General features: G+C 46.9%; 1 protein-coding gene, 3 long non-coding RNA genes and 1 pseudogene across 9 annotated transcripts; 3 read left to right on the forward strand and 2 right to left on the reverse strand.

Annotated features, from left to right (window-relative positions):
* Window positions 1-8,276: 8,276 nt before the first annotated feature.
* Gm31989 lies at window positions 8,277-15,581 on the reverse strand. 5 transcript variants are annotated; one of them, XR_876298.3, is made up of 4 exons: window positions 14,932-15,581; window positions 11,749-11,808; window positions 8,702-8,910; window positions 8,277-8,456 (listed from the first exon to the last, which is right to left on the reverse strand). It is a non-coding gene; the product is annotated as a predicted gene, 31989 (long non-coding RNA). The 5 variants fall into 5 exon arrangements; XR_385093.4 differs by lacking the exon at window positions 8,702-8,910; XR_876297.3 differs by lacking the exon at window positions 8,702-8,910 and having other exon boundaries at window positions 14,921-15,581.
* Window positions 15,582-17,139: 1,558 nt separating this feature from the next.
* On the forward strand, window positions 17,140-35,782 carry Ets2 (E26 avian leukemia oncogene 2, 3' domain). The gene is made up of 10 exons (NM_011809.3): window positions 17,140-17,377; window positions 21,154-21,225; window positions 24,505-24,616; window positions 26,389-26,508; window positions 26,819-27,019; window positions 29,070-29,153; window positions 29,700-29,918; window positions 30,767-31,030; window positions 32,581-32,699; window positions 33,656-35,782. The coding sequence occupies exons 2-10, from the start codon at window positions 21,154-21,156 to the stop codon at window positions 33,869-33,871; spliced, it is 1,407 nt and encodes a 468-aa protein (NP_035939.3). The 5' UTR covers window positions 17,140-17,377; the 3' UTR covers window positions 33,872-35,782.
* A 33,250-nt stretch (window positions 35,783-69,032) lies between these two features.
* On the forward strand, window positions 69,033-69,478 carry Gm6599 (annotated as a pseudogene).
* Window positions 69,479-78,961: 9,483 nt separating this feature from the next.
* Gm32130 lies at window positions 78,962-117,077 on the reverse strand. Its single transcript, XR_876302.2, has 3 exons — window positions 116,961-117,077; window positions 80,707-80,751; window positions 78,962-79,093 (listed from the first exon to the last, which is right to left on the reverse strand). It is a non-coding gene; the product is annotated as a predicted gene, 32130 (long non-coding RNA).
* Window positions 112,829-121,582, forward strand: Gm41509. Of its 2 annotated transcripts, none has more exons than XR_876300.2 (3): window positions 112,829-113,167; window positions 114,960-115,216; window positions 119,937-121,582. It is a non-coding gene; the product is annotated as a predicted gene, 41509 (long non-coding RNA). The 2 variants fall into 2 exon arrangements; XR_876301.2 differs by lacking the exon at window positions 112,829-113,167 and adding an exon at window positions 114,538-114,732.
* Window positions 121,583-139,362: the final 17,780 nt, after the last annotated feature.

Genomic DNA, 139,362 nt, shown 5'->3' on the forward strand with positions numbered 1-139,362 from the left:
ACAGACACTTTATTTGTAAGTGTGGTTTTTCTGTGAGCATTGGATCATTTGTTTTGATTGTATTTTTGTTGTTTTCAGTCTCACTCTGTAGCTCACAGTGGCCCGGAACTCATATGATCTCTTTCTGCCTCAGAGTATCAGGATTACAGACCTACCCTCCATCCCCCCACACTCCCTATTCCTGTCCCATGCCTCACTCCCCCCACCTCCTTTGCTGTATTTTCAGTGAGAGGAAGACTCAGTCTGTAACTGAGGCGCCTCGGAAACACCCTTCTTCTGCCCAGCGGCTCTGTGTTGATTTGTGGCATGAAGTTCTCCCGAGAGGCATCCTCAGCTATGACAGCCTATGAGACAGAGGCCACTAGGGTCTACAACATGACTCTAGGAAGGAGTGTGTACACTCCTTAGTCAGCCATTGCAGGAGGATGCACGGCTTCCTCAGGTCCTTGGAACTAATAAAAACAGTTTGTGTCAGGGTAGCCTGGAGGCCTCTCAGTGACGCTGAGAAGGCTGAGAAGCCAGACCCATAGAATCTGTGGCCAGACATGTGGCACATAGTCGTTTATCTTCACAGGCAAGGTCACAGAAGGAGCTAATGGCCCCCAGCAGCTGTCACCTAGAGGGAGAGTCCTCATAACATACTCTCTGGCTTTACGTTAGTCATTGGTGAATGACTCTGATCAGGGTTAAAGGTGACCCTGAGTGGTTAGTTGGAGAAGAAGAGAGTCATAAAGAGCTGGAGTTAGTGGGACAGTGCTACAGACAAACCTGGCTCTCCCCATTCATCCTTTAATCATTGACTAGATGCAGGAGTGTTCAGAAACACCTAGGGATCCCAGGCACTTGTGGCAAGTACTGGGACACCATAAGGAACACATCAAGGATCTTCCCTCCCTGAGCTTTTGTTTATATATGGGAAAAAGATAATAAGATTAGCAGAATACTAACAAGGTGACTTTCAAAGTGACAAAGGCTGGGCTGGGCGTTAGCAGCTGAGCTAGGGACAGGAGGCTGAGGGCCCATAGCAGCAGGGTCAGAAAGCATTCTGTGCCATTGGGTTTGAATTATGAAATAGGCAGACTTACAGCCTCGGGGACGGGGAATTCCAAGGCACCCTAAGAACAAAGGCCCGGGAGCAACAACATTGGCTGTTCCAGGACAGTGGGCACAAAAATGGGCTGGGCACTGGGGTTGGGGGATGGGCTGGTGAGCTGCATATCAGCCTGGGAGGTGGGACTAGGGATGGGGACTTGTGGCTACCAAGAGAATGTGATCCTATCCTTTGCTTAGGACTCAGAAGAAATGGTGACCTCGTGGGATTTACCAATAAGGTTGGCTGCCAGGTGAGGGGAATCGGAGCATGGCCTGGCTGCTGAGTGGTCCATCCCAGTGATGGTGATGACCAGAGGACAGCAGGCGACGGCGGTGAGAGGAGGGTCCAGCCAGCCTGCAGTTTGTGATGGAAATAAAGCCCAGAGGACTAAGGGATGGTAGATGGTTAGGCGGTGAGAAAAGAAATTTAGAGTGAGTCCTGGAGCCTGGAGAGCCAGCAGATGGCCGGTCTTAGTTACATTTCCGGTAGCTATGACCAATTACATAATGAAAAGCAACGTAGAGAAAGAGGTTATGTCAACTCATGAGAGGCTACAGTTCATCATGGCGGAGGAGACTCAGAGGCAGGAGGCTCCAGGGTGACCAGAGCGCTACTCTGGAGCAGCTCACATCTTAGTGAGCAAACAGGAAGTACACAAAGCTGCTCAGACAGTTCCTGATTCAGCACCCTACTCTTCACACCTTGCCCCGCCCCCAATCGCCTCCATAAGACACACCCCACACCACCCCTCCCCCCCCCCAGAAAGCAAAGTTCTCTGACCTTGAGGAACTCGAGACAATGGGGAGCGTTTCACCTCAAATGCTGCATGCTGGGGTTACTCTGTGGGCAGAAGCCCCTTCTCCGTTATATCTCTTCGGGGATATTTATACTTTGGTCTGTCATGGAAGCCCTATCTAGAGTAGGTAGACATGTGTCTTGAGTCTCCCCGGGAAAAATTTTTTACACAGCACAATCGGCACATGAAAATGAATTTGGGGAGCAATGAATGAGTGGTCCTGGCTGGGGGGTAGCAAGGCATGCAACTGAGGCTGAGAAGCCTAAGCATGGAGCTTCCCAGGAGGAAATTCACAAAGAGCTGTATGGTGTGTGTGGCTGTGGTTGCATGGCTCCTGTCCTGGGTAGTGAGATGAATAACTACGGCCGAGTCATCATCAGGAGTGTCTGTGAGGGAAATCTCAGGATGGCGATCTTCATGTATGTGAAATGGGACGTCATGCCTGCTTGATGACTGGGGTCTACCACAGGAGCATGGAGATGCCCTGAAAACAGTTAAAAGGGTTTAGAGGAAACTTGGCCGTCTTTGAGATTTCAGCATAAGGGTGAGATTGTCAGCCATAGGGGCAGATGTTGCCTGTCCACTATTGTGTGCAGCTAGAAATGCACATGAGGCCAAAATGGTGGCTGAGCAGGAACCTGTCCGTGTGAAGAAGCAATTGTAACGAGAAAAGGAAATGGGCAGCATCCTCTGTACTAGGATCTGGCAGGTAAGTTAGATAAACGAGAGGGAGAGATGAAGATGTTAGCTTTCCGCTTCTTACAGTTTGGGGACCGGAACTCAAAATCCCTTCCTGGGACCTAAGAACTGGGAACTAATGGAAAGATTCGGAGAGAGGGGAAGAGGAAAAGATGATGAACTCAATAGAGGATTCAAGTCCAACCTTTAGCAGAAAGAGAGAGAAAATCTAAAACCCAACGTGCAGATGGGGCATTAACCATGGTTTGGTGCAAGAAATTGGTGTGATCTGAAAATACTCAGCATTTTAACTGCTGGAATTAGTGGACAGTGTCCCACCCTGGCCTGTGAGGCTGTGGGGCATGGGAGCAGTCTGACCGCTGGGGGCGCAGGAACACTGGGTACTGTAACCTCCCATCCCTGCTGGATTAGCTTATGAGAGCCATTAGGTTATCTTCACTAGGGAACTGGGGATGAGGGGTTGTGTTTGAACCCCAGTTCCCTGGTCCAGATGGAACTCTGTTCACAGAGGAGTTTAGAGACCGACCTACCAGGGACCTCAAGCCTGCTGTGGAGCTTCAGTGGCTTTGCTGAGCCTGTTGGTGGGGCAAGGTCTTCAAAACGCAGGCACGGCTTTGACAGATCTCAGTGACTTAGACAAGGCTGCAAAGAGCATCTGTAAAGGTCGAGAAAGACAACGGGAAAAGGAAAGGCAAAGTGGAGGAAGAGGGCTGTAATTCTTAAGACAATGGTGGCAGGATTTGTGTCTCACTGGAGTTCCTAAGGAAACACACACACACACACACACACACACACACACACACAGAGAGAGAGAGAGAGAGAGAGAGAGAGAGAGAGAGAGAGAGAGAGAGAGAGAGAGAGACTGTGTGCTAAAGGGCTTCTGACAGCTTAAGGCCTGAGTAGCTGTTCACAGAAGACACCCATGAACCCTAACCCTAACTCTAACCCTTAACCCCTAACCCTTAACCCTAAACCCTAAACTTTAAACCCTAAACTGGTTAGGGTTAACCAGTGAACAGGTGAAGATAACCAAGCTTGGTAAGGCTGGGTAATTATCCCCACACACTGAAGAGGGTACATTTCCCGCTGCAGAAGGTTATACTAGGGGCAGAGGTGGTTTGCCCAGCCAGGATCTCCTCCAATAGCCAGGTATGATGTATGGGGAGGTGATGGCTACAGGTACATCCAAAGTGCTCGTCTGATCTGGGGAGCCAGCAGGCACAGCAGGGGAGAGGGAGCAAGACCACATTTCCCTTTGGCCCTCAGTAGGGCTGAACAGATTAAGTCAGGCTCACTAAGAGAGCACATCAAAGAAGGAGAAGAGGAGGAAGGCTCTGTGGAAGAGCTCCAGGATACGGACGTGAAATGGCTCAGGGAGGATGACTGAGGATCACAGGGGGCTGAGTAACTTAGCTCCTCCATCCATGCTTCAGACCCAGTCTTGATTGGTGGATACAAATGGATGGAGCCTTTCCGTGCTGTTAGACCTTGCTTATGTGACTTTAATATCGTCTTAGTCAGGATTTGTATTCCTGCACAAAACATCATGACCAAGAAGCAAGTTGGGGAGGAAAGGGTTTATTCAGCTTACACTTCCACATTGCTGTTCATCACTTAAGGAAGTCAGGACACAAACTAACACAGAGCAGGAAGCGGGAGCTGATGCAGAGGCCATGGAGGGATGTTACTTACTGGCTTGCCTCCCCTGGCTTGCTCAGCCTGCTCTCTTAGAGAACCCAAGACTACCAGCCCAGAGATGGTACCACCCACAAGGGGCCCTCCCCTCTTGATCACTAATTGAGAAAATGCCCCACAGCTGGATCTCATGGAGGCCCTTCCCCAACTGAAGCTCCTTTCTCTGTGATAACTCCAGCCTGTGTCAAGTTGACACACAAAACCAGCCAGTGCAAGTATCTTTTTAATTGTGAACTGGTGGTGTCCCCTGATACCTGTTGAAAACATATGGGACCCCACTGGCTATTGGTTATGGGGTGGGGTTCAGGATGTTGTCCTGCACATCATCTGGAAAGGTTTTGATAATGATAACCTCTGAGTGTTTTGCAGGTTTGGAGAGACAACCTGTTACACTGGCACTATCACCTACCTCACAACCCTACCAGAACTGGGTGAATTGTCTTATGAGCTGTTGGCCAGGGACACCGCCCCCCCATAGCTACAAGGATCATTATGGCCATTGCTACTGTATACTGTATACTGTTGGTTGTATAGCAGGCCTAGACAGCAAGGCCCTGCTGAGACAGCTCATGTGCATGTTTTGGCTAACGAGAAATTAAGCTGGGAGTAACCAGGAAACACTCACCCTGCTAACTGGCTTGTGTATTGTCAGAGGGGGCCATGCAGGTGGAGAAAGCAAACATTCCGGCTTAGCTACGGACCCTACATGCTGAAATACAGTTATGCTAGGCAGGCTGTGCCTGCCTGTGCAATAGTGTCTGGGCTGTCACAGGTAAGGCCTTCCGGTTCCACAGGAGGGAACTCACATCTGTCTGGTACTGTGAGCTGTAACAAAAACCCGCAGCTGGGAGGTCATAGGTCCCCATGGAGAAGGGACCGCTATGGTTTTACTAGATGGGTGTGATGTGTCTGTCTAACTGCCCACAGGCAGTCTGTCTACACCCATAGATCACTGTCATCAGTCTCAACTCATAACCACTGATGACAATGCTGAGAGCAAGTGGCTGTTACTGCTGCATGGTGGCTCTTCTTTACCCATAGGTGGGCGTCTACAGTCATGTAGAGGCTCAGGGATCATTGAGGAAGAGGCGGCAGAAAAAATTATGTAGTGAGAATTTTGGTTTTTCTAAAAACCAAGTCATAATATGTTATGTGACTATGTTTTTTATCCCAGGTGTGGGATATGGGGCTGCTTCAGTTTGTCCACAGCTACTAACTATTGCTGGGAACAAGCAAAAGAAATCTATTCTAAGTTCTACCATTTCGTTTTCAGACTCCATTTAATCATAAGGAGAAACTGAATTCAAGGTCCGAGTGCCCTAGGGGAGCTGAGGACTTCCCAATAGCCGAACAGCTTCGTTGTAAGCAGTTGTCTGAATCCAGCCATCTCAAGGACAACTTCAATATTTTGCTGCCAAGGTGAAACAAATTCATGTTCCCAGGCCTGGGAAGGAACTCCTATTCCACTTCTCCAAAGGTGTCCCTAATTGTCTGTTGACTGGTAAAGTAAACCAAGGTGCCTAAGTTATAAAGGTACACAATGAATTGGCATTTGTGCCCTAATTAACCACATGCATCTGACCAGCTCCTTTGCCCCTTTATCACTCTGAGCTCCAGATCTAATGTCTAGGAAGATGAGTTAAGGGCTTTGAGCTCTGGACCTAATGTCTAGGGGAATGAATTAAGGACCCTGAAAGCCAGCTACTCTGGATGTGGCTTAGTTTCTAACGAGTACTCCCTTGCTTAACCCATACTGCCAAAATACAACTGGATAACGCCACAGCTCCCCCCAGTTTCCCCATCACCTCGTGTTCCTATCCTTTAAAAATGTTGTACCATCTCCCTTCGGGATGCAGTTCCGATCCTGAACTGGCCACATCCTGAGCATTTCACAAAGTAAAGCGTTCAGTTTTAAGCTTCCATATCTGGAGTGAGTTTTCTCAGCTCCCAACCCAAACCCAACACTATGATTGCCTCGTGCTCTAGGAGAGGCGTGATTTTTGCCCAGCTGCAGACAGTTTTAATTCTGGAGACTTTGGAGGAGGTATCAATGGGAGAGCCCCCAAGAAGGCCTGGGCCAGATGCTGCCCTGCTGCTGCTCCTGGTAGCTGTTGTGCTTGGTCAAATGGTCATGAGCAAAAAGACAAGAAGAAGAGGAGGAGGAGGGAGGAAGAGGATGAAAAAGAAGGAGGAAGAAGAGAAGAAGGAGGAGATATCCTGACTACAAAGATTGGACTTGCCCCATGAAACGACACCCCTAATGAGCAGGAAATAGCCTAAAGAGATGTAAGCCCCCTTTCTCCTTTACCTAGTGTTGGGAGTTGGAAGGGCTTGGGGTAGAGAAGGGTGATAGATATAAGAGCCCAATAAAATAGCCAAAAAAGTATCCCCCAAAAATGTAATTGCTGGGATAAGAAGTAGAACACTGAGGAACAGTTTCTTCTGAGACTGAAGCACTCCATCCTGAAGGGACACTCTTTAAGACAGGAAGGTGAACTTCCTTTCAGACAGCCCCTGGAAGTCCCTGAAACTGACCAAATTCACTATCCCACATCCTCCCACCCTGCTAACATAAATAATAGAAAGTGGGCGCTCTTTAAAATTCATACTTTATTTAATTTTGTCATATTTTGTATATTTACATATACATTTTTTATTTCTACTGTATACATTTATTATTTTCGAGCTAGCTACGCTGTAAGGACGACTCTCAGAGAACAGCTGCAAAGAAGGCTCAGACCAGAGCAGCTGCCTAGAAGAAACAGAAACCAGCTGACCTGCCTGGAAGAGGTTTAGACCCACTGAGACACCTGGAAAAGACACTCTCCAACCTGCTGAGCTGCCTGCAGGCTGTGCAGTGTGCTCCAGGTTCCCGGCTTTGTGAGATGAATCCATGCTAGGGTGGGCTTTGGTTCAGGCAGCTGTCTTTGAGTCATTTCTGCTCCTGTAAATAACCCCTCACCCACATTCCTATAAAACTCAACAAAGGCCATAGGTTCCCCAAAGTGGACTTCGGTGATATCTGCACTTTGGTCTGCCGTGGGTTCCCTATCTGGGGTGAGTAGACAGGTGTGTGGCAGCTCCCCAGGAAAAGTTTTGTCACACAGCAGCAGTGAACTAAGGTAGATCTATGTGACCAGGTATTTTGCATATCAGCCCTGCCACAGATCAACAGATAGGCTGGAAGGAACCCAGTGTGGTCCAACACAGCCAGGTGGTTATGACAGTGACTAACTTTCAAAGGTGGGATGGAGCCAACCTGATTCAGAGAGCAACAAGGGCACCAGGCAGGGGCCAGGTCTGAGTGGAAGGAAGGAAACAAAGGCAGTGGCCTCCTCCAGAAGCCAGAGAGAGCAATCGAGAGGCCCTAAGGCACAACAGCATGGCAACCAAACCAGGGGACAATCTAGACTTCGGGTCCTGGGCTAAAGGTGCACAGGGCTGGGGCTGGCTTTCCTCACCAAGAGTGGACTTTGTTGAGGGGTTCCCAGCGACCCAGCTCTGAGGACGTAGAACTGGCAGAAGCTGGAAAGCCCACATGACCCCCCCTCCTCTTCTGACTTTCTTGTCCCTGACACTATTAAAGGAATTTCTGGGAAACTGAGTCACCAAACTGTTTTCATTTAGAGAGAGGAGCTCCCTACTTTTATTAAAAATAAATAAATAAATAAAATCTGCTAGTATTCAGATTTGTAAGCTCTTAATCATGTCAATGGTCTCCCGTGTGAATTGTAGAGACTGGTCACCCCAGGGGCTTGCAGTTAGCATTCCAAAACATAATTGCCCTCATAAACTGAGGGCTGATTCTGCTGGTTTTAGAATTTCTTTTCTTCTTCTTCTTCTTCTTCTTCTTCTTCTTCTTCTTCTTCTTCTTCTTCTTCTTCTTCTTCTTCTTCTTCTTCTTCTCTTCCTTCTCCTTCTCCTCCTCCTCCTCCTTCTTCCCCCCCCCCTCTCCCCTCTCTCCCTTCTCTTTCTTTTTAGACAGGAGCTCACTCTGTAGCCCTAGCTAGCCTGGAATTCACTGTGCAGAGTGGGCTGGCCTTGAACTTGTAGAGGCTGGGACATCTGCCTCTATTTTCCGGGTGCTGGGGTTGAAGCTCTGAGGTGGGCTGCTCTCATTTTCTTGGAGAGAATGAAAGCACTATGCCAATGAGGAGTTGATTGTTTTACTCTCTGTACCAAAAAACAAAAACAAAACAAAACAAAACAAAACAACAAAAACATCATTTTTTTTCTTCTTCTTAACTGTCTTGATAAGACACTCATTTTCTTTTCTTAGACAATTTCTCATCATGGCTTCCCACTGTGCTTCCAGCTCCCTCTGCCTTCCACGATCACTTCTCATGGGACCTGTACTAATTTTCCGGGACTGTCATGGCGTATTGTATAAACCAAGCATCTTAAATGAGAGAACTTACTGCTTCACTGTTCTATAGGCCAGAAGTCCAGAGCCTAGGTGTCTGTAGGAGCCATGATAGCATGGAAGGCCCCTGGGGAAGATCCTTCATCACCTCTCCCGACTTCTGGTGGCCCCAGGCATCCCTTGGCTGTGGCTGCATCAGTATAATCTCTACCTCCATCTCTAGCTGGCCTTCTCTTCTGTGTCATGCTTCTGTGTGTGTCCCTCCTAAGGATATTATTATCAGAGTCAGGACCCGTCATAGTAGCCCAGGGTGGCCTCATCTTTGGATACCTGCTGTCACAACAAATTCTGTTTATCCAAATAAGACCACACTCCTAAGCATCAGATCCCGGGGTGGGGTCCATCCCTTTTACCCCTCAGGATCGCACTTGCCATCCTTTGTAGAGAGTGACTGTGGGTCCAACCTAACCACGGTGGAGTACATATCTGGCAGTTGGTTACATCTGAGGTGTTCGTGCTAGTCACGTGGCTGAGACAGTTTAGACTCCCAAGTTCTAAAACAAATCTTTGTGGGGCTTCTAATGACCGCCAACAGGAAGAGCTTGGAAGCTGTCCCCTCTGCAAAGCACATTGAGGTCAGAGTCGCAGCTCACTGTCTGTTCCCATGTCTGTATAAAGAGCACAGAGCCAAGGGCCACTGAGTCACTCACCACGTCTCTCACGTAGACTAGGGTGACGATGCCTTTTCTACCGTAGGAAAAGAGGTGAGGGGTGGCGTCTTGGTCCGAACACACCTAAAGCTCTGTTCTGTGTGAATGGGAGAATATTCTAGAGGAAAACTCAAGAGCTAGTGTTGGAGCTTCGGGGATAGGCTCTGGAACTTACACTGGCGATGGTGACACCTTCCCAAAGAGCAATGTCACCGAACGCTGTGACCAGGAGTGTTAAAAACACAATATAAAGGATGGGAGTGATGAGTTGGCTCAGTGGGTAAAAGCACTTATCATCATGTGTGACCGCCTGAGTTTAATCCCTGGAACCCACATGGTGGAAGAAGAGAAATGACTCCCACAAACTGTCCTCTGACCTCCATGTGTATGCCATGATGCACTCTAAAGCATGTCCGTGTGTGTGCACGCGCGCACACACACACACACACACATTAAGTTAATGTAAAATTAATTGATTCATCAAAGTAGTATGAAAACGAGAATTCTGTCACCAGTTAGCAAAGTATCATCACGTCTATACTCTTAACCCATGCATTCACATGTCGAGGATACACAAAGACCTTTGGGAGCTTTTCAGAATTAGATGAGGTCATCAAAGTGGGACCACGAGGAATGAGAGGCTTGTGGGAGAGAGCTGCATGATGCATCCTGCCTCTCTCAGTTTGTGGCACCTCTGTTACAGAAAGAATACAGTCACATATGCCCAGATGCCATAAAGGCTTATGCTAAACATCTGATATGAAACCGTCTGAGGAAAAAAAGGGTCAAATGGGAGAAAGCCAGAGGACTCAGGGGAGGGTAACAGGATACAGGGGAAGATGCTTGCAGTCATGATGTCCTTGAATAGAAATGGCCTTAGCAGCCACACATAACACATTTAAAGAAAATCCAAAACAACCCCTCCCCCCTCCAAAGCAGGAAGAAGACCTCACCAGATGTCAGCACCATGCTCCCAACCTCTCCAGCTATGGGCTTAATTAATAAAAGTCTATCCTTTATTAATTACTCTGTCTCCAGCACCTCGCTGTAGCAACAGCACACAGACTGACTGATGTTACATAGTGTGTGTATGTGTGTGTTTAACCAATGGAACTTTAATATATACCAGTGCTTGCTAACCAACATGTTTACATTTGAAAGGTGACAAAGAGCCATGCTGAGAATTAATTGGGGAGATTCATTCCAAAGATATTTATTAAATGCTGTGTTGGAAATTTTTCCAGCGCTGCAGAAAGGTAATACCAAACCAGACACAATTCTGGCCCTAATGGAATGAGATCTATGCTGGAAAGACAAAGAATTAATTAACATGATAAAATAATCAATTAGCTAATTAATTAATTAATTAATTAATTATCAATTAATTGAAAGAAAGGACTAGGAAATGTTGTTGAGGAACACCTGCCTGACAAGGGCAAGGTCCCATCTCCCGCATGACAAAACAAACAGTCGGGACTATAAAGAGTATTAAACAGCGTCAGGGGTTTAGATAAAAATAAATGAATTCACAAGATGTAGTCAATTAAGTTGAAAGAGTGTCACTGAGCAGCCTGGGACAATCACCAGGTGGCTTCTCAGTTTAGCTAGGTTGGATTTGAGAGAGAAGGCAGGTAAGGACAGGGGGTGGAGTCTTGGGAGAGAAAGGCTCAAGGAAGCCTCCTGCCTGGCAGTTGGGGGGTGGGGGGTGGGGTGGATGGGGGAGGAGGGAGGTTGTACTGAAGCCAGAACAACAGCCTGAAGTGGGAGAAGGCCTCTGGGAGGAGATGAGCCAAATGGCCTCATGGAGAGCCAGGTCTCATGGTGTCTCCCAGAACTCTGGCTTTTCCTCTGAGTTACTTAGCTGAGGAAGGGCTGGCTGGCTGATCTAACACAGTCCCTCTGTTAGAAGTCTCGAGAAGAATGAGTAGAAGAATTTAAATTCACAAGTTCCATTGAAAAGTCATTTTCTAAATGTCAGATGCCTGCTTCCCCCCCCCCGCCCCCCCCCCCAAGTACAGCAAGCAGGTGGTTCTTGGCAGGGAAGCAGTGCACTCCTTCTGACACAGACACTGAAGGGTGGGATGGAGATGAAGACTTGGGAGGCACACTCGCTAAGTTTAGTCAGTCTTCACACTTGCTACCGAGAAGCACATATGCTCCGGCTCAGCACCGGGAGAGGGTTTCCTTTGTCTCTTCCCACACCGAGCCCAGCTATTTTGGGGTGGCCAAGTGTCTGGAAGAGGCTCTGCTACTCCTGATTCTGCCAGGAAGGATGGGGCTTACAGGCTGAAGCAAGGGCTGGATGGGTTATCTATCAGCATGGCCTTGCCTCCTCCTCCCCAACTGAGGCTGGTTCAAGAAACAGACATGGAGCTATATATGATGTCCTTACCGTGGTGTTAAACACCCTACACAATTCAGCCATCACTCAGACCAGCAACTTCCCATGTACCTGCAAACAGAAATGGGATAATTGACCACAAAAAAATGGAGAGAGACTGTGAAGGAGACAGTGAGACTGTCTTTGCAGCAGAGACCACACACTGCACGCGCACACACACACACACACACACACACACACACACACCCCGGGGGGGGGGGGCAGTGACTGCTGGCTTCCTGTACCATGGATGGCGCCCTTCCTAGGGCTGTGTTGAATTCCCAGAACAAAATGGGAATTGTTCAAAATCTGTGATTTTCAAGATGGCAATAAAAGGCGAATGAAAGTAAATGCTGGCATCCCAAAGGATGTTCACCTGCTGGGAGACTTGAGGTAACACCAGCATTCTGTGAGACTCTTCCTGAAGAAAAGGCCTGCTGATCTTCCCCACTGAAAGCTCAGACAGGACGCTGGCCTTCCTCCTAGTTGAAAGGCAGCAGTGGGATAGAGAGATGGATCAGGGGCTAAGAGCACTTTCTGCTCTTCTAGAGAACCTAAGTTCGGCTCCCCGCACCCACATCAGGCAGCTCATGACCCCCCAAGGGATCCAACATTGTCTTCTGGTCTCACTGGACACACAAATACACACAGATAAAAATGGTTGTTTTTGCAACTGGAGCAAAGCACGTGGAGTGGAAACTCTACTGCTGTAGAAACCGGGGTCTGTAGCTCCGCTACTCTGGAACAGACATGATCTTAGAATATGTCCCAGGACGAGGGGAGTCTCCACTCCTCAGAGGCAGCACAAAACCCTGAAGCCTCTGCTTTAATCTTAAACTTCCAGGTCCCAGAGCTGGGAGACCTGAGTTCTCACTGTTTGTAAACCATTCTCTGGGTCCAGTTCTCCACAACCACAGCAAACAACTGAACTACCCCCTTCCACATCAGTTTATGCCAATATATACTCATATATATATATATATATATATATATATATATATACACACACATATATATGTATATGTGTATATATATGTACATATCTACACATACACACGCACACACACACACACACACACACACACACACACACACACACACATATATGTGTGTGTGTGTGTGTGTGTGTGTGTGTATACTGTGGCTGACTTTGAACACACCAGAAGAGGGCATCAGATCCCATTACAGATGACTGTGAGCCACCATGTAGTTGCTGGGAATTGAACTCAGGACCTCTGGAAGAGTGGTCAGTGCTCTTAATCGCTGAGCCATCTCTCCAGCCCATTGCACCTGGCTTTCAAGCCTTGGAACCAAACTATCCCACTGCCATAATGATTTCCTCCACGCCTACTGAAGCCTGTTACATTATCCTTTAGGTCTTTAATCCAGATCGCACCTTAATCCAGGTTTTGTCTTGACTCTGGAGGTATGTCAAAGACTGAATTTTGCTGGAAGGTCTGACTGGATCGTGAACAACTCTTAGTTTATTTGTGGTTCAGCGATCCTGGTGGCTCAGAGCTAATGTAGGAGTCATGTTTGATTCAGAAGGGGAGAAAAAAAAAACCCTACAAATCATATATCTGTACAGGTCTGACTCAGCACAGACACATTTATTTAGAGATTATCAATTTTACAAATACCATGGGTCCTTATTACGAATTTAGCTGTTCAGACATGCCTAAGGCACACCACCCTGCAGGTTAATACCACGGTGGATTTTCAAAACAGTTGATGCACTTCAAGAATGGAGCCGTAGCCTTATAAGGGAAGCAGCTGTGTAGGGTGATGGCGGAGTGGACAGCATAGCACTGAGACCAGGGGTGTGGCCCAGTCCTGCAAGAAAACTGCCCAATGTCCCTGAGCAGGGAGCCAAGCCTCCTTCAGCCTCAGTTTCCTTCTCTGTAAGTATGAGTATTGGCCTTATTTACTGCTTCTGCAGAGTTTTCAAGCTTCGAAATTCAGATTTAACTCCAGGCTTCTCTTAACTACCAAAGCCAAGAAAATCAAAGAAACCAAGACTTCTCTTGACAGCAATGGTCTTGGCATTCCTGGTTGTGAGGCCTGGGCCTTCAGCCATGAAGGGTGAGCCTGAAAGGCAGAGACCAAGTCTACCTAGGCAGAGAAATGGCTGATGATACTCCCTATTTTCATTTCATTGTGTGACCACCTTTGTTCTGTGGGCTGGACCTCAGACCAGAGACCTACAGACACTTGCCCCAGGGGCCACAGCTGGATAACCAGCAGAAGGCTGAGCTAGGGTGATCCCAGGCAATGTGACCCAACAGCTGCCCTTAGAGGTTTGGAGAGCAGGTTCCACGCAAGGAGTCTGTCTGTCTTCATGCCTAGGGCCCTGAGAGACACAAGAGGCCTCAGGCCAGCAGAAAACATGCTAGAGGGACAGTGGGAAAAGATTTTTCCCAAGGATTGTCCATCTTGACATTAGGGAAGACCTAAGGCCTTGACAGGCATTGGGATCCCTTGGTGGGACCTGGAGAGACTTCCAGCTCCCACGTCACACAGATTCCCAGGACCCGTGCAGGCCGACAGACTGGCGAGAGAGGATTGGTTTGGAAAGGCGTGGGGTTAGAAAGTCTGCCATTATCTGTTCCTTGACCCCAACACCAGTGGGATTTGTGAATCAGTTAACTACTCCATGACGCATTCCAGGCCATACTCAAAATGGGGTAATTCTACCTCCCCACACACTCCAGGCCCTTACTTGCCTCTGCTTTCCCACCCTCTGGGTTCAAAGGGCTCCACTCTGTGTGTGATCCCCACAATCCAACCTCAAGGGGCAGGCACTCAAGCCCCACTTCCTTTTGTCCTCTCCACCTCACACCGTGTTTGCAGAGTGAATATTGTACACCTCAGACTAAATGTTTAACTTGGAGCTGGGACCCCGCCCTCCCACCCCCCAAGATAGAGCCTTTGAGCCAGATCACAAGGTAAACACAGCCAGCTCTTCAGCAGGCTGGGATGCACGGTTTCTGAAAAGGATGACTTAATGGGTTAATCATTGTTTCATAATTATGCCCAGGTCCTAAAGAACTCTGCATTTCACTCTCTAGGTAATTCATATGCTCTTTCATATTGTCTCCCCTTCTGTTCAGAGGAGGGTTGGTTACATTTGTCCTCATGCTGCTCCCACCCCCCACCCCCTACAGTCCACCTGCTCGCTCCTTACCAGCTCCTTACCAGCTCCAAGCCAACGAGCCTTCCCCAGCCTCCATTTCCTCCTAACGCCATTGACTTTTGATCTCAGAGCAGAAGGAGTGCGCTTTTATTAGATTCAATTTGCAGAAAGGCCCCAGCTTCCCTGTGAATCGAGCCATAATAGTCAATGAATAATCACAGGGCTCAGCCAGGCTAGGCTTTAACTCCGGCTCAGTAACTAGGAAACCACCCAAGAAGAGGAAGGGGTGGGGGAACCAAACAGAAAAGGTAAATGTGTATCTGTTATGTTCCTGAGTATGTAACTGATCAAGGCTGAGGTGGGCCAACCACAAAGCAGAGGCCTGTCTAGCTTATGCTTGGGATCCAGGTTGCCTCCTCCAGAAGGCCAGGCAGAACACAAAGGTGCCTGACGTCTGTGAGAGCTCGCTGGTCTGCCATGCGTGCTTCTAGCCGCTGTTGTTTTACATTAGGTTTCCACATACTCAGACCTGACAGGTTTGGGGTGGCTTTCCTGAATACCTTTCTTCCTCTTCATGTATATGACAGTTTTTTCCCCCAGAGATTTTCCTAAAATGCTCCTAAAAGAGAGTTTAGAAAAACTTATTCAGGAATTTAGAGCCCGTCCCTACCAAGTTCTCAGCCCTGCTGATAAATTCTTTTACAGGTTTGCTTCATCAGCTAATCAAAGTTTAATGACAGGGGTGCTGTGACACTTGGGTACTAACTTCTTTTGTAGCTTTTCTGCTCAGCATTACCAAGAGCTGCCCTCCAGCCATCAGCCTGAGCAGCCCTGAGAGGCTTGGCTCAATAAGGCCTTTGTGGACCAAAGGAGTCCTCGAATGCCCACGGTCTCAGGAGCAGAAGTGATGGAAGGAAACAGTCCTGTTTTGGGTATCTGAACTTCAAGAGATCACTGTGTGTACCAAGCTTCTCAGATACGTGGTCAAGGCGTGAAAATACTTGCAGGGAGATAGGGCCAACGGACACACTCCTTCAGACAAGTCAGTACCTTCTGCTATGTTTTTTTTTTTTTTAAGTTAGCATATGCTGTTCCGTGTCTCCATGGTAACGGGACAGGGACTCTTTCTTCTATTTATGGAGTTCCTCCTTGACCTGGGTTCTCTGGTCTGGACCTGAATACACACTGAGAAGCCATGAGGAAATATCAATTCCCTCTGGACCTAGCTGTTTTAGCTTAGTGGATTAGGCCTTGACTCCTGCAAAGGTGATACACTGGAGAGAAGTATCAGGTGTAATAGTATCTTGATTGGCAATAATTTCAGATGGGGAGTTGCCATGGAAACCAGGAACCCTGCGGTACCAGAGAAGCTGGGGTCTTCCACTCCCTTCCCGGCAAGGCTGTCCTTGTAATGTACCAATCGTCAGTCCCGTGGCCTTGCCTGAGCTTGCCATTTGCAATTTCATATGCCATCTCTGGTAACAACCTAAACTTGAGAAGGAACGAAATAATATTCAACGTACACCTGTGCCTACGGATGAATCCCACAGGTTTCCAACCATGGACTCAACGCCTTCTGACCAAAAAGGAAACCACTCTTTGGCTTGTGTTTTGACCATGAGTTTGGGAGAGTCACGCTGGACTTGACATGTAGTTGACCTCGTAGACCATGTTAAGTAGAACACAGTAGTAGCCTTGAAGGATTTACTAAGACTAATAATAGATGGCGCCTAAGTGCTCGGCCAAGTCGGCGCTGAGACTCGGCTCAGCCCTAGGGGGCGCCATCCGCACCGAGGCAGTAGGAGGGGCCTCTCCAGAGGCAAGCGGCTGCGCCACGTTCTGCTCTTCCACTCGCGACTCCGCCACCCGCCCACTTTGCGACTCCCTAACCCCACGTATGAGTCTTTCACGACGAAGGACCAGAAATCAGGACCCACACGTAGCTCCAAGCACAGGGCAGGCTCCACCGCAGAAGCCTAACCACCCAACCCAAGTGCCAACAGGGCCCCCAGCTCGGACCTGCAGACAGCCTAACGCGGGCGGATACGGCCCTGCCTTTCTAGCTGGACCTCCTGGGCATAACGCCCGAACCGGGCTCCAGGAGCAGGGGCCAGCAGGCAGGCGACAGCGAGCTGCAGGGTCGCAGAGAAGGGCCCGGGAGCAGCGTGGATCCGCCGCTGCCAGAGCGCGCTCTCCTCCCACGCCGGCCTCGCGCTCGCTCCTCCTCCGCGCTCTCTCCGTCACCCCTGCTGTCCCCTCCCCCGGTTCCCTCCGGCCCTCCCCCAGCTCCAGAAGAGCGCGCGGCTAGGAGATCGGGCTGGTTACTTCCTTCACCGCGGCGTTGAGCACAGAGTGGACACCACTGAGGCCCGTCAGTCCCCGCCACCTTCCCCGGCCCCGCGCGCCCGGATCGGCCCTACGGCCTCGTCTCGCCCGGCCTTGCGCGCCGGGACCGCCGCGATCTCCTCTCCCCGCCGCCCTCCGGCTGGCCCTGCCTGCTGCGGCGCGGTAAGAGCGGCCCCTGTGCGCGATGGTCCTCAGCAGAGACTCCGCCCGGGGTGGGGTGTAGTGCGGGCGGCCCCTGATCCCGCCGGGCCATCGCGCGCCCCAGAGCCGCTCCGGCTGGTTCCTAGGCACCCAGTGGCCTCGGAGGGGGACCCAGGCATCGGGCAGGGCGCGGGCAGACCGCTTTTGTTTTGGGGAAGCCAGTGGTCGCCCCGTGCGGTTCCTGCCCGGGGTGCGCGACTGCGTTTCTCGAGAGGGCTTGAGGCACCTGGAGAGGTGGCCGAGGTAGCCCCAGGTTCGGGGTGACTTGAGTTGGGGAGGCGCTAGGCCTGGAAGGATGTGGGGGTGTCCGGATCATGGAACACCTGGGAAGTTGCGGCTCCCGGGAACGTGTCACCTGCTTGGCCAGGTCTGGGCTCCCCTGGGCCCTGGGAAGCCAGTACGGGATACGGTCCAAGTAGGGGTGCTGGTGGCTGCTCTGCTTTTATTTTCTCCTTAAAGCATATGAATGAAGGGGTAACCTGAAGCGTTTGCGTATTTGACTTTTTTTTTTTTCTAATTTACTATTTAATCTCATAAGACTTGTACTAGCCTGCACTCAATTTCAGGGGAGCCTAAAATAGTAGTTGACTCGCTACTTATTTAGAAAGTAAAGCGGTGAGCAGTCCTGGTTGGAGAGAGGAGTCATTTAATTCGCCAGTTGAGAGACTTGCTCCCGCTGTGGAAGCTCCTGTCGGTATCTGCCTGCCTACACCACCGCCAATCCGGAGATACATCTCAGTGTTAAGCTTTTATTAAAATCTGAGTAATCTCGCAGTGCAGTTAATGTGAACACCGTGCATCCCACAGGGAAATAGCCAAACTCTCATATATGGAATTAGTCATTCATTTCTCTAAACTGATTGCTAAGCAAAAGGCAAACCAACCTTCAAAGGGTTTTGTCCTTTTATTTTATTTTTTTAACCTAAATTTATCTAAATACAAACTCATGCTCTCTTATATAAGTGATTACCTGTTCCACTAAGGATACAGTTATCCATGAAATTCTTGTTTAAAAACCTAACTATTCCCAGTTACTACATTTCTGCCATTTTCTCCCATTTCTTGTTACTATTTTTTTTTTTTTTTTTAGCCCATCACCAGTACCAAAAAGTCTAAACTTGAAATTGATTTATCTAGAGTCTTGACTTGTCCCAGGGGTTAGCAAGCACATCCAGTCGGATAAATGAACTTAAATTTGATTAGCCGTGGGTCTGCCTGAAGCCATTTAGTGGAGGGCTTTAATTCTACATTCTTTTTTTTTTTTTTTTTTTTTTACAAAACTCATTAAAAGCCAGGCAACAAAGGAACCCTGTTCTGCAGCCGGTAATTACAGCATTTATGTGGGAGTGGGAGCCTCCCTTTTCTGCTCCTGTTTGTACACAAAAGGCAGGGGAGCTCTTCCCCAACCTCTGAAGCTATTCTCTGCCCATCTCAGAAGCGAAAAATCACAGAGAAGTCCTCGAGTGTCTGTACACTGGGGCAACAGAAAGCACTGTCCGACAGGCCCTGGAGGAACCACGTGGACACCTCTGCCTCTGCTGCTGGTTTTCTGCGGGAGGCTTGTGTTTAGTCAACAGGTTACAGGCTACAGGGCTGACTCCATCCAAGTAGGCGACATGAAGTTCTCAGTTGGCGAGTGTTTCACAGGACTGAAGTGTGACAGAAAGGCCTGGTTTGCTCATATTTGTGTGCTCTCTGCTTCAGTGGGGTGGGGTAGGGAGAGCCCACTCAGGCATGGTCAGGATTTAAGGCCCTACTGATCTGAGGCGTAATCTCCACAGACACCCCCAAAGGAGTGTGTAGTCTAGGCCGGTGACTCAGTTGTCACCGGTCCTCAGTTGCCTCAGAATAAAGTGATTTTACATTTGGAACCTGGACTCTCAGGAGGATTGTGAGGAAGTGGGACTTGAGTCTTCACATTGGGAGCTAGGCATGCTGTCCTGGTGGTCTTCGTCTGTGAGGAATATTGAACCCACAGTAGGTATAGCTGGGATAATATACCAAGGGAGAACCTGAAGAAATGTCCCCGCTCTGGAGACTGCACAGTCCCTGCTGTGACATCACCAGGATGGTGGCTCCTTCAAGGCCCCTCAGCTTTTCTGGGCTGCTTTAACCCTGATCTGCATGTCTGGGCTCCCAGCAGCCTTCCCTTAAGGCCTCTTTCTGCTCTGTGGCCTTTTATCAAGGTGTGAGTGTGTGCACGTGTACACTCACACATGTCGGTGTGTGCATGCGAGTATGCATTCACTAGGAAATTGTTAAGCCATCTGTCATTGGCCCACAATGTTGACTATAAAAAGAACACAAGACAGAGGGATCAAAGCAAGTTAAATAATTCTTTGAGACTATGCTATCTGCTGCCTCTAGTGAGTTCTATCAGTTGCCTGCTAATTTTAGTGACTGTGTGTGGTTAGCAGGTGGGTGCCCATGAAGGAGAGCAAGGGGGTGGTGGTGGTGGCTGGGGGTTGGACACTCTACACAATGGAGCTATCGAAGGCTCCCGTTCTGTAGCTTGGAGCCTGGAGGACGGAGAGCTGCCGTCCAGTGATGGTGATCTCTGGTGTGTGGAAATGAGGCTCCGTGACTGGGTCTGTCTAACGCTCTCTGATATTGTTGAAGGGCCTTCTTTCATTTAGCATGTCATATTAGGGCTCCAGAAAATTTTTTCAGACCACTGCAGGTCACATTTTGGTTTTTGGTTTTTTTGTTTTCCTTCAACATGCTCAAAATAGTCTTAACAGATCAAATCGATTTTACTATATTCAGTCAACCTAATGTATTCACAGCGTTATATAAGCACAAAGTAAATATCCAAAGGACTGAGACATCTTTCTCCTACTGGCTCTTGAGATCTATGTGTATCTTCTCTCAGAGCCTGTCTCCCTTCACAGTAGCCATGTTCATTGCCAGTAGCCACAGGTGGCCAGCTGGTGGCTGCTTGGTTGGTCAGCCCAGCTCTGGTATATAAGCCCCATTATTAAAGCAAGGTCTAGCTTCACGAAGAAATGCAAAACTGTGGTACCCACCAAGGAGAGATGTTCTCAGATCACATAATCAGAGCCCAGGATCTGGGACAGTGTGAGGGGTTGGAGGTTCAGGGCCATGCTTCTGTATAGCTCAGAGAAGAGTGGGTTTGTGTGTGTGTATGCTGGTCTGACTCCCATGGGAGCTTCCAAGGCAGGGACCCCTCTGTGGCTTCTACTAGGGCCAGGCTAAATTGACTGCCCTGTGTAGACAGGAGATGGTGGCTTTGTGGCCCTTCTTGGCACCACCTGAGGTCTCACCTCAGTTTACCATGAGTAGCACAGCCTCCTCGCTCAGCTACGCCAGGGTTCAGGGAAGCCTGTGGAGTCTCACATCGAAGTGGAACTCAGTGGGACCCCTCCCCAGATCTTGTTCTCCTTGAGAGCTGCTTGGCCTGGATCCCTTTTAAATAAGAATTCCTGTATCCGAGTGTGTGGACGTTGGCCACCGGCAGTGTTCTGTCTGGCTAAAGATTGAAGCCAAGGACGGGCGTGGTGGTGCACGCCTTTAATCCCAGCACTTGGGAGGCAGAGGCAGGCAGATTTCTGAGTTTGAGGCCAGCCTGGTCTACAGAGTGAGTTTCAGGACAGCCAGGGCTACACAGAGAAACCCTGTCTTGAAAAAACAAACAAACAAACAAACAAACGACTGAGCCACCATCAAAACTGTACTTCAATGGTAACCTCTGACTCTGTCTCACTTTTTTTCCTAAGATGAATGACTTTGGAATCAAGAACATGGACCAAGTGGCCCCTGTCGCCAACAGTTTTCGTGGGACACTCAAGGTATGTGCTTCTTATCTAAATTATCTTGACGGTTTTAGAAACTACAATAATCAAGAGAAAGCCCCCATGAAAGCTATCATGGTTTTAGATATCTTAGCTATGTGGCTCTGATGAAATTGTTTCCTCTCTTTGAGCCTCAGTTTTCTGTGCTGTTAAATGGGTATCTTGATGTTATTTGTACCTGTCCCCCAAAATATAGAAGTAGTTCATTTGCAGATGAGTTCATCCTGAAGTTCCTTTCAAATGGGAAAAAACCAAGTCCCATGATTCTTAAAGAAAACAGCTGGAAAGACAGATCATGGCTGATCAAGAGGGCTGTTTCTGAACTTCCTTGCCTTTGTTTATTTGTGTCTGTGCATATGCGCCATGATGTACACACAGAGGCAGGAGGATAGTTTGTGGGAGTCAGTTCTCCCTTTACTTTCACCGTGGAGGTCCTGGGATTTGAACTCAGGTCACCGGGCCTGGCCTTGGGTGTCTTCACTAGTCAGCACCATCATTCCTGGAAGGCTGTTTAACTTACATGAAGAAGTTGAAGAATAGGCATCTTGTGCTACTTTCATCAGGAGGGGCTGCACCCACCAGGTTAGAGGGAGCCTTCTCTGTCTGCTGCAGCAGCTCAAGGCTGTTTATGCAAACCCCAAACAGACTAAAGACAGAGCTGGCTCCCCTGTTGTGGCCGTGACATGTTGTCATCCTTTTGGAACACTCTTGTAGCATAAACTGGTCATTTCTTGTGTAAGGGTGTGTGTGTGTGTGTGTGTGTGTGTGTGTGTTTATGTGTGTGTGTGTGTGTGTATGTGTGAGATAAGTATGTAGTATGTGTATATATGCGGGTGTGGTGTGTGTATAATTGTGTTTGTGTGGTGTGTGTATATGTGTGTATGGTATATGTGTGGTGGCTATGTGTGTAGTGGCTATGTGTGTGCTGTGTATGTGTGGTGTGTGTGTATGTATGGTGCGCATGTGGGTGTGGTGTGTGAGTATGTGTATGAGTGTGTGTGGTATGTGTGTGGTGGGGTGTATATGTATGTGATGCCTGTGTATATGTGTATATATGGTGTGTGTGTGGGGGGGGTGTGTGTGTGTATGTGTGTGTGTGTGGAGTGTGTGTGTGTGTGTGTGTATGGTGTGCGTGTGTGTGTGGTGTGTGAGTGTGTGTGTGTGTGTGTGTGGTGTGTGTGTGTGGGGTTGTATATGTGTGTGATGTCTATGTATATGTGTGTGAATATAGTGTGTCTCTGTGTGTGTGTGTGTGTGTGTGTGTGTGTGTGTGTGTGTGTGTAGTAAAGAGGCTAGTGATAAGTGTCTTTCGATATTTCGTTCCACTTTATTTTTGAGACCACATCTCTCACTGAACCTGTGGCTTACAAGCTAGTCTTGTCTAGGATTCCTGTATCTACGTTCCTAGTGCTAGGCTTACTAAACTACAGCACAGTCTCTAGTGTTGGCTCTTGCCTAACCTTTTATTTGAGGGAGGGTCTCTTGCTCTCTGCTGGCTGGCCCCAAGTTTCTGGGGGTTCTCCTGTCTGCCTCCCTTCCCAGCACACTGGCGTCACAGGCCAGGGGTCCCCTGTGCAGCCTTGCATGGGTCCTAATGCATGTACTCATGCGTGCCTAGCCAGCTCTTTTCCCACCCCACCTTCCCCCACTCCCCCAGCTCCCTAAACCGTCTTTAAGGTTATGTGTCTGGTGTAAACTACAGAGGCAGAACCTGGCACCCGCTTTTCTGTTTGATTTAGTCATGTGCCTTGAGTGGGGCAGAAATGGTAAATGGTATAAGGAGTTAGTGTTATGGAGAAGCTACACACACCCCTAAGGAAAAAAAGCCCTCTGTAAACTGAAAGAGCTTGCTGACGTCTGGTGCTGACGTCTGGTTTCGGAGAAGACGTTGGTTGTCAGAGTCTGTGTGGAAAAATGTGTAGCAAGGGTTTGCACTGTTCTTTAACTTCCTGGTTTTAAAGAAAGAACTTCCAGAGAGACACTTTCTAGAGGCCTAAGCAGTGCGTGGGGGAGGGTTTTGTTTTTGTTTTGTTTGTTTGTTGTTAACATCTATTTAATATTTCACCCAAAATACCTGCATAAAAATCCTAGGTAGAGTACTTCACGTTTCTCAGTGGGCCTGTCCTCCCAGGTAGTTGGCAGTCCCGGGGGGTTGAGGATTTGGGGTTGGGGCGGGCAGCCTGTCTGCCCTCTTGTGCAACAACAGGTCTGTCACTCGCTCTTCTGCGTTTCTGGAATGAAGGCCCGGTGTCGGGCTGACTTATCTGTAAATGTGTTACACATTTTATTCGCCCGTGACTCAACACACGGGTCATTGTGTTACACACGAAGTAGGATTTCCAGATTATGTTGGGAAATAGAGCTTTTCTTTGCGCTTCCTAAACAAACCAGGCTGGGGTGGACCAGCCTTGCCCGGTGCGTATTCACGCTCCTCCCATTCAGGGCTGCTGTTTTGCAAACATGGAGTCTGTGAGCTCATTCAGCAGGCCACACTTTCCAGGGCTTGGTGTGTGTATCCAATTCTTCCTAAAGATTCCTCTGAAAGCCTTCCTGTGGTTGAAGTTTCTCTTCTGCAATCTTTTTTTTTTTTTTTTCCAGAGCTGAGGACCGAACCCAGGGCCTTACGCTTGCTAGGCAAGTGCTCTACCACTGAGCCAAATCCCCAACCCCTTTTTGCTTGGGTTTTTTTTTTTTTCCCTGCAATGTTTTTTATTTTTTATTATCATGGAAAATATTAAGGCTGTTTTTCACAGATTACTATTGTCTGAACTACTGTGTGTGACGAGGAGGAATTCCCTCCCTCCCTTAAAGTGGTAGATACTTCAAAGGAGCTTTTTATTTTATTCAAAGATAAAAATAGCTTGTTATTGTTTTGATTTCCCGTTTCTTCCCAGCCTTCGCTTTTTATTTGAATTGCATGACACCAAAACCCTGTGTCAGCTCAGATTTTTCTTTTCCTACACACCCAATCTGACGAAAGAGGTCTTGGTCTTCTCTGAAGACCTCTCAGTGTGGCCCTATGATCCTGCTGTTTTTAGATGTATTTCATTTATTAAGTTGATTGTGCTGATAAGATAATCTTCCAGGCCATCAGGCCCTATGAGGTTAATTAAAGAGTGTGGAGTGAGATAGAATTGTTTGGATTACTTTGAGGTCATTGGCCTATGTTACCTTAGAATGGCTGATGTCATCAGGACCCATGGCAGGGTTACTTGGACCACTAAGAAAGCACGCCGTCAAGTGAGTTCACGTGGCATTTCTTTTTCTTTTCCGCAGCGCCAGCCAGCCTTTGACACCTTCGATGGCTCTCTGTTTGCTGTGCTCCCTTCTCTCAGTGAAGATCAGACACTCCAAGAAGTGCCCACGGGCCTGGATTCTGTCTCCCATGGTAATTTGTCCTCCACCCTGACAGATGCATGGCTTCCCTCGGCATCGGGTTAATAAAGACATGATCAGTTAATAGAGATAGACCATTCTGGTTAATAAAGACATGATCAGTTAATAGAGATAGACCATTCTCTAGCCAAGAATATCAATATCTTGAGTATTGGGTATGAGAAGTCTGATAGAAGCCTGGGGTCTGGGAGAAGACAGTTTTCTTCTTCTGTGAGCGAACTGGTCATTCTGGTGTCGTCACAGGCAGTTCCCACCTGTGAGCCGAGAACTGTCTGTCACTCACAGCTCGGAGCTCTGAGAGTCATACTTTGTTGTTTTCAAACACTCCTTCATCTCCCTGGTGTCTTTTTCAAATAGAAGGTAGTGGGCATGGAAGGGTGCCCCAGCTTACATGCATGTGCACATGCACCCACACGTGGACACACACACATACATGGACATGCGCAGACATGGACACATGCACACACACACGTGGACATGCACACGCCCATGCACACACATGGACACACATGTGCACACATGTGGACACACACACACACACACACTTTTCCCTTTGAGTCTTGGAACCACAAATTACTCTTGCTCCCCTTAACCCTTTATAGTTCAGTAATTCTCACTGCCATTCTTTCAAAGGCCTAGCATGTCACATATGTCTCTACAGCTACTTCAGAGAGTAATTGGCTGGACACATTCCAGATCGACTTGTCATATATCTGAAGTGGGTGCTCAAACTCACAGCCCACAGAGATCAATTAAAGGTCCCGTGCTTTCATAAGTTTGGTGTTGTCTGGCAGTCACTTATCGTTCCCGAAATTTCTGAGAGCATCAGAAAAGATTCCTTTCCAAAAAAGTTGTGGGTGTGCCTGTTTTACCATGATGTGTTGTCTGTGCCTGACATGCCCACCTTCCTTTGCCAGTCTGCTTAGTTTACTGGACACAGCTTCCATCAAACACGGTCACTGAAGGCAGCCAGGGACGATAGCCTTTTGATATTGCAACCTGACATTGTCATCTACAGAGGCCATGCTTGATAACCATGCCGTCAAGTTACAAAAAGTAAAACCTCTTGCTTTGAATACGTCTGACAGTTTTGTGTTGGGCTATGTTCAGCTGTGCACAGGCTGCAGGCTGCAAGGTTGGACGCTTCTGAAGCGTTTTAAACAAAAACTGTAAAATTTTAAAATTTTCAATACATTTTGGGTAGAAATGGTGTCTGTACATCTCTGCTTTATGAAGCTTTGCCAAACATTTAATTTTTGTTTTAAAAGTTCACACACACACACACACACACACACACACACACGAGGACTTAGCCGACTTGGAACTCACTGTGTAGCCCAGGTTACCTATCATTATTCTCCTGTCTGCCAAATGCTGGGATTACAGCTGTGTACCACAAAACTCATTTTTATTCTGGATTTTCCTTTCCATAATTGGAGTAATTCTAAGAAGCACAGTTGGTTTTTATTCCTAATGTCTTTGCTTACTTTTCTAAAAGAAAAAAAAAAAGCATGTCAAATTATACCTCTGTGAATACTGTAGTCTACTTTTTAAAAATCTTTCCTTGTTTGCTTTTGGAGTTTCTTTTTTGGTAGTAGTGGGTACAGATCCCCCTGCATGCTAGGTGGCACTGCTTGGCACCCCAGCCTTGCAGCTGGAATCATGTCAAGATCTGTGATCGGGGCTCTCTGCAGACTGGGGCTTATTCTGAGCTTCTGTCAACATTGCCACCTGAGTCCTGACATCCCTGTCGTCTCTCTCTAGACTCGGCCAGCTGCGAGCTGCCTTTGCTCACTCCCTGCAGCAAGGCAGTGATGAGCCAAGCCTTAAAAGCCACCTTCAGTGGCTTCCAAAAGGAGCAACGACGTCTTGGCATCCCCAAAAGTAAGTGCTAAGCTTTGAGGCTGGTGAGTCCCCGGAAGACGCACGTGGTGGGCCTGTCTTTGAAATGCTCCTGGTTATCTTGCAAGGAATGTAGCTGCCCTGAGTGTGGCCTGCTGCGCACCTAACCCCACACTCATTAAACACCAAGTGCCATTTGGTATCTTAGAACATGCCTGTGTCACAGCAGGCTCGTGTCTTGTTCATGTCCTGATTTGGCGCTGCCTGGGCTTGGTGAATTGTTGAGGGCCACATGCCCTCCCGGTCTTCCAGATGTTCACTGGTGGTGTCCTTTCTTGCTCTCCCTGCACAGACCCCTGGCTGTGGAGCGAGCAGCAGGTGTGCCAGTGGCTTCTCTGGGCCACCAACGAGTTCAGCCTGGTGAATGTGAACCTGCACCAGTTTGGCATGAACGGCCAGATGCTGTGTAACCTCGGCAAGGAGCGCTTCCTGGAGCTGGCGCCTGACTTTGTGGGTGACATCCTCTGGGAACATCTAGAGCAGATGATCAAAGGTAAGGTACAGGATTGGGAGGCAGGGACCCAGGGAGCCAGAAGGTGTGGCCTTCCTTCTACCTCAGGCTGCCCAGTGGTAGAGTCCATTGCCTCAGAACACCCCCAAGCAAGTCAAACGGGGAGGTGATGACGGGTCTTCATTCCACGGAGTGAAGCGTGTGCAGTGTTCGTGGAGTGCCAGGTGTAGCCACAAGGCAATAGCCTGAGTCACCAAATTGCTGACTGTTGCCAGACTGTACTGGTTGTACCAGCTCAGAGCACCTTGGATATGTAGGCCAGCCAGGGTGGCAGGTGGGTGAACTCACTAGGAGGACTGAGAGAGACGGGGTTGCCTGACTGTACGGCACCCACCCGGATCACTGTCGATTTGGTAGGAAGTGACTCCAGGCCACTGAGGATTTTGGAGAATGGATTGTAACCAATGATTTATAGATACAATAAAATGTTAACAGCAGACACAAGACTCAAATCTCAACCAGGCTAGAGACCTCTCTTGTCACCAGCCTTAAAGATCAGTGAGACCTGCTTAAAAGATACCTGGGTTTAAATGAAGGACAGCGACAGGAAGACTAACAAGTTAAAACAACAAAAAAAGTTTTAGCACTTTCAACTTATTTTTTTTTTATACTAAAGTTTTGTGTATATTTATATATCCCTTAAAAATCATAGAGCTCAATAAATAACCTAATGATACAACTTAAGGGTTTTTTTAAATTAAGTATTTTCTTCAGTACATTTCCAATGCTATCCCAAAAGTCCCCCATACCCTCCACCCCACTCCCCTACCCACCCACTCCCACTTCTTGGCCCTGGCAGTCCCCTGTACTGAGGCATATAAAGTTTTCAAGACCAATGGGCCTCTCTTTCCAGTGATGGCCGACTAGGCCATCTTCTGATACATATGCAGCTGGAGACACGATCTCTGGGGGGTACTGGTTAGTTCATAGTGTTGTTCCACCTATAGGGTTGCAGATCCAGTTAGCTCCTTGGGTGCTGTCTCTAGCTCCTCCACTGGGGGCCCTGTGATCCATCCAATAGCTGACTGTGAGCATCCACTTATGTGTTTGCTAGGCCCCAGCATAGTCTCACAAGAGACAGCTATATCAGGGTCCTTTCAGCAAAATCTTGCTAGTGTATGCAATGGTGTCAGTGTTTGGAGGCTAATTATGGGATGGATCCCCAGGTATGGCAGTTTCTAGATGGTCCATCCTTTTGTCTCAGCTCCAGACTTTGTCTCTGTAACTCCTTCCATGGGTGTTTTGTTCCCAATTCTAAGAAGGGGCAAAGTTTCCACACTTTGGTCTTCGTTCTTCTTGAGTTTCATGTGTTTTGCAAATTGTATCTTGTATCTTGGGTATTCTAAGTTTCTGGGCTAAAATCCACTTATCAGTGAGTACATATCACACTTTCAACTTATAAACTCAGAATTTCATTTGGGGTTCTGTAGCCAGGCTGGCTTAGTTATGCTTCCTAGAGCCAAAAACAAAACAAAACAAAAAACAAAAACAAAAACAAAAACAAAAAACCCAACTTTAAAGGCTCCCTGATTCCCTGGGGAGCCTGGACTGGTTTTACCTGATGCATTTCTGGGAAGCCATTTGTGTGGCAAGTCTGGACTCCTGGGCTTTTGTTCAGCGTGTGTGTTTGTGTTGCTTGGCTTCAAGGAATGATATATGTGATTGTGATATGTGTGATTTCCCTGTGGACCTCAGGGCATCCCAGACCAACCTGTGGAGGATGTGAAGCCTCACAGAGGGCAGGAACCAAGTCCTTTTTCTCTCACCCACTGCTTTCCCAGCCCCAGGACAGATGGCTCTTCATAAACACACAAACCGGGCTGTTCTGGGCAGTGACATCACTGATTTTGGGAAACTTACCCCAGATTATTAGGAAAATAATCTTGTCATTTTAAACATAAAGAGGAGTAAGCTGAAATGGAATGTGAAGCGCTGGCGGTGAGGCGAGTCGTCCCGGTGTCCACATGACAGGAAGTTGAAATATGGCTCTCCTTGTAGAGTTTTCAAACTGTCTTCTGTGTCTCCTTTTCAGAGAACCAAGAAAAGACAGAAGACCAATATGAGGAAAACTCTCACCTCAACGCGGTTCCTCATTGGATCAACAGCAATACATTAGGTTAGTCGAGTGATTGTGCCTTAAGATCTCTGGTTTTGTTCTCTCCAGCTCCTCAGATAGCCTAGACTTATACTCTTCCTACTGTGGCTACACGCAGCATTGATCCACTATGCAGCTGAAATGTGTAATGAGAATCTAAGATTTTGACTAACTCAGCGGTCTTAAAATGAAACCAAGAATATACACTATTCCTTGATGAGTTAGGATACTCTTTGTATATTGAGGTGACCACTGCTATGCTGGGTCAGTTGTTCCTTGAGTTTTTTAATGTGGCTCCTGGAAAACTTAGCATTGCTTAAGTGGCTTCTATATAGGAGGCAACACTTGCTCTAGACCATTTTAACCATAAAGAGGAAGAAGAAGTCAGTAGACACTAATGTGATATGACAGAAGAGGTGGCCAGAACAAACGTGTAGAAAACTCACTGTGCCCTGGACTCTTGGCACCAGGATACCTGTCCCAGAACGGGGTCCTCTGTGTGTGGGTCTAGCTATTGGAACACTGACTGAGTCTGCCATCTGATGTCTGATTCATCCTTTCGTTCAGGCTTCAGCATGGAACAGGCTCCATATGGAATGCAGGCACCAAACTACCCCAAAGACAATCTCCTGGACAGCATGTGCCCGCCATCGGCCACGCCTGCAGCTCTGGGCTCTGAGCTCCAGATGTTGCCCAAGTCTCGGCTCAACACCGTCAATGTCAATTACTGTTCCATCAGCCAGGACTTCCCCAGCAGCAACGTGAATTTGCTCAACAACAATTCTGGTAAGAGAACGTTCTAGAATAAGGCTATTATTGGATTGTCCTGGAAGCCAGTCAGGATGAGAGATGCTTGGTAAGCACACCCTGTCGTTCAGCCGTTGGAGAAGGAGGTTAAAGGACTGGGCCACCTTCCAAGCGACTTTCCAAAGAGCCGACTCACAACCTCTTTGATATTGAGTGAGCAACATTGAATAGCTAGAGGACTTTAAGCTAACTTTCCTGTGGTAGAGTACACTGTGGAGACACATTGGGAGTATGCTAGGTTCCTTTTTAAGGATGTAGCATACATGGTCCACACATCTGAGATTGTACACCTGGTTGAATTAATGGGGCTGTGCGTTCCTTTCTTAGCTGCCATCCACTCGGAGGCAGAGTTTCTAGCCATCCGTAAGGTTTCTTCCCAGCCCTCTTTACAAGAGCGACCCATTAGCCTTTGCGTCATTACGGATTGGCTTTCGCCGCCGTCCTGAGACGTCACACGTGGGCTTTGGCTGAATGTCTTCTTTGGGGTTTGTTTGTCTTTCCCGTCTGAGTTTTATCCATACGGTAGCATTTTGCTCTGTCTTGTGATCGTAGAGTGATTTACCGCATGAGGCTACATTTTATCCATTCTTCTGTTGGAGGAAGGTTGTTATCTGCATATAAAGTTGTCTAAGAAATTAGTGCCTGAGTTTAAGAGTGCTCGGAGGAGGTCTCAGTGACACTGTACCAGCCGTGTGTATAGCTGCCTTGGGGGTGGTTGGCGGGGATGCAGGAGTTAGAATCATGATGCTCCTGAATTAATGACCCAGGGGTACTGAGTCTTCTCATATCCTGGAGGGGCCTCAGCATTGTTTGGTGGTTTTTACCAGGAAAACCCAAGGACCACGACTCTCCAGAGAACGGTGGGGACAGCTTCGAGAGCTCCGACTCGCTGCTGAGGTCCTGGAACAGCCAGTCGTCCCTACTGGATGTACAGCGGGTACCTTCCTTCGAGAGCTTTGAGGAGGACTGTAGCCAGTCTCTGTGCCTCAGTAAGCTGACCATGTCCTTCAAGGACTACATCCAAGAGAGGAGCGACCCAGTCGAGCAAGGCAAACCAGTTATTCCTGCAGCAGTACTGGCTGGCTTCACTGGTAAGTGAACACTCAGGGCCCCAGTGGGCTCCTATGTGACCAAAGCACCCCCCCACCCTTACCCAGGCCTTGTCCAAGTTTGCCTGGGATACTCACACTCTGAGGCTCCCTGTACACAAGTCCTATAGGGCCAGGCTCACAGACATTTTTATGTTAGGATCTGGGGAGTAGGGAAGATCCTAGGCCACACCCTCTACCTGGGACGGGAGGTGGAGAGGTAGGAGGTCGGACAGACTCTGGCTCTGACTCACACTCTGGATCTCCAGGAATGTAAACTGACCTGGGGAAGGGCAGGAGCCAGCTCAAGGGATACCAGCACTGTTTACCCCTCTTGGCCTCCAAAACCAACCTAGAGAGGATGAGAGCGCTCTTCTAGGCAGAGAGCAAATCTTAAAGCTGTTTTTAGAACCAGACAATTTTCAAAACCGGGGCAAAAATATCAAGAATGTTCTTTTTTTTTCCCCCAGATGACTTTAAATAGATCCCCTTTCTGTATGCTGGCCACAAGAAGTCACTGTGGATTTTAAAGCCCGCTTTTAAAGATATGAGGTTAAAGTGAGGATGTAGGGGTTTTCTTTTCATTGTCAAAAAAATAGCTGCATACATGTGTAAAAATTCATAAAGGGGTTTGAACCTGTGGCTGTTCTGATACCTAGGAATCCAAGAACTGCTAAGAAAACCCCACAGCATTAGGAGTGTCTACCAGGATGGTAATAGCACTGCTGTTTGTTTGTTAGCCCCGTGGTGTTAGCATAGGTAGTGTGGCCCAACCTGTGGCCCGTGGTGTTAAGTGTGAGTAGTTTGAAAATCCACTGGTGAATCTGTTCAGAGGTGACAAGTCCTAGTGGCCACTCAAGTGACTTTGTAGCTCAGTCTGGTTCAGTCCCTGCTATGCTTCCCCAAAGCCTTTTATATCTGAGGAGAAGGTGACAGCTTATGGTCAGATCTCGACTTTCCTTCCCTAAACCGTGACAGGGACCCAAGACAAGTTGCTCTACATCCTTAAGAGAGACAGGGCCACAGCAAACCTCTTTCTCAGAGTAGTGGTTTTCAGTACCCGTGTAGCAGACAGACAGTTGTCAGTGTAGGTCACCCCTGTGTGTCCCATGCAACAAGTCTCACAAGACCATTTGCTTATGGTCGTGAGGGATGGACCTTTGATAAAATGGCCCTGGAGTCCACACCCCATCCTCACTGGGCATTTTCAGAAATAAACTTTTAAGGCTCTTGTATAGGAAAGCATTAAATGTCAAGACGGTTAGTGCTCATGAGAGTTGCTGGTCCTGTATCCTCCTCCCAGAAGGAGAAACACAGCGGCTGAGGTAGAGCCTTGGCTAAGCCATCCTCTTGGAAGCCTAGTGGGTAGGGAAGGGAGTGGACAGTGGCTCCTGCCCATTACAGTGTTTACTGGGTGCTCCCTGAAGCCCTGCCTACTCATCAGCACAATGCCCAGTAGAGCCATGTTCTCAAAACAGCCTGGTCACTGAGAGAGAGGGTCAGATCCCTGACGATCTCAGACTCCCCGTGTAACTGGCCTCCCTTTACCCCAGGAAGCGGACCAATCCAGTTGTGGCAGTTTCTTCTGGAGCTACTCTCTGACAAGTCCTGTCAATCTTTCATCAGCTGGACGGGGGATGGATGGGAGTTCAAGCTTGCTGACCCCGATGAGGTATGGCCACTGGCGCTGTCAGTCTCAGTCTGTCATGTTGGATCTTAAAGCCAATCCTTGGCACAAGGAAAGCCAACAGAGCCAACAAAAGCCCTCCTCTACCAGGAATCCCTGGCTCTTAGGCTGAACTATAGCCACTGCCTCATGGATAGATGGGCCTGGTGTTCATTGGCCAGTGCCTTCCTCTGTGGACCTTGTCTGTCAGAGGTCTCTGGTGACCCTCAGCAAGCTCTAGAGGGAGCTTGCCTTTGTTCCTAGTTAGACAAAGCACATAGCTGCCCAGCAGCCTTCAGGGCTGGCATTGAGGCTCCCTGCTGGAGAAGGCTTTGGTAGATAGGCATGATGCCAGTGATCTGAGTAATCGCTCACCCTCTCTGCATCTGGAGGAATGAGTGTGGCTCATGGGCCAGAATAGTCTCTTCAGCTATCACATGGCTTGAAATGTGTCTCAGCTGGCAGAGTGGCTGCCTAGCTTGCCCGCAGCCTTGGGTTCATCTCCAGCACCACGTCGTAAATCTGGTGTGATGGCACATGCCTACCTGTAATCACAGCACCTTGGGTTAGGGCAGGGGGTGGGGTGGGGAGGCAGAAACTGAAGGATGAGAGCTTCAAGGTCATCCTTGTCCACACAGTGAGTTTCTGGCCAGCTTGGGATACAGAAGACTCTGGCTCTTTAAAAGAGAGAAAGGATTAAAAACTTGAAAGAACCATGAGGGCACGCCTGGTTCCAAATGGCTGGTCCAGGAGACTGTGCTGAGATGGCGCTGGGGACAGAGACAGGGACATCACTGGCCCTTGTACAGGGAAACATCTGCATGTATTTATAAAGGCCCAGACTGAACATCTGTCGGTCCCAGTGACAGTCAGGTTTTTCAGGGTGAGCACCCAGGGTCTGGAGCCAGTCATGACCCAAGAGAGGACATAGGTGACCCTGACCTTTCTGTGTCTTCTCAAAGGTTGCCCGCCGGTGGGGGAAGAGGAAAAATAAACCAAAGATGAACTACGAGAAGCTGAGCCGGGGCTTACGTTACTACTACGACAAGAACATCATCCACAAGACTTCGGGCAAGCGCTACGTGTACCGTTTCGTATGTGACCTGCAGAACTTGCTGGGCTTCACTCCGGAGGAACTGCATGCCATCCTGGGCGTCCAGCCTGATACAGAAGACTGAGGGCCTCAGGACCACCCTGAGCCAGCCCCGGGCCCAGGGACTGAGTGGGAAGCCCGTCCTGACCCACTTGCTCCAAAGACCCATGGGAGGGCAGGATGGTACCCCTCGGGAGAGAGCCACCAAGCAGCAGTGGCCTTTCATCCACGCCTCTTCCACAAGCCAATGCCCCATGGTGGAAACCGGCATAGCCTCTCTGTCCTGTATGAGACCCCCCTGAAGGGAAGAGTCTCTGGGAAGCCACCGTGGCACCGAGCAGGCCCTGTGCATTGTGGCTATTTGAGATGCTCCAGGGAGCCAGCATGTGGTGGATACACAGACACTGAGAAACATTGTTTTTCCTTTGGCCTTTTGCCTCCAGGAGTAGCAAATGCAAAAAGCCACCTCTGCTTGAGAGGGCCCGGCAGGTGGAGAGTGTGATTGTCCATTTCAGAAGTCAGTTTGTTTGTACATACTATTGTATCTTATAATTGTCCTAATCCTCCAACAGTTCTATTTAACAGAAATTGTATATTGTATTTAAAGTAATTATAACTTGTCTGAATCAAGAATGCAGATACCTAATAGGTTATCCTTTTATTTTTTTCACTCCTACATAGGAACGTCATTTTACACCGATTTAATCTCTTAGAATCCAACTGAGAGAAACCGTGATATTCTGTTTTTGTTTTATTTACCAGCAGGAATGGGCTCTGAAGGGTGACCTGGTTTTTTCTTTTGTTTTGCTCTCTTGTTATTGTTGCTCATTATCTGACCAGGACTTTGTATATTGGTTTTTTTTTATAAGAAACTTAATGTTATTATTTGAGGGTCCATATGGCCTCTCCACTCTCCTGGACTGTAAAAGCTGTAAAGCGGTATTTTTCTTGACACATGGCACATGTTTTCCACTTCCCTGCATGCCTTAAGCCAATTTATACACAAATGTATTTTATTTTTTGGCGTAACTGGGTTTTCCAGGCAACTCCCCTCCCCCAGCCAGTCCTTCCCTTCCTTCGCCCCAAGATATTCTGTGTGACTACAACAAGAAGACTATTTTTGGAAATATATGGGATTTATGTAGCAGCTATTTTTACTGCAAAAGTAACTCACTGGAAAAAAATATTGTAATTTGTACGAAAGCTTTATTTTTATCTTAGTCACGTAAAGGGAGATGTGTCGGGTGGGCAGGGCTCAGGGCAATCAGGAGGGATCTTCCATCAGCCTTGACCTTAAACGAAGTGTGGTGCTTCCTGTCTTGCTGACCTGCTATGTCTCTTAACCATCTGGGCTGCATGCTCCTCTTTCTGCTCCGTGTGCTCAGAGATTTGCTCCTCTTATTTTTTTGGCCATGGATACCCAGAAGCACAGACAGAGCAAGCATGCTGGGAAATGGTGTCTTGGACCAGTTCTGTACGAGGAGGTTCTCATCTAGTGAAGAGCTAACTCCACCATGAGACCCCCACGCTTTCATCTAGTTGTGAACTGGCTTCGCCGTTTACCAGCATGGTGACCTCAGATCAGCAAGTGACATTGATAAAGAGCCGTTATACCATGAGACCACACGGGACGTAGGACCAGCTGGGACCTGCTGTGCCAGTCCTGGGAGGTCTTGGCCTGCATGCCCCAAGAGAAATGCTTTGTGGTTAAGCACAGGGACCTGTTTGTCGCTGGGACATCTGTGTGTAATATAAACAGACATGGGACTTGGAGCATCCTCCTGTCAGAGGCCTAATCCTCAGTCAGTTTATGTACAGTGGAGCCACATGACATTGCCAAGTTTAACCTGAGTCTTGTCAGCCAACATGACGGTTTTACCTGGTTGAATCTAACAGTCATGGAAGTCCTCAGAAGTCTTTGGCTGGGTCTTAAGTATGAAGGTTTTGTAATTTGGCCTCCTCTTTCTCAAATAATAAAGTATTTGGTTTATGACAATGCCTCTTTGTAATGTTGGATTCTTGGAATATTCCTTCTCTTTCACCAGTCTTCACACAAACGAGGTAGATGAGGATTTGAACCCTCATCTGCATGACATGAAAGTCCAGTCTACAGCTCATTAATCTAGAAACAAGATGGAATCCACTGATCCCTTCCTCAAGGAATTAGGAAAAACAAAAGCTGTTTATAGTGGGGAAAAAAAAAATCTACCTGGGAAGGATTAAAGTAGAGGTTTGGAGAGAGAAGAGATTTTAGGAAGCTTGTGTGAATTGCTAGAATCTGAAGTTGAAGCATCTTTGTCGTTTGAAGCCACGGCACCATTTCCCTCACTGGAGTTCTGAGGTGACAATGTGGCTAGTAGTCTCAGGGTGCATGCTCTGGCTCCTAGGACATGTCCACAAAGATACTGAGAAACCACACCCATGCCTCTTTACAAGTGTCCCAACTGTATTAACATTCAGCAGGGGCTGAAATCAGTGCCCCATACCCATCAGGGAGCTGGTGGCAAACACTTGGAAAACACCAATTGGTTATTGTATTACAAATTAAAAATTTAAAAGTTAAATCAGAGCAAGAGAGGTTAAGAGCACTTGTTGATCTTGCAGAGGACTTAGGTTTGGTTCCCAGCACCCACCTGGAAGCTCACAACCATCTGTAACACCAGTTCCAAAGGACACAACACCCTCTTCTATGGCAATGCAAGCATGTGGTGTACACACATGCAGTTGATTTTTTTTTTAATGTTAAGAATTCTCATTTCAGAATCACATATATTAGCCTAATAGCACTTAGAAGATTTTTTTTTCAAGTACATTATAGCATTGTTTCCTATGTTTACAGAACTCTTTAATATTTGAGCTCTTGTGTCTTGAACATAAAAAGAAAGTCAGGCCTAACAGATTCATAATCACATCAAGGAAGACTGCTCAATGGCTGTCAGATATTGTGGATATTCTATATGATACCGCAACAGACATGGTAACCAGAGAAGGTGAACTGTGGTCAGATGAAGCCACACAGTAGCTTATTGTTACTGTGTTCTACCACATCAGTCTATTTTGGATCCTTGCCCGTGTATGATTTTGTAACCTGCATTCATTATTTGGAAAATACTTCTTCAAGTGATAATACAGTTTAGCAGATACAGTTTCTGGACTTAATATCACTGCCGTCTTTACAGAAAAGTGCCATGAAGTTGTCAGACTCATGGTGACAGATAAAAATTCTTAAACATTGAAAATTCGACCTTTTAATATCAACAACCATCTTTTCCTACTTCATTTACTTTGAAAGTATCAAGCTTGTCTCATCTAATTCTGAGAAACAATCAGCCAAATATCCATAGTAAGATTTAGTTTGTCAGTTGTTCTTTCAGGAGAAAAAAAAAAAGTAATTGGATGAAGTGGTTAGTTTAGCTGGCAACTCAAAGATGGCTGCACTTCCTGGGGACAGTCACCATGCTTTATTCAGAATGCAGCAGGCTTCTATTACAGAGTTGAAAAGAAGTCTGTTCTATGAGCAAATGAATCTTAACTGTTTTATCAAATCCATTCTTACATATAACTTTTGTGTGGGGGGGGGGGGAGAGTTCTCTTTTCTTCACAATGTAATAAAGAAAGCAATTGACAACCTGTTCTGACCTCCGAAGGGGCACCTGGAATTCTTAATAATTTGCTTTGCACCAAAGCCAATGTCAACACAGTTAATAAGAGTAAATAGGTTGGTATTATTACAAAATATTTTATGTCAGAAACCTGAAGACCATACCTTGAGAGACATTCTGGAGAGGAGAGATTCTTGCATAGAACAAAAGGGACAGAGTATTCTAGAGAAGAGCAAATGAGCCCTTGGCCCCTGGAACCCACTTTCCTCCTCTCCATTACACCCCTCCATAGTTAATGAGGACACATTTTTACTTAAATACTTGAAACCTCCTCTTTCTTCTTCCTTCATGATGCACCACTCCAATCCTAAACCTTCTAAGAAAAAAATAGTGTATTTTCCACTTATCTTTGGCAGTTCTGAATCATACTAGATTATAATTATCTGTTTAATAAAAGTGTTACTTTCTATCACTTAAACAAAATACTTGAGATCATCTATTTATAAAGAAAAAAAAGGTTTGTTTATGATCACAGCCTGGGTGATGTCAGTCTGTGGTCAGCAGATCACCTGGCTGCATTGCTTCGCATCTGTGTTGAGTAAATGCTTCATGGTGCCAGCATTGGCACAGCAGAAGTGCCTACCCTGAGAACAAAGAACAGAAGAGAAAGATGAGGCCAGAGTCTACAATCCCCTTCAAAGGTGCGCTCCCCATGATCTGAGGATCCCTCAAGAGTTCTCACTAGGCCCTAATGGAGATCAGGCCATGGAGCTCACACATGGACATTTGAGGACATTCAAAGATCAACCTATAGCAGCAACAGGATGATACGATTCTAAGAACTATCTCTAGGGGACTGGGAGGTGGCTTTGTAGATAAAAACGCACTCACCTCCCAAATCTGATGACCTGAGTTCAATCTGCACAACCCACAATAAGAGAGAACCAACTCCTAAAAGTTGACCTCTGACCTCTGCACAAGTGCTACAGCATACACACACAATAAATCAATTAAAGGTTTAAAAATGGTAAACCTTTTTTTTTAAATCATTTCCTTGTGATATTAGGAATTGAAAACAGGGTCCTGCATTCATGAAGCAAGCACTGTACACTGAGCTGTGTCCTCAGCACTTGAATTATTTAAAAAGAATTATTTAGAAAACTACTTCTAGGTACACTGTCCTTTTAAAAAAATTCTAATATTTTCTTTAAAGGTACAAGAAAATGATGTGTGGGTTTTTGCACACGACTATAAAATATCTGCTCCAAGCCCACCAATGAATCTAATGAATCAGTAATACTTTTATTATAAGGTAATTAGCTATTTGTGGCGATATCATCAGTCCAGATGTTTTCTATGTGTGACTGATTTCAATTTGATATCATTTTTATAAAATCTACCCCCAAAAGAGAAGGGACTATGTATATATATATGTAGAAAAGTCATTTTTTTCGTTAACATTTTATTACATTTATATGAGACATACACATGAGAGGGGGGAGAAGGAGGGGGAGGGAGAGGAAAAGGGGGAGGGAGAGGGAGAGGGAGAGGGAGAGGGAGAGGGAGAGGGAGAGGGAGAGGGAGACCCAACAGAATTCATGTGTAAGTCTGAAAACAACTTGTGAGAGTCAATTCTCTCTGTGGGGAAGTGGAACCATGTCACCAGACAGAAACTGGGAAGGTTTAGTGGAGTCAGGAACCCTGGTACTCTCATATCTGAGAACAGTAGGCACTTTTTCTACTCCTAACCTGGTTCCTGACCTGGAGCGCATGACCATGACACCCCACTTGAGGATCATGACCTCTGGTCATAGAGCACAGAACACAGAGTTCTCCGTGCTAATGAGGTATCTGGATGGGCTCTGAGGGTTTAGCCAATAAGCCACCCTTCCCAGACATTCCTTTCTGCAAAAGGTTTTTAATCTCTGGTCCACCCTGAGATTAAAAGTTGTATACCTCCATTTTCCACTATGAATAAACAGTTTGAGTAAGTAATTAAGAACTGCTGTAGGGGGAAGCCTTCATCATAGAGATACTTACCCTGAGCTAAGTCAGAGCTCCCCTCCCCCACCCCCACCCCCCACCCCAACCCTCATCACTGGCCCTGCCTTCCCCACCTCCTATTCTCAATTCCTCCTGCTTCCCAGCAGCAACTGGGTGCCCAGGTGTATGAGAGCACCAACCTTGGCCTCAGCCTGCATGATTTCTCACCAGGGGTTGGGGCACCCATCTTAGGCTGCATTCTGCCACACTGGAGTGGGCACTGGCACTGGCACCACCATGGAGGAGAGGATGGAATGTAGCCTAGCACCTCCCCGTTTGGTGCCTGAGTGGCATTCAAGCATCCCAGCAGCAAGGCTGAACTCGAACCTATGTCTCTCCTTCTACCATGTGGGACCTGGAGATCAAACTCATATCGTCAAGCTTAGCAGCAAGGGCTCTTATCCACTGATCCATCTCGCCAGCCTCTCATACTTTTCTTAACTCGAGACTGAGCCTCTGCTGAGCTGAGGAGTGTGGGTAGCCTCTCCATGGTGGGGAAATAGTAAAGTTAAAACAAGGGGCAGTGGTGCACATCTTGTAATCTTAAGGTTGTCAGAAGTTCAAGGCTATCTTACTCTACATATGAAGTTCCAGGCTTGCCAGAGCTACATAATGAGAAAACCAGCAAGACAGGGAGGAAGTTAATTCAGTCCCTTTGTGCTTATATCTCTTCTTGGCCTGTTGGCATAAAAGACATATTGATCAACTGGATTAAAAAGAAGACTCAGAGATAATCCCACACACTTACAGACACATGATTTTTCATAAAGAAGTCAAACAGATACACTGGAGAAAAGACAGCATCTTCAACAAATAGTCTTGGCCAAACTGAATAGCTGTATGTAGAATATAAATAGATCCATATCTATCACCCTCTACAAAACTCAACATATCGGAACGTCAACCTAAGACCAGGATTCCTGAATCTCATAAAAGAAAAATGAAGGAATGGGCTTGAACTCATGGGCACAGGAAAAGAATTTCTGAACAGGATATTGATAGCATTAAAACCCAATCAATAAATGGGACTTCATAAAGCTGAGAACCTTCGTATGGAAAAGGATACCACCAGGCAAAGCAAGACCCTACAGAATAGGAAAAGACCTTTGCCAGTTAATTATACACCTGATAGAAGTTTAGTGCCTAACATATACCAAGTACTAAAAAAAAAAATAATCAACAAAACAAACATCTTGGTCAAAACGGAATACAGAACTAAGCAGAGAGTTCTCAAACGAAGAAACACACAAATGGATGAGGAAGGCTAAAGAAATGTCCAACATCCTTAGCCATCTGAGAAGTGCAAACTTAAAACTACCTTGAGATTTCATTTACCCCAGTCAGAATGGCCAAGACCAGTAAAACAATTGACAGCATATGCTGGCAAAGATGGGGGGAGGGGAGGCTTATTCATTGTATAACCACTATGAAAATCAGTGCTGGAGGCTCCTCAAAAAGCTGAAAATCAATCGAACACAGTATGCAGCTATATTACTCTTGGCCACATACCCAAAATACTCTCTATCTTACTATAGAGATCCTCACTCATCTGTGTTTGTTGCTGCACTATTCGTAATAGCTGGAGACTGGAAACAACCTAGCTGTGCACCTCCTAATAAATAATAATGAAAATCTAGACTATTATATAATGAAATATTTTGCAACTGTTAATAAAAATGAAATTATGAAAAGTTCAGGCAAATGAGTAGAGCTAGAAAAAAAAAATCATCCTGGGTGAGGAAACCCAGAGGAAGACAAATTTTGCTTATTTCCTCTTATGTATGGATGCCATCTCTTAAGCTTTAGATATGTGTGCTTCAAATATCCATCGAGGTAGATAATAAGGGACTGGGGGCGGGATCTTCCAAGGAAGGGGAAAGAGACTGTAGTGCTATAAAGAGATACAGAAAACAATATTAGGAGGGTGAAATATGGAGGGGGGGGGGAGAAGGATGGATGAGAGAGTTGGGGGAGGGGTAACTAACACCAAAGGACTTCTGAAAAGTAATACAGAAACCTACTCTAAAAGCTTCCTAAAGTATACACATATATGAAAGGAATGTAAATGGAGTCACTGTGTAAGGGGCAAGACAATGCCTCAACTGCACATCCTATACTACTAAGTATAATCTCCAGCATCAGGAATGCCTTACATCACTGGAGAGAGCAGTCCATAAACAGGTCTGCCCTCACCCCCAATACCACAGGCTGTTGCAAATGCTATTGGTTGCTATCCACACATGATGGTAAGGCCCTATCGCTGAAGACACAGCTTACGTATGCCATCAACCATGAAGAAACTGAGATGCTGCCCAACTAGAGGCTTCACCAGGTCTGACCAGCAGACACAGTACCCGGAAGTTACTCTGTGCTCTACCAGAGGGGGAAAGCAGTCATCAGAACCAACCCTCAGCCTACAGCAATCAGGCGCTTGTCTGATAGACTGGTGCAGGTGTGGCACAAAGGTTATGGTAATAACCAAGCATTTTTTTTTTTTTTGCCAGATTTAAGACCTACTCCATGAGACAGAACATATAGGTGACTCTGAGGTTATATAGGTCATGGGCCTAGGAAAAGATCAATTACTGTTACTCTTCTAAAGGACATTAGCAATAAAATGTAGCTTAATGCTATACTCCTATGCCCACAGATGAAAGCATCTCTCAGCCCCTACCAGAGAAGCTTCTTGCAATAGATGAGAATTGACACAGAGACCCACAGCTAGATAACGTGCAGAGAAGATGTCTTTATCAAGCCCTGCCAGACCTCATCAAGGCTCAGGGACCTTTATGAAAGTGGAGGGGAAAGATTGGAAGAGCCAGAGGTATCAGATATAAAAGGATTGATAAAATAATAATAATAATAATAATAATAATAATAATAATAATAATAATAATAATAACTCACAGAGACTACAGTAGCATACCAAGACCTGCACAGGTTCAAACCAGACAAAATCTCAGCATGGAGGAAGGGAAGTGGACACAAAGTATCACCCCTAACTAAGAAACTATTTGCAATGGATACTTTCTGGTAGAAGGAAAAATCCATTGTCTCAAATGGCTATCCCTGGGAATACCACACTCCAAGGCAGGTCCCATGCCCAGGAGTAGTTAGCTAACACAAAACCAACTCCAGAAGTTTTGTTTGGGGGAAGGGGTCCGGCACACTATTGTTTTGTTTTGTTTGGACATTTTTTTTTGTCCTATTGACTTTTTTTTTTTAGGTTTATGTTTTAATTTTCAGTTTTTGGGTTTTGTTTTTGCCTTGAGAGACGCAAAGAACATGCAGTTGGGAAGGGATGGAAGTAGGAAGGATCTGAGAAGAATTTAAACAAGGGGAAAATATATGATCAAAATATACTGTATAATTTTTAAAATAAAATGTTATTTATTGGTGATGGCATTCCTTCTAGGCTCCACCCCACAGTTACCTGGCAACAGCCAGGTGTGCCTGACTCACTATAAAAGGGGCTGCTTGGCCCCTCCTCACTCTCTTCTTTCTTCTTCTCTTGCTCTCTTACCCTCTTCTTCCTCTGTTCCTTCTCTCCCCACTCTCTCCACTCCTCATGGCTAGCCTCTCCTCTCCTCTCCTCTCCTCTCCACTCCACTCCTCTCCTTTCCTCTCCTCTCCCCTCCCCTCCCCTCCCCTCCCCTCCCCTCCCCTCCCTTCCCCTCCCCTCCTCTCCTCTCCTCTCTTCCCCTCTTCTTCTTCTCCTTCTCCTTCTCCTCTTCCTCCTCTTCCTCCTCCTCCTCTTCCTCACCCTCCTTCTTCTTCTGTCTCTCTCTCTCCCTCCCTCCTTCCCTCCCTCCCTCCTTCCCTCCCTCCCTCCCTCCCTCCCTCCCTCCCTCCCTCCCCCAACTCCCCTCCTCATGCCCCAAATAAGCTCTATTATATACTATACTCATCCTGTGGCTGGTCCCTCAGGGGGAAGGGATGCCTCAGCATGGGCACTCAGAGGCACCCCCTTCCCCTGTACCATACCACTCATCCACCAAACATGCCTGGCTTCTCTCTCTCTCTCTCTCTCTCTCTCTCTCTCTCTCTCTCTCTCTCTCTCTCTCTCTAACACAACAGTTGTTATTTTTAAAAAGGAATCATCAACACTACTGCAGATGTCACACTAGGGCTCCTTCAGGCTCCCAGTTCCTCTATCCACAGCCCTTGGTTTGCATTTCAAATTACCCATGACCTTCAGATCTCTTCATCTGGGCCAGATGCTGATCTGTCAGCTCTCTCAGAGCAATACAGAAGGGTGAGACCCAAAAGCTTAGCCGGGGAAACCCCCGGTTATGAAAGCATGTTGTAACTCTTGGGCGGAGCTCAGTCATGTGAGTCCTGCCTGAAATATGACACTTGGGAAAGTCCATTTTTGGGCATAGCTGGTGTGATGACATCGTTGCAACTGGAACTGACATGGTTTTTGTTCTAGGCGCTATGAGTAACTGTCCCCTCCCTGTCTCCCGAAGCCATGTTCAGGTGGCACAATGGTTCAGGATTGCCAAAGCCAGTTCCCACAAGCTGTCTCCATGTGTCCAACTCTAATCTCTTCAGATGTAGAGCCAGGGTTCAGCATGTGATCACGTGGCACAGCACATCAGAAGCACGGGTTCGTGCAGTCCAGTGGACCAGAGAGAGGCAGGCTGGCTGGAAGACAGAACACGGAGGCTAAAAAAAAAAGCACATGAGACTTGGACTCTGAATAGAAAAGAACTACATGTTGGCTGTGGTCACCTTCACATGAACCTGGTGCTGAGAAATACCACCCACTTTGGGGTTGGATGCGGCTGTCCATATCATAAAGTAAGCACATAATTAATGGCTGCAACAGCCAGCACCATTTTCAAAGTTCACTTTCATCTGCCATTCCATTTATTCCTTGAGAGGTTGGTTTTACTACTCCCATTTTGCAGATGTGGGAATTGAGGCTTAGAGAGATAAAACTCCTGCACCAGAGGGGCTGGATCCTGATCCATCAGTGTAGCTCCTGACTTGCTATGCCTGATGTGTATGGGAGCTAAGACTTCAGTCCTTGGAACGTGCACATGATATATACATGTGAGCACACACCAAATGCACACACATGCACACACATGAGAAAACACCCTGCTGCTTTCACATTAGCTGTTTCTTTTAGTCCACCCTCCCACATCTTGTAAGCATTAACTCCGTGGGGCTGGCATCCAGGGCCACACATTGGCAGCATTTATTTTATTATTGCTCTGCAAGCTGTTGTGTGACGTGAGGATGTCACCAGTTTTGTTCCTTTTGGGAAAATAAGCATCATCCACCCCCAGCTCCTTCCCTGCTGTGTGGACATAGACACGGCGTCCGTGCATCATCTACCCTGCCTGGCTCTTCACCCCAGCCTCCACTTGCTGCACAGGAAAGTGGTGCTCCTGTGTCCACATTCTCCTGTTCATAAGATAACAGCAGCCTACCTTAGTGCACCACGGAGACCTAATCCTAATCCAGGTGCCTCTGTAAAGTCTCTGCTGTCTCTGAACCCAGCCCCACCTTGAGGTTCTAGGGCTGGAAGTGAATGGACGACTCTGAGAGAAATCTGAGAGGGTTCTTCAACTCATGTCCTCAACACTGATCAGATTCATGATAGCTTCAGTACCCTGAGTGGTATCTGTGCTCTTGGAACTATCTTAAGCGTTAAAAATATTACAGACACAGAGAGAGGCTCTTACTATAAAGAGTAAACAAGGGGTGAGATTTATATCGCCAAGGGTAGAGACAAAGTAAAATCAGATCAAATGCTCAAATGAAGAGAGGATTGAAATGCAGCCTAGTGGTAGAGCACTTATCTGAGCTTGTGCAAGCCTCTGGGTCCCAAACTAGCACAGGGAAGGAAGAAAAGGAGGAGAAAAAGGAGGAGGGAGGGGGAGAGGGGGGAGGGAGGGGAAAGGGGGGAGGGGAAGGCAGGGAGAGGGAAGAAAAGGAAGGGGGGATGGAGGAGAGGAGAGGGCAAGGAAAGGGAACAAATAGGACTGGGGGAAGGAAGAGGAGGGTGAGGAGGGGGAAGAGAGGGAAGGGGAAAGGAGGGGGAGAGAAGGGGGGAGGAGAAGGTAGACTGGAAGGGAGGGAGAAGGAGGAGAGGAAGGGCCAGATAAAAAGAACAGTTTTTATTTTAAGATTAATTTTATGTTTTACCTGCATGCATGCATGTATACCATGTGTATGCCTAGTGCCCTGGAAAGAAGAGCAACTCGAGTCCCCTGGAGTTACACATGACTTAGAGATGCTGTGTGGGTTCTGGGAACAGAACCCAGGTCCTCTGCAAAGGCAGTGCACGGTCTTAGCTCCTAAGCCATCTCTCTAGCATCAAGAATGGTAGAATATTTTTTTTAAGAGGACATAGACAACTGGTAAATAGGAAACAATACAGCATTAGCAACTCAGATATATCTAAACATTAGGCAAACATGGGCAGAGGAATCCCCCAAAAGGAGTCATCCCTGTGACCCTCACAGGAGGATCAGAGGGGACTTCACTAAGAATGAGCTTTGCTGCCTCACCAGCCTTGGGTGAGCCGAGTCTGACAGAGAACACCCCTGCTAGGGCCTGCTAGAGTTTGGGTGGACGGTGCCTGGGAATGACTGTGTCCCCTGCACTGAGCTGTTTCCACATTCCCAGTATACTCCAAGGACCGTGCTGCTGGTAACTGTGTCTTAAGAGGAACACAGCTAGGGACACTGGCTGTCCTCCTGTCTTTCAGCCCAAGAGAGGGCTGGCCCTGGTAACTAGGTACCTGCTTGCCTTAGAGATGGAATATTCTACAGGGTTCTGAGCAGGTGGCTGGTCTGGAGAGTTCCAGTTAAAGGAAGCAGAGATGTGGAGCCTCTGAATTTAGGAGGCCTGTGGCCATAAAATGTCTCTTCTGTGCTCTTAGAGTGACTGTGAGTGATCCTGTGAGTGGTGATGGCTCAGGCATTTTCCCACAGCAACTGTCTCTCCTGTATCCCAGAATATCTGTGGGTGATGATACTGATGACCATTGGGCCAGGGTTGTACAGCTGAGAAGGAAGAGGAGGAGGAGAAAGAAGAGGAGGAGGAGGAGGAAGAAGAAAAGGAAAAGGAGGAAGAGAAAGAGGAGAAGGAGGAGGAGGAGGAGGAGGAGAAGGAGGAGGAGAAGGAGGAGAAGGAGGAGGAGGAGGAGGAGGAGAAGGAGGAGGAGGAGAAGGAGGAGGAGAAGGAGGAGGAGAAGGAGGAGGAGGATGAGGAGAAGGAGAAAAAGGAGGAAAAGGAGGAGGAGGAGGGGGGGAGGGGGAGGAGGAAAAGGGGGGGAGGAGGAGGGAGCTTAGCAAGAAGTGTTCTGCCCTCCAGAGTGTCTACAGAAAGGAATCAGAACACAAGAGGAAGGGCAGGAGCCAGGAAAGTTCCAATTCACTGTAGATAGCAACAGGTCTCTGGTTTCCCTTAACAAACATCTCAGAGGTCCTCCCTGAAGGACTGTGAAGGCATTCTGGGAAAACAACAGAAAGGCATGGCCAGTCTCCCCTACTTTCCCAACTGGTGTTGCAAAATACATCATAAAAGCATCAAAGAGTAAGGGGAGAATAATGCGTGGTTTGGGTAAAAATAGCAATGTTGACAGAAATCCTAGACATGCAACTCAGCTAGAATATACAAGAAGGAAGAGTTCACAAGCAAATGATCAAAGGGGCCTTGAAGGAAACTGCAGACTCCCCACATCTGCAGGGACTAGGGCAGGAAGGGCATCTCTGCCCTGAGGGAAAGCTCTGGACAACTGGTCCCATCTTTGTCTGTCTTAGTTACTTCCCCTTTGCTGTGGTAAAATGCTCTGACCAAAGCAACTTAAGGGAGAAAGGGCTTATTCTGGCCATGGTTCAAGGGCACAATCCTTCACAGTGCAGAAGGAAAGGCAGCAGAAGCCTGAATGAGCTGGCCCTGCTATATCCACAGCTGAGAACTAAACTCATGTAACCAGCTTACAGTGTTACTCATTGACACACTCCAGGATCCCCTCAGGAAATGGCCTCAGCCACAATTAAGATGGATACAAATCAGTGAACACATTCAAGATCATCCTTACAGGCATATCCACAGGCTCATCTCCTAGGTGATCCTGGGTCTCATCAAATTGACAGTTAACACTAACTGTCACAGTGTCCATCCATGGTGTGTATGGGGGTGAGCCTAACGTTGGAGCAGAGAGGACAGCTGGAGCTGGCTCTGAAGAGCCCAAATCCAACCTGACCAGGGACCCGTGTTCCTATTGCTTCTCAAGAAACTGACAGAGTCCAGAGGAACCAGGGTCCCAGGGAGAGGATGGTGGATTGAGGACTCTGGTGTCCACCCAGGTGGCCCACAGGTTTGAATCATCCCTCCTAGTAGGGGCTCACATACCCATAGGCCACCTGCTTGATCCTGGTTTAACTCCTGTCTTGCTACTGCTGTTTGATGGATGCCAGAGTTCCCTTTAACTGATAGATTCATCCATTTCCTCAAACACAGGTACCCCAAAGGCAGCAATGGTGGGGAAGGATGCAACGCTCAGATCTTGAGAGGGCTTGAAGTGATGTCATCTGAGCCCAGTGAGGATCAACTAAGAGATGGTGTCAACTGTCCACACCCTTATTCCTACCCTCCCACTGACTGTCTGCCAATGCTCGGGCAGCCATTGACCAGGGCCTAGCCATCCTTGGGGGGGGGGGGGCGGTCCGCCGACTCTGCGCCCAGGGTGCTTCCCTAATGCTGTCTCAGGTCCTGAGCGATTGGAATGGAACAGAAGTTGTGTTCCACTCACCTCATGGGCACAAGCATGCCAGCAGAGGTGCATTAGACTCTGGGGAGCATGCAGCAGTGGGCACTTCTGATGAGACCTTCAGGCTTATGGCATTGCCCACCTGAGTCTGTTGGGCAGGTCTCCTGCTCTGTTTCTGAGAAGAAGATAAAGCAACAGAGACAGCATGGAGCTCTGAGGACCCAGAGTTGGTGACATTTCATCAAGGGTATCATTAGGTAAAAGGGGGCAGATAGACTATGGCCACAGTGCTCCACAGACATTCCCCACAGAGTGATGGGAAGTGGGGACAGTTGGAGAATACCCAGGCAGTAGCAAGCAATGTAAGGTCTAAAGGTCAGACACAGGCAGCCTGAAAAAGTCAGAGGCAGTTGCACGGCAGTTTCTCCTAAATTGAAACATTTCATCCAGGAGGGAAGGTGAGGATTGGTCTACAGAATTTCCCAATGTACTCTACTGCTATGCCAGAAAAGAGGGAAATAAAATAAATAAAATAATAAAACAAACAAAAAGACACTGAATCAAAATGCACTGTATATAATTTTTCAAGTGTTCTGTGCCCGTACGGCTTTTGGTTTTGATTCATCCATTCATCAAAGAAGGAAGATTTTGAGATACTACCACAGACAGACAGACAGACAGGCAGGCAGGCAGACAAGTTTCCAGACTGTAAAACTTGTACTTGACTCTGAAACATGTAGGGACCACAGCTGTGGCCTTGAAGGTTCCCTTCCGTGTGGGGAACGAGGGCAGGTTGGTGTAAGCAGTGTGGTTAGGACTCTCTAATTGCAGTGTCGATAAGAAGAAATTACAAAGGTAAAGGAATCACAGAGCTCAGAGCCATTGGCTCAGTGGCAGCTGACCCAGCATGGACAAGACCCTGGATTCTACACCATTGGATACAAAACCAATGGTGACACCTCATGTCAGGCACTTAGGTCGCTGGAGACGTTTCCGTAGGATTCCCACGACCTTCCATGTTTGCATACAATGAAGTGAATGATTTTATTCTGTGCGTGCTCTCTCCACCTCACTATGAGACCAAAGCAACAGAGCCAGATGTCAGACAGAAATGTCCAAAGAAACTGTGAGTCAAACATATAATCTTCCCCTAAGTGATTATCTATCTCAGCACTCTCGGCACAGGTTTCACTGCTGTGAGCAAATGCCCGACACAAGCAACCTAAGGGTTGATTTGGGCTCACAGTGTGAGGACAGCCCACGACAGCAACAGGGGTGACTGGCCATGCTGCACACCCAGTCAGGAAGCAGAAAGAGACAAATCTGTAGTTCAGCTCTTTTTCCTTTAGATTCAGTCCTGGAACCCACTCCAAGGAAAGTGCTGGCCACACATAAGGTGTGTCTCCTCTATTCTACACCCTAATCTAGATAGACCTTCACAGGCACACTCTAAGAGACTTGTCCCCACAGTGATTCTAGAGACTGTCAAACAGAGAGTGGGATTAACCCTCACACTCGGGATCCCGTTCCAGTGGTGACAGGTAGTTAACTGACATGAGTTCTTTTTTTAAAAATCTCTCTATTAGTAGAAGAAATTTGCATATTCTTTTGCATAAAAGGAACACAGAAAGAATAAAGTTTCTTCCTGGGGTTGTGGGGGTGGGGGTGGGGCAGCTCAATGACAATGTCCACTAACTGAGACAGGATATCTAGCTGCCCAAGGAGTGCTGCTGACTCCAGAGGAGCTGCAGGATGCAGGAGGTGGCCTTCCTGACATCCTTTCCTTCCTTAAAGACTGAGAGCCCATGGGTTAAATATGTGTGTTCCTATTTAAAATGGTGGGCTATATACATATGCATATGTACTTATATACATGCATACATATATATGTGCATGTGTGTGTATGTGTGTGTGTGTGTGTGTGTGTGTGTGTGTTGGTCATCATAATATGGTGACCGTCTTGGCTAAGGGATCCAGAGGAATTTTTCTGGATGCTTTTTAATCTAAGCTGCTGGTTGCAGGATCGTGACCCACATGTCTCAGCCTTCTTATGGCATTGACAAAGGCTCATGAAGTTTTCTTTCTGAAGTTCCTTCACTTCAAGAGTCTTTGACTCATCCAATCCAAACAGACATCTCAAAAGAAAATATCCGAATCCCCAAGAGGTGTGTGGATGAGACCCAGAATTACTAACCATCAGAGAAATGTAAATCAAAGCCCAAAAGCAGCTCTGCTTCCCACAGGTCAGAACAGCAATGACCAAAAAGGCCACAGGTAGCAAACCCTGGCGGGGGCAGGGAAAAGCAGACTCTTCACCCACAGTGTTGGTGGGGAGCATGGAGAGAGACGCTACCGTGGGAGCCTCCTCAAAACGTGGAAGACAACTGCCATGTGTACGATCCAGCCACCCCACCTGCATTGTCTGCATTCAACAACAGGGAAAAAGTAACTCTTCCTACCAGCTGGAAATCAGATGAAAATAAAAATATATCTTTATTCCCTGTCTCAGTCAGGGTTTTACTGCTGGGAACAGACACCATGACTGAGGCAACTCTTATAAGGACAACATTTAATTGGGGCTGCCTTACAGGTTCAGAGGTTCAGTCCATTATCATCAAGGTGGCAACATGTCAGAATCCAGGCAGGCATGGTGCAGGAGAAGGAGCTGAGAGTTCTGTATCTTCATCTGAAGGCTGCTGGCAGAATACAGGCTTCCAGGGTACTAGGATGAGGGTCTCAGAGCCTATAGCCACAGTGACATGCCTACTCCAACAAGGCCACACCCACTCCAACAAGGCCACACCCATCCCAACAAGGCCACACCCACTCCAACATGGCCACAAGGCCACACCCACTCCAACAAGGCCACACCTACTCCAACAGAGCCATACCTGGGCTGAGCATATACAAACCATCACATTCCCCATCCAAGCTTATTCTTGGGCCTTGAATTTCCATAGGTGACCACCTGTCCTAGAGCATCAGGGTCAGGGGACTGGAGAGACACACACCCTGTCCTGGTGTGAGCTTGTGACATTTGGAAAGATGCCTCAGAGAATTCCACTCTGCGTCCTTTCTGCAACTCTCCTAGGAGACAGGCATTGTGCGGTGGCAAGCTTTCAGAGCAGGTAATTGTCCTTCCGGAGCTCTCTTTATTTACCTGCATAGTAAGTTCACTCTGGTGGGTGGAGATCTCTCAAAAATGGTGAAACCAGAGTGGATCTGAAGGAGAAACCTCCAGGGCTCCTGTGTCCCCAGCAACAACCTGGCAGGGCAGCTGGTCAAACAGGCTTGCCGGTCCTTTGTTGGAGTTATTTACAAACATTTTCAGCTTTCAGACTTCTCTGTGGAGAGGGATTTGTGGATTTTTCTGCTATCGAATGTCTTTTTCCTCCGGTTTCCACTGATCACCAGGCCCAGGCTGTCCCAGCTGCTCACCTAACACATGTCCCCTGAGAGTCTACTTTCCCAACTCCTGGCCTGATGCTGTCTGTCTTTATCTCCTTTCCTTTTTCCTGTCTTCAGAGACCATCCCTCAGTGAGCATGACACCCCAGCCAGTTCAGGTTCTGCCTCAGAGGTACTCAGTGCTCTCAGCCATTCTGTCCCCTTTGGCTGTCTTGATGGAGATCTGAGCTGTTACCAGCTTAAAGACCAAAGGCCAGAGTCCCTATGATACCTATAACCAAGGATCCCGCTGTTTCTGAAGCCCTGTGTTCTAGTTTTACGAACTGTCCAACCAACAAGCTCTCTGGAGGCTCATGGCAGTTTTCTCTGCATTTTTTTCTTTAATTGTGAATCATACTGATGTAGCCTGTACCAATCCAACACTGAGGAAAGTTTGCCTTAAGTAGAATACTCTGTCCAGAGTCACATACCCTTCAGAGCGAATGCATGCCAGCATCTGAGTCTCACTTGGCTAGCCCTCTCCTCCAGGCATACCCTGGCATTTGTTCTCCGGGGTCATTCTGCATTGGGAGTGTTTTTGCTAGGTTCCAGGCCTTCCCAAGGAACGCAACTGGGGCAAATTGAAGGCTTGGCCTTGACCTCTGACCTCTGATCTCTGTGTAGCTGATTTTGCCCAGGCTCCTGAAGACTGAGACCAGAAGGGCAGAGGCACAGCACAGGGACAAAGATGTGTTGACTACTCTCTATTGCTAAAATAAAACACTAGGACTCCAGCAACTTGAAGAAGAGTTTGTTTGGGCTTTCAGCCCCCAGAGTCCATGATGGCTTCAAGTAGCAGGTGTGGAAGCAGGAGCAGAACCTGGGAGCTCACATCTTGAACCACAAGTAGGAGGCAGAGAGAGAGAGAGAGAGAGAGAGAGAGAGAGAGAGACAGACAGACAGACAGACAGACAGAGATACAGAGATACAGAGACAGAGAGAGAGAGACAGAGACAGACAGAGAGAGAGACAGACAGAGATACAGAGATAGAGAGACAGACAGAGATACAGACAGAGACAGAGAGACAGAGAGATAGACAGAGAGAGACAGAAACAGACAGAGATACAGACAGAGACAAATAGAGAGACAGTGAGACAGAGAGAGATACACACAGAGAGATAGAGAGAGACAGAGAGAGTCAGAGAGAGAAAAAGACAGAGATATAGACAGAGACAGACAGACAGACAGTAAGAGAGAGAGACAAAGAGAGAGACAGTGAGAAACAGACAGTGAGCGAGACAGAGACAGACAGAGAGAGACAGTGAGCAGAGAGACAGAGAGAGGGGGAAAAGACAGAGACAGACAGAGAGACAGTGAGATAGAGAGAGAGAGACAGTGAGAAACAGACAGTGAGCGAGACAGAGACAGACAGAGAGAGACAGTGAGCAGAGAGACAGAGAGAGGGGGAAAAGACAGAGACAGACAGAGAGACAGTGAGATAGATAGAGAGAGAGAGACAGTGAGAAACAGACAGTGAGCAAGACAGAGAGAGACAGTGAGCAGAGAGACAGAGAGAGGGAGAAAAAGACAGAGACAGAGACAGGCACAGACAGAGACAGATAGAGAAAGAGGAAGAGAGAGAGCTCAAAATGGCACAAATCTTTAAACTCTCAACTTCCATTCCCAGTGACACACTTCCTCCAACAAGGCCACACCTTCGAAGTTTTCCCAAACAGTGCTACCAAATGGGGACCAATTATGCAGATGCTAGAGACTATGGGGGGCATCTCATTCAAACCACCATGCAAGGCATCCTCAGGGCTCCGTGGGCCTCAGCACCAAGACACCAGGGCAGCAGTGGTCCAGATGGGGACCCATCTTTAGACACACAGTACAAGCTACTTATGAGGCCAGAGGAAGGACATCTACTGAGCTCGAACATGGAGGCTGAGCCACCTCTCTGTTTCCTCCTCCCTCGTAAGCAGTGATCTCTGACCTCCACAAACACCGCTGAGATATTCTCAGCTCAAAGAACAGCCAATCTGAAGCTGGCTTTATACTTGAATATTCTTTTCTGTTCCCTCTGCTGATGAAATTTCAGGTCCAAATCATTAAGATCGGGCTGAACAAAAGCTGCTAGATGAGAGTAATGGCAAAATTGATGTGCAAGGACAATCATCCCCCTGCGCCTGCAACATTTCTAACATCAGGTGCAGAAGCAGTCCTTCAAAGGAAATCAAACGAGTACCTGGTCCAGTACTAATAGTCTCTGAACAGGGTAAGGGCGTGAGTCAGCTCACTCCATCAAGGCCTGCAGAAGGCAGTCTTCACAGTAGTAAAGGCGTTCTCTGACCATCCTTCCAGATAACTAGGAAACAGAAGGTGTGCGGAACAGGATGTATGGGGTAAGAGGATTTCAGAGGGCAGCTGGCTTTCCAGACACATGGCAGACTATCCCCTGAACCAGCTGATAGAAGGTGTCCCATACAGAGGCCCAGTGTGGCTTTAAGACCCTGGCCCTTTTTCTTGAGCTTCCTAAACACATAATCCATAACACAAAACTCCAAGGCTCAGCCATGGTTGTTAGAAAGTCCCAGATTCAATGCTTGCCTTGATAGGAGACCATTCCTGAAGGCTGAAGGCAGCTGCAGTTGAGCCTCCCAGTGGCCCTGAAACTACCTACTTATGCCTGGGACTCATCCTGCATTCCTTGAAGTGAAGCCCTTTCTTCCCTAAGACCTCACTGAACCCTAAACTATGAGAAGGAGAACAGGTTGTCCAGATACCTGTGGCCCTTTGCGTGGGATGGATTGACTCAAAATAACCCAGGGCCATGTGGGATACACAGGACCATGTGGGAGGCAGCAGGAGTATCGTGGAAACCGTGGAAACCGAGAGGGAATCACCATGGCAACCAGCTCTCTAGCCCTCTCTTCCCTGTGGCGTGGTCTAGACTTCCTCTCTCCAGAACCTGTGGCCTGAGCCTCTTCCATACTGCGCTGCAGGACCTAGCAGGTCTCTGTAGATTTGCAGAGTTGGGCAAAAATGAACATTTGGTATGTAGTCTCTGCACTCAAGGAGGAGCCCAAAGCCCACAACCTTTCCAGAGCCTCGGGTCCAACACTATTGGAAGGTTTCTTTCCCCCCAGAAACAAATAGTTAGGATAAAGTCATAATAGATAAGGGTAGGCACCGCAAACAATGACAGGTCTTTTTATAAGTAAGAAAATGGAGTCAGGAAGATTCACGGGGGTGAAGTATAAGAGGACAGAAGGGCAGGCAGAGCCCGGAGCAGAGTAGCCATAGTCAAAGAATGCCAATGAGGGAGAGCCAAAGAGGAGCTGGAGAGAGGGTAGGAGAGGGTCTCCAGTGTGCCTGGGCTGGTTCACACACTTCTGAGGGCAGAGCCAGGTGTGGTACGACTGTCGGAAGGACCAGGTGGTAGTGCTTTGCTCCAGCAGTCGTAGGAGAATCAGGCAGTACCACGGGGGTAGAGGATGGCTTTATTTAATTCAGAGTATGCTGTATGGTTCTGCTATTCACTGGAAGCAGCCAGCGATCTATTCCAGCTTGTGAAAGCCCTTTAATACTTTAATACCATAGTGTCTAGAGTCACAAGAGCGATGCTGCTGACATAGGGGAGACAGGGAAAGGAGTGACGATGTTCCGTAAAGGATTTTTTTGTCCTCCTCAAGCCTGTTTCATATGAAATGCAAAAAAAAAAAAAAAAAAAAGCTTAAATTAAAATGAATCACCTGTATTGGCTGACATTTGGGAAAACAGTGATATATCTTCCGTATATAGAGGTATTTTTCATAGAAATGTTCTATGTTAGTGCAATTATACATACGTATGGGTCACAGTGTGCTTATTTGGTGTATGTGTGTGACATGATGACAATTCTGAGTCATGCGCACTTCTCTCTCTTGGACATTTACTATGTAATGTTGGGGACTGGAAGCACCTTAAACTCATTCTTTATAAAATATACAATAAATTATAAATGCTACTTTATCATTCCACACCATTATCAATTTGACACTTTCCCCACACACCCCACCTTTCAATGCCTCCAGTGACCTCTGCTCTGCTCTCAGCTTCTATGTCTTCACTTCCTCTGGCTTCCGCACACGAGCAAGAACATAACACTTGTCTTCCTGAGTCAGGTTTGGTTTATTTAACATTCTTCTGCATAAAAAGAATCATATGTGCTCAGAGGTGTGCTCCTCACAGTCTCTGCCCAACCCTACCCAGACATCAACCGAGTCCCTAAGATGGCCGCTCGCTCATCAGTCTCCTCTTCTTTGCTGAGTTCTGGATATACAGAGGTTTCTCTCCATTGCAGATTACTCCTGTCACAGGGGCGTTTACCACACGGTGGGGGAATCCTGCTTGCTTCCTTGGCTTGGCTCTGGCACTCCCATTAGCCTTGCATATTTGGAAATATTTCCAAGTGGATGGCCCCTCAGAAACACAGGAAAGCCATTCTCAATCCAGAAAGTAGGCTTTGCCAGCCTTGCTTTTGTTTATCCTTGAGCAATTAGTGACATCACATCTTTTACAGAAAGGACTTCCAGGGATGACAAGTCTTGACCTGCGTCGTGTTCCTCGCTGCCTCTTGCGCTGCGGCCTGCTCTCATGGCGTGAGGAGTCCGGTTTACTGGAAGTTTGGGTAAACAGCAATCCTCTGAGTAATTAGGATTCAATTAGGCCACAGCTTCATGTCTGCGTGAATCAAGCTCTTACCCAACCCCTGGGAAGAATTAAATAGGTCAGGCCTCTGTTTACAGAGCAGAGCCATGCTGGCGGCTGCAGGCCGTGTTCAAGTTATCCCTAGTAGCTAGAGGAAGCCCATCCATGGTCTCATGTTGGGCCTTGTGAAAGTGGCTGAGCCAAGGCCAAAGGATGGATCCATCCTCTCCGACATGGTCTGTGGGAGGGTCCACAGCACACTGGTCTCAAGTTTCCTGGCCAATTTTGGCTTCTCCTTTCCCTGGCTGGGCACTACACAGGCAAGGGGCCAGATCTCCTTATGCTGACTGTGAGGAAGGACCAGCCCTGCCCTGTGAGTGACAAGCTCACAGCCACTATCCTCGTAGGCAGTCTTACCGCAAAGGACACCTATAGTGAGTCTCCCTGCTGACTAATGTCTAAGCTGCCTCACAGTTCCCAATCATGTATTAGATTTTGAAAAGTATACATGTGTTCACATGTACGTTTCTACACATATGACGGCAGGAGGCACTCTTCAGTGACGTTCATTCCTGCCATGCTGGCTGACTTGCAAACCCCAGAGATCCACCTGTCTCTGTCTCCCTGTCCTGGGATCACAAGTGTGGCCTCCAGTCCTGGTTTTTTTGATGTTTGCTTTTTTTTTTTTTAATGAGAGTTCTAGAGATCACACTCAGCCCTCATGCTTGTAAGACCAGTACTTTATGGCCTGAGTCATCTCCATAGTCCCTCAGATATTTTAAATATAGTTTCCCCCGTACCCACAGAGTACTCATTCTTGGAATTCCTCTGTCAGCTCCATAACACAGTCTGTGTGTTTGACTTCTCTTATATAGAATGGTCTATGCGCATCCCCCCTGTGTATTTTAATCACCGTTAGATTAGTTATAATAATCAGTATGAATGTGATATATAAGCCTCATAACCTGCTTAGAAAACAGTGGTGGGAACAAGTCAGCAGAGATGCATTTTTTTTTCCTTGAATAAGTTCTGCCCACAGTTGGTGGGATCAGTGTATGAAGAACTTACAGAAGGGGAGGGTCCATCTGAGACTGGAAAGGACAGAGACCAGAGCCTGGGCTATGAGCTCACTACCTACACCCAACCATAGCGGACGCTTTGCTCCACTGCTCTGCACACACCTTCTAAGAAGAAAAGCAATCTCTAATGCAAACACAAGGTCACGGTGACAAATGGCTGGAGTGAAATTGCTCTGATCATTTCTGTGTGTTTGTTTTTGTTGCTGGTTTTATCGTTTGGTTTTGTTTTCAGTCTCTAGGGTCTGTCCTGACACCTTTTGGTCCTGCGGCAGTGATGTGCACGTCTCCTGGGCTAAGTCGATCTTGTTAGATGTTTACCAGCTGCCGGATGCACGTCTGTTTTTACTACTATTGTTTGATTGTTTTGGGTTTTTTTTTGCTTTGTTTTGTTTTGTTTTTTTACTTTAACATTTTTTCACTCCTGTCTACTTCATGTTTATTTTTTCCTCCTTCCTATTCTGGGATTTAATTTTTCATCTCTTAACGTGAAAGGTTAGATCTTTTCTTAGCTGTTTCCCACAAATTTGAACATGCTGTGTTGTTATTCTCATTTAGTTCAAAATAGTGTTAATCCTTCCTGTGACTTCTTCTCTGACCCATGAGCTATGTTGTTTAACTTCCAAATATTTGGGGATTTTCCAGATTCTTCTGTTGTTGACATATTAAATTCTGCTGTGGGCAGAATATAAACTTTGTATGATTTCAGTTCTCTTAAATCTGCTGAGGCCTGCTCTTGGGTTCAGCACATGATCTGTCTGAGTGCACATACAAAAAATGTACATTCGTTCTGTACCTGTCCTGGTCGACACGGTCACATCCTCTAGTCATCTTGGCAAACAGCGATTTTTAGACCTAACATAATTTTTTTTTAACAACTGTTTGTTTGTTGAAACTTTCAGTTGTGTGTGTGTGTGTGTGTGTGTGTGTGTGTGTGTGTGTGTGTGTAATGTGGAAGTGCTCATACCATAGTGCACATATGGTGGTCAGGGGACAACTTTGTGGAGTTAATTCTCCCCTTCCACTTTTCTGTGGGTTCCAGGAATTGAACCCAGATCACCAGGGTTGCGCAGCAAGTACCTGAACCCACTGAGCCCTCTCATTGGCCCCTGTTTTCTCGTCCTATCAGATCTGCCCACTTCCCCTTGGGCTCTGGCTGGTTTTGCTTCCATCTTTGTGCACACTGGGATTAGTGTTATTTCTCTGTGATTCTCTGGACCTCTGTCAGAAGGAACCATCCCTCCTCCCTGTCACTTCCCGATGCCAGCAGAATCACATCTGCTTAGTTTTGAGTATTTGTGCTTGTGTCCCTTCCTGGCCCTTTGATTTTTCCTGTCTTTACTGACTCGTTTAAAACTAGGTTTTGAGTAGCTCACCCTTGCCCATCTTCTGAGTATTTTTACCATCATACAGGCTCAGCCTTTTGACCAGAGTGTTACCAGTGTGCATCGTGTAGTTACAGGACAGTCGAGTGAGTCTGCCATTTTGCTTTCCTAAATCTCTGTTTCCTAAATGGGAACCCTTTCTTCCCATTCTAACTCTCTTCTGGGGTGGATGCATAGGCTCTATTTTATACGTACTACTGGGTAAAAAGCTATACTCTCTGTGTTTAAATGTGCATAGTCTAAGACACACTCATTCTAAGACACTCAACCCTCAGCAGCTCAGCCACTCCACAGGTACTGCAGCGTCCTTAAAATCTTATGCTTTTGCCAGGTTTCTGTTGGGCTGCTTTATTTCTCATGTAATTTTAACTGAAAAATATGTTTTTGCTATTTCGCCTTACATTTTAAGAACCTTTTTCTAAAAGCAAGGTTTCACTGTGTAACCCCAAGATCTGCCTGCCTCTACTTCCCTAGTGCTGGAATTAAAGGCAGGCACCACATCTGGCAAATCACACCTGACAGAGCACACCTGGCAGATCACACCTGACAGAGCACACCTGGCAGATCACACCTGGCAGATCACACCTGACAGAGCACACCTGGCAGATCACACCTGGCATATTTTAGGTGACTTAAAAAGTTAAGTTCACTTCTCTTATGTGGGGAGTGTGTACATACATGCTCACATACAAAAGGTCAAAGGAGAACTTCTTTTCTCCTACCTTACAATCCTAGGATTATTCATATTGTCACCTCTGGTGGCACCTTTGCCCGCTGAGCCACCTCCTGACCCTTAAGTAACTTTAAAAGAAAAATTTTAACAAGGCAAACATTTCGAGTGTATCCATCCAAATGCTTGGCAGCACAGGGTAGTCTTTAAATCATGCAGCCATAGGTTTTGTATTCCTGTGGTTTAAGGGACTTAGTTTAAATTTACTCTCCTAAATTTACAGTGGGTCCCTAGAAGTGGAGCAGAGCTGGTGTTTATTTCCAAACTATTTTGCTTCCATTGCCAGACGGTTATTTTCCACGCGTATACGATTACAGGCTACTAGGGCTTATTTACTATCTGTCAGTCTGCTTAGCATTTAACACAGCCTGGTTTTCTCTTTGGCGTTGCATGGTTTCTGAGAGAAATCCACGGCCACTCTTATTCTCTTTGCACAGATGTTCCTTTTCTCTCTGTGCACACGAGAATTTTTCTATCCTTCTTTTAAGCTATCTTATTATGGGGTTTTATAATGGACTGTATACATGTGTGTGCGTGCGCGTGCGTGTGTGTCCTATAGTAGGCTTCTTAGGTGCTTAGCTAAGTGATTTTCATCATATTTGGAAACACTACGGCCATTATCTTCTGCCTGTCCTCTTTGGTGTCTTCAAGGAACATTGTAGTGGAGGACTTTAGCTTGTCTTCACATCACTGAAGTTCTCAGATTTTGAACTCTTCCTGACTTACATTGCATGGTGACAGGTTTCTTGACCAGCGTGTGACCAAGTCGTCTTTTTGCTCCTTTCTTGTTTGGGCTATACAAGGTCTGGAAGATGCTATGTATAGTTTGATTTGGGGTGCAGACAACTCTGGGTTTCTTTATAGGCTGCAGGGCTTCACTTGGGAAGGTAGCTAAGTAACCTGGAGGCCAGATGCCTAGAAGGCCAGCTTATGCTTTTCCAGGGGAAATCTAAAGCAAGGATGCCCCAGCAGGGTTTGATGCTGCCCCCAGTGGGAGTGGCTTCTCCAGGCTGTTCTGTATGGAGCCTCTGCTCTGACAAGTCAGAATTTTAATATCCTTCCACGGGGCCTGGTCCTTGAGTTATCTTGTCGCTCCCTGGTCATTGTCTACCTATAGATACTGAGGTTCATGCTGCAGAGGCACAAACTGTAATACTCAGCAAAACCCACAAAAGTCCCCATGCAAATTTTGCAGCTATTGTTTTGAGTAGCTTCCTTCTGTTTGGAACTCTGCTCTGTAACTTTTTCATAATATTACTTTTACCTCCTCCCTGAACTGTCATGGCTACCTCTTCAACTCACTGAAGCTTCTGGGCTCTGCTTAGGATGCAACGTCTGCATCTGTCATCTGAAAAATGCCTCAAGATAGAAAGCCAGGCACTTGTAGAGTTTAACCTTCAGTTTGCCCATTATTGAGGCTCATCTATTATTGGGGCTCATCTATTATCAAATGCTCCCTAAGGGTTCATTTATTAGGGGCTTGGTCTCCAGAGTGGAGACACAAGGTATGTTGAGACTGCTAAGGAGTGGGTAGAGGGTACAGCCCTCAGAAGGGATTAGTGTAGCTCCCTTGGGATCTTTTTCTCCCAAGACTGAAAAGACTAACTCTATTTTAGAGGAGGAAGAGTTCCAGAGGGAGGGTAGAGGACAATTCAAGGATATGAGCAGAGCGTTATATACACGTTGCAACCGAACTCACTGTTTTGCACAACCCTTATTAAGGTTTCAATTTGGAAAAAAAAATGAGTGAATCCAATTTCTCCCATATTCTGGTTTTCTTTCTTGCCATGAGATCTCTGTCTCTCACACAAAATTCCTCCATAATGCCACTTATATTGATATGAGACTGTGCCCTAGCCTAGGGAACCCTCCTCAGAAGAAGGCAGTGCAACTACCTGGATTTCAGCCTCTCTAAACTAAATAAACCTCTTTCCTTTATCCGCTACACCTCAGATGCTACATTGTAACAATGGGAAACAGACTAACAATAGCACCAAACTATCTACAGTGCATTTCTAGAAGAGCTGCCTAGTCTGTTGTGTCCAGATGTCAAGTAGTATGTGAGGCAGGAAGCCTGGGTCTTGTTATTTCCTCTGGGTCAGAGGGCAGCAATGTCTATTTTTTAAGTTAATTTGCGTCAATGGTTTTTTCTCCCTTTGTGGGTTTTTTGTTTGTCTATCTGTTTTGGGATCTCTCTCTCTCTCTCTCTCTCTCTCTCTCTCTCTCTTAGATTGGCTTCTGTGCCTTGTATTTTTTAAATTAAATTTGACTTTATTACAGCTAATGGTTTTTAAGTTCCTAACTCTTTAACCTTTATCTATTGGTAGGGTTTAAATATGCATGTTCCCCATAGGCTCCTAGTTTCAAGGCTTGGTCTCCAGCTGGTGGTAGAGGTGGGGCTAGGTGAAGAAGTAGGACATAGAGGGTATCTCAATTCTGGTCCCTTCTGGTCATCTCTGCTTTTTGCTTCCAATGCACACTCTTGCCATCCTGGTATTCTGCCTTGCCTCAGGCCCAGAGCTGTGGAGCCAGTTAACCTGGGCTTGAAACCTCTGAAATCGAGAGCCAAAAGTAAATTCTCTCTCCAGGGTTTGTCTCAGGTATTTTGCCACAGCTATCTGTGCCATCCCCTCTTATTCTGTGCCCCTCTCTCCTATGTCCCCCTCTCCTGTGCCCTCTCTCCTGCACCCCCCTCTATGCCACCTCCTCTCTTTTTCTTTCCATTTAATTTTAAAGTTGCAATATGGGACTATGATCTCACATTTTGTTTTAACTCTTAGGCTCTATAGTTAAGTTAGGACTATACCTCACGCAATGGGCAGACTGTGAATGATTCTGGACCACATGAGCAATGCTCTGGGTAAGATCCAAATACTCCCAGGTATTGACACACCACAATTCACCTTTATAAAGCACACAGCCTTAAAGAAAACCTAATGCACCAAGAGGGTCTCCCATTCCCTGCATTTCTGTTGTTTGTGCTGGGAACTGAACACTGGGCCAAGCAAGCCATTCATCACTGAGCTGCGTCCCTAGTCCAGTTAACAATTCTCTCTGTGTTTCCCTGAAACCCTTGGCAATCACCAATCTGTTTTCTGTCTTGGGGTACTTGATTACTACAGAGTGTGATGCACACAGAACCAAACAGGAGCCGGCATTCTGTGGTTAGTGTTCTTTACTGAACACACAGGCTTCGGTTTCTACCCAAGCTGAGTGTGGGTTCAGTTCATTCTTTGATAGCCAACGATCTGTCCTGTTTTGTCTCTCCGTTCCTCATCTGACAGTGTCTGCCTTCTCGTCCTCTGGTTATGATGGACAGCGCTGCCAGGAACACAGGTGTACAGATGTCTGTGTAGACACCTGTTCTTGATGCTCCTGGAATGGAACCACTAAGTCAGATGACTACCCCAAGATCAGCTTCTTTGGGGAATTTTCAAACCGTATTTCAAAGCAGCTTCACCGCGAATGCTTATTGCTGTCTGTCTTTCCTTCTTCCTGTGAGCTATCCTGGTGGATAAAGCATGTCACAGTGTGACTCTTATTTGTGGGGGTTGTTTGGTTGTTTGGTTGGTTGGTTTGTTTTGGTTTTTGGTTTTTTGGTGAAGATTTAAACGCTCATTTATTTACAGAGCCATCAATTAATTCTCTTTCCTCAGATCAAACCTGTTTTTCTAAGACTGTTGCCTCTCATGTATAATCCCTCTTTTATTTCTAATATTAGCAAAGTGTTAAGTTTACTGTGGCATTTTCAAATATCCTGGTTTCTTGTCTCTCTCCCTTCACACTCGTGGCCTTCCTGTGCCTTTCTGTCTTGGCAGCCACTTTTCTACTTTGATGATACAGTTTCCTCAGCAGTATTCCCCCTTCTCACAGTCTCCTGCCTAATTTCATTAACTGTACCCCAAACCTCCACCCCCCCCCCCATATATACACATCCATGAGCCAGAACCCATGATGAAAGAGGCCCTGGAGTGTTTGTCTGCCTGAGTCTGAGTTAACTTTTCTCTTAGTCAGGGTTTCCATTGTTGTGAGAGAATACCATGATCATACACAACTTGGGGAGGAAAGGGTTTATCTTAGCTCACACCAGGTTCTCTGCTGTGTTGGTGAGCAGGATTCACTTTTCTGTAGATCCTTGTATTCTCCCTCAGAGACTAGAACCAAAACACTACTGAGTATGGTGAGTTTGATTGGGGAAGGTTTGAAGAGAGATTGTTGGTGTCACGTTTCATTTGAGAAAATAAATTTCTGTGGGGAAGACAGGTAAGAACCCTAGCACCAGGGAAACAAGGAATTGGTTTGTTTTATATCCATCTTTGGCAGAGCCACAGGAAGTCAGTGCCATGAAGGCTGGTACTCCCCTGTAGAACAAAGCTGGCATGGAGCAGCAGGTTTCTCTGCTGCCTTTCCTGCTGTCAGAATTCGGGTGTACCAGATGCTGGGAGGAATTCTAGCTCTGGAGTAGAATCCTTCAGTCAGATGCTGGCAGGAGACAAATGGGCATGAGCAAGGCCATCTATGGCCATCTGAGGCCATGGAAGTGGGTGCATCGGTTCCTTCTGGCTGGGTTTCTGAAGTCCAGTTCCTAGAAACAGATACAGGGCAGTAGCTGGAGGAAGGGGTTGAAGCGTGTGTGAGTGGATGTTTCCCCTGGTGGTGGTTGTTACATAGCAACCAAATACTCCCTGATCTCACAGAGATTCTGCAAGACTTATCACACCATCTGAAAAGTCACTCCTGTCTGGAGTGCGTTCTGCAGTCTGTGTTATGAACAGTGTCATTCTTCCATACGAGGGGTGGGGCAGTTAGAACACACTTTTCTGCAGAGAATCGAATCTAGATAAATGGTTCACAGAAGGCTTGTCTAAGAGGAAAAGTTAACATGCTACCAATTGGAATGAAACTCGAAAAAGTCAGAAACAAACCCCGGTGACTCAGAGGAGGGAGGGAGGCTCTTACACATGACTTACTATGCAGACCAGAGATATATTTGGCAATGGAAAGTTAGTACTGGAGAACTCAAAAATATTTGGCAACTGTTTGACATGAAATACTCCATCGTCAAACGATATCTGAAAATCAAAATCTGATCATTGAATGTGTACCTCCGAAACACAGCAGGCAGGGTGGGTAGCCTCAGGGGAACAAACTGTGGTAAAAGATCAAAGACTCTTGTAAGTGAGCATTCAAAGCAGGAGATGGCAGGCAACGTGCTGTACAAGAAGCAAGCTTTTCCTAACATGTGAGAGTCCAGCCCAGTGAGCCAGGGTTGATATCAGTTCTATAGATGAGGAGAGAGCAAACATTTGAAAAAGGACCACTCGATGAAAATGGACATTCTCTTTGGAAGCTCTGTAGTTGGTGGCATCCCCCGTGACACCCATAGGTGCTATAGCTGATGTCTATTTCTTCTACTTTCCTGGGAGAACCAGAAAGGCTGAGCAGGTCACAGCTGGGAGGCTCTGGCCAAGGAAAAGTTCAGATGGAAGGACTGTGAAAGCTCCTGAGGCTGGTGCTTCCAAGCCCAATCATAGATGGCTGCGAAGGTCCAGGCCTGGTCCCAAGCCAAGAGCGGAGCAAGAGCCTGCCGCTGAAGACATGTCTGGGGCTCCTGCACTTGGACACCATGTGAAGATGAACCTTCAGTGAAGGGCTCAGCCTCTCTTCCTCAGGCTCACAGATCTCAGAAAGAACATTAGTGAAATGTTAACATCAGTGTAAACACACATGCACACACCCCAAAATAGCGGAGGTGGGCCAAGGCGGGAGATGAAGAGATAAAGGGGCTTACTGAAACAGGAAAGCACTCTAAAGAAACCGAAACTCAACAGAATCAGTGTTTGGAGGAGGCATAGAGTGGAGGAGATTCCACTCAGTGTTTCATTCTTTAAAACCCTGTGTGCACATAACCAAGAAAACAGGGGCACTGAACATGTGGAAACCACAAGGATGAAATATTTCTTCCTTCGGCTCACCTAACCAAGAGCAAATAAAAAAATTAGACATTTCCAGGGGTGGGGGAGGGAAGAGATAGTGGGAGAAATGTAGACATGCAGGCCAGGGGTCAGCTGATTAATTCCCAACTGAATAAATCATGAGACCTCAGGAGATAGGAACATCAGATAGACAGTCGGTGGTATTCAAAGGCTGCTAGTGATGGGTAGTGCTAGATTCTACTTTTCAGGAATATTTATATATTCCTCTAAATTGAGATGCTGGGAGGGAGGGGCAGTGAGAGAGGAGGTAACTGGAGGCACAGAGATCGGAAGTTCCATGGTGAGCTGGTTCACAATGAGGCTGCACAACTCTCTCTAACACTGTTAAATAAACGTTTGAGAAATTAGTACAAGCAGATGACTTAGAGGGTAAAGATCCTCAGTGTACAAGCCTGGGGACCTGAGTTCCATCTCCAGAACTCAAGTAAAGGTGAAAGAGGGAAACTGACCCCACAAAGGTCTTAGACACACACACATACGCACACATTGCATGCACACGTGTGCACACATACACACGCACGCACATGCACACACACACACACACTCACATACTCACACATATACTCACACAGTGAATGCACACACATGCACACACACTCACTTACACATACTCACACACACATATATTCATAGTACATGCACACACATGCACACATGCACACACACATGTGGACGCCCAATTCGCCAGCAAGGAAGATGCCACGACAGGATTCTTCTGCACATGTTTATTGGGAGAGCTTGATAGAGAAGGCGAAAGACCCCCCGAGCCCCAGAACTGGCGCTGCATATATAGGCCTAGGAGTGGCGTGTCTATACCTGATTGGTTGTGCTTTCAGTACCTCATTTACATTCCCCAGGATGGGCTGTGACTTGGCGCGAAACCCTTATGCACACGCGCACATTGGCTGTTTACCCGAACTTACAGCGGTGGCCAGCGGTAGCCATCTTGTAATGGCGTATGTGGCTTCCCACACACACACACACACTCACACATATACTCACACAGTGCATGCACACATGTATGCACACGCACATAAGTATGCTTTTTTAATTTTGAAAAAGTAAACTAAAGAAGAAACAAGAATAACAAGCAGCTTTAATATCCTACTCTGAAAAATATAATAGAAAAATTTTCAAATGAGAAAACTTTGGGGAGCTTGTTAAATGTGAGTATATTACCAACTGCAGATAAAATTTAAAGCACAATTAAAATATCTCAAAAGGGACTTTCTAAGTTTTGAAAGCATTAGTTATATCGACAATTGCATAGCAGATGATCATGGAGATGCATAGTCTGTCTGTGGGGCTCAATCAGCTCCAGCTCCAACGTGTGACAGAGATGACACACACAAAAACTATAGGTCAAATTTAGATAGAAGTAATATTCCAATCCGAATGTACTTATAAATTATCTTAGAGAACTTTCTAGTAACCCTGAGGATAACTTGTTCCATCTTAAGACTGAATGGCATCAATATTAGGCCAGATCTCATATTACAGTGCTTTGTGTCAGTATTTCCCTCTAATGGTGACTGGTGGGCACTAAACATCTACTGAAGCACATTTGAGAAGGCTCTGAGTAGGGGTGAGGTGTGAGCAGAGGCTATGAAACGTGAAAGGACATCACGTGGTGGGGGAGGGTGCTGAGGGATAGAGCCTTGGATGCGTGAGACATCCGGAGGTTGCAGGGGACAGAAAGGTGCAAGGGGGATCAGGGGTCAAGGAGAACGAAGAAAATCAACCAAAAAAGACTTGCTTTAAGATGCCACCTGCCAGTCTAAAACCAGGTATGCTGATTTAAATTTCTAAGTAAGAGTCTCGGGAAAGATCATAAGTGAGGAATGGCTCCTTGCACATCATGGTCACACAAATGGCAGCATTGAATTGGATCAAGGAGCGTGGGGAGCAACTCTGTGGAAATCAGAAGAAAGAACGGTGTCTGCTTGAATTAGTACTCCCCAGCGTGGAGAAGATCCGAGCCACGTCAGAGGCTCTGAATAGAAATGGAAACTACAGCTGTAACTGAACGGGGAAGGTGAAAAGTTCATGCTAGACTGAGGACGATTAAATAACATTAAATAATTGGTTCCCAAGGGGACTAATGCTAAAACACAGAATTAAAAAGAAAGCTTTGGTAAAGGGGACAAATTTAAAACTGCTAAATGCATGCTAGTCAGCAACCTTTCCATACACCCCACGAACAAACTGGATGAGTGGTCTTACTCTCTCATACCATTTCAGTCTTCCAGGGAATGAACACACACACACATACATACACACACACACTCACATGTACACAGACATACACATACACACACTGAACCTGCATATACACACATACACCCATATACACATACAGCTGTGCACATGCACACACATACACATGTACACACATACACACATATGCCCACTGCACAGGCATATACATACTCACACACATATACACTTCACACATGAACACATATATACACATATAAGCAAGCATGTTCACACGCGCACACATACACACACACTCAAAAACCAATAAAATTCAAGTCAAAAGCCAACAGATGAGATAGATTCTAGATGGATCTCTGAAATAACTCGAGGCTAAGAGCTCTTCCAAATGCAGGGTGACACTGGGAGCAGAGCCTGAGATAGAGTTGGAGTGGATAATGGTGGGAACAACGGTTGGTTCCCTGGCCTCCTGGGCTAGCCAGCCCGCCTAGCATCTAATTTAAGAAAGTGACATCATCGCAGGTGTCTCTCCAGAACACAGATTTATAGCGCTCCTGGCTAGCAAAGTTGGAAGGGAGACAAGGGTTTTAACCCTCCAGTTACTCTCTTTGTGGACGCTCAGCTTCTTTATCTTCAAATAAAAGTGTCTGTGTTTCTTCCTTCCCCTTCTGGGCTCTGGCTCTTCACGGAGAAATGTCAGCTTCAGAAGCAGAAGAAAACATGAGGTGATAGACAGCACAGAATGTCCTCGTCTTTAAGACTATAAATATTTGCCTTCTAGAAGGGATCTCCTACCATGAAAATTTCAGCTCTTCCTAAGTCTGTAAAAATGAAGTATGGCACTTAGGATAATTTCCTAAATTCAAGTTGTATTTGCTGAATTGGCTGGTAACATTTGGAAATCAATCTCTTGGATGTTTACAGGAGACCAGTGTGATGAGAGAGGGAGGGGGAGTTCAATTCAAAAACAAAACAAAAGTCAAACTGCCAACTGCTAGTCAAAACATTCAATTCCTGCCAGGCATGGTGGTGTGCACCTTAAATTCCAGCACTTGGGAGGCAGAGTTTGAGCCTAGCCTTGTCTACATAGTGAGCTCCAGGTCAGCCTGGTCTACACAGAGAAACCCTGTCTCGAAACTACATATATCTAGTTCCTAAACATGAGTTATTTAGCAAAGTCAGCAGGCTATACAACCAGAACTCTTCTTTTTGCTAAAAACCCTACATTACTAAATGTTTACAAAGACTTGTGGGAGGTACTTTAGTACCTCTTTAGAGAGGATTGATATAATGTCTCAAGAAACTCAGAGGGTAACTAGAAAAAAGATAAATTAAGAAATCGATAAGATGTCTTTCTGCTGGGTGCCAGCTGTCTGCTGTCGAAATGGGCAAGTTCATGAAACCCGGGAAAGTGGTGCTGGTCCTGGCCGGATGCTACTCTGGGCACAAAGCTGTCATCGTGAGGAACATTGACGATGGCACCTCGGACCACCCTTACAGCCACGCCCTGGTGGATGGAATTGACCACTATCCCTGGAAAGTGACAGCTGCCATGGGCAAGAAGAAGATCGCCAAGTGATCCAAGATCAAGTCCTTTGTGAAAGTTTACAACTACAACCACCTCATGCCCACAAGGTACTCTGTGGATATCCCCTTGGACAAGACTGTTGTCAACAAGGATGTGTTCAGGGACCCAGCTTTGAAACGCAAGGCCAGGCGGGAGGCCAAGGTCAAGTTTGAGGAGGGATACAAGACAGGGAAGAACAAATGGTTTTTCCAGAAGCTTTGCTTTTAGGTATATTTTTGTTTTCGTCATTAAAAATTAAAAAACAAAAAAGAAATAGATAAGATAATTCCTACAAATTAACATTTAAAAAAACAAATAATTCTGTTTTAAACGTGGAAGAAAACAGACCCAGTCAGAGTAAATGAATGGGCTAAGCCCCACAGTAGCTCACTCAGCTTTAGTTAGCAGAGAAATGGAAATTGAAATTACAGCAAGGTGTCACTCCACAGCTGTTAGAATTGCTCACATAAAAATGATTGACAGCATTGGGCAGGATGCTGCATGCATGCCTGGGACATGCATGCATTGCTGGGGGCAGGATGCTGCATGCCTGGGACTTGCATGCATTGCTAGGGATGGTAAAGAACAGCAGCTAAATGCACATCTATCCCCTCTGACCCAGAGGCTTCATTTCTAGAATGCCTGAGAGAAACTGTAATATCTATATAAAGACATATGCAAAGGTTTTATAGATGCTTTTATTTACTAAGATAAAAAAAATGCCCATTGACAAGAGGGTGGGAGACAAGACATTGAACAGTAAAGGAACGGGTTACTGATGAGTGAATCCACAACCCACCTGGTGGTTCTACAACAACAAAGCCAATGGAGTCAGAAAGTGGCTGCCTACAAAACTGTGTGTGGTCAATAATTGACTGCAAATGTACAGCCAGGAAAGCCTGTGGGTGGTGGGCATGTCTGGACCTTAAGTGAATGGTTGTTGGACAGTTCTAAGACTGTCCAGTTTATCAAGCTAAACATTTAAAAATGTGTGCTATATTGTGCTTTGGTTATACTCTGATTTTCAGATGCTTAGAAAATGTAAAATTAGAAATAGTAGTTATTTGTACAGAAGGTTTGCATTGTACCAGCTTCGAGATCCTTCAGATTGGTAAATACCATAGAATACAAGTTTACCAGTAAGTTCTTGTCAAAATATTGAGAGAGGACACAGTGAGGCCATTTGCTCTGTGGAGATAGGAAGCCACCTCTGGTGACTGTAGTACAATGTCTGAGACTCAAACCAAAGTCTGAGAGGAGCCACATCACAGGCTTCTCCACACTGGCTTACAAATGCCCTTTTGGGGGACCTCACATCCAAAACACAATTATCATACAAGATAGAATGTTAGACACAACACAAGATGTGCAGGGAATATTTTAAATGAGGCTTAAACTGAGAGTGAGCTCTTACATCCAGCAGAATAAGCCAGCTGAACTAGGACTTGGATCTATCCTTAAGCAATACAGCCCCACATGAGTGAGGAGGTTAAAACTGACTCTGTGACTTCAGATACATGGACATCTCTAGTGCAACACTAGTTGCTATATTGAGATATATTCCTTGTTTTAATTCTGTCATTCTAATGGGTAGTTTGAGAGGACAAATTAAAAGGAGTGTGTCCTTCCCCCAGCTTTGAGTAGGCTAAACAAGGTTCCCCCCTCCCATTTTAATTCCCTACCAGAGGTTGAGGAGTTGACCACCTGCTGAGCTTGCTTTGCAACTCAATCCAGTTGAAAGAAAGGATAGGTCTGTGGGGTTTGCCTATATAAAAGCAGAGCTAAAAATTAAACTTTGAGCCTTGATCAGAAACCTTTGTCTTGGCTTCATCCTTCTCTTGCCCACCCATCCTTTTTCATTTCCAGCCTCCCTTTCAGGTGCCCAGTTCAACCAAGGCTGCTGGACAGCTACATAGAAGGAATTATTTCTTTCAGCTCACACTGTCAAAGGGTTCGATTTGTCAGAACAGAGAGGGCACTTCCTGTCAAAGCAAGAAGTAGGAAAAGGAAAATGCAGATTGCATTTCCTCTCACTCTTGTCTCCCAATGTTCCCAGCCCTCGGGATGCTGCTGCCCGCGTTCATGGTAGGTTAGTTCTTTGTGGAAAATTCTTCATGAGGTACCCAGAGGTGTGACTCATCAATCGCCTAGGTGACTCTAAATGCAGACAATATGACAACGAAGATTAAGAACCTTCAAATCCTACCATATTATCTCCCAGAACTCTGCTCATGATAACAACATGCAATTACCTTAAAAGTGTTTGCACATTGCCAAGAGCTGAGTGGTAGTATGGCTCCCCAAAATTTATATGCAGCAGTTTGATCCTTAAGTGATAGAGCTGAGAAGTGCCATGGAGGTGACTGGGTCATAAAAACCCTGCGGAAGAGCCGTGTTGAGGATGGCATGGAGACATTTGGAGCCTGAGTGGGAGGCACAGGGGTAGGGAGATTGTGATGTATAGCTGTCTCCTTCACTGTGAAAACCGCCAAGTCACTCAGGGATTCAACAATTCAAGCACCAACTTGCTCCTTAACGTGCTTTTGTTCAAGTTTGAAGCCATCTTCCCTGACTCCATTCTCACCTGATTCCAGAGTCTGGCATTATTCCTATTCCACCCCAGTCTCCACTTCTTCCCCCTCCCTTGAGACTCCAACCACACTGACAACCTTGCTTTTGCTTACATATATGGCTGCTCCTGCCTTTAGACTTATGTGGAAGGGGCAGGAGAGATGCTCAGAGGTTAGGAACACTGGCTACTATCAGGACTCAGGTTTGGTTTCTAGCACCCACATAGCAGCTCATAACTGTCTATAATTTTAGTTCCAGAGAACCTGATGCTCTCTTTTTGCCTCTGTGGACACCAGGCACACATATAGTACACATATATACATGTGGGCAAAAACGTACACATAAGACAGAAGTAAATCTCTTTTTAAAAGCTCTTTGAGGAGGCTGTTCCATCTGCCCACTCCTTTCCCCTTAGATGCCCTGAGAGCTAACTTGTATGCTTCTTGCAAACCGTTCTATAAAGGTCATCCTTAGGGGCACCCTTGACTGTCACCATTTAAAACCATGCTTTGTTCCCCCATTGCCCATTTGCACTTCCTGTGTGTCCCTGGAGCTCATCATGTTCTGTACTGTACCTTGTGCTGCTTTGTTGAATTTGTTACCGTATTATGTTTATTGTGCGATTTTATTTTGTTTCTATTTCCTACTCCCCCTGCAATAATGGAGCAATGCAACAGTGTAACAATGCAACAATGGAAAGATGCAACAATGTAACTCTTTGTACTCCTCTTTGTTTTACTCATTAATTTCTCTTATGGCCCTAGACTCTTGCCTGTCAAATAAAAGATTCAGTAAATATTAATCACGTAAATGCGTTATGTTTTTCTATGCCTCTCTAAGTTAATCAATGACCGTGCCTTTACCATTGCAGATCTCTCTTCATTTTTTCCTTCCACCTACACAGCCTTCCACTCAGGGGATATTAATGAACAATGTTTTGATCATCAAAAACTATAATGTCTGCTCTAGAAATGCTATTATGGTGACCATCTGTTTCTTCACCTAGTGGAAGCCAAGGTTTCCAGTCCTACTCTATTATCTCCCTCTTCCTCCCTTACTGCAGTACAGCATGTACCCATCAACACTACAAGGAAATACAGAAAATGCATCTGAGAGGCTCTTTCCTTGAACTTGGACACCAAGCAAAAGCCTGGAAAATCAGTGGGTGAAAGTTCTCATTTGAGAGTTGGGGACTGATTTGTGATGGTGTGATGGCAATTTAGAAACTGGTGATGAGGTGTGTGTGTGTGTGTGTGTGTGTGTGTGTGTGTGTGTGTGAGAGAGAGAGAGAGAGAGAGAGAGAGAGAGAGAGAGAGAGAGAGAGACAGAGAGAGAGAGAGAGACAGAGAGAGACAGAGACAGAGAGAGACTGACAGAGAGACAGAGACACAGAGAGAGAGACAAAGAGAGAGAGACAGAGAAAGACAGAGACAGAGAGAGAGACAGAGAGAGAGAGAGAATCTGATGCTACTGGCCTCACACAGAGGGTAGACCAGGCAGTTGGGAGTCAAGTGTCCCTGAGAAGGTAGTCATTTTCTATGTGAGTCACTGAGTATTCACCCAATATTCACTGTGGCCTTTAGTGTGGCTCTCCTGCCATCTGTTGCTTTTTGTTTCTAGATGTTTCCTTTATTCTTTTCTTATGACCAACTGGTTGGTGTCATCCATGAGAGAAAAATGAAACTATCTATAGTTACTATTAGCCTGATGATAATGGTTCCTATGCCCTGGAATCCTCTAGGTCATCAATAAAATAATAAAATCTACATCACAAAGTAGATGTCCTTGGTTAGGGTAGGAAACTCCAGCCAACCAAATGCATCCTAAGGACTATATGATGGTTAATTTCATATATCTATTTGGTTGGTATATAGATTGCACATGTATAGGAGGGTGAACTGTAAACTGAGGAATACTAATGGCCCTCTGTAATGTGGGTTAGCCTCATCTATCCTGAATAGAATGGAAAGGCTACCTGGGAAGAAAAATAAAAATGAAAGCCTTTCCTTTTGGGCTCCTTGAGCAGAGACATTGGACTTCTCCAGCCTTTGGCCCTTCTCAGGCCTCTGCTGTGCATCTTCAAGTCTTGGGACTTTTTTGTCTTCATTGCTAGCTCAGATATGGCCATCCCTGAACAAGGAACGGCCTGCAATGCTTCCCGCACCTCTGCTCTGGGCTGAGCTGATCCCATGGGCAGAGCAGCCACAGCAGGTGGAAGAATCAAGGCTTCGGTATAGTCTACAGACCTGTGCAAGTGAGGGAGGGACCCGGGAAGCTTGTGTTTGGCAAGAATTTGTCTAACTCCTCTCTTGAACCCACCCCTCTTAGGATATCTATAGCCATGGTGGTTTTACTCTCTACACTGTTCCAAACACCTAGGGTCAAAAGCGCTTCATCTTGGACACCATGCAGGACATAATTGCCTTCTTTCCTACCCCCTGCAATCTAATTCAACCTTTGGTTTGGAAAGCATATGGGCATTTTACTGTGCTAGATCATTATTGTTTTACTAAGTCAGTAGGCTACCAGTGACTCCCCAGCTCCTTGACAAAAAGCATCAGGGTAGCCCAAATTCCAATCTCAGCAAAAGCTGCATTTCCCTAAGTACCAGGCCAACACAGGAGGAGCTCATGGACACCACAGAGTGTCCTTCTGCCTGAAGATATCCCCTTGGCAAGCATAGGGCAGGTAAATGTGGCAAGCCACCTGTGAGGACAGGAAAACAAAGGTTTTCAACCCTACATGATGCCTACCTAGTAAGTTCCCTTGTCTGTAGATAACCCCCCCCCCCCCCGTACTTTGCTTTGGGAAAATCACAGGTATCCAGAAAACAACCTGCTTGCTGCTGTATTCCCTAACAACCGCACTGAACAGTGGAGTCAGGGAGAAAGCCACGTGGCATTGTCAGGTTGCTGGGTAACCTCATTTCTAGCAGACATTTACTGAATGCCTACTGTGCGCCAGGTCCCTGTCATTTGTAGCAGGCTCTCTCCCATCTGTGTTTTCATTTGCTCCCTCCCTCTGTCCTTAATGTGCTTAAAGCTATAAGGAATGTGTGCTGCGTGACAGGCCTCTACAAGTCCAACAGAGTTGGCCCAGTCTGATTCATGTCTTCTCCGTCCAAGAGTAAAAATAGAGGCTGAGCCCTTCCAACCATCCTGGGAGATTAAAAGGCTTCTAAGCCAAAACAAGACCTGAGATAAGCTGCCTACGTGTTAGGGAGGAGGCTGGTGGGTTCCCCTGTGCCAGCAGCGTCCGGGAAGGGTTCCTGAAGCTTGATGGGACTTGTCCTGGCAGCCACTAGCCTCCCCAGGTCCTGTTACACATGTGTGCAAGAAGGAACAGAGGTGCCCATGTGCACAACCCTAGATGCCCTCAGTACCTGCTCACATGGCTGCTCTCCCTGTGTATCTCCTACTTGAAAAGTAGGAAAATATTTTTTTAAAGTCTCTGCCTTGTTGATCATAGACACCTTTAATAAGCTAATTACTCTCCCTAAACTGCTCCATTTAATTTTTTTCCTTTGAGAATTTCATACAGTACATTTTTACCATCCCCCAGTGTTCCCAGATCTTCTCCCATTTCTTACCTGCCCAATTTCATGTTCTTTCTTCCCCTTAAAACCAAACAACAACAACAACAACAAAAAACAAAAAACAAAAACAAAAGAAAAGAGGTACTAAAAAACACATGGGGGTCGACTCTGTGTTGTCCAACTATTCCTGAGCACGTGGCCTGCCCTGGAGTGTGCTCTGTGTCATGTCTTCATATGTTCTTAGAGAACACAGCTAGATAACTCCTCAGCTTTCCCACGGGACTCTAGTCTTCTCCAGGACCTCACACACAGGACACAGGGAAGGGATTAAGTGCTGACACACGCATACACATGCACACATGCACACATGTACAAACACACATATACATACACACATACATGAACATATATACACATAAACAAAATACACATACACACATGCATATGCACACACAGGCATACACATGCATATGCTCACATACACACATACACACACATAACATACTCACACACATATGCACCCACATGTGCACACACATACTAAATACATAAAAAAGAAAAGTTTAAAGTCCAAGCAGGCAGCTAACACAATGGTTATCTCTGAGGCGGTTCTACAGGCCAGATGTTAGATGGACTGGCTTCTTCCTCTCTACCTCCCTCCTGGTTTCTGGCAGGTGCCATCGGTTTCTGGCATTTCTTGACTTTAGAAGCCACATGATTTCTTTCCACTCAAGGTATGTTTCCGTTGTCTTTTGGCTTTCCTCTGTGTTATGTCACTCATCTTAGCAGACCTCCAACTTGTATGTACAAGTGTGTGCATACGTGTGTGCATGTGTGAATGTGTGCATGTATACGTGTGTTTCTGCCACATTTCCATTTGTAATGCCTCAAGGACATCAGCCAGGAACTTTAACCATCTCTGTATCCTCTACACAAGAAAAGTGTAGACTGGATGGTTAATTTTACATGTCAGTCTGACAGGACCACGGGAGGCCCAGATGCTCAGCTGAGCACCGTTTCTTGGCGCATCTGAAACATTTTCCAGAAGAGATTCTCTTTCAGTTTGGTGAGTAAAGTAGCTGAGCCCCATGCAATCCTCCAGGGCACAAATGGAATAAGCAGAGGGAAGAGAGTTCTCATTGCTGAGGCTCGGCTGCCCACGAACTGAAACACACACTACGGCTGTGCAGTTCTTCACGCTGAGAGTAGAGCTCATACCGTCATTTCCCCTCCCAACTCAGACTGGGATGATCCCAAAGTCTCCTGTGAGTCCTGGCCTGAAGGCAGACTCTGGGCCTCTATGAGTAGATGCCTCTTCATAAATTCATAAAGACAACTCACTCCGGGGTGGGGGTGGGGGTGCTGTTCTGCACTGGAGCCTGGCACTGTGGGGTTGCAGCTCCTCCCTCAGGAAATACATCTCTTGCTTGAGCTTCTGCCCTCTTCTACCCGATCCCATGAAGATAGGAAGACAAGCCACATACCCTTGTTTGTTGGGTGTCAAGAGCCAACTTTCAGCTATATTATTTTGCTTCAGAAAGACTCTGGGTTAGCACCATCAGCTCTTCTCCAGCCCTGCTTCTGCCCCTTGATGCCTGTGTGCCCCTGAACACACTAAGTGTCAGCCTCCAGGCCAGCATCTCGTGGTGACTCTGATCTTCTCTGCCTCACAGGACTGCCAGGAGGATTCTAAGTGAACTAAGGCACTGAGAAGTGCCACAAGCCTGTGGGGCAGGTAAAGCAGTTGATGCTGGCTAGAACTGCTATAATTATTCTCTCACCCCAGTGGCTAGCTTGATCTCTGCTTAAGGGAAATGGTTTCTAATAGAAAGCAACCATCAGGCTGTCCGTGCGTGGGTTTTCGTGACTTCCATCAGAAGTCAGGAAGAGAGCTGGTGGCCTTTACTAAGTCACATTCACCAACATGCTCTGAGGAAGGTTTCTAAGAAGCTTTTCAAGTGTTCAAGGTCTGGATACCACATACTTGTCAGTGCCCTAAGCTCTGGCATGCACTGTCACAGAAGCTAAGAGAGGTTGCTGGGACACAAAAGTCTCTACCACAGGAGAAGAAGACTGCCTGCTTTCTACCCAGAGGCAGGGGCATATCAGTGTAGACCTAGAACAGTGTTGTGCCCATGGAATCAATAGATGATGGTCTTATTGGACGTGTGATGCCTGAAACTTGAAGGAAAGACTTGGGTGTGTCACTTAAGAAAATAGCAGCCTAGGGCAGTCGCCAATCCTATACCAGATGTGTTGTTGTTGTTGTTGTTGTTTTGTGTGTGTGTGTGTGTATTGTGTATGTGTGTGTATGTGTTTGTATGTGTATGTATGTGCTTGTATGTGTTTGTATGTGTGTGAATGTGCTTGTATGTGTGTATGTGTGTATATGTAGTGTGTGAAGTGTGTGTATGTGTTTGTATGTGTGTGTATGTGTGTATATGTAGTGTGTGTATATAGTATGTGTATATGTATGTATGTGTGTATGTGTGTATGTGCATGTGTGTATATGTAGTGTGTGTATATGTAGTGTGTGTGTGTGTGTGTGTGTGTGTGTGTGTGTGTGTCTGTGTGTGTGTCTGTGTCTGTGTCTGTGTCTGTGTCTCTATATCTGTATCTGTGCCAGACTGCTTGGGCATCGTTCACATAGCCATAGTTGCCCCAATTATAAGATTTACCTATCTGCCCTCTAGCCCTCTTCAGGGACTTGCCCTTTCTTGGCCCACATGCTGCCTGGGGAGATACCTGATGCTGTCAAGGCAGGTGCCGTGGGACGTTCCTAGCTCTTACTGGAATCGCAGTTGTTGAAAAGTTGCCCAGTAAACAGTCAGCCCAGTCAGCACACGTCAGCAACTCTGCTCCAGGGCTCTGCTGTCAGCAAAGGTACAACCAGGCCAAAGCTCTGTACAGCTGCTGCCTCTTCACTGAGCCATCCTGGCCCATCTGTCTCCAGGTCAATGTCAGCTAGGCACCCGTATCCATCATCTTGCTGCCTCCAGGAGCTTCCAACATTTCTTCAGTAAAGCAGATCCACACTCTAACTTGGAACTTGACCATTCTTCCCTAGGTTCAGCATTCCTTCCTGAGGCTGGGCTGGCAGAGCAAAGTGTGTGCACAAAGCACAGAGCACTAAGTTCCTCAACTGAGCTGCCTGTGTGCAAGTTTGCGCATTTACTGTGTTATCCAGAGACACAAGTGTCCTTGTCAAGAGCATCAAATCTGATGTCAGCAACAGACCATAGAGATGAAGTGAAAACTGACTAGACATTGAAGCGAGGTGGTCACGGAGACCACTCAATTGGCAAAGTGCTTGCCAGAGAAGGATGAATACCTGTGTTCAGTTGCTAGAACCCATGCAAAAAGCTAGGCATCCTTAGGCAGGAGGATGCTCAGGACTCCCTAGCCTAATTTAGGAGTCCCCAGATGTTGTGTCTGGCCAGTAGATCACAACATGGGTTCTAGCCTGGAAAGGCATTTTTGGAAACCTGGAAGAGAAGAGGGGCTGGGCTGCGCGAGATAAGGAAAGAACCAAGACAAAGCTCTCTGCTCAAGGTTCAATTTTTACTATTTCGGCACTCAGTTATAAAGGAAGGGGGAGGAGCCTAATTCCCGCCAAATAATCTTGGAATCCAGTAGCAGGGTGATCACGTGATGGCTTCGGAACAGCAAAGCGGCAGGTTCCAGCAGTAGGCGTGGCAAAAAGATTGAGTGGGAAGCTCCACCCCTGAGCAAGCAGGTTTCAGGCTGGGGGAGGGGAGACTACACCCAAATCCTACATGGAGGAGGAGAGCCAACTTCAGTAAGTTGTCCTCTGGCTTTTATATATGTGTGGTACATATGCATACTCCCCTCAAAAGACCACAAAACACATATATGTAATCGTTTAAAAGCCAGATGGCTCCTGAAAAAGAATAACACATACATACCTACACATACATAGACTAACACACACACACATACACACATAGACGCATACGCACACATACACATTCACACGCATATACACAGACACCCAGATATATATACATTCACACACATACACATATACACACATACACATTCACACACATACAGACACACACATACATATACACACACATATACACACAGTCGCACATATACATATACACACACATACATACACATACACACACACATACACAGGTACAGCTGGGAACCCATACCATCCTCTTCAAAATATCTGAGGGGAGGCCCAGACATTGTGGCATTCACCGATCATTGCATTGCTCACAAGATGAAGGCAGGATAGTCAGAAAATTGTCTAGCCTCAGACAAATAGAAAATTTGAGGCTAGCCTAGGTTAATGAGACCATATCTCAAAAACCAAAAATAAATAAAATAAACTAAAACAAATAAATTATTTGTGAAAATACAAGATGGTTGCTAAGCACAGCAGTGACTCCAATACTAAAAAAACAAAAACAAAAACAAAACACCTCAGGGCAGCTATTCTAGTCCTCTAGAAGGAATACAGAGACATCCTGATGGAGTCTGAGCCAGGAGTGGACATAAAAACTAATGTGACTAAATCTTGAAGACACACCCAAGATGACAGGGATAATCACAAAAGTGACTGTTCTGTACCAACATGCAAATGCTCCCAAGGAAGACACCATGTGCTCTGGTGGATCCACACCCAGGATAGTTGGGGACAGGGAGCAGCTCGATATCTAGGTTTTGAACAGATAAGTTCACGTGTGAATTTGTCAATAGTCTGTTCTGCCCCATGCCAAGCCCATGCCCCATGCCAAGGCATGACTCTCCTCCCATACATGCAGGAGGTGGACATAGAGACATTAGAAAACCATCCCAGGGATTATAGATGCATAGTGGCCAAGCTTAGCTAGGAGCTATTGTCCATGTCCCCAGAGACTACATGCTGCCATCATTAGCAAAACAATTAGCATGTGCATGTGTACATGTATGCACATATATGAGTGTGTGCATGTGTGTACATGTATGTGTGCATGCATATGAGTATTTGTGTGCATGTATACACATAGTGTATGTGTTCATGAATGTGTTTGCACATGTGTGTCCCTCTGTATGCTGGGCATAGGAATAAGAACTCTTGATCTTCAGCAACACCCATGATAAGAAAAGGCTTACGAATTATTTCTGAACTCTGACAGATAAAGTCCCCAGCTGACCCCATGTCTGGGTCTGTCCTAGCCTTAGCCCTGACCCAGTCACATGGAGCACAGGAGAAAAGGACTGTCCTAGCTTTGCGTTTCTCTTGTCTCTGGGAGGAGGCTCACAGTTCCTGGGAGTGGGGAATTGCTACACTGAGTAGCAAGAAGTTCTGGGACACTGAGAAACAGGAGTGAGCCTCCCAACAGACCCCTGTGGTGGACCCACACTCACTCTCCATTCATGGTCCTGCAGCAGGTTTACTCTCCATTCATGGTCCTGCAGTAGATTGAAGGGAGAAAGGGGAACAGTTATATAGAGTATAGAGATGGTTCAAGAGCCCTTCATCCAACACACCCATGCTTGGATGAGCTAAGACCAGGACAGACCTAGCAAGGGAGCAACAGTGGTCACTGCTAGCTTTTTCTTGGCTTGGTTACATCTTGAGAGTAATTTTCACATCCAGTCCACTTGCCAGTCTCAGAAGCTCTCAGGAAATATAGAAACAAGGCCCCTAAGGACTAGCACCTCAAGGGCCACAGAGAGTAGACTGAATCACCATATCTGAATCAGTAAGTCTGGAAAGCAGTGAGGTCACCAGCAGGATGCACTGGATGCCAGTGGGAACTGTAGTTCTTGGCCGGTTGTCCAGAGTGATCTGGACTTGAGCTGTCTCTATGGCAACAATGGGCTAGGGGTCTGGCTCCTCCATGCCCAGCCAGCCCCAGTGGCCTCTAGCAATGGCGTTGATCCTATTGACTATGCCAAGGACAGCAAGAGTGGTCTGTGCAGACAAACTCCCTCAGAGGCTTCACATCGACCCTCACTCCTCAAGAGCCACGGCTGCCAGCAGCAACATGGCTGAGTCACCACACCTGGAGATTTGGTCAGGTTTGCTGGGGGGATTCCTCTCCAGTCTGCTCTTGTGTTTTCTAAGCACGGGGTACCCTGACCTATGTAGCATGTGGAATGTCTCATCTTTACTCCATATGGCCCGGCTCCAATTGCCTGGCTCCTCTCCTGCAACTCCAGGCCACTTGGGGCTACAGACAGACTAGGGGATGTGTAATCCTCTAAAGTATCTCAGAATCAGCTTCCCTGAAAAGCAGCTACACAGTCCCATCTGAGAATGTCTTGGAAGATCACAGGGTTGAAATAATGTATCACCCAGTTCCAACTGCAGCCTCTGTGTCAGGCAGCCTTCCCTGTGAACACTCCCCCTATAAAGTATAGCCAAGGTCCTGGGATGTACTGTCTGGCTCCTTATGGCCCCAACTCATCAGGATCTATAGGTTGTAACCAATGACCTTGTCAGTGCCAAGTCCATCTCCATCAGAAGCAATGGCCATAGACTCAGGGGCCACACACACCCTTCTTGGAGAAGGGAGTCCCAGGTAGCTGTGGTGACCAAAGGACCCCAAGACCAGCAAAGAGTCACAGGCTGCCCTGGCCTCCTCCCACAATTCTTAGGTGTAAAGGGCAATGTGCTAACTGGCTACACCAATTCTTAATGGAGCCCAGCCCTGTGCCTGGCACCAGTCTGGTGTTCAGGAAGAAAGCAAGCAGCTTTCAAATAGTCTTGAAATGGCAGTGAATCACCCTATCTGATTCAAATGAGAGCTTAGGTGGATCTGAGGAGAGCCCATTGCCTCAGACTAATGCTCTATTGCCTCAGAAATTTACCTCCTAATAGTTTCATAGACCAAGGGAGCCCTACATTTGCATAGTCTAAGCTCCCAGTCACAGCAGGCCACCCACTTAGTAAGGCCCAAGGAAGCTTGACCCCAAGTGCCTGGGATTCCTCAGGGTTCCGCCCTCCCTTTCTCCTCCCTGACACACCCAGTCTAAACTCATGGGTTCAAGTCACAGACAGAGAAGATCCTTGGAGTTTTGGCGGGTCTCCTGGTTACTGCCTGGATCCTTAATCTCTACCAGAGTTCTCCATTCTCCTGAAACCTTTGCTGCCACTGAGTTCTGGCCACCCACCTGGGAACCTCTGTGAGTGTCAGCTCCCCATGTGGACAGCAATCTCTGCCTTGTCCTCCACAGAGCTTTCCTGGACACCATGTGGTTCTGGAACATTTCACTGTCCCATCCATCCCTCCTCCTTCAGCCTCTTGTTGGCAGAGTAACACAGTGCTCAGACTACTTCAGGAGCTTCTACACTGTCTTAACCTCCAATGTGTCTGCATTCTTCTATTAACACAGTCTGAAGCCCCAAAGGCTACGTCATCCCAATGGTGATTTGGAAGGTAGGTTTCTGTCAACCAGAACCCCTTATAAACCGTGGTGCCTGGACAACCCCTTCCTGGTTGGGTTGGACTTTGTCTGTCATTGTTGCCTTTCTTAGATGACCTGCCATAGCTTCAGTCTTTCTCCACGGTTTCCTGTCAGGGTAGCAGATTAGACAGAGGTCGGGGTTAGGGAGGAATCTAGCTTGCTTTATTCTGCAGCTCAGACTTGCCTGCTCCTTGCTTTTGGGGCAGAGGGGAAGTTCAGGCAAGGTCTAGCCATGGATCCCACACTGGCCTCCAACTCATGATCTTCCTGCCTCAGTCTCCTGAGACCTGAGATCGCAAGCGTGTGCCACCGCATTTCCAGTTTTAGAGACCAAATGAATCAAACCCTTCATTTTGTAGACAGAGATACAAAGGCTTAGTTGCAGCAAAGAACTGTTGGAAGACCACACATATTCACAGCAAATGTCATGGTGCCGATATCCCAGTTCTCAGGTGCTGTGTGGGGATTTACTCAGTCAGGACACTACACAGAGCCTACCAGCTCACCGGAGGAAGAAGGAAAAACAAGGTGGATCCTGCTAAGCAAGAGCACTTAAAGGTCACAGCCATCCATTGCTGATGAGAAAAAACAACGAAATGGGAAGTCTCCCAGTCACAGGGTGAAGTAGTTACTGGACCTGAGATGGAGCAGAGCTTGGGTGCATGGCATGACGCAGCTGGCAAGCCACCGAGGCCAGAAACAAAAGGAGGAGTGCCAGGATCCCACACCTGTGAACTGAGTGGACTATTTTATGTATGTAAGTACACTGTCGCTGTCTTCAGACACACCAGAAGAGGGCGTCAGATCCCATTACAGATGGTTGTGAGCCACATGGTTGCTGGAAATTGAACTCAGGACCTCTGGAAGAGCAGTCATTGCTCTTAGCCACTGAGCCATCTCTCCAGCCCCTAATGTGAACTTTTCAAACCATGTTTAGTGTGGGGCATTGTGGGATATCGTAGACATCTTAATGTGATAAGAAGAAACCAGGTTTGGTACCTAGGCAAGTACTCTAACCACTGAGCAACAACCCACCTCAATACCTCAATTTTTAGAAAAGCCTTGGACCACCTTGCTGCTGGTAGCCAGTAAAAGAAGGTGGCAAAAAAAAAAAAAAAAAAAAAAAAAGGCAGACAGGAGAAGCCCTTCCCATAACCACACCCACACCCACCCCACTCCCAGGCAGCACACAGAGGCAGCAGCAGCAGGTAGGTCCAGCTCTCATGCACTGCCTCCCCAGCGTGCCTCCTCACAACCTAGTGTGCCCTGGTTGCTAACCCTATTCGGTGCACCTTCCTCTCTGTTTTGTCTACCTGGAGCTTCGGTGGAAAGTGTCACTGTGTGCTCTCAAGCCCAGAGAATGGAGTCTAAAGGGCCTGCTTGCCCCGGGAAGAACGAGGAAACCTTGCTTGAAATTCGGGACACCAGCTCCTTGATGGTGTGAAGGATTATCTCTGGTCCTCACCCTAACAAGCCTCTCACCTGTAGGCAGTGCAGGCCTGCCTCTGCCCAGCTTCATCTAGAATCTGCTAGACTTGCAGGGCACTGAGGGGCAACAGTGAGCCCGGGATCAGATGGTGAAGGGTGCAGATCAGCTTCTGGATCCCTGGACTGGGGACAGGTGGGTGTGGGTCGAGGCTAGGGGAGGAGAGGGGAGGGGGTAGGAGGTGGAGGGAGGGAGTACACTGGAGGTGGAGGAGAGGTGAAGTTTTCCAGGGATCCCAACAAAGAAGAGAAGCAATTTCAAGCTGTTCCAGAGGAGGGAAGAAAAGAAACTTAAACTGGAGCCAGTTGGAAGCTCATTTCTTTCATGCCGGCTTGACTGATCCTGTGTGGGCGGCACAGCTCCTGGCAGCAACCGACTGTGTGTGGGTGGTGTTCTCAGAACAAAAGTTCACTGCTGCCGCCAGAGCCAGCACCTAAGCAAGGGATTTTGTCCCCTTACAGTCACTGCGGGAGTGAAGCCCAGGTCCACGCACTAGACACGTATACCCTGCACACGCACACCACAGCACACACAACATACAACACACACCACATGACACACACACACCACACGACATACACAGACCCATATCCCTCACACACATACCACACCACACACACACACCAGGGCACACACACCACATCATACCACATACCCACACACCACACACATCCCCACATACCATATACCACGCACCCCAACACACCAACCATACCACACACTACCCACATTGTACCACACTATAAGACATACAACACATACATACATACATACACAGCGCACACACACACACACACACATATTATACATACATACACAGCACACACACATATAATATACATACATACATACTATATATACAACAGACCACACACATATATATACACACCACACATACTGCATGTACCCCTCCCCCACAGCCCCCCCCCACACATACACATAAACACACACACCCCACATGCACTTAGAGCATGCATACCACTTCTTCCCACCCCCATCTTTCTGCACCCACTGAGGTCTTACCCATGTGAGTGAGAGCTAGCCTGTCAGGCCTCCAAGGGAAGAACAACATTAAAGCCCAGAGCAGCTATAGCTTTCACTATAATGAGCACAGGCTTTCATGAGCTCTGAGAGTCTTCAAAGAGCTTGGCAAACACAGACTCATTAAGTCTCCTACATTCTCCCTGTCACAGATGAAGACAGCAGTGGCTTACCCAGCACAGGCTGATCTCAGGCAACAGAGCCTGGCTTCCTGACCCAAGTGACACAGCCCCTGAAGCCCTGCTCCATCTTAGGAAAGAGTCAGGTAGGAAGGTTGGAAGCCCAGGACCAGCTCTGTGAAAGCAAAACTGAGGAGCAGGGACAAAGACAAAGTGACTGGTGACAGGTGTCAAAATCTCCTCTCACACAAGTGAGGATGCTGGCCAAGCCTCCCTGAGGGCTGAGCTCACTGGGTGCCTTCCTCTGTGAGGAGAGCTTGCTGGACTTCAGCTACAGGCTGAGCCATAGCCTCCTCCACCCTCCTTCCTGTATAGGCAACATGGGAGACACGGCATTGGAAAGCTGGGTCTAGCACATTCCCTTCCCAGGGGGTGACTCATGGTCACCCATCAGCACACCTCATGCCCAGGCTGGGTCTCACAAGTGCCTCAGAGGATGGCCCTCTTCCTCCATGCCAGAGGGAGAGTCCAGGAGTTGTGTGTGCTTACTAAAGGCCCAGGAAGATGCTTCCCTGCAAGTGCAATGGGAAGAAAACCATTCTCATCCGGGAAAGCAGTTCAGGAAGAGATGTTTCTACACTGTCTTTCCGTGAATGCTGAGCCAAGCCCCTCCCCGACCGCCACCACTGTTCCTGTCCGTTAGCTGGCCAGGGCTTAACTGGAACAAGGTCTCCATGGGAAGAACATATAGCCTCTGGCTCCCAGTTCCCAGGATGCTGCTGGTGATAAGAGCTGTCTACCTCAAACCCAAGTGCAGCACATATACACGCAGTACCTTCCTTCAGAGCTAGGGCTGTTTGCTGTGTGATTACCTGAGCCAGAAAGACAGCAGCAGAGATGCAAGCTTTGAGGAGGCACCGGGAACTACTGAGGGTGTTGTTCTTGGCTCCTCAGTAGAAACCTTACCCATTTCCATTTCTTCTAAAGCCATCCACTCTACAAATGCCACTTTCAGTGCTAGGCATAAACCCAGGGCTGACACTTCAGTGTGTGTGTGTGTGTGTGTGTGTGTGTGTGTATGCATGTGTGTATGTACAAGCATGGTATGAGTGTAGGGGAGAACTAAGGGATACACTCTATGTATGTATATGTATGTGTTCCTATGTGTGCATGTGCACATTCTAAGCATGTGCAGGTATGTATTTTTGTGTGTGAGCATGTGCATTGTGTAGAGGCCAGAGAACAAACTTGGGTGTCGTGAGTGTGTGTGTGTGTGCATGTGTGTGTACATGTATTCATGTGCGCATGTGCATGCATGTGAGTATTGTGAACAGCTAGGGAGTATGCTCTATGTATGTGCATGTATGTGTTCCTGTGTGTACATGCATGCATTCTAAGCATGTGCAGATATGTGTTTTCATGTGTATGCATGTACATTGTGTGGAAGCCAGAGGACAAACTTGGGCGTTGTTCTTTCTCGGTGCCATTTATCCTGTTTTCTGATACCTGGTCTCTCACTGGGACCTGAGGCTTCCTGAGAAATCTGCCTGGCTCCCCCTCCCTGGTGTAGAAAGAGCGTACAACCACGGCCTGGCGTTTTCCTAAGTGCCTGTGATTGAACTCCGTTGCTCCTGTTTGTACTTTGCTAGCTGAGCCGTCTCCCCGTGAGACACTGTTCTCAAGGACAAGTGTTACTGGGTGAACTGAATGAAGATCTTCAACCAGCTGGGTGGGAAGGCTATATTAGCAAAATGCAAATGCGTATTTCTGAGCAACCAAACCAACCTTGGATGCAATCAGTGCTGTTGTCGGAAGCTCGGAACTGAGTGTTTGTAAACAGTAGCAGCTGGCTATACCACCAGGAGCTCAGGAGTTTAGGCTCTGCCTCTTCGGTTGCCTGCCCATTGAACACAGGTTGAGCAGCCCCAGTGTAGAATCCAGTGTTCCTGTAGCTGACAACAAAGTCCCTCCCAAGGGGCCTGTGACCATCAAATTAAATGTGGTCTGGAGGTCTTGGTCAGCGTCACTACTTCTCTTAGCTCTGGAATTTTTTCTTCCAGAATCAGTTCTATGTGCCTCACCCCCCCCCCCAAAAAAATCAAATAATTATTGGTTATTTGAGTTGGGGTATTAACCAAAACAATGCCTGCCTGTAAGGGCACTGAAATTTGTGGTTTTGTCATCTAGGTATTTTAGCTAAAAAAATGGGGACTGAGGAAAGGGGAGGAAGATGGGAGGCAAGGGAAAATCGGGGAGTAGTGTCAGTTAATGGTCAACTCTAGGTGGGAAAGGGAGGAGAGAAGACTGGGCCTATTGTAAGTAAAGGAGTAGGAAGAATTTTAAATGGAGGTAACCGTGTGAATTCTTGTTTTCCTGAGGAAGTGAGGAAGAGAGGCCAGTGTCTTCCCAGCTGTCTGTCCTCTCAGCAGAAGTATCCACGGCTTCCATCCAGGGAGCTAGGGTCTGTTTACTGAAGCGATACCCTAGACATGCAGGGAAGTCCCCAGAAAGAGAAACAGTCTACCTTGAGACAGGCAACTTGTACAACACCCATACTGCTCACCTGCTCAGCACCAGCCAGAGGTGTGAAGTCTCTCCGGTGTGAATTTGGGGCAGTCAACCACACACTGCCATCCCATAGGCTTGGCTGCAGATCTGCAATGCCATCTGGTACCAGTGCTGTTGTTGCTCACACTAGACTTATCCCGTGCCTCCTGCTGAGAAGGCTGAGAACCCTTTTCTCTGGTCCCCTCCATCCCCATCTCCTGTGGAGAACACATGTTCCAGGCCCTTCCAGATCCAAAGCTCAGAATTCCGGAAGAGGAGCCATACTGGGCACCACAGTCCTAAATTATCTTTTTAGGTAGAGGAAGGGCAGAAATGCCTGGCTTCAGAGGGAGACTGAGGACCACTGACGGGGGCTTCATGCCCACTGAGGACCCAACTCTTCTGGGATGACAAACACAGAGTAGTTAGGACATGGGCAGGTCTCTCTGATCTTTGTGTTTCAACCTGAGAGCCTGAAAGAGAGTTTAATTTCATTTGACCAGCTAAGTCACTAAAATAGTACAGGCACAAACCAGCTGGTCCTTGTTGCTCTGGGCACAAAGTCCCCAGCTAAGGTCCCATATGGGTATTTTTGAAATGATCGTGCATCCTTGAGCCACATGAAATGTGATACATCAAACTCAAACAGAATAAAGATCCTGAACTCAGTGGTTCTTTCTGCAAGGTGAGACCAGGGCCAGGAGGGTGGGAGGGCAGGAACTACTTGTTCACGACCATGGGATTTTTCTATGTTGCTTGATTTCTTTTGCCGGCTGTTTCTAAACTACAAAGCAAATTTGCTCCTCAAAGCATCTGTGGCTGAAGACAGCTTCCTGGGTGAGGGGTGTGGCTCCCTGGCCTCTCAGATAGCCATGACTGCTGCTACACCTGGCTGGACTGATACAGGTAACTTGATAATCTCAGAATGGAAAGCCCACACTGGCTGTTCTGCCGAGCGTGCCAGAGACTAGAAGCTCCCTGGGACTTGCTAACTGGCTAGCCCAGTCTAAAGCTCCCTGGGACTTGCTAACTAGCTAGCCCAGTCTAAAGCTCCCTGGGACTTGCTAACTAGCTAGCCCAGTCTAAAGCTCCCTGGGACTTGCTAACTAGCTAGCCCAGTCTAAAGCTCCCTGGGACTTGCTAACTAGCTAGCCCAGTCTAAAGCTCCCTGGGACTTGCTAACTAGCTAGCCCAGTCTAAAGCTCCCTGGGACTTGCTAACTAGCTAGCCCAGTCTAAAGCTCCCTGGGACTTGCTAACTAGCTAGCCCAGTCTAAAGAGCAAATCCTAGATCTCAATGAGAGACCCTGTCTCAAAAGCCCAAAGCAGAGTCATCTGAGGACTGTACTTAAGATTGTTCTATGGCTTCCACATGTATGTGGACACATGTACACGCAGTGGAACACACCCCAAATGAACACATATATACAAACACATGAACACAGACACACATACACAGACACACAGACACACACATACACACACACACACACACACAGGCTTGTATACACAAAAGTAAAGCACAGAAAAATAAACCATACACAATTTATTATCCTAAATTTCCTTGGCAGGGGCCATTTTCCAAGAGCCCCCAGAATGGTAGGCCACCAGTTCCAGAGTCCTCTTGACAGACTGCACCAAGAGCAGCCACCCCACCAACAGAACCTTCCAGAAAACTTGAGTGCTTTCAAGACCCAATATCTTAACAGAAAATCACAAAACAAAAACAAATAGAACTTGGTTTTTGGCTAAGCCTGGGGAGCCTTTGTTGAGACAGATCAAACCTCTCAGGCTGCTTCTGTTAACCAGGGACTGTGTTTATCAGACTCGGGGCTTGCAAGTCCCTTGAAGCTAAGAGGTACAAGAGGACTCCTTCAGCACTTCACAGGTTGATGTCAAAACGCTGATGTTGACGACGGGTAGCCTTGAGCTTCTACAGTGACTTGGCTGCTTCTGGTGGGAACAGTGAGGAAACACACACACACACAATTTTTCCTGTAATAATGTCACAAACTGAGCCTCCTGGATGCTCATCACTGGGACCTGAGCAAGATGAGGCTGGTGGTCCATGTACTTATTTTCTACAGAAGGATGGGAGTGCTGGGCAAAGATGGTTCAATCCCCTGGAGGTACTGAGCATCTTAAGCCTGGAGCTGTGGAAGGAAACTAGGCTTCCTTCCTCAGCCCACCTTGCTGCTAAACACCCTGCAGCAGGAGCCTTGTGGCCTGTTTGAGGTTTGTTTCCTTCCCTAGCTAAGAGATTCGGGGTCTATGGGTAAAGCTAGACTTCTCAGGTCTAGTATCACTTGACACATCTTTCTTTTCCAACCCTCTAACTCCGAGTCAGGAAGTTCCTATCCCCATATCAGGTCCTACAAGTGCACTTGCAAACAAGTGAGGAGGGGGATGGGCAGAGAGCAACCAGGGTCAAAAGGACAGACAGTGGATGCCACTGTAGTAAGTACAGCATGGAGCATGGATTCGCCAGCCCACGAAGCTAACCATACAGGGTCTGATTCTCAAACGCAGGAGCCAAGAGACCCCCTCTGCAAACCCACAAGCCCAACAAAGCTGCCTCCCTTTCCCTCCCACCCCAGTCCTTGTACGACTTTCACCTTCGTCCCTGGGCTCTCTGTTGTCCTCTGATTCTCTAATGTTACCCTCTTGCTTTCTTCTCCTCTTTCAAATACACCTGTTATTCTCAAACCTTGACATGGAAAATCTCATGCATTCTCCCTTCCCGAGTCCATTCCTCCTTTCCTTTTCTCTCTACCAAAGGATCAACATTGAGCCGGTCTTACAGAGTATGGGGAATGTGGGGGGCCTGGGGGAGCCCTGCAGGTGGACAGAAAATATTGGAAGACCCTGCTATTAAGGTAGCAGTCTACCATGTCCAGAGAGTTCTCTGAGCTCAGCACAAAATGGAGGACTCCCATTCTCAGCGGGGCCTCCCTTCTTCTGCCCAACTTTATTTTGGGAGGGTCTCTAACCTTATCTACAAGATGACTGTGCACAGAGCTTCCTGCAAGTCCTGCATGATTCAGCATGTAAGTCCCACTCAGCCATATGATAATTAGGTACTGTGTTATGGCCAATCTGTTGTGTTTTATAAAAAGATAAGGGGAGAGAGAATATGTTTGGTGGATGTGTAGTCAGGTGTAAGGGGAGGGAGTGCCTCTGAGGGCCTATGCTGAGGGTCCTCTGAGGGACCAGTCACATGATGGTATAGTATAGAATAGAGTTTATTCAGGGCATCGGGAGGGGAGTTGAGAGGGTAGTAGAGACAGAGAAAGGCAGGGGGGAGGGGAGGGAGGGAGGGAGAGAGAGAGAGAAAGAGAGAGAGAGAGTAGAGGAGTAGAGGCTGGCCATGAGCACATGGAGAGAGAGGGGGAAGGAGAATGGGGAGAGAGGAGGTAAAGAGGGAGGGGACAAAGTGAGAGCAAGAAGACAAGGGGGGGAAGGAGCCCCTTTTATAGTGAGTCAGGCATACCTGGCTGTTGCCTGGTAACTGTGGGGTGGATCCTAGATAAAATGCCAACACAATCAGCCCTTCCTGCTCATTAACCCCCCCCCATGCTTATATACCCTACCCTTGGAGTAATAAAGTGAGCTATCTTACTGCAGCTGACTCCTGGAAGCCCTTCCGCCATACTCACGGCCATCTGAACCCTGCTCACTGCTTTAGGAACTTACTCTAGGGCTGGTGAGATGGCTCAGTGGGTAAGAGCGAGCACCCGACTGCTCTTCCGAAGGTCAGGAGTTCAAATCACAGCAACCACATGGTGGCTCACAACCATCCGTAACGAGATCTGACTCCCCCTTCTGGAGTGTCTGAAGACAGCTACAGTGTACTTACATATAATAAATAAATAAATCTTAAAAAAAAAAAAAAGGAACTTACTCTAAAGCTTCCCACTGAAGTTTGATCAAGGTGTTCTTGGCATGTGGTCCCTGCGCAAGTAAACACTTGAGTGAGGGTGTGTCGTGTGTTAGGTGCCATTAGATTGCTAGACATAACAGGTGTGTAAACTGGGGTTTGTTTAAGTGCATTTGGAGAACCCTGCTCCAAGGAGCTGCTTCTTGATCAGAGAGTTGGGTGGTTCCAAGCGTTTGGAAGGAGTCCCATTCTTTACCCATCTTCTAGGGTTTCCTGTGATATAACCCTATTTGTCATTAGCGAACCCACTGCTACCCTCTGCCAGCAGCATGCCTGCCTCCATGCTGTGGAGTCACTGGAGTGAGCTTGCTCTGTGTGAAGTTCCTGGGGCCCTTGGTAGGTTCTTCTCCTTGGCTTAGGGCTGTTTGTGGTGGGATTGATCACTCAGGACCAGGAAACTTTATCCCTCGGGCATAGGGGGATGAGAAAAGACAAGCCCCTCCCCTTCCCTCCATGGGGGCTGGGGACAAGATGCTGTGAGGTTCTTACACACAAAGGAAGACTGTTGATGGCATTCAGGACTCCAGGTGGATTCAAGTGCATCCTGACAAGGCAGCCTCTGGGTGGAAGAAACTCATGGCTAGCAACAGCTCTTCTCAGATTAAGCAACATGGCTGTGGCCACCAGCAGACGCCTTCCACAGACGCCTGCTCAATGCTTCAGCTGGTAACTAGAAGGGGAAAAGCCAGCTTGGCACAGTGCTGCTCAAAAGATCGACTTGCAAAGACAGTCCTGGCTTTTTAAAGGCCCTGTTTCCTCTCATTGACTCCTCCCCACTGCATCACACCTTCCTCCCTTCATGATTTTAATGTTTAATTTTTATATATTCAGACATTTTGCTCGCGTGTATGTCTGTGTAGGACCTGTGTGCAGTGCCTATGGAGGCTAGAAGAGGGTGTCCCTGTGACAGGAGCTACAGATGGCTGAAAGTTGGGTGCTGGGAATCCAACTCAAGTCCTCTGGAAGAACAGCCCATGCTATTAACTACTAAGCTATCACTCAAGACCACCTTAGTGCTTTCTGAAATCAAGAGGAGACTTTGCAGGATACAGACACGCACCCCCACTCACCCCTGCCCCCAAGTGAGCAGATGAACCCTGCCAACCGGAGGATGGGTCCTTCCAGCCAAGGGTCTGCCTAGCCCTCGGGTTTCAGGGCTGCCTCTGGATCTGAGTGGGGCTCCAGGCAGTTTATTATTTTGCCTTTGCTTCTGGCACTTCTTAAAACAAACCTCAAAGATGAAAAAACCTCCTGTCTGAAATGCATTCCTTTTAGAATCCAAGAAATGACTCACAGAGGCTGGGCTGGCATTTATGTCCCCGTTAACATGATTAACTGCAGAAATCCTATTTTTGAAATGTAGACTTTGTACCCTACATATTCTTCTAGAACAAAATAGAAGAAAAATAATTCTACAGGGAGATGAGGGAGGGATGACATTCCTATTTACATATTTAGTGTTATTTAAATACACGCCACTTACCACTTACTTTACATCTCACTCTAGTGTAACACAGGATTAAAGAGATTGAAAGATTATTCATTTGGGTAAAGTCGCTCACAATGTTCTTTAGAAAACATCTCATCCGAGTGTGAACTAGAGAAAGAAGTTTGCTCTGAGTGATGAATGAACAAGCAGATGTAGATACTCTTTATCCCAAAGAGAAACAAGACTCCACCACTAGGTGTGTGTACAAACCTTGTGAAAGTTAGAAATGAAACAAGGCAGCTACAAAGTAACAGGTGCTGTGGGGCACAGGTGAGAGAGAGCTGCCTAGTGCTGTCTGACAGTAGAATGGGGGTGTGAGTCTGGGGCAGGGCGCTATCATTTACTGAGTAGACTTAGTTGGGGGCCATGAAAGTATTCAGAACTATATGGTAGAGATGGCTCCACCTCTGTGCAAACTTGTTCCACGCCTTTGAAATGAACCCCTAAAAGTGGTTACAATGGGAAATTTTATGATATGCAGATTTTACCACAATAAACATTGTTTTCTCTAGGAGCAGATGTTGAGAAATATTGGTGGCTCTTTCTGCTCCTCTTTCATCTCGGCAGTGCAGGGTTTTTGGTTTTGTTTTGTTTTTTCCAGAAATGACCAAGTGACTCATTCTTCAAAGCCAACCGTTTGCCAGGCCTACCCCTTTATCACAGACCAGTGCAGGTCCAAAGGGGCAAAGTGATTTTCTGATGGCCCATACAATGGATAGTTGGCAGGAACAGGTGCAACTGTACTCCCCTGGGCTGGGGTGAATCTCAACTGTAGGCACCTGATGGCTCTGAGAAATATGTTAAGCTATTGTGGTCAGTTCCCAAGTTTAGACACCACACCTTTGTTCTGGTGTGTGAAACCTCTCATTGTCAAAGCCACATGGTCTCAACATGGTCTTAGGTAGGCCATAAAAGTCAGCCCTAATCTAAACCCACACAGTTAACTGTGTGGGAAGTCCCGGTTTCTAAAAAGGTTTTATTTGTGTGATAACTCCTACATAGCAATGTCGCTTTAGGAGTACCTGCTCAAGAACAATGACAGCCCTCAATTCCAACCTGAGAGGAGTGCTCTCTTGTCAGAGACTTTGATAGAAAAGAAAGCATCCAGAGTAAATAAAGACTGCTGAGATCACCTGACGTGACTGAAGCTGGAACGTATATTCTCATCTTGTACGTGTTCCCGTGCTTCCCGTGTAGGGAGTAATATATGTTTCAAAATTGCGTGTGACAGCCATAGAGAGCATGGAAAGCACCCATGGTATTCCCAAAATAACCCATGACACCTTTTAAATTAAGCACAGTGTGTCCAGAACATCAGGTTTTTCTCTTTACAACTCACTATGGATTTTGGTAAAGTAGGGGTCGTGGAGCAATGCCTCATCAAACATAGACCAAATTATCAGGTAAGTTTACAGATGAAATATGTGCATTTTGTCCATGAGCAGGCTATCCCATCTCCACTGGAATAGTACATTTGGAGGGATGTCAACTTGAGCATACTGGCATTACCATTCTTCATTGCTCATCCTCCAAGTGCATGTTCCCTGGGAGCAAAAGAGGCCAGGGAATGGATATCCCCATTGCTACCTATCTCCAGGTGGTTGCATCAGGAAGACCTGTTTTTCTAGAACTAGGAGAAGCACTGCATTCAAAATCAGAGGGGCACCTGGATTCCTGCCAAGAGGTGACCACCATGTTCACCCCCCCCCAAACCTCCATTTTCCATGTTACTGGGGACATAGTGCTCACTCCAGATGGATAACTTTCACTGTGCTCTGGTGAGCTTGTACCTCACCTCTTTGTCCTGTATACTGCAGTGGAAAGGTCAAGGTTTTACTGGAGATCCTAAGAGAAACCCCAGGAGCACCCTCCCCAATGGGTTTACATCTTGTGTTCAGGAAAGGCAAGCAGCATTGAAGTTCAAAAATAGAGACGGTGAACCCTGGGGGAAAACTAGCTTCCTGTGTGGGTGGCCCCTGCTCTGCTGTAGGGGGCCCCTGGCGCCAACAAGCCCCCAGCCTTTGGGAACAAACCTGACTGTGCTCTGCTAGCTCAGATCTCTATTCTCCCTCCTTCTTTACCTTCTAATTCTGCTGTTAGAGGTTGATCCTGAAAGGTCAAGTGCAAGGGCTTGAGGCAGATAGCTCTGAGGTGTCCCAGAAGCAGTGGCCTGCAGGATTACACAGCTCTCCTTAAGCCCAGCACTGCGATGGAGGAGTGAAGATGGTGTCCCTGCACCCCTGAGATACTATATGTTTTCATCTGGAACCTAAAGGTGGACCCTGAATAACTATGGTTTTTGAAGGTCACGATCACCAGTGAAATGTTGGTAAAACCCACCTTTGAGGTTATTGCTCACTCCCAAATGGCATCCCTCCATCTACCTTATGCACCATGAGACCTGCTCTCACGTCACTGGCAGATCCCTGAGTAGTCCATAAGGAAGCAAAGCCCAGGCACCAGCCTGTCTCTTTACTCAGCTTTTTCCATTCCTCTGTGACCATAGCTTTTTCTTACCTTCATTTGTCTGGGACCAGCTGTAGCCAGAAATGTTATGTGGAATAGTCTCTAGAGACTTCATGAATGTTAAATTGTCTGGTTTACTGAATAGGGTGTAAAGACTTGTAGCATCCTCCTATAACCCATCCTGGGCACAAGCATCCCTTTATCGTGTGTGTCCACACTGTATTTTCTACCTGCCTGTTAGTCACTTCTAACCAGTTATCAGTTCAACAAACATCAGTGCTAGCCTCAGATTCATACACACACCTCTATGTTCCTAGAGCACTCCCACACTACACGAAAGGGCCACTGCATCTCATTATAACACACCCAATGGGAATAATCTTACAATGGCAACTTCAAAAGACCTTATTGATTATCAATGAGAAGAAATGCCACTGGCATTTAACAGAAGGGCAGGGACACTGTTGGCACCATTTGTATGCCTCAACAGACCATGGTCCCAATCCAAGGCAGCAGTAGTCGGAAAAGAAAGACCTTGAACTTAGAAAGAAAAGGGTAATGGGAAAGATTTCATTCCAGAAAAAAAAGGGGGGGCAGGAAAGACGTATTAGTGGGTAAAGACCAGACTTTAGGTCCCCAGAACACACACGGAGTTGGATGTGACGACATCCATATGGGTGCTGACACTCAAGAACACACAAAAAAGACCCACAATGAAGCTGGCCTTGTTCCTTTCAAAATTAAGATAACTTCCCCTTTGGTTACTCACTGGAAACAAGCAAGTCTCTATTTCGGTCCACAGATGCGCTCTAAGTCCCTGTGGCTGGTTGGCTCTGACACATCACACACAGTGAAGTGTCATCTGTTGTGTGTCTGGAAGAGACTCCTCAGACCTAATAGAGGGAACAGATAAATAGCCCTTATCCCTGGGGCCCCCAGAGCTTCTAGAAGCTAGAACATTGCAGAAAGACCCACCCTGTGGCTTGTGATGGGCCCCAAGGCTCAAAACAGTAGGGACTCTCTGGAATTAGGAATTCACTTTTGAACTCTGCCCCCCACCCCCATACCTGACGATGACATTCCCAAATTCCACTTTAAAATATCCTTAGAAGTTCAGTATAGTTCAGTGGTAGACTGAACACCTACCAGGTGGGAGACCTTGGATTCAATTCCCAAATACTTCAAAAGTGAATTTAAAACCCTAAAATATGTCACTGAAGCCATTGTAAAGTTGTTATGAGACTCCATATATTTCAGGTCTTCCCTCCACTGTCTCAGAACAAGGCTGTATTTGGAGTTAAAACCTAGATGTGAGGTGATCCAGTCAGAATGAGGTCATTATTAAGAGCCCTGATTCAGCGCAACTGGTGTCATCTTAAGAAGAGATCAGGAGATCTTGGTCCGGGACCCGCCGAACTTAGGAAATTAGTCTGAACAGGTGAGAGGGTGCGCCAGAGAACCTGACAGCTTCTGGAACAGGCGGAAGCACAGAGGCGCTGAGGCAGCACCCTTTGTGGGCCGGGGACAGCCAGCCACCGTCCGGACCGGAGGACAGGTGCCCGCCCGGCTGGGGAGGCGGCCTAAGCCACAGCAGCAGCGGTCGCCATCTTGGTCCGAGACCCGCCGAACTTAGGAAATTAGTCTGAACAGGTGAGAGGGTGCGCCAGAGAACCTGACAGCTTCTGGAACAGGCAGAAGCACAGAGGCGCTGAGGCAGCACCCTGTGTGGGCGGGGGACAGCCGGCCACCTTCCGGACCGGAGGACAGGTGCCCACCCGGCTGGGGAGGCGGCCTAAGCCACAGCAGCAGCGGTCGCCATCTTGGTCCCGGGACTCCAAGGAACTTAGGAATTTAGTCTGCTTAGGTGAGAGTCTGTACCACCTGGGAACTGCCAAAGCAACACACTGTCTGAGAAAGGTCCTGTTTTGGGCCTTCTTCTTCGGCCAGGAGGAGGTCCAAATACAAGATATCTGCGCACCTTCCCTGTAAGAGAGCTTGCCAGCAGAGAGTGCTCTGAGCACTGAAACTCAGAGGAGAGAATCTGTCTCCCAGGTCTGCTGATAGACGGTAACAGAATCACCAGAAGAACAATCTCTAAACAGAGTCAACTATAACTACTAACTCCAGAGATTACCAGATGGCGAAAGGTAAACGGAGGAATCTTACTAACAGGAACCAAGACCACTCACCATCACCAGAACCCAGCACACCCACTTCGCCCAGTCCAGGGAACCCCAACACACCTGAGAACCTAGACCTAGATTTAAAAGCATATCTCATGATGATGGTAGAGGACATCAAGAAGGACTTTAATAAATCACTTAAAGAAATACAGGAGAACACTTCTAAAGAGTTACAAGTCCTTAAAGAAAAACAGGAAAACACAATCAAACAGGTAGAAGTCCTTACAGAAAAAGAGGAAAAAACATACAAACAGGTGATGGAAATGAACAAAACCATACTAGACCTAAAAAGGGAAGTAGACACAATAAAGAAAACTCAAAGCGAGGCAACACTAGAGATAGAAACCCTAGGAAAGAAATCTGGAACCATAGATTTGAGCATCAGCAACAGAATACAAGAGATGGAAGAGAGAATCTCAGGTGCAGAAGATTCCATAGAGAACATCGGCACAACAATCAAAGAAAATGGAAAATGCAAAAAGATCCTAACTCAAAATATCCAGGAAATCCAGGACACAATAAGAAGACCAAACGTACGGATAATAGGAGTGGATGAGAATGAAGATTTTCAACTCAAAGGTCCAGCAAACATCTTCAACAAAATTATTGAAGAAAACTTCCCAAATCTAAAGAATGAGATGCATATGAACATACAAGAAGCCTACAGAACTCCAAATAGACTGGACCAGAAAAGAAATTCCTCCCGACACATAATAATCAGAACATCAAATGCACTAAATAAAGATAGAATACTAAAAGCAGTAAGGGAAAAAGGTCAAGTAACATATAAAGGCAAGCCTATCAGAATTACACCAGATTTTTCACCAGAGACTATGAAAGCCAGAAGAGCCTGGACAGATGTTATACAGACACTAAGAGAACACAAACTGCAGCCCAGGCTACTATACCCAGCCAAACTCTCAATTATCATAGAGGGAGAAACCAAAGTATTCCACGACAAAACCAAATTCACGCATTATCTCTCCACGAATCCAGCCCTTCAAAGGATAATAACAGAAAAAAACCAATACAAGAACAGGAACAACGCCCTAGAAAAAACAAGAAGGTAATCCCTCAACAAACCTAAAAGAAGACAGCCACAAGAACAGAATGCCACCTTTAACAACTAAAATAACAGGAAGCAACAATTACTTTTCCTTAATATCTCTTAACATCAATGGTCTCAACTCGCCAATAAAAAGACATAGACTAACAAACTGGCTACACAAACAAGACCCAACATTTTGCTGCTTACAGGAAACTCATCTCAGAGAAAAAGATAGACACTACCTCAGAATGAAAGGCTGGAAAACAATTTTCCAAGCAAATGGTATGAAGAAACAAGCAGGAGTAGCCATCCTAATATCTGATAAGATTGACTTCCAACCCAAAGTCATCAAAAAAGACAAGGAGGGACACTTCATTCTCATCAAAGGTAAAATCCTCCAAGAGGAACTCTCTATTCTGAATATCTATGCTCCAAATACAAGAGCAGCCACATTCACTAAAGAAACTTTAGTAAAGCTCAAAGCACACATTGCGCCTCACACAATAATAGTGGGAGACTTCAACACACCACTTTCACCAATGGACAGATCATGGAAACAGAAACTAAACAGGGACACACTGAAACTAACAGAAGTGATGAAACAAATGGATCTGACAGATATCTACAGAACATTTTATCCTAAAACAAAAGGATATACCTTCTTCTCAGCACCTCATGGTACCTTCTCCAAAATTGACCACATAATAGGTCACAAATCAGGCCTCAACAGATTCAAAAATATTGAAATTGTCCCATGTATCCTATCAGATCACCATGCACTAAGGCTGATCTTCAATAACAAAATAAATAACAGAAAGCCAACATTCACATGGAAACTGAACAACACTCTTCTCAATGATAACTTGGTCAAGGAAGGAATAAAGAAAGAAATTAAAGACTTTTTAGAGTTTAATGAAAATGAAGCCACAACGTACCCAAACCTTTGGGACACAATGAAAGCATTTCTAAGAGGGAAACTCATAGCTATGAGTGCCTTCAAGAAAAAACGGGAGAGAGCACATACTAGCAGCTTGACAACACATCTAAAAGCTCTAGAAAAAAAGGAAGCAAATTCACCCAAGAGGAGTAGACGGCAGGAAATAATCAAACTCAGGGGTGAAATCAACCAAGTGGAAACAAGAAGAACTATTCAAAGAATTAACCAAACGAGGAGTTGGTTCTTTGAGAAAATCAACAAGATAGATAAACCCTTAGCTAGACTCACTAAAGGGCACAGGGACAAAATCCTAATTAACAAAATCAGAAATGAAAAGGGAGACATAACAACAGATCCTGAAGAAATCCAAAACACCATCAGATCCTTCTACAAAAGGCTATACTCAACAAAACTGGAAAACCTGGACGAAATGGACAAATTTCTGGACAGATACCAGGTACCAAAGTTGAATCAGGATCAAGTTGACCTTCTAAACAGTCCCATATCCCCTAAAGAAATAGAAGCAGTTATTAATAGTCTCCCAGCCAAAAAAAGCCCAGGACCAGACGGGTTTAGTGCAGAGTTCTATCAGACCTTCAAAGAAGATCTAACTCCAGTTCTGCACAAACTTTTTCACAAGATAGAAGTAGAAGGTATTCTACCCAACTCATTTTATGAAGCCACTATTACTCTGATACCTAAACCACAGAAAGATCCAACAAAGATAGAGAACTTCAGACCAATTTCTCTTATGAACATCGATGCAAAAATTCTTAATAAAATTCTCGCTAACCGAATCCAAGAACACATTAAAGCAATCATCCATCCTGACCAAGTAGGTTTTATTCCAGGGATGCAGGGATGGTTTAATATACGAAAATCCATCAATGTAATCCATTATATAAACAAACTCAAAGACAAAAACCACATGATCATCTCGTTAGATGCAGAAAAAGCATTTGACAAGATCCAACACCCATTCATGATAAAAGTTCTGGAAAGATCAGGAATTCAAGGCCAATACCTAAACATGATAAAAGCAATCTACAGCAAACCAGTAGCCAACATCAAAGTAAATGGAGAGAAGCTGGAAGCAATCCCACTAAAATCAGGGACTAGACAAGGCTGCCCACTTTCTCCCTACCTTTTCAACATAGTACTTGAAGTATTAGCCAGAGCAATTCGACAACAAAAGGAGATCAAGGGGATACAAATTGGAAAAGAGGAAGTCAAAATATCACTTTTTGCAGATGATATGATAGTATATATAAGTGACCCTAAAAATTCCAACAGAGAACTCCTAAACCTGATAAACAGCTTCGGTGAAGTAGCTGGATATAAAATTAACTCAAACAAGTCAATGGCCTTTCTCTACACAAAGAATAAACAGGCTGAGAAAGAAATTAGGGAAACAACACCCTTCTCAATAGCCACAAATAATATAAAATATCTCGGCGTGACTCTAACGAAGGAAGTGAAAGATCTGTATGATAAAAACTTCAAGTCCCTGAAGAAAGAAATTAAAGAAGATCTCAGAAGATGGAAAGATCTCCCATGCTCATGGATTGGCAGGACCAACATTGTAAAAATGGCTATCTTGCCAAAAGCAATCTACAGATTCAATGCAATCCCCATTAAAATTCCAACTCAATTCTTCAACGAATTAGAAGGAGCAATTTGCAAATTCATCTGGAATAACAAAAAACCGAGGATAGCAAAAACTCTTCTCAAGGATAAAAGAACCTCTGGTGGAATCACCATGCCTGACCTAAAGCTTTACTACAGAGCAATTGTGATAAAAACTGCATGGTACTGGTATAGAGACAGACAAGTGGACCAATGGAATAGAATTGAAGACCCAGAAATGAACCCACACACCTATGGTCACTTGATCTTCGACAAGGGAGCCAAAACCATCCAGTGGAAGAAAGACAGCATTTTCAACAATTGGTGCTGGCACAACTGGTTGTTATCATGTAGAAGAATGCGAATCGATCCATACTTATCTCCTTGTACTAAGGTCAAATCTAAGTGGATCAAGGAACTTCACATAAAACCAGAGACACTGAAACTTATAGAGGAGAAAGTGGGGAAAAGCCTTGAAGATATGGGCACAGGGGAAAAATTCCTGAACAGAACAGCAATGGCTTGTGCTGTAAGATCGAGAATTGACAAATGGGACCTAATGAAACTCCAAAGTTTCTGCAAGGCAAAAGACACTGTCTATAAGACAAAAAGACCACCAACAGACTGGGAAAGGATCTTTACCTATCCTAAATCAGATAGGGGACTAATATCCAACATATATAAAGAACTCAAGAAGGTGGACCTCAGAAAATCAAATAACCCCCTTAAAAAATGGGGCTCAGAACTGAACAAAGAATTCTCACCTGAGGAATACCGAATGGCAGAGAAGCACCTGAAAAAATGTTCAACATCCTTAATCATCAGGGAAATGCAAATCAAAACAACCCTGAGATTCCACCTCACACCAGTGAGAATGGCTAAGATCAAAAATTCAGGTGACAGCAGATGCTGGCGAGGATGTGGAGAAAGAGGAACACTCCTCCATTGTTGGTGGGATTGCAGGCTTGTACAACCACTCTGGAAATCAGTCTGGCGGTTCCTCAGAAAATTGGACATAGTACTACCGGAGGATCCAGCAATACCTCTCCTGGGCATATATCCAGAAGAAGCCCCAACTGGTAAGAAGGACACATGCTCCACTATGTTCATAGCAGCCTTATTTATAATAGCCAGAAGCTGGAAAGAACCCAGATGCCCCTCAACAGAGGAATGGATACAGAAAATGTGGTACATCTACACAATGGAGTACTACTCAGCTATTAAAAAGAATGAATTTATGAAATTCCTAGCCAAATGGATGGACCTGGAGAGCATCATCCTGAGTGAGGTAACACAATCACAAAGGAACTCACACAATATGTACTCACTGATAAGTGGATACTAGCCCAAAACCTAGGATACCCACGATATAAGATACAATTTCCTAAACACATGAAACTCAAGAAAAATGAAGACTGAAGTGTGGACACTATGCCCCTCCTTAGAAGTGGGAACAAAACACCCATGGAAGGAGTTACAGAAACAAAGTATGGAGCTGAGATGAAAGGATGGACCATGTAGAGACTGCCATATCCAGGGATCCACCCCATAATCAGCTTCCAAATGCTGACACCATTGCATACACTAGCAAGATTTTACTGAAAGGACCCAGATGTAGCTGTCTCTTGTGAGACTATGCCGGGGCCTAGCAAACACAGAAGTGGATGCTCACAGTCAGCTAATGGATGGATCACAGGGCTCCCAATGGAGGAGCTAGAGAAAGTACCCAAGGAGCTAAAGGGATCTTCAACCCTATAGGTGGAACAACATTATGAACTAACCAGTACCCCTGAGCTCTTGACTCTAGCTGCATATGTATCAAAAGATGGCCTAGTCGGCCATCACTGGAAAGAGAGGCCCATTGGACACGCAGACTTTGTGTGCCCCGGTACAGGGGAACGCCAGGGCCAAAGGGGGGGAGTGGGAGGGTAGGGGAGTGGGGGTGGGTGGGTAAGGGGGACTTTTGGTATAGCATTGGAAATGTAAATGAGCTAAATACCTAATAAAAAAAATAAAAAAAAAAAAAAAAAAAAAAAAAAGAAGAGATCAGGAACCAAATATGCTCAGAGGGTTGACCATGAAACTTCCAAAGCTCCCTCATCCATGTTGGCTAACACATCAGCTCCCCTTCTCACAGGGGTGGTTTGCTGAGCCCAACCCAACAGCATCCAGTTAGTGAGCATCTCTCAGAAAATGTGGCACCCAGAATACTTGAGGTGCTCCAAGGACTCACTAACCCTAAGACCGGCAGGGTCCTGTTCCTTACTGACAGAGCTTGTCTTTCTCCTGCAAGAAGTCAAGACTGTAAAGGACACCAGGCTTCTGCTGCTGTTGTTTTTCTGGTTGTTGAGGCAAGGACTAACAAAGGCCCTCGTGATGGTTGGTTTTGACTGTCAACTTGCCTTAGTCTAAAGTCACCTGAGGAGTCTCAAGTCTAGTCTTGCTTGACCTATGGGCATGTTTATGGGAGGGTGTTGCTTGGCCTATGGGCATGTCTATGAGAAGGTCTTGCTTGCCCTATAGGTATGTTTATGGGAGGGTGTTGCTTGGCCTATGGGCATGTCTATGAGAAGGTCTTGCTCGCCCTATGGGTATGTTTATGGGAGGGTGTTGCTTGACCTATGGCATGTCTATTGGAGGGTGTATTTCTTGCCTTATTTGATGTAGGAAGATTCAGTCCACAGTGGACAGTGCCATTCTCTGGGTTTGAGCCATGGACTGTATAAGAGTAGAGAAAGCTAGCTGGGCACTAAGTACATATTAATCTTCCCTCTGCTCTTTATAGTGCATGTTATTATGTGGATGTTCTTTATGCAGCTTTCCTAGCTGGGCCAAATTCCTGTCAACTCTGAGTTCCTTCTTCTGATGAATAACCCAAAATGATGAGCCAACCAGACTCTCCCTCCACTGTGCTGCATTTTACCAAGGTGTTCAGCACAGCACAGCAACCACACAAGGCAACCAGCCTTCTCCCTCCTGCTTCAGTGGGATTGGATGTAGTGGGGAGGGGTGATTTTGAGACCAAGAGAAACATAATGGGATGGTGGGAAATCCAAGAGGAAATGAAAGAATTTCCTAATCACTGTTGGATCGAGATAAAGGTCTGGCTAGGATTAGGTATCATCAGCCATTCTAGAAGAAATATTTTCTTTCAAAAGCCAAACTTGTACACGTTTAAGGTTAAAAAAAAAACTTGTCCACAAGACAATCAAGTTTGGGGGCAAATAGGAGAGATCCCACAAACCAGACACAAGCCAAGTCAGGACCACAGTCGACTTAGCAGTGCTTAGGTCTGCAGTAGGTCTCCCCAGACACCTTCTATTGCTTAGCTGCATGCAAGTGCACGTGCATGTGTGTTTGTGTATTTGTGTGTATGTATGTGCCTGTGTGTGTATGTATATGTGTGTATACATGTGTACATATATGTATACTTGTGTGCATGTATGTGTTTGTGGGGTGTGTGTGTGTGTGTGTGTGTGTGTGTGTAGGTCAGAGGTCACTGCTAGACATCTTCTTCCTCAGTCCCACTCACTGAACTTGAAGCTGTCCTTTTCAGTCAAACTGCCCCATGAGCAAGTCCTCAGGTCGCTCCTGTCTTCACACCCCCTGCACGGCAGTCACGGGACATGCTCTGTCACACCCAACTTTGATGCATGTTTTGGAATTAAACTGGGTCCTCATGGTTATAGTGCAAGCACTTTGACCAACTGAGTCCTCTCCCTGACTCTGCCTGCATGTTCTCTGTGGGATGATATAATCCCTGAGCAGAAGAGGGGTCCTTGAGGTGGCAAACATGTTTTAGCCACCTATCCAACAAGGTTGTACTGTATGGTCTTAGCATTTCTCTTCAGGGAGAGATACAATAGAACATAAATTGGTTGTTGTTCCTAGAGAGCCCTTGTGTTATGCAGCTCCCTGTTTCTGTAACAGATGCTCGGTGATGCATCAGCTTCTAGAACAAAGAGGATTTATTTTGGCCCATGTCCCAGAGGGGTCAGCTCATGACCCAGAGTGAGGCAGCAATCCTGGCAGCAAGGCGTGACAGAGTAAAGCCAGAAAGCTCACACCTGAATGTGAAGGAAGAGGAAGGGGCTGGTGTTCCAATGCCCCCTTCAGAGGCATGGTTCCGATGGCCCGGCCTCCTTCCACCACACCCACTGTAATGGCTTGTATAAGCTTGGCCCAGGGAGTGGCACTATTGGGAGGTGGCACTGTGGGGTGTGGGCTTTCAGACCCTAATCCTAGCTGCCTGGAAGCCAGTGCTCTGCTAGCAGCCTTCAGATGAAGATGTAGAACTCTCAGTTCCTCCTGTACCATGCCTGCCTGCATGCTGCCATGCTCTGGCCTTGATGATAATGGACTGAACCTCTGAACCTGTAAACCAGCCCCAATTAAATGTCGTCCTTATAAGAATTGTCTTGGTCATGGTGTCTGTTCACAGCAGTAAAACCCTAATAAAAATACCCACTTTCTAAAGGCTTTGTCATCTCCCAGTTACACAGCAGGCTAGAGACTAAACCTTCAGATTAGTACACAGTACACAGGGAGACAGATCAAGTCCCAAACTGTAGCAATGACAGTCACCAACAAGGGGTTAGGCAGGTTTTTCTAGACATCTCATCATATCTCCTTCTTTCTGAACAGCAGCCTAAGGGCTGGGAAGAACTGCCGCTCACACACACTGGGTCTGGAGTCTGATGGATGGAGCATCCTATCATAAGTCAGAACTTTTGAGGTAGAAAGTGTGTGTGTGGAGGGGTGGGGTTCACCACCTCTCTGCTGCTCCACCATGGCGGGGCTCTGATCCTGGCTCCTGTCACCTATCTCTCTCCCTCCCCTTCTGTGACTTCTGCTGAGTCACCAGCTCATCACCATGCCCCACTGGAATGCTACTGGCTCTGTCTTGTGGGTACTTGGTCCCCTCCTCATGCTGCCCAGGAGTGTCATAGGATGGGTTGATGGGACACTCAGTTTCCATTCCCCAGGTCAGCTCTACTGCTGCTCCTGCAATAGCTGACCAGAAACTGGGCAGCCTTTAAGACATGCCATTTGGGGGATGTCGAGAAGGAAAATATTTCTCAGTTCACAGAGATGGCTCTGTGAATTAGGCTTAACAAGAAAAAACCCAACAGTAGTGTACTGATAGCCACACCATGGTTACTCATGGAGGCACTCTACGATGAATAGCTCAAAGACCAGAATGTGGACTGAGTAGCTGTGATGGGTATTTCTAATTGTCTACTTGACACAACCTGAATCACCTGAGAAGTGAACCTCAATGAAGGTTTGGCAAGCACGGTTTGGCTAATGGGCATTTCTGCAGGGAATTCTCCTGATCGCCTTAATGGAGGTGGAAAAGATTTGCCCACTGTGGGTGGCAACATTCCCTAGGTTGTGTCCTGGACTGTAGAAACACAGAGAGGATCTGTAGACAGGTAAGCATGCATGCATGAATTCACTGCACTCTGCTTTTGACTGTGGAAGTATAACCAGCTACTTCAAATTCCAAACGGCTTGACGTTCTCATAGTAACGGCCTGTTACCTGGAACAAGCCCCTTCTCCCTGAGTTACTTTTGTCGGGGTGTTTTATCACAGCAACAAGAAAAAAAAATAGATAAACCTAGGTGTGTCTGTTCTAACAGGAAATGTCCCACACTGATAGTATCAATCACTCAAACATTTGGTCCCAACTTGATGGCTCTGTTTGGCGAAGTTTTGGAGGTGAAGTCTTGCTGAAGGAGGTACTTCACTGAGGACTTGAGAGTTTATAGTCTCATACTCCTTCCAGTTTATTCATTCTCATTCTCTCTCTCTCCTCTTTCCTGTCTCCTCTCTTCCCTCTTTCCTCTCTTCTTTCTCTTCCCTTTCTCTTTTCTCTCCTCTTTCTCCTCCCTCTGCTCTCTCCTTCCTCTCTCTTTTCTTCTCATCCCTACTCTCCCTTTCCTCTCTCCTCTCCCCTCCCTCTCCTCTCTCCTCTATCCTCTCTCCTCTCTCTTCTTTCCCTCTCCTCCCCTCTTCTCTCTCTCTCTCACTCTCACTCTCTCTCTCTCTCAGTTTTGTGCCCGTGTTTAAAGATGTGATCTTTCAGCATTTTACCACTTCCTGCCTCCATCTTACCATAATGGACTCTCATCCCTCTGGAACCATAATTCAGCATAAATTCTTCCTCAAGTTGCCTTTGGTCATAATGTTTTATCACAGCAACATAAAGTCACTAGCTCATGAGGACAATAACATCTCCCCTAAAGGACAGTCTATCCTATAAAGAACAAACCAGACAAAGAAGCAACCTGTGACTCCCCCAGGAGTGGCAAGTCTCCGGAGGTAGATATATGGGAAATGTCGTGGTATGTTGGGTGGTAAGAGCTGTGGTCAGACTCTCTGATCTCATCAGAGGCTGATAAGTGCCTGTTATCAGCTGGTGATTAACTTCTACCCCTCCTGGAAGAAGAGGTGGAAACACTTTCACAAACCCATGCCCTGACCGTAGACAGAGAAGTGGAGGTCAGACAAAGAGCGTCAGGCCATGTTCTTTCTCAGTTGCTCACAGTAACACTGATGCTAAGGTGGCGTGGTCTGGGGATGGGAAATCCTGCCACCCCTCCCAGAAATACCCATACGGTACAGACACATGTGTCAGCTGTTAGTAGAGCGCAGTGCCTGAGAGTGAGCTTGAAGGAGAAGCTTCTATTTTGGCTCACAGCTACGAAGGCCCGCATTCAGCTAGCTCGTCGCTTAAGGCCTGCAGAGCACATGTTGGAGGTTGTGAAGAAAGGTGAGAGGAAGTGACTGGAATCCCACAGTCTCCTTCAAGGTCACATGAAATCAGTTGTACTAAGACCTCCACCAAGCCCCATCCCTAAAGATCCACTACCTCCCAATAGCATCACACACTGGGAACAGAGCCTTCCACACACGAGTGCTTGGGGAACACTCTCAAAACACACTGTATCACCAGGAGGCTCTCCACCACCTGGTCCTTAATTTAATGATAAGTGCTGAGACACTTTTTCTGTAAAATGCCTAACCAGCCTGGGCTGGTTAGGACAATGAGGGACAGGAACATTAGTCATGGCCCCAAGCCGTGCAACAGAATTCTAGTGCCGGGGCCCATCACTGTCAGCCTGAAAGGCCACGGCATCAGTAGCAGACAAAGCAATAAGCCAGGGTCTCAGCCTAGCTTGTGTGTTAGGGGTGCTCCCCTGGGGGTGCTCCACAACACTGTGTGCTGATGGGTGCTCCATCTGCAAAGCCTGCTCTGCATGCTTCCCAGGGGAGAAGGGGGGGTGTATTGTTGAGGGAAATCTCGGATCAAAGTGTTGAAGATATATAGTGTAAGTGGTGTTACATATAAGAGGAGTTCTTGAGCTGGCCACAAGGCAACAAGCAAACAGTGTGCACGCTGGCTGCCAGGGCTTGGGAAACCCCAGGCCACTGTGCCACAGACCAGACTCCATCTCCTGCCGAGGTCTGCATCACTCTGAAGGGAGATTGTGTGCCTGCAGCAGCCATGTAGGAGGGTGCTGCACTGACTCTGTGCACACACTCAGGGTTTAGTTTATATTAGCTCTTTTCCCACCCCCTCCCTGAAGATTCCTTCTCCCCTAAAAGCATGCTTTTAAAGAAGTTGCTCCTAAACTGCCACCACGAACTCGAATACTAACAAAACACATCATTAAGCATGTATACGACTTCCTTCCAGGACATTCCGTCCAGATGCGGGAGACGCGGACCACCCTCCTCACTGCCCCAGTTCACCCCTCACTTTATTAAGTTGCCTGCAGGCAAAGGAAACCAAGTCCCCTGCACAGAGGAGCTAATTAATCGATAGCTGGTTCTGAAAGCGCGAGCTGTGATTGTAAGGCATTTCTTCGGTATACCCCATTCTGTTTTTACTTTTACTCTCATCGTTGCGGTGATGAAGCCAAGTTAAGGAAGGGAGGAAGGGTCTATTCTGGCTCGTGCATCGAAGGTACAACCCGTCATGGCGAGAGCCTCAGGCACTCGGTCACAGAGAATGTTTAGCCAAGGAGGCAGATTACAGTGCCCAGCTCACCGTTGCCTTTTTATCCAGTTCAGAACCCCAGCTTATGGGATGGTGACACCGCTGTTCAGGGAGTGTCTTCCCTCAGTTAAATCTCTCTGAATACATTTTCATAGTTGGACCCAAAGGCATTTCTCCTAAGCGATGCCAAATCCTACCGAGTACAGTCAAGACTGACCACAGCTTCCAACAGTCCGAGTGGATTGCTCCAGAGAGATGTCTACTGCTCCAGTGTTATCTGCCACTCCACAGTAATGTCTGCCACTCCTAGTGGGCACAAGCCCTATCCTTCCCTGCTGCCACCATTCCTATGATGGCTTTCAGAGTGCCAAGTTCAGGGTGCTGTGTCTCCTGACAGGTAGAAGTTACCTCTGTGTGTGTGTGTGTGTGTGTGTGTGTGTGTGTGTGTGTGTGTGTGTCTATTTGTTAATACTTCCAAGGAGGTCAGATGGGCCCTAATCCAGTGACAGCTCTCCTGTCTAGATGAGAAAAATTCAGACTCAGGCAGGCACAAAATTGAGATGCTACAGAATTCCCTATGAGCCTTGGGACACCAAAGCTATTTGACAACTGTCAGAAACTGGGATGGTAAGGAAGGATTCTCCTGGGACAAGGAACCAATTGGTTTGAGGAGCCAATTAACCCCCACAACTGTAATGATGAATCTCAACAACCCTAAGTCCGTGAGTCTAAGCTGCATACAGTGGCCCCAAGAAACTCAGTTTAGGGCCTGAAATGCCCCTTGATATACTTCATCTCCAAAGCCAATTAACATTTCTATTTTGTGTGTGTTTGCATGGGGGCATGTCATACATGTGCAGGTACATGTGTGTGGCCACCCACATCAACCTTGGGTGTTACCTCTCAAGTTTTATCGTCTTGTACTTTCTGTGTTGGACATTTGAGATATGGTCTGTCTACACTGCCCTAGCTGGCCTAGAATTTGCTAGACAAACCAGGCTGGCCTTGAACTCATGGAGACCCACCTGCATCTGTCTCCTCAGCGTTGGATTTACAGACAGGCACCATCACATCTGGCCTACCTTGTGTTTTGAGAAAGGATTTCTTATCATCCTGGAATTCACCTGTGAACCTGAGAGACCCTCCTGCCTCTCCCTAGTGCTGGGAATACAAGCATATGCCTCCATGTCCCCCTTTTTAATATGGGTTCTAGGACAGAATTTGGGTATTTGTGCTTTCAAAGCAATTACTTTGCCAACTGAGCTATTCTGTAGCCAGTATTCGTATTCTTAGTAAGCCCCTCCTTTTCTCCTGGCTCCCAAGGTTCCCACCTCAGCCTGATTTAAGATATCAGTTTAAGGAGTATGTGGTGGTTTGAATGGGAATGGCCCTTTCAGGCTCATAGATTTGAATGCTTGGTCATTAGGGAATGGTGCTACTTGGCCATTAGAAATTAGGAGGTGTGACCTTATTGGAGGAAGTATGTTACCAGGATGGGTTGGGGGCGGGGAGGGGTGTTCAAAAGCTCAAGCCAGGCCCAGTGTCTTTCTCTTCCTGCTGTCTTCAAATTCAGATGTAGGACTTTCATCTACCATGTCTGCCTGTGTGCCAACAATGTTCCCCACCATACAGATAATGAAACTAAACCTCTAAAACTGTAAGCATTCCTCTGTTAAATGCTTTCTTTTATAAGAGTTGCTGTGGTCATGGTGCCTCTTCATTAGCAAGAGGACAATGATTAAGACATAAATACAAAGACCATTTTAGGATTCTACTGACTCCACAAGTTATATCCCACCCCAGGTCCTCCTTTCTGTTAACTATGTGCAGAATGGCGTGAGCGCACGCACACACACACACACACACACACACACACACACACATACACACACACACACACACACACACACACAGATATAGGTGTTGCCGTGGTAACCTTTATTGTCAACTTGTCTGTATTTAGAATCACCATAGAAACACCTCTCAGCACATCTGTGAGAGATTTCCTCAAACAGGTTTATTGAGGTGGGAAGGCCCAGCCTAGATGTGAGCAGAACCATGTCATGGAGTGGGGTCTCAGACTAAGGGAGAAAGTGAACACTAGCATTCTTCTCTGGTTCCTGAGTGTGGATGCACCACAGCCAGCTGCTTCAGGACCCCAGTGCCATGACCTCCTCACCACTGTGGGTGGTATCCCCTCAATCTGTGAGCCAAAATCAGTCCTTAAGCTGCTTCTTGTCAGGTATTTGGTCCCAGCGGCAACAAAAGTAAGGAATCCCTGTGTATTTCTCAAGCCAAACTCTAGCTGTTTTACATCTGAGAGAAAGGTTAGCCTCCTGCATCTCCCAATTGCTCTGACACTCTGTCAGGGCTCACAGGGGTTAAGACTTCCCCATAACTTTTAGGACTGGCAAGTGGGGAAGTGTTTCCTCCCAGAGATAGGGTTCACATCCGCATGGGAAGTGGTGAGTTCACAAATCCAGGTTCCTCCTGGGTTTAGATATGACCCTGTAGGGCTGAGACATTGCCCCAACTCAGTCTGAAAGCAGCAGCTGTATTTAGTCAGGCAGGGCTCTGTCTGCACTTACAGGAAATGCTGGGACATTCACACACACACACACACACACACACACACACACACACACCACATACACACTCACACACATTCACATATACCACATATATGCTCATATACACACATACTAACATAATACACAACTGCACTGTGTTGTGAAGCTCTACACACTTACACACATACACATATATGTATACATAGACCTCACATACACATAATACCACATATACATTCATATATACACATATTCACATATACACACCACATACACACTCATATATACACACACTAACATACATACACAACCACACTGGGTTGTCAAGCTCTACACACTTACACACACACACTTCACATAATATAGCCAAGCTCTCACAACCACCCTCATTATGAAATGGGGGATGCGCATTTCCAACTCACTCCATTGCACAGATGGGTGAACTAGGCTCTGCGGGAAAGATATCAGCTCAGGGGTAGCAGAGCTGAGATTGTCACCTCTCTCTCATGCCACCCCAAAAATGAGGTTGTGCTTGCACTGTGTGAGTGTTGGTCCTAAAGCTACCTCAGAAGATCACGTGTTTCTGTTCATTTGAAAGGCGTTGGTCTTTCTGGCTACTTCAATAGTAGGGAGGTGGTGGAAAGCTACTGTGGCAGAGACATGTTCACATGTAATAGTGTAACACCAAAAGCACACTCATGTCCCTCGCTGTGAAGCAGGAAATGCAGAAGGAAGGGACGGGACTGTTGCAAGCTGGCATGTATACACAAAGGTAGACACAGCTGTTCATCAAGGTTCAAGACCTGATGCGAGGAGCGCAGGCAGCGTTGTGGAGCCACGCTAGGAGCGCGGGCAGCCCCGTGGGACCTCCTCTGCCTTGCAGATGGAGACAAACTGTGTACAAGCAGCCTGTAAGGAAGAGCCTAGCCTTGAACTGAGCGCGATGAACTGAGCTCAGCAGGTTAGGACTTGGGGGATGGGATGTTGCTTTGCTTGATTTTGGAGAAAGGTCTCTCTTCTCAGACGCAGAGCAGAGGTGTTCGGGGGGGGGGGGGGGGAGACGCAATCAGCCCAGAGCTGACAACAAAGCCATCAAAGAAAAATAGCTTTAAAAGCAAAACAACAACAAACTGACTAGCTGCTTATCTGTCTCGCACAGTTTTGTCCTTCCCTCCCTCACTCACTCTTCGGCTTTCTTTGCCTGTGTATTACGCTTCTTCTGCTGGTATCTCTGGTTTTGTCTCAAAACCTCAGAGGACTTGGAGCAAGAACTCCATTCACAGGCAGCCCTGAAGGCCCCTGATTGGCCATGGACACCGTTGCCCTAGCAACATGACTCAAAGCTTCCTGCCTCACACCTCCACCCTACCCCCCCCCGCCCCCTCCCACGCTCAGCGTCACATTCATTACTTTTGGCGACACCACAGGTTATTAAAGCTGTGTAATGAACTCAGCAGTGACACGGGGCTTTTCCTCTCTGCTGCCCAGTAACCCAGGCAGCTGAAGGCTCTGCCTCTCAGGGGGTCAACCTGCAACCATCGCAGGTTCTTTCTCACGGTTTGGACCATTTGAAATTTACGTCCAAATAGCACTTGATGAGATTCTAAGGAAAGAACCAGAAATTGCCTACTTCATCTTCTGAGGGGATGAGAATCCCTTTGTTTCCCTGGGTACATGAATTTAATGTGGATAATAATGAATAATAATAATAACAACAACAACAACAGTCTGTTACTGTTGGGGCTGCTGTAACAAAATGCCTCAGGCTGGGAGGCTTGTTGTCTTAGTCAGGGTTTGTGTTCCTGCACAAACATCTGACCAAGAAGCAAGTTGGGGAGGAAAGGGTTTATTCAGCTTACACTTCCACATTGCTGTTCATCACCAAAGGAAGTCTGGACAGGCACCCACACAGGGCAGTAACTTGGAGGCAGGAGCTGATGCAGAGGCTATGGAGGGATGCTGCTTACTGGCTTGCTCAGCTTGTTTTCTTATAGAACCCAAGACTACCAGCCCAGGGATGGTCCCACCCACACTGGCTCTCCCCCCTTGAACAATAATTGAGAAAATGCCTTACAGCTGGATCTCATGGAAGCATTTCCTCAACTGAAGCTCCTTTCTCTGTGACAACTCCAGTTTGTGTCAAGTTGACACACAAAACCAGCTAGTACACTTGTAAATAACAGAAATGTATCTTTCCATTCTGGAGGCCAGAAGTCTGAGACAGAGTCCCTCTGGGATTCTGAATCTGCTGGGGACCTGCTTCCTGATAGATACACTTTCTCACCTTGAGCTCACGCTGTAGAGGGACAAGTGGCCTCTCTAATAGGGGATCTAATTTCATTCCTCAGTGACTTCCCTCAGCGATCTACTTACCTCCCAGGGGTCTGACCACCCCTACCTGTAGCGTGGGCACAAGGCTTTCAACACCTGCTCTGGGCAGAGAAGGGACATACATTGAGATCATTTGCAAAACCGCCCATTGCTGGACTTGTCTGGGGACAATACAGACTTAAACCAAAGAATCAGGTGCTGACAAGACAATTCAGAGAGCAGGGGGAGATGGGGGTCAGGGGAGATGGGGGTCAGGGGAGATGGGGGTCAGGGGAGATGGGGGTCAGGGGAGATGGGGGTCAGGGGAGATGGGGGGCAGGGGAGATGTGGGGGAGAGGGGATGAGCTTGGGTCCTGAACACACTGGCAAAGGCTCTCTGGGGGACCCAAGTGGGAAAAAGATTACACTTTTCTTTCTGACAGCACCTGACTCAGTTCCCCCGACGGCACACGCCGGTGATGGTCCCAAGGACATGCTCGTGGTCCTGTGGCCTGGACAGCAACAGTATCTGTCCCTGTGTGTCATGTGCCCCTCCATCATATTCTCTCTTCTTGAGGCCCAGCATCGACACTCAACTGTTCTCTGCATTTAGACGTGTTGCGTGAGAGACATCACTAACTGCTGCCCACGCAGAAAGAAGCTTGTGATCTGAGAGCCACACCAGTCTACACGTATAAATGTGAGTGTTTACATGGGGGATCCACGCAGACCGCAGGAGCAGTAGGCTCTCCGAGGCCTATGCCCTCTCCAGCCTGAGGGTCTTGGCCAGGTACCCTGTACCATCCATGGCTTTCTACTGTGGAAAGAACCTTAAACCCAACCAGAAGGCAATTGGCTATTCCCAAAACACTAGTAGGCACAACTAGTAGCCACTAGCTTCTGGGTGATCTTTGCTTCAATAACTGTATCTCAACTTGCATAGTTTCCTTGTCTCTTCCCTGCCCTTGGACAACCTTTTTCTGAAATGCAGCTTTCATGTGTAAGTGGTTAAGAAGCCCAGGAAGTGAAACTTAATATCATGATGTCCACAATTATACACATTTCTACTCTAAGTATCTGGCCACTGGCACCTCATTAGTACAAACGGAAGAGAGACTCTGGCAGTTTGCTTGTATAATCCCTCTCAATATGGGTTGGCTGGGTGGGTCTACAAACTTAAAAGCAAGACACTGTCTCAGCCTAGAGGCAGGGGAAAGCTGGAGACATTCCAAGAATGAGAAGCATTCACAGGCCCTTCTGGCTTTGACAGGCAGAGATCATGAGCAAGGACCAGACTGGCAAGAGGCTTCGGGTGAAGCCAGCAAACAGATGGCAAGAACATGGGGGCCTCGGTCCACAACCCTGGAAACTGCACTCTGCTAACGACCAGAAAAACTTAGAAATTAATTTCCTCCAAACCTCCTGGCAGGAGCTCAGCTGGTCAACTCCGAGGTTTCAGTTCATGAGATCCAAAGCAGAGACCCCACTGAGCCATGCTGCCCACCCAAGGCACAGGCCTGCGAGATGGGTGTCGTGGGAAGTGGTCCAACACCCAGCTTATCCTGTGGCTCCAGCATATGGCTCTGTAGCTTCCTCCAAATGCTTTCCATCTTATTTCTCCAGCAGAATGGACGTTGTGCTCTATGAGAACACCCTAACACCCCCTTTGCTAGGGCCCATGGATCCCAGTGCCATGTCTTCCCTCAGCCCCTGGGGGCTTTACCTACTTTCATGGAGACCAGCTGTCACTGTAGTCCACTCAGCCCTGGGTTCTCACTGTCTACTATGTGCATACTCACTTACAACCTGTCCCATTGAACCAGGGGTTCTCAGATGACAATAATGTTACTCTTGTCTGCCCCTAAGGACAGTGGGCAATAGCTATGACATCATTGACCCAGCCCAGGGACCATGCTAGCATTTCAGAGTAAAGATGCGGGATAGTATGGCGCTTCCAACAGTCCTCTCGCACTAAAGCATGATCCAATTATTAAATGATTAATTCCATGAGAACAGGGATTTCCTTGGCACTACTGTGTGCTGGTGAGTGGAACAAAGCCTGACACATAGTAGGTGCTGCCTGGGTATGTTTCAGTGGGTAAATGCAGGAGTGAATGCTGTAGATTGTGACTGAGGGTGTAGCTGTCTGTCTGTCCATCCACACTGACTTCCCACCAGTCATTACTTGTTATCTGATCTTCCTCTACAAGAAAACTGGAGTCTACATCAGCTTCTCCTTTTTGCTTACCCTTTCGGATCCAAAGTCATCCTCACCACCAGCATGGGCTCCTGGTCCCCTCTAACCTCATCCATTCATTTCAGTCTGCTTGGGAAGCAGGGGGACCTCATACCCCTGCCTCAGAAAGGATAGCAAAGATACCAAGGCAGGGCCTCTCTTTCCCCCAACCTCCCTCCCTCTCCTTCCAGCCTCACCTGACTCTCACCTGCATCCCAGAGCTCCAAGCTGAATGGAAGGAAGCTATGCGCTCTGCTCACAGAGGGTGATGAGGGCTCTTGCTTTAGTAATTCAGACCTGCCTTGTGAAGTAAGTGAATGGAACAGCCTGCAGTCACCACAAATAAACCCAGACTGGCTGGAAGCATGCTGAGCTGTGAACCACAGGAAGAAGACAGAAGACATGAAAGGGATGGTTCTCGGGGAAGACTTCCTCCCGGAACCTAATGTTCTGGAAAAAAATCTTCCTAATTAGTCATTAATTGGTACATTATCAGCACCATGTGCCCAGAATTAAGTGGGTAATTCCTATGATTTCGAGAGAGCAGGGTAATGCATCATCTCAGCAGCCAGGCAGAGAGAAATAGCTCTCCCTCGTTCCCTCTGCTGCAGCCTGAGACCTCCACAGCCTCCATCCACCCATCCTGTGGTCCTCTGGGATTTACTTGCCCCAGGGCACAGCCCACCCTGCACAGGGCTGATTTTTTTCCCTCCAGGCCTCTGGATATTTTTGTGTTGAAAACAAGTGTCACCTCTTAGAGGAGGCTATATTGTCTCAGCCTATGTCTCCCTTTTAGCCATTTTGTGTTTGGTACCTCCTGGCCACTCACATAGAACACTGTAGGTAATTTTAGCAGCCCCAGTTGGTTCTGTAACAAAATTTATTTTAAACAGCTATGATTCATCTCTTAATCATAGAGTTTTATTGTACTGTCATTACCAAGAAATCCTAGAGTTTATTCTCCACTAAAAATAATTAAAGGATCTTCAAAGCTCAACCCTCTGTATTGATCAGAAGTTCCTATATTATCAAGACAGCTATAGATAAGGGATTGTTGGCAGGGAAGAGAGAAGGGGGAGAGAGGGAGGAAGACTACGGAATCAAAAGTTGTATGGTGCATTTACGTGACGTGTGCATACGTGTGCATATGTGTGTGTGTGACTATTTGTGTGTGTGTGTGTGTGTGTGTGTGTGTGTGTGATGTGTGTGGTATGTATGTGTATGTGGTTTGTGCATGCATATGTGCACATATATATGCATGTGTGTGTGAGAGTGTGTGCATGTATGTGTATGCATGTGCAAATGGGTGTGCATATACATCTGTATGCATGTGTAGAGGTCAGAGGTTTCTTCCTCAATCACTCTCCCTTGTGTTTTGAGACAGGCCACTAACTGACCTGTAACTTGCTGGTTTGGCCTAACTAGCCGCCAGTAGGCCCCAGGGATCCTTCTCTCTCCATATATCCAGAGCTGGCATGTCAGGCGTGTTCTATACCCGGATTTACATGGATCTGAACTCAGTTCTCCACACTTGTGTGGCAAGCACTTTGCCCACCGTGCTCTCTCCATTGCCCCTCGGAAGTCTCAGGCGCACATGCTGGCTCTTCACACTGCTGGCTGAGTCAGTAAAAGCTCCTATGGTCATTCAAAAGCCAATAGGCTCATGTATTTTAAAGTTTGGTTTCCCCCATTGATGCACTGTTCGGGGGAAGTTATGCCTTGATGGAGGAAGTACATCACCATGGGCGGGCTTTGAGGGCTTATAGCCTTGGCTACTTCCTGGGCTCACTCCCTCTTGGCTTCCGCTGTGTAACTGTGGTGTGATCGCTGGACTTCTTGCAGTGGCTGCCTTCCTCACCGTTATGGACATTATGCCCACTGGAACCATAAACAAAACAGCAACAACATTAACAACAATAACACCTCTTAAATTTATTTTAGACATGTGGCCCTATCACAGCAACAAAAAGTAACTAATACTGTGGATTAGGCTCTCCAGGGTGGTTTCTTCTTCTCCTTCTCCTTCTCCTTCTCCTTCTCCTTCTCCTTCTCCTTCTCCTTCTCCTTCTCCTTCTCCTTCTCCTTCTCCTTCTCCTTCTCCTTCTCCTTCTCCTTCTCCTCCTCCTCCTCCTCCTCCTCCTCCTCCTCCTCCTCCTCCTCCTCCTCCTCTTCCTCCTCCTCCTCCTCCTCTTCCTCCTCCTCCTCCTCTTCCTCCTCCTCCTCCTCCTATCCTCCTTCTTCAGGGGGATATGCTGGAACACCTGGGGGTCAATGTCTCCAGTGTAAAGAATGATTGACAAGGGGGTGTGGGCTGTGGAGGGGAGGGTCATAGACGTGTGCAGCAAGCACTCCCACTGTCACATAGGGAGGGGCCATATCTTACCAGGAGACTGTAATACCAGGTATTGCCACAGGTCTATTACATCTAGTGATATTCAGGCATGAGAGAGAAGAGGCAGAGACTGGGGGCAAAGGGCTTTGGGTGGAAAGAATATTCAGATCAGAGAGCATTGGGAGCCTCTTAGAGTTGGGGAAGGAACTTTTCCTGCTCCTTCTTCTTTCTCCACCCAGGTCCTCAGAGACCAACCAGGATGAGCAAACATGGCCCAGCTCTCCAGTGGTCAGCTTCTAGACCAGCGGTTCTCAGCCTATGAGCCAGGACCCCTTCAGGAGTCACATATCAAATATCCTGGATGTGATACATTTACACTGTGATTCATAACAGTAGCAAAATTACCTTTATGAAGTAGCAACAAAATAATTTCATCGCTGGAGGTAACCACAACGTGAGGAACTGTATTGAAAGTTGGTAGCTTTATGAAGGTTGAGAACCACTGTTCTAGACAATGCAACATCTCTCTAAGCTCTTTCTGGTGTTATCGGGCAACTTATTGCACAAGAGAGACAAATGATGTTATGGGTGTCCTTGTATGACCCAGAGGAACCCTGCTTTTCTGCGGTCCAGTGAAGTGCAGGCAACCTGTAGGAACGCATGTATATGACACAGCTTTTCTGTAGGTTGAGACCATCTCTTCTTCCTGGGAACATCTAGCTGTTACTGGAAACTGTGTGCCTGACAGTACTTGGATAGAATTGCATGACACGCTGGTACCTATGTCTTGATTTTATTTTCTTTCCCTGAATCTGGCAAGGTCTGTCTAATCCCACATCTGTATTTCCCCAGCTTGAACTTGAAGAGCTGATCCAGACGTGGATTTTATTCCAACTAGAGAATCTCCAGGGCAGTCTTGGATTCTGGAACAAACAGAAGTCTTACTGCCTTGAAAAGGGGAACCGTCAACCTGAGCATCAGCGCCGAGCCCCGCTGTTGAATGCTGTCACTCCATCCAGAGTTCTGGTTGACCTCAGAATGGACTTCAGCCCCCTCCCTTCACTACCGAGAAAGAATCTAATTTGTAAGGTTCATGAAGCACTGGGTGACTTGTGTCTTCTACCCCATGCAAAACCTAACTCAAGGCCTCAGAGACGCTATCTGTGTTCAAGGGAATAGTATTCATTGATTGACAAAGTATAGGTAATAATAGTCTCCCCTTCCCATTCTCTCCCTCTCCTCCCTCTTCCCCCACCCCCAGTGTATATGGGGGCACTCACAGATGCCCTCAGAAACAAGACAAGGTGTCACATCCCCTGGAGCAGGAGCTAGAGCCAGTTTGTGAGCTGCCTGGTAGGTACTGGGACATGAGTCTGAATCTTCTCCAAGAGGAGCCAGTGCTCTCAGCTGCTGAGCCATCTCTCCACCCCTCTCTAGATCTTTAATTTTTAAATACACATTATTTCTTTCTTGAGAACTTTCCATGTACTGGCAACTCCTTTGTTTTACGTGCCACTGAATTGTTTTTAAATGGCATGACTGTCTTATATTTGTTACAATAAATTTGATGATCTCAGAGGCTGGGGGGGGGGGGGCGGGGGGAGAGAAAGAGAAAAAGAGAGAAAGAGAGAGAGAGAGCTGTAAAACTGCAAAAAACAATTGCGGCTTAGTGATACTGGGATTTTAAAGACGGCCTTTTTATTTGTAATGAAGATTATTGGCGATATCGGATCAGAACACCCTTTCCCAGAAACAGCATGATTTGGAGTCAACATTCCTAGGGCCACAGCCACACTTGTTTGTTTCCCATGTAAACTTTCAAGCTTCATCCCCAGAGGTAAGGACCCTCTGTCTGAGCGGTTCTACTGGCAATAAAGAGAGTTTGGGCCCGACACAAGTTTCATTTCTGATTTGGATAACAACAAGAATGAACCAACCAATAAAATTCTTGGTTAATGGGAAACTTCATTTGAGGTTGGAAAAAAAATAAAAAGAAAGAAAGAAAAGAAAAGAAAAGAAAAGAAAAGAAAAGAAAAGAAAAGAAAAGAAAAGAGAAACCAGCATGGTGAGTTTCCTTATGTTTACCACAAAGCAGCCTTAACTCCACCCCGGAGATGTAAATATACCGACGGTTGGTTGTATACATTGGCACTGTTTGGTTTTTTGTTTTTCTTTTTTTTTGTTTTCAAAAAAGAAGTTATGTAAACACAGCCTATGAAAACCTAATTGCCACTTTCATCATTTAGTCAAATAACAGATGAAAGAGACGGCACACATCCATCCCGGAAGGAGTCACTTTATGACAGCCAGGCAATAGAGACGGTACATTGTGCAATGTGCCCTGCCTCCTGGTTTATGTGACATTTAGGGTCCCTTTGCTACGCACACCTGCCAAGTATCCTTTGAACACGGCCCAGAAACACCACCTCAGTAAATACTGCATTTCTAGGTCTGTGTGTGTGCTTCAGTGCCTGGATCATGTTTATTAAAAAAAAACAAAAAAACAAAAAACAAAAAAACAACTGATTATCATGGGACCAAAAGTTGAGCTTCAACTCTGATCTCAAAGTGAAGTAGAAAAAGTCTTCCTGGGTCAGAAATGCTACCAGGAGTGACTCCCACAGAAGCAGGAAGCCGTATGTAGCCGTACGTCACAGGAGATAGTCTGGGATTCCACGGCTTCTTACATGGTCTTTTGATTGTACCATGTCCAGAAACTGCCAATACATGCCACAGAGTTGGTTGATTTCTATCTTTTCATTTTAACCATGAGGAGATGGCAGTTGAGGGTTACATGAGCCCATCCAGGGAGCTGTCCTGTCTCTGATCATTGGTTTCACAAACTCTTCCCAAACCTCACACCCTCACTTTCTGGTGGACTTGGGAAAGTGACGGACAGTCACCACCATGATGACTGCGTCCTCTGGAGTTTCCAGATTGTCTCTTCTTCATCCACATCACGAGAATCTACACCCCACTTACAAGACATCCCCACACCCAACCAATGGATGCTCTTCACTTTCTTCTGTGAAAGAGGCCAGCGATCTCTCTGGTTTTGAAGGGCCATCACCCAGGGAAGTGCAGGTGACATAGAGAAGTGACACCTGGCCAGTTCCTAAAGAAGTGCAGACTTTCCCACCTGGAAAAGACACAGAGAGCAGCTTATCTCTCACCATTCCAAAGCCCATCTGCATGTGGCATTACATAATTCAAGCAGAGATGTGGAAAACCACAGGGGGTAGGTGCAAGGCAGTTGAGACCCCTCCCCATGTGGAGTCTCCAGAGAACTCCCTAGGACCCATGGAGAGTCTGCAGTGCTCAGAGGAGAACTCCCTGGGACCCATGGAGAGTCTGCAGTGCTCAGAGGAGAACTCCCTGGGATCCATGGAGAGTCTGCAGTGCTCAGAGGAGAACTCCCTGGGACCCATGGAGAGTCTGCAGTGCTCAGAGGAGAACTCCCTGGGACCCATGGAGAGTCTGCAGTGCTCAGAGAACTCCCTGGGACCCATGGAGAGAGTCTGCAGTGCTCAGATAGACTAGCATCTCTCCTGACTGATGTAACAATCATACAACAGAAAACCAACCCACCCCAAGTTCAGCACCATTCAGCCAGTTCTCGGCTGAAGCACCACTGCTATCTAGTTCCAAGATATCCTTGTCACCCCCAGAAGATGCCCACAGCATTGAACAACCAATCCCTGAAGCCCAGTGGCCACCAGTTTACCTGCTGCTGTTCATATGGATCTGTCTTGTTTGTGTCAGATGTAAGCGGAATCAGGCAACCTGTCACCTTTGGAATCCTCGCTTATTAGCCCATGTTTTCAGGATTTGTCTGCAAGCAGCTTGTATCAGATCATCACCCCTTTCCTATCTGAATACCGTCTTACTACATCCCATCATCGCTGCGTTTCCAGGGCTCTTCTGCATGTAGCTCATGTAATGACTTTCCTCTCTGCGTTCTACCGTGTTCTACACATTGCTGGGTACCTTGAGTATGTTCTGAGGAACGTATCCTTAGGCAAATTTGTCACAGAAGTAAAAATGAATACATTTAACAGATCTGAACTTCAAAGACCGCTACACAACAGAATTCCATGGCTGTTCAGCCTACTATAAACCTGCTAACTATAAAACCTGCTGCCTCACTCTTAAGCTGGGTGACTCTACAGCCCGCTATGGTACTGAATTGTGTGACGGATAGTAAAGCTCACGACACCTCTAGCTTGTAGGACGGGGTAGGCTCGTTACACTCCTGAACTGTGTGGCTCTATAGCCCACTATAGCCCTGGCCTGAATGATGGTTTAGCCCTGAACAGGCTATGAGCCTGAACAGCACAGGGCAATTCTCAGCACCGTGCTGACTCTAAAGCACTGCAGTGGGGGCTTTTAGTTCTTTTATAGCCTCATGAGATGGTTGCTTACATGCTCTCCATCTGTAAACAGAGCACCAGCCCTCACCTGTGGCTGTGTTCTGTCCACACAGAGTGTTTGTTTAATTTGCTCACTCATGACTGTTTCCATTGTTTTTACCTCTACCAGTGCCGCAAACAAGCGCCTCCCCTTGTGAGTGCATTTATGTGAGCGTTTGAGCCTTGTTTTCAATTCTTTAGGTTATCTACTATAACATAGAGATTTTACAGCTGAGTAACTGGGCACAAAGGCAAGGTAGCTTGCCTCGGCCCTGGCAGCTGGCTCATGACTGGAAGCCGGGTAGGTCACTGGGTGACTTGGTTTCGCTCTCACAGAGCCAGATAATGATCATCTCCCTGTTGCCTTTTGCTCTCCAAATCTCTCCTCCCTTGATGCTCAGTCCTCCTTGGCCGCCCCATGAGACTTTCCCGGGTCATCTCTCAGGCCTCTCGGCTCCCCTCCTCCAGAACCCTTTCTGTTATCGTCTAACCGAAACCCACATAAGCTGTTATGTGAACGAACCCACAGGGTTCATAGTTTGACTCATACGTCTCCCACAAATTCAGGTTAGCTGTAAGGGCTGTGTGAACGTGAGCTTAGAAACTGCGTGTCATGATACGTGAGGAGAGCCTGTGGAGCGAACAGGATGACCTGGTGGCAACACTCAGCCTTCATGGAAAGTAATGTCACAGCCGCCCCACCGTGACGGTCTCTGTGTGCTTCATCACTCAGCAGCTCCGAGACCAAGACCACCCGGTTTCTATGACCTTCTAAATGGTGCTTCGTGTCACCGTCTGGTGATGTTCTCAACAGCAAAGCTACCAGAAGATTTAGAGGTGTGACAAGCCTTGGTGCCACCACCTTGCCCGGCCAGCAGCCATTGAGAATGTGGATTGGTTCAGGCTTGCATGTTAGAGGACCTCACTGCCTGCCAAATCTCAGTTCACCGTGGCGGCACCTGCTCTTTTGGAGAAATTGTTGCTAAGGAGGTATTTTAGGGACTTCTAAAAGATACTGATAGAAAGCACAACTTTTAAATCCACCCTGTAAACCTTGTTCCTTGGTATCTCTCTCTCTTTTTTTTTTTTTTTAGATTTATTTATTTATTTATTATATGTAAGTACACTGTAGCTGTCCTCAGACACTCCAGAAGAGGGAGTCAGATCTCATTACGGATGGTTGTGAACCACCATGTGGTTGCTGGGATTTGAACTCCTGACCTTTGGAAGAGCAGTCTGGTGCTATTACCCACTGAGCCATCTCACCAGCCCCTCCTTGGTATCTCTTATCACTGGATGATAATAGGAACAGTAAATCCCAGGGTGGTCAAAAGAGCCGACTTATAGAAGGAGAGGAAGGGAGGAGAGGGGGATAAGGAGGACAAAAAGAAGCCAGGCGGTGGTGGGCATCAGGCGGTGGTGGGCATCAGGCGGTGGTGGGCATGCCTTTAATCCCAGCACTTGGAAGGCTGGCAGAGGCAGGCAGATTTCTGAGTTCGAGGCCAGCCTGGTCTACAAAGTGAGTTCCAGGACAGCCAGGGCTACACAGAGAAATCCCGTCTCAAAAAAAAAAAAAAAAAAAAAAAAAAAAAAAAAAAAGACAAAAAGAAGATGAGGGGAGGAGGAGGAAGAGAATAAGATGATGAAGAAGAACAGAGAAGGAGAGAAAAAGAGGAGGAAGAGGAGGAGGAAGAGGAGGAGGAGGAAGAGAAAGAAGAGGAGGGAGGAGGAAAAGGAAAGGAGAAGGGAAGTAGGAACAGGAAGAGGGGAGGAGTAGGAGGGGAGGAGGGAAAAGGGGAACAGGGAGGAGGGAGACAGAGTCCTAATACCCTCTCTTTTTCTACTATCTCATTGCTGGATTTTGAGGAAATGCTGCTTTTTAATCTCAACTTGAGGAAAAACTGACATGTCATCATCATTCATTACCAAATAATGAAGAGAATCTGCACGTTGGCCCGTGGCACTGATTGCTTCTGCAAGGCGGTTGGAATACAGTGAAGCTGCCACCGACTTGGTCAGAAATGGATGACTTTTGAGTGCAGCTGTGGCTCCGTGGCAGAGCGCTTGCCTGGCATGCCCAGGGTCCTGATCTATCCCCAGTACCATCCGCTGGTACAAAAAGAAAGCAAAAATAGATGACTTCATTTGAAGTATATACTAAGATGCGTGCTACCCAGGAACACAAAGCAGAATGCAGAGCAGGGCTCCTGATGATGGGCACCGACACGCAGAGCTCAGCTCCTCAAATTAATATTCACAAGGGCTCAATCCACAGGCTCTGCCCTATGAGAGAACAGAGAAACTGGCTGGGGAGAATAAACTCTGAACACCAGCTCCATGGCAGCTGGGTTGGAATCACCAAGAGTCCCACAGTCTTCCTTTTCTCAACAAAGTATCCAACAGAAACACTGCTCGGCTGATGCAGGGCCTTGCTTTTCTTTGGCATCTTCCTTCCCTATGTCTGTCCTCCCTATGTGCGCTGTGTCTACACAGAGGCTCAGGGACCCAGGGCACTGTGACCTCAATGCCTGCCGACTGAGCCACAACACTAAGCTGGCCCGGTGCCCGCAGGCATTGTGTTCATAGAACTCTGAGGGAAGAACACCTGCATGTATCCTTCCAGTTTCCTGCCAGCCACAGATCCCGTGCTGCATGTAGGGAAGGAAAGTACTGAGCCATTTGCTGGGCAAATAGTTGCTGTGTATCTTAGTGCAGAGGAAACATCCTTTTGCAGGAATAAAGAGAAATGAGTGAGAAACAGGGCGGGGAGCAAGTGACTCTGGAATTGGAGCCTCTTGCTCTGCTCATGTGAACAAAAGACGTACTCCCTCTTGGCCAAAAATATTGTAGAAAGTAGAAGTGGTAGCTCATACTGCAATTACACTACTCAAATGGAGCTGAAGCAGGGGGATTACTGTGAGTTCAAGGACTACTGGGGCTACAGACCCAAACCCTCTCACAAAATATAAAATAAAAACAAAATGTAGCAATCCAAAAAAAAAAAAAAAAAGTGTTTGCTCACAATAACATAGAAGTGAAAATGACCCAATTGTGCACTATTGGGAACATGGATAACTAATTCATACCAACAAAGAATGGTTGGTCAAGAAGGGAAATCTGACACATGCCCAAGCTCATGGGACTTAGGTGCATGACTGTGGGAAAGAAGTCAGTCACAAAGGCCAGAGGCTACACGATTCCCTTCTGCAGGCTATCTGGAGGTTGCAGATTTATAGAAGCAGAGGAAAAGGATAGCCTTCAGGGCCTTGAGGAGAGGGCCATGGGGGAAGGGGTTGGGGGAAAGACCCCCAAGGGCTGGGGAAGAGGACTCCCGGGGTCTGGGGGAGAGACCCCTCCCAAGGGGCTGAGAACTCCCTGGGGGCTGGGAAGAGAGCCAGGAAAAACTGCTTGATGAAAAAAATTAGTTGTTTTTAAAGATTTATTTATTTATTTTATGCATATGAGTACACCACCATTGCTCTCTTCAGACACACCAGAAGAGGGCATCAGACCCCATTACAGATGGTTGTGAGCCATCATGTTTTTGCTGGGAATTGAACTCAGGACCTCTAGAAGAGCAGTCGGTGCTCTGTGCTCTTAACCACGGAGCCATTTCTCCAGCCCACAATTTAGTTTTACAGACAGAAAGTAACCGGACACAGAGAACAGAGAAGGCCACACAAGTAGGATGTATGTCAACTGCTGTGCTCCTAGCTGTGTAGGTGGTAAACCTCAAGTCATAGACATTTTACTCCCAACCAAGAGTGAACCAGGCACGGTAGCTCACACTGATGATCCTAGCAGAGGCAGAAGCTGGATGGCAGGATGGAGGCTAGCCTGGGATTTTTTTGTTTTTTTTTGTTTCAAACAAAGAAAATAACAAAGTCAGTGTGCTTGGGCTTCTTTCTCCTTTTCCACCTTGCAACTTAGTGGCTGAGTGAAAAAGAAAACCAGTGACACTGTGGATCCAAGTCCTCTAGCAGGCTTCCTCTACCAAATCTCCTCCAGCAGGCTGCCAGGCTGCTCTCTACTCTGACTGCACTGCACATTTGAACACTCTTGATAGGTAGAGGGGAATTTGCCTTAAAATGGCCAAGGGGTCTACCCTACAAACTAAGTTGTAAACGCTGTAGCGGAACCTAGTACAGTTATGTCCTGAGGACTCCATCCTGTGCAGGAGCTGAGAATCAAAAACGGACAGGTGCTTGAATGGAACCAGTAACTCACATTCACTAGGCCAACGTGTCTATATCCTGCGGAACACAGCTGAGTGCTTCATGATCACAGAATCATGGCCATCAGCTGTGCTGAATTAAATAATATCCTTGCCTGCAGCAGTGCTAGCATGGATCCTGTACTCTGAGGAACACAAGTTCTGTTCTGTTCTTTCTTTCTTTCTTTCTTTCTTTCTTTCTTTCTTTCTTTCTTTCTTCCTTCCTTCCTTCCTTCCTTCCTTCCTTCCTTCCTTCCTTCCTTCCTTCTCTTCTTCTTCTTCTTCTTCTTCTTCTTCTTCTTCTTCTTCTTCTTCTTCTTCTTCTTCTTCTTCTTCTTCTTGACTCACTGTGCCATAGAGAATGGCCTTGACCTTCAGATTCTCCTGTCACCACCTTCTGAATGTGTGCTGAGGTCACAAGCATGTGCAGCCAGGCCCCGTTTTTATGCAGCCTGGGGAATTGAACCCAGGGCTAAGCAAACATTCTACCAACTGCACTATGCCCCTAGACCCCAAACTCCTGTTCTAAGGCTCAGTGATTGCCATCTTGAAATTCCTAAGTCCTGAGCATGGAGTCCATATTTTCCTTTGGCACCAGGCTCTCTGTGAATTGCATGACCTGTCTGTCATTCCTACAAAAGCTAGCTGGTATTCTAGGTCAGGGTCCACAGAAGAGAGCTTTAAGGAAAGGTGGACTTGGGAGCTCACAATCTGGATAACACCCAGAGAGACAAAGCTGACCATCCCAGGAACTTCAGGTCTACCAGCAACTGACCAAGTGATTAGCTGCTGCTCCCTGAACTGCCTGCTGAGAGGGGAAAAGACTCAGGTCATGGAATAAGAAGGATTTCTCTGGAGTGTGAGCATGCTCAAGCTGATAGAAAATAGAGAATCTAAGACATAATCTGGATGTTCAGTGGGCCATAGAACAGAGCCAAACTATAGAGAAAACAGCGTCTTGGGAGATGAGCTCAGGCCTGGCCCTGGGCTAGACATGAAGCATCAAAGTCCCTCCACCCAACCCCCCTTCTATCCCTAGGGCTTTCACTCTGATGAAGACTAGCTCAATGGCCCACAATAGGCAGCTGCCATTTGAGGGGTTCCTGCTGCTTCCTATTTCACAGGAGTTATCTCAAGTCCTTCCCAAAATTGCTGTTAATTGACCCATTTTCCAGATAGGGACCCAGAGGATCAGAATCCCTTTGCAACTGTCCCATGGTGACAAGGTCAGTTGGCAGGAGAAGGAATGTGAATTGGGGTCTTAGCTTTTGAAATGTGGATTTAACCTTGAGCAAGTGCTACATGGCTGAATATTGTCAGTTTCCTAAGGCAGCTCCCACTGAGCTCATTCATACGAGCTGAGTGAACCCATGGATGGATCAAGATCATTCTACATTCTGAAAATCGGCATGCTGGGCAAACAGTTCCCTTAAGGACAAAGAAAAGCAGAAAAAAATAATAATAAGCACAGCAGTCCTGGGTGAGAGCATTGTTGAATCAAAACCCTTGTCTCACCCTGAGCCAGCCTGCTTGACAAATGAGTTAGCTGGCCTGGTCACGGCACCCTGTAGAAGGATAAGCAGACAGCTGCCCTCCAGGTAATGAATCTGCAAGGCTATGGCTGACTGCCTAGGAGTAAAGGTGGGGCAGAGTGCAGGGAAAGTGTAGGTTCTCAGAGCACTGCAGCTTGTGAGCTTTCGATGTGCCACCCACGGCCTGGGCACCAGGCAGTCAGTTGCTGTGATCTGGCACACAGCCTGCAGATAGCTTTGCATGCCAGCAAGCTGGGTTTCCCTAATCAAACACTACCCTGGACATCGGCCACCAGTCTCTCCAGCCTCGATGGAAATGTACCACCTCCCTAAGATGTTGCATGGAAAGTTACATGGTCATTGCCTCACAGGAGCCTCAGAAAGCACACAAAGCACACATCCCACAGCAATCCCAAACCATCCAGCATTTCATCATTTTTTTAAAAGTCTGTGGGTGGAGGGGAGCAAAAAAATCATGAGGTCCGTGAGTGGATGACTCACTGGAGACAAAATGACAAGGCAGTTTCTGAACAGATGGAGGACGGGACACTGGGCAGATGCTGCCCTGGGCTCTCACGTGCACTCACTCACTCGTTCATTCATTCATCATTCATTCATTCATTCATCCATTCAGCTGAGTGTTCCTAGTGCCAGCTGGGCACTGTGGCGGGCACCTGGGAAGGGGCAATGAAATAAAACAAAACAAAACAAATCTCTCTTCCCTTGGGCCCCCACTCTATGACAGAGAGAAGAAATGGACAGAACATGTGTTTGGGGTGATGAGAGCTGAGGGGTGACATCAGTAGGATGGGAGAACTGCCTCAGTGGAAAGGAGATGAGAGATGAACTTTGTGGCAAAGGGATGTGGTCTATCCAGGCAGGGGAGACGACATGGCCGAGAGAGAATTAGAGTCAGTGTGGCATAGGCATGACTCGGAAGAAGCAGAATGAATGAAAACGGGCAAGCAGGAAGGGAGTGCAGAAGGCCCGGGGATCTCTGGGGACATGTGGGCAGCAACTCTGACAGGTGGCAGCTACTGTTCTATGCAAAGGATGCACGTGAGTGGACTCACATCTGTCCAAGGCTGAGAGGAGGTAGGAATGAGAATGTGGCTTCTGTCTTGGTGCAGAATGATGGAGCAGATGATCTAGGGCCACTGCCAGTAGCCAGGTATTCATGTTGTGGTGCAGGGTTGGGCACCTCTCAGCACCTCAGGAGACTTGTGGCATTGCCTCCCTAAAATGGTCCTAGGTGGTGGAAGTCCACATGTGGACCTTAGCCAGTCTAGCAGGTTCCCCGAGCCATGTTAGTTCTATTTCCAGTGGTCCTGGAATGAAGTCACTCTGTGTTTGACTTCACACGGTGACTGCTGAGGTGGAGGAGTCCACGTTGGGTATATGACTGCCGCTGTGTGCCTACCGTGTGTGTGTGTGTGTGTGTGTGTGTGTGTGTGTGTGTGCGCGCGCGCGCCCACGCAGGAGGAAAGTGTGTAGGGTCAGCACTCATTCACTCTAAGGAGAGTCTGTTTCTCAGATCATAATTTGGGATAAGAAACAGAAGAGCCTCAACAACTCTCGGAGCTTCTCACTCTAGACTTATCAAAATGAAAATAGAAGTCACAACCATAGAACTTACAGACGTATTTCCTTTCTCAAGCCATGCACGTGTGGTGGGTTTAGCCAGACAAATCGGCAACCACATGAAAAGAAGTGACTTACACTGGGACTCATAGCAAACCGCTGAAGTGCAAACGTTCCAGATGCCCCATGAGCTAACCTCAGGAACCACAAGTTAGCCTTCTGCACCAGTACCTAGGACAAATATCTAATCCATCACCACCCGTAGGACACATGGGACCCAGGACAGCTATGGATGAAGCCCAACACTAAATAAGAAACCTACTTCAAACACTGTGCACATTGTTTTTCAAGTTCAGGTTTTCACAAACTGTCTGGTTCTCCAATAAGCTGAAATGCTGGCCACCCAGGAAACTCTATGTCTGGTGAACTCTATGTTCCCTTTATGCAACTGGACTTCTGAACTGAAGTTATTCCATGTAAGAAAGCCTTTTGATAAGACCTAGGCTTTGAGTGAGTTTTTATCAAGATCTATCCCCAGCAAGGCAACTGGGATGGATCAAATACTAGTCACCAAAAAAAGACTTTGCCCGTCCACTCATTGTAAATTTACTATGAAACTTATGATATAATTAAGTTTGAGATCTCAAAATAAGGTCATTTGAGATTACCTAAATGGTCCTAAATTCAGGAACAAGGTCTTTCTAAGAGTCATATTCACAGAAGTTAAGGTCACATGAAGGTGGAAGAGAGACTAGTGTGATACAATCACAAATCAAGGGATGTCCAGAGCCACCAGAAGCTGCAAGGGATGCCCACAGCCACCAGAAGCTGCAAGGGATTCCCACAGCCACCAGAAGCTGCAAGGGATTCCCACAGCCACCAGAAGCTGCAAGGGATTCCCACAGCCATCAGAAGCTGCAAGGGATTCCCACAGCCACCAGAAGCTGCAAGGGATTCCCACAGCCACCAGAAGCTGCAAGGGATTCCCACAGCCATCAGAAGCTGCAAGGGATTCCCACAGCCACCAGAAGCTGCCAGAGACAAGGTTGGACTCTCCCTGGATCAGATGGGAGAGTGTGGTCCTGCCCACACCATTTTTGCTCTAAAACCATGAGTATGTGAGACAGGAAATTCCTATTGTTGCGGCCTCCCAGTTGGTAGTACTTAGCCACAGCAACCCTGAAGTCTTAGTCTGCACAGCTGTAACAAAATACCTGAGGCTGAGTTCATTGTTAGAAAACAAAAAAAGAGTTTTGTCACAATTCCGGATTCTGAGAAGTCAAAGGACTCTCCTTTGACTTCATCTTCTGGTATGGGCTGCATCCAAAATGGCTCAGGGCTGTGTTCTCTATGACAGGAGGAACAGAGTGTGTTCACAGAAGGTGGAAGAACACGCGTGTTGAACATTGAATGAAAGATCTTGCACTCATTCACCAGGAGAAGAGCCCTTTAACCTGATCACACCTTACAGGACCCATAAAGTTTCAACACTTCTGTTTTGGAGGGACTTATTCAGACCACAGCACCTCAGAAAAAAGGGCACATGGACCTTCTAATTTCTCAGTGTTAGACTCCTAAGACCCAGACACACTTCTTAGGAGTGAGAGATAATAAAAGGTGTCATCTCAAACCACTACAACTGTGGCAATGTTTCTGTAGCAATCGGATGATAAGGGTTTCAAGGGGGTGACCAACTCATGCCACCTGGCCAGATGGCAGAGAATGCCTCCAGTGAGTACCTTTAGACTGAGAAGTAATGGTTAGAGGTTTCCAGAAGGGGAACAGCAAAGATTTAGACCAATGTAGACTTTGAACACAACAAATAGCCTTAATTTTTATTTATAGTTACAGCTCTGCAAAGCAGAAGTCACTCAGGGTTCTGAAGAACACAGAAAAGAAAACTCTAAGTTCTAGGCCAGCCACCAGAAGTCATAGGCATGTGGTCCACACTGTCTCGCTGTGGAACCCCATGACTCTGCCTCCTTCTGTTACCTAACCACCACGGCAAACGCAATGATGAGCAAGCTACCCTTTGCTGTGGGATTTTGTCTCCTGGAGCATGCCCAGTAGGGTAGAACACATGATTGCAGCCTTGACACACCTCAACAACAGATTCTTCAAGACAACGTATTCCTGAATTTTTGTTTCCAAACACGTCATTTAGACCACAGTGGCACGGAACAGGCCAGGAGCTCTCAAATCCCTTGAGTCACCTGCTGGAGTAGCATGGATCTTGTGAACCAAGGGTCCCTCATGACACTCTGCATTTGTCTAAAGTCTTCCCTGGGCTGACAAAGGCCTTACCTATAGCCCTGGTGTGTAGACCACAGAGGATTCCCATTATTCATAGCCAGAGAAGGGAGTCTGGCTGGGGAGGGAGCCCACCTGGGAAAAGCCAGATACCACATCAGTCCCCTGCTTCTCTCTTTCTCTCCCACCCCACTTTCTCTTTCCTCTCCCCTCTCCTCCCCCTCCTCCCTCTCCTTCACTTCCCTCTCCCTCTCTTTTCTTTCCTCTCCCCTTCTCTCCCTCTTTCCCTCTCTCCTCTTTCCACTCTCCCCCCCTCTCCCCATCCCTCTCACTTCTCTCTCTCTCCCCCCTTCCCTCTCCCTCAAGTTCTATGCCTGATTAAAAAAAAAACAAAGAGCCAGGCGTGGTGGCACACGCCTTTAATCCCAGCACTCAAGAGGCAGAGGCAGGCAGATTTCTGAGTTCGAGGCCAGCCTGGTCTGCAAAGTGAGTTCCAGAACAGCCAGAGCTATACAGAGAAACCCTGTCACGAAAAACAAACAAACAAAAACAAACAAACAAACAAAAAAAACAAAGATAGTTTTTCTTTCTCAATCACAGAGTACATTGCATGAGACAAGATGAAGAGAGAGAGAGAGAGAGAGAGAGAGAGAGAGAGAAAGAGAGAAAGAAGAGAGAAAGAGAGAAAGAGAGAAAGAGAGAAAGAGAGAAAGAGAGAAAGAGGAGAGAAAGAGAGAGAGAGAGAGAGAGAGAAAGAGAGAAAGAGAGAAAGAGAGAAAGAGAGAAAGAGAGAAAGAGAGAAAGAGAGAAAGAGAGAAAGAGAGAAAGAGAGAAAGAGAGAAAGAGAGAAAGAGAGAAAGAGAGAAAGAGAGAAAGAGAGAAAGAGAGAAAGAGAGAAAGAGAGAAAGAGAGAAAGAGAGAAAGAGAGAAAGAGAGAAAGAAAGAAAGAAAGAAAGAAAGAAAGAAAGAAAGAAAGAAAGGTGGAATGCAACCAGGGTTATAAGGATGTGAGTGCCTAACAGGGGCCTTGACATTGCAGGAAGGGATGGTCCTTCTGGGTTATCTGACCCCCACACAGGTCTGGTCACTACTTGGAATGTGTTGTTGTTGTTTTAATTGCTAAGTATATTTGAATAACACCTTTTCTTAAACTCAGCAGGGCTATTCATAAGCTGTGAATTTTTCATTCCACCTTCACAGCCACTCTCAGCAGCTCCAGGGGTGTAAGTTCCCAAATGGCTCCTGTGCTGGGGACTTAACCCTCAGTTACACATGACAATGGCATTCGACATTCAGGAGTGGGGAATATAGCCAGTATAAGATAAGGGCATGGAGATAAAGTCCAAGATGGTGGGGCTCAGAGGCTCTATGAAGGAGGACAGGGCTTGGAATATAGCTCTGTGACCTGCTCAAAAACTCACCAGGGAGGCACAAAGCCTTGGCTTTAATCCCCAAGACCACAAGAAAAAAATATTTTAAAAATAAATAAATTTGGAGCAATGAGATGGCTCAGTAGGTAAGAGGGCTTGCCACCAAGACTCACAGGCTAAGTTTGATCCCAGATACACACCTAGTAGGAGTTAACCAATTCCTACAAGGTATCTTCTAACCTCCATGTACGTTATGGGATGCATGTACCCACACACACTCACATACACACAATAAATAAAATTTAATTCTAAAAGTAATAATAATAAACTTCTGTGGTGGTTAGAATATGCTTGGCCAATGGGAAGTGGTTCTATTGGGAGTTATGGCTTTGTTGGAGTAGGTGTGGCCTACTTGGGGTGGGTGTGTCCTTGTTGGAGTGGGTGTGTCCTTGCTGGAGTGGGTGTGGCCCTGCTGGAAGAATTGCATCACTGTGGTCTTTGAAGCTCTGCCCTGTGTGAAAGAAACCTGGCTGCCTGCAGCAGATTGCAGATCAAGGGGTAGAACTCTCAGCTCCTCCTCCAGCACTGTGTCTGCTGCCCTGCTTCTGCCATGATGATAATGGACTGAACCTCTGAACCTGTAAGCTTCAGGTCAAGGTGCAGAGCTATCAGCTCCTCCAGCACCACGTCTGCTGGTCTGCTTCCTGCCATGATAATTGACTGAACCTGTAAACCTGTAAGCCAGCCTCAGTTAAATGTTGTCCAGATAAGAGTTGCCTTGGTCAGCTGGGCAGTGGTGGCACATGCCTTTAATCCCAGCACTTGGGAGGTAGAGGCAGGCAGATTTCTGAGTTCAAGGCCAGCCTGGTCTACAGAGTGAATTCCAGGACAGCCAGGGCTACACAGAGAAACTCTGTCTTGAAAAACCAAAAAAAAAAAAAAAAAGAGTTGCCTTGGTCACAGTGTCTCTTCATAGCAATGAAAACTAAAACAATTTCAAAGCTACCGATAAAAGGACGAGAGAGGCAAGTTAGCACACTGGCTCCTTCTGGCCATGCGACGCCATCACAGATCATAAAACAGGAGAAGGACTGTCCCTAGCTAGATGTCAGCACGGTGCTCAGCTCCAGAACTGCAGGAAACAGACTTACCTTCTCTGTAAACCATCTAGTCTCAAGTATTGAGTGACGACAACAACAGAAAATAAATTAAGACACTTTTCAAAAGTTAAACTCAAGTACTGCCGGTGTTATTCTGTCCCAAATAAAGAATCCGAGAGCTAGGTCAGGTATCAACTGCTGTCCCTCCTCTAGGAGTCATGATAAATGCCTTCACCCTCTCTAACCCTCTTCAAGCCAGGGGGGGGGGGGGGGCTCATGCATTTTTGCCTGGTAAGCACAGCTTGGGCGTAAACTTTTAAGGAAGTGACAGCCACATGTCTTGTAAGACACACACACAAAAAAAGTCAACCTGTCTGTGATGAACAGGAAGCCAGTCTCACGCTTGCCTCCTTCCACAGTTACACGCAGTTCATCGGGAGAAAAAAATCACGGGTCGAGCAGCTACACAAAGCCGACACTGCTTTTGACTGGTGGAAGCTATGAGGAGGATAGGCTGGGCAGAGACCCCAGCCCACCAGTCCACTCACCTGTCCTTCTCCATGCCCCCTGCCACTGGCCACCATGCCTGGCCTGTGTGAGAGACACATGGCCCAGGAGAGAGCCCTGTTTGGTGGGGTGTGTGGGTGTGAAGACTCAGGTCTTCCTCCCTCTTCCTGTCTTCATTTGCTTCTTGCAAACTTAGAAGCTGTAGAATGACACATTTATTTGGCCCTTCTGAGGGTGGACACTCCAAGAGCAGTCTCCAAGAGAAGCATCCGTGGAGATGGTTTTAGAGGGCTATAGGAGAGGCTCATTCTTTCCTCCTTCCAGGTTCTAAAAGCTGCCCACTTCCTTGCCACATGGCCGGTCTACCCTTGGCCTGCTCCCGCTGTTCCTGGCCTTTCCTGGCTCAGCCCCATCTCCATCCTTTGTGTAATGTCCTCATGGTTGTACCTGGCCCATCAGGTAATCCAGAAGTGTCTGTTACCTACATCAGGATTCTTCACAAAGTACAATGTCCCTTTCACTGTGTTGGGTGACATCTCTCAGCTTTTGGGGATTGGGACCCGGACATCTGGGGACCTTTGGTCTGTTTGACATGCATTTCCACACTTTTGTGACCGACTGGAGTGAACCCCTCTACTCACTCACCCCCACCTCCACTACACACACACACACACACACACACACACACACACACACACACGAGTTCCCCCAGTAGGCAGCAGGCATGGCCTGGCCTGGTCTATTCTCCAGAAAGCACCCCAATTCCACTAAGTGGTCTTTTCCCCACCAAGTTCTAAGGAACCAGAAACAACACAAGAACTGCCTATCTGGGCTATAGATGCCTTCTCAGTGTGTACCCTACAAAAACCTCATAGTCACCCACAGAATCCGTCAGCCACCATTCAACAACCATGATGGATAGCCACAGGGGACTGATTCACAAAGTCCAGGTAGATCTCCCAAGCCCACACCCTCTGGGCTCACTGTTCCTCCTGACCTCAGCCACCTTGGTCTCTCTTGGGGACTGCTATCACACTCACAGGAACCAACATCCCAATGCCCACCTGGTCCCTGCAGCCCCTACGCCTGTGGCTGCCACCACACAGGTCATTTCTGACTTAGTTCCTGCACCATTCTCATTGCTCAGAGGGTGAATTTCAAAAAGTCAAGTCCCCAGATCCCTCCTTGAGGTCGCCCTAGCCCTCTCCCCTCCTTCTGCCCCTCTGTCTCCCTCATAAGGTCCTCTCCAGCTGGAGCTTCTCCTTCCTTTGCCACATGGTGTTCAGGCCCTCAGCTATGAACTGGTCCCTGGGGCATCAGCTAATGTGCTGCTCTCAGGTGACTTTCTGCAGAGCCTCCTGGGAAAGGCTAGACTGTGGTCCCCTCATGCTTCCTTTGCCAAGACAAATCCTAAACACAAGTACCTTAGAACACCAGCATGGTGGTTCATTTCTACAGAAACTCAGCCATTTTCAGAATCCCTTAGGAGGGGATGAGACAGGTGGCTCAGAGGTCAGAGCACCCCCTTGCTCTGGCAGAGAACCTTAATTCCCAGTGACTTACAACCAATTTACTGCCTGAGACTCTGGCTCCAGGGGCTCCATCACCTCTACCCTCTGAGGGGACCAAATTCACATATATATGTAATGTCCTCCACAGAGAGGCATAATTAAACATAAATATAAATATAAAAAGGCAAGGGAGTCCCTCCAAGAGCTACACCCTGTGAATTTCTGTGAGGGCATTTCCAGGAGAGTGACCATGGAGGGAGAACAGACCCTGAGCGAGGATGGTACCACACTGTGTGCTGCTGGCCTAGACTGAGTCAAAGGGGAGGAATGAGAAAGCCAGCAACCAGGCTCCTGTTTGCCTCAGTCTGCTTCCTGGTCCATCCACAAGAACAGACCCACCCAGCCTCGCACCCGCTTCTAGCTCCTCACCCACCTTACCTCTTCCGCCCCTTCCCCCACCTTGCCTGTTCCACCCCTCAAACTGTGATCCTAAGTAAACCCTTCCCTGCATAAGCTTCTTTTGTCGGGAATTCAAAAGAATTTTCAGCAGTTACTGCGGATAGATGCCCTTACTTGAGGTCGGTAGGCTCAGCCATTAGCCATCGGGATGCCCAGCATCCTAACAAATGGCAGCGTCAGGGTTGTGTGCGCCTGCGCCACATACACCAACTATGTCAGCATCCCCGAAGATGCTAGAAGAGGTTCCGCTGTACAACCTCCAAAAGAACCAGTCCTGCTGAGACCTGAATCTTAGCTGTGAAGCTGTGTGAGACAAAACAGGTCGGGCGTTTAAGCTTCTTAGACTGTGCGCTTAGTCTGGGCAGACCTACTCAGTGAAGGCCACTACCACTGTACCCTGAGCTAGAGCGGAGGGTCACATGCTCAGGGCCCCTGCATGGGCTAGGACAGAGGTGAGCTGGCTAAGTTCGGTGGCCAGCCTGTTACAATTTGGACACTTGTGGCCAGGTCACTATACCGTGGTGACATTAGGGGTTCCTGCCGCAGCATCCAGAGTCTCCTCTCTGCGGTGTCCTAGGACACTTACTATGTTGGCAGCCAGCGGGTGAACTCAGCTATGTGGGAGTCACTCTGAGCTGCCGGCAACCAGCCTTCAGAACACTAAGGAACCTAGCTAGACTCTGGCTGCAGCTGCAGGCTCTCACTCTCCCTAGAGAAGCAGGAGCTGTTCCCTCGGGCAGCTCCCCAAGGCACACAGTTGCTTGTGCTATACCCTGTTCCCTTCAACTAACTGTCCAGGACTGCTGCTGTTTGTACACCTGAGCTTAGAGCTGAGGTCCCAGCTTGGGCTCCAACCTGCCCACCACTCTCTCCCACGCAGTGCTCACCCTTGCCAGAGGTTACTGTTTCCTCATGTGCTGGTATCTGCCAAGGGTGTTTGTTGGCTTTTTATGTGTTTATTGCCTGAACCCCAGCTTGGTTCCGTGGAACAGGATCCTATGGTCTTATCCCAACCCACCCCTACCCCCAATGTCCTTGGCCAGGAACAGAATTTGGCACACAGTGGGCAATTTGTGTGTGTGCATGTGTATTTATGGGAGGAGAGGGGGAGAGAGGGAATTTCTATCTTTAGCTTCTCCCTAAAGAAGCTTCCGAAGGCATTTTTAGAACACATCGAGTATTTGAGAATATGGGCCTCGTAAACTCTGTTAAAAAGATTTATGCCTTGGGCACTAACTTTTTCTTTCCACTTTTAAATATCACTAGTCCACCATGTCAAACAAGAAACTTACAGCTCTAAAACTGAGGCCTTCCTCCTCTCTCCCTTCTCCCTCTTCCTTCCTCCT

Source organism: Mus musculus, chromosome 16 (assembly GCF_000001635.26).
Source record: "Mus musculus strain C57BL/6J chromosome 16, GRCm38.p6 C57BL/6J".
Taxonomy (NCBI): Eukaryota; Metazoa; Chordata; class Mammalia; order Rodentia; family Muridae; genus Mus; species Mus musculus.

What these genes read in the sequence shown, in the direction of transcription:
- Ets2 (NM_011809.3), top strand. Translation starts at nt 21,154, where the DNA reads ATGAATGACTTTGGAATCAAGAACATGGACCAAGTGGCCCCTGTCGCC. An exon ending in GTTTTCGTGGGACACTCAAG is followed by an intron (nt 21,226 to 24,504) that starts GTATGTGCTTCT and finishes TCTTTTCCGCAG; the next exon opens with CGCCAGCCAGCCTTTGACAC. An exon ending in AGTACTGGCTGGCTTCACTG is followed by an intron (nt 31,031 to 32,580) that starts GTAAGTGAACAC and finishes CCTTTACCCCAG; the next exon opens with GAAGCGGACCAATCCAGTTG.